General features: G+C 41.2%; 11 protein-coding genes across 14 annotated transcripts; 4 read left to right on the top strand and 7 right to left on the bottom strand.

The window, feature by feature from the left end:
- Positions 1 to 18824: 18824 nt before the first annotated feature.
- On the bottom strand, positions 18825 to 19716 carry LOC116179182 (chymotrypsin-2-like). Its single transcript, XM_031498897.1, has 3 exons — positions 19652 to 19716; positions 19443 to 19599; positions 18825 to 19394 (listed from the first exon to the last, which is right to left on the bottom strand). The coding sequence occupies exons 1-3, from the start codon at positions 19689 to 19691 to the stop codon at positions 18839 to 18841; spliced, it is 753 nt and encodes a 250-aa protein (XP_031354757.1). The 5' UTR covers positions 19692 to 19716; the 3' UTR covers positions 18825 to 18838.
- Positions 19717 to 33622: 13906 nt separating this feature from the next.
- LOC116179179 (chymotrypsin-2-like) lies at positions 33623 to 34626 on the top strand. The gene is made up of 3 exons (XM_031498896.1): positions 33623 to 33763; positions 33813 to 33981; positions 34035 to 34626. The coding sequence occupies exons 1-3, from the start codon at positions 33730 to 33732 to the stop codon at positions 34585 to 34587; spliced, it is 756 nt and encodes a 251-aa protein (XP_031354756.1). The 5' UTR covers positions 33623 to 33729; the 3' UTR covers positions 34588 to 34626.
- A 1686-nt stretch (positions 34627 to 36312) lies between these two features.
- Positions 36313 to 75144, bottom strand: LOC116177584 (facilitated trehalose transporter Tret1-like). 2 transcript variants are annotated; one of them, XM_031496597.1, is made up of 7 exons: positions 75129 to 75144; positions 45277 to 45446; positions 45089 to 45230; positions 44856 to 45041; positions 44709 to 44807; positions 38007 to 38380; positions 36313 to 37961 (listed from the first exon to the last, which is right to left on the bottom strand). In XM_031496597.1, exons 2-7 carry the CDS (start codon positions 45319 to 45321, stop codon positions 37422 to 37424), a joined length of 1386 nt encoding a protein of 461 aa, XP_031352457.1. In that variant the 5' UTR covers positions 45322 to 45446; positions 75129 to 75144; the 3' UTR covers positions 36313 to 37421. The 2 variants fall into 2 exon arrangements, with proteins under 2 accessions (XP_031352457.1, XP_031352456.1); XM_031496596.1 differs by lacking the exon at positions 75129 to 75144 and adding an exon at positions 51776 to 51905.
- On the top strand, positions 51993 to 65843 carry LOC116177582 (facilitated trehalose transporter Tret1-like). 3 transcript variants are annotated; one of them, XM_031496594.1, is made up of 8 exons: positions 51993 to 52199; positions 63233 to 63279; positions 63334 to 63460; positions 63549 to 63708; positions 63758 to 63943; positions 63991 to 64089; positions 64137 to 64339; positions 64882 to 65843. In XM_031496594.1, exons 1-8 carry the CDS (start codon positions 52194 to 52196, stop codon positions 65770 to 65772), a joined length of 1719 nt encoding a protein of 572 aa, XP_031352454.1. In that variant the 5' UTR covers positions 51993 to 52193; the 3' UTR covers positions 65773 to 65843. The 3 variants fall into 3 exon arrangements, with proteins under 3 accessions (XP_031352454.1, XP_031352453.1, XP_031352455.1); XM_031496593.1 differs by lacking the exon at positions 51993 to 52199 and adding an exon at positions 56354 to 56438; XM_031496595.1 differs by lacking the exon at positions 51993 to 52199 and adding an exon at positions 56821 to 56979.
- On the top strand, positions 68635 to 89651 carry LOC116178374 (cilia- and flagella-associated protein 74-like). The gene is made up of 11 exons (XM_031497856.1): positions 68635 to 69612; positions 69659 to 70033; positions 70079 to 70441; positions 80593 to 80840; positions 80892 to 81171; positions 81211 to 81369; positions 81415 to 82196; positions 82239 to 82390; positions 82436 to 82569; positions 83715 to 83867; positions 89243 to 89651. Exons 1-11 carry the CDS (start codon positions 68635 to 68637, stop codon positions 89648 to 89650), a joined length of 4032 nt encoding a protein of 1343 aa, XP_031353716.1. The 3' UTR covers position 89651.
- On the bottom strand, positions 75226 to 75999 carry LOC116177586 (CD59 glycoprotein). Its single transcript, XM_031496600.1, has 3 exons — positions 75665 to 75999; positions 75483 to 75614; positions 75226 to 75437 (listed from the first exon to the last, which is right to left on the bottom strand). The coding sequence occupies exons 1-3, from the start codon at positions 75702 to 75704 to the stop codon at positions 75232 to 75234; spliced, it is 378 nt and encodes a 125-aa protein (XP_031352460.1). The 5' UTR covers positions 75705 to 75999; the 3' UTR covers positions 75226 to 75231.
- On the bottom strand, positions 82557 to 83708 carry LOC116177585 (lymphocyte expansion molecule-like). Its single transcript, XM_031496598.1, has 2 exons — positions 82822 to 83708; positions 82557 to 82778 (listed from the first exon to the last, which is right to left on the bottom strand). The coding sequence occupies exons 1-2, from the start codon at positions 83670 to 83672 to the stop codon at positions 82574 to 82576; spliced, it is 1056 nt and encodes a 351-aa protein (XP_031352458.1). The 5' UTR covers positions 83673 to 83708; the 3' UTR covers positions 82557 to 82573.
- Positions 89638 to 92754, bottom strand: LOC116177581 (testis-expressed protein 10). The gene is made up of 7 exons (XM_031496592.1): positions 92418 to 92754; positions 92167 to 92373; positions 90976 to 91492; positions 90659 to 90759; positions 90355 to 90610; positions 89918 to 90304; positions 89638 to 89872 (listed from the first exon to the last, which is right to left on the bottom strand). The coding sequence occupies exons 1-7, from the start codon at positions 92613 to 92615 to the stop codon at positions 89667 to 89669; spliced, it is 1872 nt and encodes a 623-aa protein (XP_031352452.1). The 5' UTR covers positions 92616 to 92754; the 3' UTR covers positions 89638 to 89666.
- Positions 92755 to 95272: 2518 nt separating this feature from the next.
- Positions 95273 to 95857, bottom strand: LOC116178543 (signal peptidase complex subunit 1). The gene is made up of 3 exons (XM_031498063.1): positions 95699 to 95857; positions 95504 to 95650; positions 95273 to 95456 (listed from the first exon to the last, which is right to left on the bottom strand). Exons 1-3 carry the CDS (start codon positions 95729 to 95731, stop codon positions 95355 to 95357), a joined length of 282 nt encoding a protein of 93 aa, XP_031353923.1. The 5' UTR covers positions 95732 to 95857; the 3' UTR covers positions 95273 to 95354.
- A 3150-nt stretch (positions 95858 to 99007) lies between these two features.
- Positions 99008 to 104638, bottom strand: LOC116178054 (golgin subfamily A member 4-like). Its single transcript, XM_031497334.1, has 6 exons — positions 104358 to 104638; positions 104151 to 104299; positions 103900 to 104091; positions 101182 to 102747; positions 99304 to 101133; positions 99008 to 99249 (listed from the first exon to the last, which is right to left on the bottom strand). Exons 1-6 carry the CDS (start codon positions 104494 to 104496, stop codon positions 99226 to 99228), a joined length of 3900 nt encoding a protein of 1299 aa, XP_031353194.1. The 5' UTR covers positions 104497 to 104638; the 3' UTR covers positions 99008 to 99225.
- Positions 104639 to 109789: 5151 nt separating this feature from the next.
- On the top strand, positions 109790 to 110935 carry LOC116178665 (circadian clock-controlled protein-like). Its single transcript, XM_031498233.1, has 5 exons — positions 109790 to 109949; positions 110000 to 110092; positions 110142 to 110289; positions 110335 to 110474; positions 110525 to 110935. The coding sequence occupies exons 1-5, from the start codon at positions 109871 to 109873 to the stop codon at positions 110824 to 110826; spliced, it is 762 nt and encodes a 253-aa protein (XP_031354093.1). The 5' UTR covers positions 109790 to 109870; the 3' UTR covers positions 110827 to 110935.
- The last annotated feature ends 2423 nt before the right edge of the window (positions 110936 to 113358 follow it).

The following is a 113358-nucleotide window of genomic DNA, read 5'->3' as shown; positions in this document are numbered from 1 at the left end:
CAATTAGAACTCTACATTCACTGAAACGGTGACCGAATTTCTTATAAATTACTCTAAATTAGGGGCAATTAGTGCTCAATTTGTGTCGACTTTACTTGAAACGTTAAAACATAAACTGAAAATTAGAGCAAATTTGTCTTATAGTTTGCAGTTTCAAATGACATAAAGGTACGTAATTGATGTAATTACTTATTGGTTAACCGTTAATGCAAGTAAGAATCGCAAATTATTACCCGCTCTTAGATTAAGGTTCACAATTAGGTTCTAATTAGTATCCAGCGCGTTGTCGAAATCAGGAAAAGTGCACGATTTATTATTTTTAAACGTAACTCAGCTTCTATACGGTTCTTATTGTCAATGAAAGGGAAATTTTAAATAAATTCCAATTAATTAGGTGCCATTAGAGCGTAATTTGGTAAAAAGTTTTAATTAAAAGCTAATTTGCTACTCTCTGGCAGCTAATGGGAACAACAGTGGCTGATTTAGTTGGTAATGGGATTACTTCGGTGAATGAAGGTCATCTGCCAGCTAAGGGAGATTGTTTTCTATAGAAAATAATGCCTAATTGGTAATTAGGGTTTAATTAAGAATTATTTGATAAAAACCGTATTTTCCAATTTAAGTCAAGGTTCAAGGTTCGATCGAAACCACAACCAGAAGTAACTGAAAACGAATAATTAAAGAACACCTGCTGATTATCACACCTTTTCTACTCAAATTAAGATCCAATTAGGGTGTAAGTGCAGTTGCGACTATACTTCTGGTAATTCGCAATTTTTAACAAATTAGTGATTAAGCAAACAGCATGCAATTCCTGATTAACACCTAACTATACGACGAATAATAGGTCCGCGCACAAATGGCATGAAAATTAAATAATATAATTAACGGAATCTAAAAATTACTTAAGGGAACTGAAATTCTAAAATATAAATTTGCCCTCGCCTTCGAAATGACAAAAGCGTTCGGACACTACAAAGATAATAGAAATATCTTGACGGGAACGGTTGCAAACGGCTATGTTTAATCAGTGAATATATGTCATCATCGCCAATCCAAACAGGTTTGTTTAAATCGAGTTATCACACCACAATTGCTGTTTCCCTGTACAAGGAGGGTACAGAATGCAGTGGCCCCTTTCTGCTGCACTCCTGTTCACCTGGTGCACTTTTGCAATAGTGCGATTCAATTACTTTATCAGTCCTGTTTCAAATACGTTCCAGGAAAAGTCTAAAGTAATTCGTGAAACGAGTTTGTCTTCTACTATCCTAATACCTACTAAAAGTTTTTTTAAACTTCAGTAAAATGTTGAGGATATCAGGATATCACTTTATAAATGCAATTATTTCCTTGTTACACTTTGCACCAGGAGCATGCTCCACACGACACGGGGGAGCACGTAGTGCATTTGGCACTTTTGTTCCCAGGGCTCACTTTTGGTAGTGCGTCAACTAGACAAATTTTTTGACCTCTGACTTAATTAATTAGGGAAAAATTAAACAACATTTATACTTTCTTACCGTAAAAATACAGTCAATTGCTATTAATTTCCTGATAATTAATCTTTTTGAAAATATGATTGCTGAAGTATCATTAAATCCTAATTAGTGTGTTAGGATTATTTACCTAATTTCAATTAATGTCAATTAACGTTAATCTCCGCAATATTTTTTTTGCTTGGATAAGATGAGTGTTTTGAATTTAAAATAATGATTATTGTATACCTTAATTAATTAAACGTTTGCGAATTCAATTAATTTTCTCCAATTAATTGTGTGAGCTTAATAATTATTGGTCAGAGAATTATTTGTCCATTAATCTTTTTGAAAATACGATTGCTGAAATATCTTTAAATCCTAATTAGTGTATTCCGATTATTTACCTAATTACAATTAAAGTCAATTAATGTTAATCTCCGCAATATTTTTTTTTGCTTGGATAAGATGAGTGTTTTGAATTTAAAATAATGATTATTGTATATCTTAATTAATTAAGCGCTTGCTAATTCAAATAATTTTCTCTAATTAATTGGGTGAGCTGAATAATTATTGGTCAGAGAATTATTTGTCCAGTTAGGTCGACACTGATTCAACCCTATTGCTAGATGCTTTGCTAATTATTGCTAATTATGTTCCCGAAACAAGACGAAATTTGTCGTACGTTATTTGTTAAAAGATGAAATCCTCAGTCTATCGATTGCTCGGATCAAGTTCCATGCGAAAAGGTCAAATATAGATAACGTGCGTTAGAGCTTCCGTAATATATTGCCCAACTGTTTCCAGCGTGGATTTATCTCGAGCGATTTCCCTTAAACAGGTTCGCCACATTTCTCACCGACTTGTCACCGATATTTATTACGAATGCGGAAGAGAGTGTGCCTTTATTGCACTTCGCAAACTTTCCCGGGAGCTCCCTTAAAAGCGTAACTGTAATGTATCACCATAACGAAATAAGAGTAACGAGAAGTTTTTTAATCCCCTCGGGAAAAAACGTCCTGATGTAGGTTGACTTAATCTCGCTGAAAGCGGATCGATTCGCCTATTTTACCTGCTCTTATATTCATTATTTCGGAAGGCATATCTACGACGCACCGTTCCAAAGTTCCAAGATAAGGGCTACTAGATCAAAAGTTACAGCCCTTTGAATTTTTTGTCGAAATTGGTTTCGACAAAAATTCTGACAGCGCCAATCGATAGCGCTGGTCGAGACCTTTCCAACGAGGGGTTGGAAGGCATATCTACGACGCACCGTTCTCGAGATATTACGGTTTGTCAGAATTTTTGGTCGAAATTTTAAACCGTAATATCTCGAGAACGGTGCGTCGTAGGTATGCCTTCCGACCCCTCGTTGGAAAGGTCTTGACCGGCGCTATCGATTGGTGCTGTCAAAATTGCAGTCGATTTTTGGTAAAAAAAAGGAAGGTAGGTATAACACTGCCTTTTTTTTGGCCTGAAAAAAAGTTGTCTCAGATCGACCGGGAAATATTTTCTTATAGAATGTGGCCTGTAGAATCCATAATTTCAAACAGTTCCAAGATCGGGCTACTAGATCAAAAGTTACAGCCCTTTGAATTTTTTGTCGAAATTCTGTTCTTCTGTTTCGACAAAAATTCTGACAGCGCCAATCGATAGCGCTGGTCGAGACCTTTCCAACGAGGGGTCGGAAGGCACATCTACGACGCACCGTTCTCGAGATATTACGGTTTGAAATTTCGACCAAAAATTCTGACAAACCGTAATATCTCGAGAACGGTGCGTCGTAGATATGCCTTCCGACCCCTCGTTGGAAAGGTCTCGACCAGCGCTATCGATTGGCACCATGGCGGTAAAAGATAAGGGGAGACGACACCAGGCTTGTGACGTGCATTATGAACTAGGATCAGTAGGCGGAGCCTATGGTCATACCAATATGGACGACACGCCAATAACAATTTAACACTTGAAAATACTTAATCGTCAAGCACCAATTAACTAATAATAGCTGCCAGCTACTGACAATACCTAGATGACATTTGTGTCACACCAATATGGCTAATCTGCTGTCGCGCGGTAACTGTCGTGTCGTCTCCCTACTTATTGTACCTCCATGATTGGCGCTGTCAGAATTTCGACAAAAAATTCAAAGGGCTGTAACTGTAACTTTGTAACGGTTTGAAACCTCATTAAGCAACAACAGATTCTTACCTTACCTACCTTACCTTAGAGCGGTCAACATGAGCAAAACCGAGAAAATAGAGCAAATGTTTTGGAGTCTAGAGGGAGCGATAGGGCAAATAGGCAGTAAACTAGACGCGGTATTAGTTGAGTCGAAGCAAATGAAGGAGGAAAATGTTAAGCTGAGAGAAACTATAAAAACGCAGGATGTGAGAATAGAGCAGTTAGAGAGAGAAGTGAGAAAGAAAAGTGTAGTGATACGAGGAGGAGGAAAAGTCACGATTCTACTGCAAAAAATAGGGATAGATACCGGCAGTAGGGAGCAGATAGGGGAAGCAAAAGAAAAGGCCAATACTAGTAAAGTTGAATAAAGAGCGAGTTAGAACAAAGATCTTCCAGAGCACAAATAAATTAAAAGAAACGGATATCTGGATAAACGTGGATTATCTCAAGGATGTGCTGCTGGAAAGAAGGAGGTTAATATCGCAAACGAAGAAGGCAAGAGACAAAGGAGTGAGAGCGGAAATTAAATACAACAGGCTGATAATAAATAATGAAGTATGGTATTTAAGATTCGCTTGGAGAGCTAAGGATTTGCGACCATCAGCTCTACAAATATCTCAAAGAAAATAAGAACCGATAATTTGATAAAGATTGAATTATTATTTATCGTTTTATCCTATTCCTTAAGAGGTCAGAAGAAGATCACTGACTGACAGCTGAAATCTATAATTACATATTAAGAAACACCCTGGATTTAATTAAGATATACGAAGACTAACCAGAGGTAGGACAAAGAAGAAGTAATTGTATACATTTGATACATGGCGCACCCCCCACATATAGGGTTTTGGGATGCGTTCAAGAAGAAGATCCAAGGACATTTTGGCCAAATTCTTTTTATTTGAGGTTTTTGGTAGTATATATGTTATGTATCTCGAAAAGTAGCCTAAAATGCTTTGAAAGACATGTGGAAAGCGCATAAATAGATCCGGAAAAACCTAAGTTTTCAGTGAAATAGTCTTTTGTATCCTTCTGAACATCGCCTAGTTCTACAAAAGTATACCTACCTACTGTTCAGGACACGTGACAAGACTAAGGCACTAACAGTTTTTGTTTTATTTCTTAGATTATAGGCCCAAAACACGTGCTTGTTATAGTTGAGGGTAAATCCGCCACTGAAAAACGTGTAGTGTTTTCCAGAGGCTCGTACCCGTTACACCCAACTGTTACGGCATTGGGCTCAATGGTATTTCCAGTGTACCTACACCCTAAGCAATAACTGGTGGACTGACTGTCCAAGCGTGTAGTTTAAAGCAAAAAAATAATAAAGAAACTCACAAAAACCGCTCCTCACTTTTAAGTATCAGCACACCAACTATTACAATTAAAAAAAATTAAACCACGTAAGAAATTTTACTTTCGCTTTCACTGGGTCGCTTCGTACATATAAACTACTTACAGCAGCAACAAATAAACGAATGGGTTACCTAATGCACACCTGACCACTTGGGATGCAAAAAAACCTTAATTTCCTCTTTTTTGTGGTTGCAAATTTTACATTTAAATTCTGTCAATTCCGCTTATAGCGAGCTAATTAACACGCCTAGGCCGATAATTTACCAATGCGGAAGATTAAAAAAAATCGCCGAGGTTATTTTTTCTAGGCCTATCTCGGGCAATTACCATGTACCGGTTCGAGTTAAATCATGTAATTAACGCACATCCACACAAGGCGCACACATCACACAAAAAAAGGTCATACCTTCGAAACGAGTTGCGTCGGACTGAAAATCGGGGATTGATTAGTACCTTTTTTTTCTGATGCACTCTATCAGTCGGTTACGCAATTAGCGCGGTTTTTTCGTTGGGGAAAATTATATTTAATTGTATGTTTATGTAGATGGAGATATCGGTTACTGATTCGATGTGGAAATGTAGATCGTGGCCCGAAAAAAAAAATCTTGCAACTTCGTCGAAGATAGCAAGATATCTTATCGGGTTAGTGGCGTGTTAACTGTTTTGCAAATGAGTACCTGTTTAAAAATTACTGTCATTATCTTTAGCTGTTTACGACGTGATGGACTAATAATAGATCCTTGAAAATTGTTATTGTATACTGTGGAAGGGGACCTTTTTCGTGCCTGTTAATTAAAACCTTGAGACTGACAACAGAGGAAAAAAAACTAGTTTATAAATAAGCAGTTATTGCTATCAAGTAAGTACGTAGTTCGCGGAAATTCTATTTGCAACTTGTGAATAGAGATAGTCACCAAGTTAAAAAAGTAATTTTTTGATTCCGCTTGAGTGAAAGAGCGCAATATAAATTGTAGAAGCTGCAAAGAGGAGGAAAACAGATCAGAAAACAATATCCATTATCCATGGACCATCAACAAATAAACAACCTTGCTCTCAATTCCCTCCTTCCGGAAAAATCTATCGAGTTTGGGTCAAATTCTGCTTTTCTTTTACGTCACTGTGGCACAACTCTATATTAACAATAAAATGGTCACCCGGAATGGCTATTCCCTCCAAAAAGCAAACCCGATCCCGCTTAAATTTCAAATCGAAAAGTCGCACGTGACCAAACATCTAAGGCAGAGCCCCCTTACGTTAGTTGTTGTAATCAACGCTATGATCTGAAGTATCGTAAGGAAGGAACGCAAAATAAAACACTGTGATGGCGTAATAGTATAATTCGAATTTGCATTTTAATCAGTTATTTATCAATAGTCAATAATCTCGAACGATGAATTGATTGATAATAAAGCTTGATAAATATAAATCACATACACAAAACATGATAGCAAATACAAGTTTTAAGCAAGTTGCAAAGGAAAGAAAGAACAAGCAGGTAAAAAAAAAGTTAGCTGTACAATAGGTGACTCATATTTGGTTGCTAAAAGCTTGGAGGGCAAATTCAACGTTTAAAACTGTGGAAATTAATGAATCGCAACTCATTCGCACATAGATTCTAAACCGAAGAGTTTTTGTGTTAGCAGAATTTCACCCCTAGAATAGGTAACAATGGGACCTGGTTGCGGGAGTTTCCAGTCTATAGTTGAGAGTCGAGATCAGTCTCGGCATTAGCTGTCGTAATTAATGTGGTTAGAGTTGTTTACCACCCTCGTGACTGTCTAATTCAAATGTTAGTTGATAAACAACAAGTCGATATATACATCAAACTTCAAACAATTCGATAATTTCCACAAAAGGATGATCAAAAGTTATACATTTTGATCATCCTTTTGTGGAAATTATCGAATTGTTTGAACAAGAACCAAGACCATTGTAATCAAAATTGAGCAAACATTTACACCAAAAATGAACGCGATTTTAAACAATAACAGATAACAGCATTAAACACGTGATTCTACATTGAAGTCAAAGGAAGTCAATATAAAAAACAAAGATGGAAAGTTATAAAATATATAAACTTTTTCACACAAAACATAAATGCATTAAACAACACAAAAATAACAACAGAAGTAAACTAAACGAAGCTACAACCAAAATGTCAAAACGTAACCAGCGTTCGTGCTCTCCGAGACGGAGCAGTTGCTTCTAAGAAGTCGCGTGATTGCCAGCTCTCACAATGTGTGCATCATCGTAGGTTTTATATACAGGGCGGAACATCACAACAAGATACGGAGATTCGCATACAATTTTCAGCTCGCATTCGGAAACGCGACTTTTAATCCGGTTCATGAATAGCACTGACCCAGCTAAGAGACATACAGTTTTCCCTCAAGCCAAAACTGTCCAGTCGACGCCTTGAGGATTTCGTTTAAATGAAGGTGCGCCACACACGGACTGGGATTGCTATGCTTCAGTTCGTATATACATATAGTAAGGGCACGATGATGCTTTGGCGGTAATGGGTTGGCTTATGGTGAAAAAGCGCGCTAAATCTCGTGGAAAAAGGCGAAACGAATGTGTCCATGAATAAATTCTACACAGTCTCGCATTTGAGGTACCTTAGTAACGCATGTCCGCTCCTCCGTTTCAATTCTCCGAATTTGTCTTTTGTAAAACATAGGTAAATTTTCACATATACCGCTTCATAGTGAATATGAACAAAGGTATGTCTGGCGATAACAGCCGACAAGAACCGTATTGGGGAAAGTTTTCTAGTTCGCATCTCTTGTTTATACGAGGAGATAACATCTTTAAAGTAAGCATTTATGTCTGGGGCGTATAATGGGTACGGTAAATGGTGTTTGTGTTCTCGTATCTCTGCGATCCTGCAAATGTGTATAGAAACAATTTAACGCAATAGGAACGTGTCCTACTGCCCATGAATAAGTTCTGCACAGCTTTTCTTTTAAACGCGAAATTTGTATTAGAAGAACATGAACTCTGTAAAAGGTGTTCGCTTTGCTGTTTCACAAATTTGGCTTTGAAATTGTATTTGGTTGAGCGACCACGTACACATATAGGTGTGTGAAACAATTATTTCGCAGTGTGAATTTGCAATTGTTACCGGAAGTGAATATTATCCCCCTCAATACCTGTAAGTTATTTTACATTTTTTAAGTGTATAAAGCAGGAGTTAGTTTATTTTAGAAATTCGCATGATGAAGTAATTTAAATATTCCTAAAGGAATCAACCTATGCGAACCATTTACATGAATAGATTTTTATTATATTTATGAATAAGAATCAAATCCTAACAAAGGATTTGGGTTATTTAGTTTGATTAATTCGAAAATTACATTTAATTTCAGTGATACCATTCCTTTGGTTGCATTAAAATTTTGTTTAACATTAAAAGAGTAATTCAGTATGTGATAAAGATGAACCTTAGATAAGGATCAAACTTAGTATGGGCACGTGATAGGTATTGCATTTTTTGTATTTCTTTTCATAAGCCATATTGTTATTTTAAGTCCAATAACTTGGAAAGGAAATGAAAGTTGATCGCCTTTGTTTTAGTTAACACATTCAATCAATTAAAAAAATTTCAAAAATGTCTGACTAGGTCCAGCGGAGGTCGTCCGGAGATAAACGGTTGTTTTGCTTTCGGAACGGACGGTGCTGAACTCTGCTCGGGTGTCTGTTTCTATACGACGGAGTTTAGTAGTCGGTGGCTTGAAAATTAATGCCCACGGAAGCGGTGAAATCGACGGGACGAGGGGTAAAACGATACGGGCGTCACCAAGGGGTGCGATCTTGCCATTGGGCACGTATTCGGCTTGTTGCGGAATGGTTGCCTCAGGTAATACTCAACCAGAAAACGGAACTTCAGCAAATGGAGACGGTGACGCTCGAACACAATCTAAAAGTAAAAATAAGGCACACGAAAAAAACAACAAACCACAACTTAATTAGCGGTTGTTACGGAAGGTTAAATGCAGGGAAGCATCACAATTCTCCCCCCTTATAATTAACAAAGCAAGAAGCTAACGCTTAGTTTGAAAATTAAGCAGTACGGCCAAAAGAGAACTATGCGGCTAAAGAAACGCTGTAGAGTCGGTGGGATAAGCTCAACGTCAAAACAAAACAGTACTAATGAAATATAAATTGACGGCAAAAGCAAAAGATGAGGTACGATTGCGAAAATGAATTTGTGGATTAATAGATTAATGGAAAAGCAAAAAGATCCCTTTTGGTAGTGCGTTTTTTATTTATTTCACCGGTCATTTCGGATAGGAGCAACTGGAACTCGTACGCGTATTCCTTAGATAACTTTCGAAAATTAAAACCTTTTTTAAATTAATAACTCTTTCTGACGTCAGAAAAATATGGGATCGGTGTCAAAATTTAAGTTTTTTAAGAGCTCATCTAACGGATGTAATCCCGACTTAATCGGAGGCACTTATAACCCATTTAATTAGTGACGGTTAATCATACTTATCCAAATGGCCGGAATGCAATCCTCAAATTCGGTAGTCTAGTAATTAAACCCATTGTCAAGGAATTCGTAGGTCAAACGGCGGAATTATCCATATCACCTGGTATCTACGAAAGCTTCACGACCTTGCCGGTTTTAATCCTGTTTTTCGTATAACATTAGGAAACTGAAATTGATTTATTGGTAATTAACGCTCCTAAAACTTAACAAGGTTGATTGTCTTTCTTCTTCCCTGCCAAGAGAGCTTTCGGCGGCTGTACCAATAATTTAATTATTTCCATGGGAACGATTCCAAACGGCCTGATTAATTGTTGTCGCCGGATGCTCATCTACGGAGTGATCGCTAAAACTGGTAGAATTTCTCGGCAAAAATCGTTACAGAGTGTTTATTCGAGTTCAATCAAACCAAAGGAGATAAGAGGCCAAACTGCGACATATTTTTATTATACTGAGCTAGCCGTGGGTAAATTAAAAATTAATTGTCATATAACATTTTTGCCAGTGCTGCAGAGGTTCAATTTTATTTTATGCAAGTGAGGTCTTGTAACTAACCGTTTTTTAAAAAAAGTAATTTTTTGAATGTATATTTTGGTAAGCAGTTGTACTCAATTTTTGTTGAAGAAAATTGAAGCAAGTTGGAATTAAGTGTTACCGGTTATTTTGAGTGGAAAATTCCAACCAAGGACGTGGCCCTGCCACCTCTCAGCCTTTAAGGGCATTTATTAATATTTAAAAACCACTAGAAGTCTCAAAGAGTATTTTAGAGCCTTTAATCTGCGTCTTAGAGTCTTTGAAAACCAAATTTTGAAAGCCCCTTAAGAAGCTTATAAGGGTCCTTACGAATAGGGTTGAAGCCGTAGCCACAACCCCAACCATCATAGCCTTTTGTAAAACTTTTTTGAATTGTGAATTTATATTTTTTTTAAATCTATCAAAGCTACCTAGCTTTGCTTTGATGCCAAAACGACGAGTGTTTATTCGAAAAACCTTATCAGATAAAAATCCACTTATTGAAGTACTATTCCCAAGCAACAACGAAATGATTTAATTTGGCATTAGATTATCTGAGACTAATGACCGGTGATTAAGGTTAATAAATGATTAAAAATATTAGAATGGGAAACATATTCCCTTATAATCAAAGGTGGCTAGCATTCTAATTGCATCGTTTTGAAATTTCTCGTATCAGGAATTACAAAGATATAAATAACCTTGAAGAAACTGAAGCACTCAAGGTTTGGACAAATTCAAAAAACTCAATTTCAAAATATAATTGTTCAAATTTGATTTTCCTAATCAATAAAAAAATATTTAAAAACTAGCACAAAATTTTCCAAAAAAAGTCTCTACTCATTTGTTCGACATGTGGTCGGGCGAGAGAAGGCCACCCACATCGCTCACACGTGGGAAAATGTGCCATAGGCGAAGTGCGATCTCTAGTGTTTAACATGACAAGGAAAACGGTGTCGGTGACAATGAAAACGGTGATATGAAATGTAAAAATGTTGTCAGCGTTGGTATATGCTATTAAATGACGTCACGCATTATTATTCAGTACTTATCGTAATTTAATTTGAAAATTCAGTGGTTTTTCAATGGCACGTTATAATTTATTCCGTACTTCCTCAATTAAAATTTAGTTAGTGGTAGCATTCGCATTAAATGGAAATGGTCTGGGGTGTGAGGGGGCTTTTTTAAAAATTTTCCTTAATTCTTCAGATTTTTCAGCTCAAGTTCTTTTGATGTTATTTTAGGTTCCTTGGATTTTCTATATTCATCAGATCCATTGCTCAACTCTTCTAATTCTTCAAATTCTTCCTTTTCTGCGAATTTTTTTAACTTTTTATATACTTTTCGATTAATCTAACTCCCCAGACCCTTCCACTTCTGTCATCATCCACATTCTTCACTTATATCAAGTTCTTTACAATCTTCCCCGCTTCAGCTCAGTTCAGTACCAGTATTTCAGACTCTCTTTCTCTTTCTTTACGTCTTCTACTTCTATACATTCTTGAAATTCTCTTCGACTTTTCAAAATTCCTAAACACTTTCAAATTACGTTTCTTTTCTTCAAGTTTTTCCGTTTTTTGAGGTTTTGGAATCCTTCAAATTTTCCTACCAATTGTTTTTATACCTTTATACCTAGTTCACTCTGGTTTTTCTAATGTTTCAGAATCCTCCGGTTCTTCAATGTTCTCCAATTTTTCAATGTGAGCAGACTGGAGACTGTTTGCGACCCTTAAAGGCTTTTAAAGTGTGCTTTAAAGACCCTTGTGGATCCCTAAAGATCGTTAAGGGGTCAATACCAACCAATTAAATGCTCCGTTCATACATGCCATGAGGGTGCCATGGTAAAGGAATGAGAGCTATGAGAAAGAGTTATCCAGGCCTTCCCTGTTTTTAATATAATTTTCTTGCTGGAGGGTATTTTTTATCCCCGACGCCCTTCTTAGAGTAATAGGAATTGATAATTCTTTCTCCAAAAATCGTCATGCGATTCCTGAAATCTGAACGTTTTATGGAAAAAACTACCGGACTACTAAGGGCATGGAATACCCTCCAGTACATACAACAGTTTTATTGGCATTTCTAGAAAACTACCATGGCGCCATGGTAAAGAGATGAGGGTTATGGAGAAAGAGTTATCAAGAGAATTTAGAGAATAATCCTTTTTTTTGCTAGGGTGTATTTCTTTTCCCCAGACTCCCCTGTGATACGTTTCCTGCATTGAAGAAGAGGATCTGATGATTTTTTTGCAAAAATCATCATGCGATTCTCCTGAGGACCGAACGGTTTTGGGCGATAAATAAGTAGTACATGAAGAACATTTGATAAGGCTCTTAATAGACCTTTGAAGTATCTTTAAAGGCTTGGCTTTCACCAGAGGGAATGATCCCATAGACTGCGATAATGATCTTTAAGTTGTTTGGTATTTTAGATGTTCTTGCACTCTTGAAAAAGTTAAAGGACCCTTAAAAACCCATAAAAGAACCATTAAAAAATCTGAAATATTTAAAAAAAAAAAGCAGACTCTTAGGTACTGTTTGCGATCTTTAAAAGCTCTTAAAATATTTTAAGTGCCCTTAACATTTTTGAAGGCCGTTAAAAACCCATAAAGATCGTTAAAGGGTCAAAACAACTCTCTTAAATGCTCTTAAAGGACCTTTAAGAACTCTTAAAGCCGTCAAAGGCTTAAAGTATCTTAAGCACATTAAAAACTATCAAAGACATTCAAAAAAATTGAATGATCCTACAAACCAATCAAATACTCCCTTAAGGCTCTGCAATATCTTTTCTAAAGATACGCTAAGGATATTAAAAACCCGAGTTTCAAAGAAAGCAAAGAACTCCACGGTGTCTAAAGGATTTAAAAAACTCTTCTATGTTTTTGGGAATTGTTACACACTGTTGCGTTTCTTAACGGCTCCTAAAAGATTCCCGTAAACTGCTTTAAAGACCTTTGAGGATTCACTCTTAAAGCTTTTTAAGACTCTGAAGGAGTGAAGAAAACCTGAAAGGCTCTATAAACTAAGGTTTCAGCTTCAGACCCTATAGGACCTTTAAAGGTCCTCAGATCTTTACTTTAAAAAGTTGAGCCTTCAAAGTTTGCTTTGCAATGAGATTGCAAGAGCACCTTTAGGAGCTGACCTTTTAAGAAATTTTAAAGAGCCGTCAATAATCTTAAAGAGTCTCCAAGAGCCTTTATGAGTCTTTAAAAGCTGTACCTTTGAATATAATAAGAGGCTTCAGCATATTTTCTGTTCTTTAAAACTGTTAGGCCAACAAGTATCGGCATAAGCTAACAAGAGGCCAAATTCCCCGGTTTGATTTAGTTTCTTCAAATTCAGTAGATGCTTCAAATTCTTCAAGTCTTCAAATACTTCAAATTCTTACAGTTCTTCTGGATTGTCACCCCATAAAGATGCTGTAGATCTATAAGGATATTAAGGATTCTGTTGGTTCCTTACATTCTTCCGGTTCTTGGGATTTCTCTAGTTCGCGAGATCCATCATAGATTGCCATTCTTTTGCATTCTTTGAGATTCTTTGAATTCCTTCGTTATTTTCGAGTATTGGGTTTATCTAATTGTTCCAATTCTTTAATTACCTGCAATTTCCCAGATTCCTCGACTTAGGTTCTTCGGATGTTTGGGGTTCTTTGAACATTGGGTTCAGATTTGCCCGACTTTTTAGTCATTATTTGCAAATTGTTTCCTAAGAATTCAGGGGTTGAAAACCATTGTTCGTGTCAAAACGGACCTTATACTGCATTAGTAATAACGGAAAATCGGTTTCCTCTTTATACAACAATTGACAATTTATACTTTACATATTTCACTCAGTTAGAAGACCTTTGTTATTTAATATTGAACTGAAAAATGGAAAAATTAGACTAACTTCCCTTAACCGACTCCCTAGATTTTATTTACAACGGAAAAATTTTCTTCTTACTAACTTAACGTTCCTTTGACCAAAAAATACAAAGGACTAACTATTTCCTGTACTAAAAATTCAAAATGTTAACAAAAGTTTGAATCCATCTGAAGGATACAGTTCTGTTTTTTAAACCGGTTGAAATGAAATGAAGATTACTATTTAAGTGACAGGAATGCTGCAGACATGCGACGGATTACGTAATGTAGGTAGTTTTAATTTTTATCCTTTTTAGAATATTACGCTGATTGGTTTCCGCGCGTTTAAAAATTTACGTTATTATTAGCACTTATAGTAATAGCCACTAATTCATGCAAATTAAACTTTATTTAAAACCAGGCGGTTGTTATAATAATAATACCTATATTGCTCAACAGTTTACAAAAACAAATTACAGGACAATCATAAAAACACGTTATTTTTAATGAATGAAATTTTAATGAAGGTAATAATAATCTAACAATATAATATTACCCTCATGGGTGAAAACTTGCGCTATTGTTCGTATTTACGGTGATGGTTTCGGGAAAATATCACTTTCAAGTGAAGCTTAATTCGCGTTTGATTATGTGTAAGTGGGAGAGAAATACCAATAGAGAACAATCTAATAGCAGGTTACAAAGGGAAAAACTACGAGTAGAAGAAATGGGTCGTTTTATGTTCTCCTGATACCAAAATTGACGCGTCAGGAGAATGGGAACCGACAAATTATAATTTATTATACAATTTGTATTTCGTGTTTCCTTTAGGCATCATCTCGTGTTTTATGTTCTCTTGATACGAAAATTTATCTTAACAGTTGATGTATTGGGAGGATATCACCATCTCGAGTTCTCACTAACCAATATGTGTGTGTCTGTGACTGAATCAGATTCTTAAATAGTAGGTGATGATTTCCTAATACCCTCATACATGTTATCAAACTCTATTAGCAGTATAGGAAGTGGAAGGATATACGTCGCGCTGTAAACTATAAATCATGTTCTCCTAACACGTAAATTTCTGTCAGAACTTAATGTATCAGAATCATAGGGGTCGCTAAATAAAATATGATTTATCAAATTGATTCTGTATGTTCTTTGCGATAATCTTTGTTATTCATGCTTACGATAGTACGCATGATGATTTCCTGATACCAAAGAGTAACCATAATACTATGGGTACTCTTTGCTGATACCTTCATGTACAACAGTAACTCATAAGCATTATAGAGGGCGTCGTATTCGGTTGTACTGTGAGCTAGCACCCCCTTGCATTTTATAGTCTCCTAATACAACCACTTATCGAAGAAACAAATGTATTAGGAATCGATAAATGAAATAATTAACCCCTTAACACTACAGTGTATCAAGAGGATAGGAGCACTATTATTTCCTATGCTTTCTTAATCCACCTCATCCGTCAATGTATCAGATTTTTCAAAAGGAGATAAAAATGGGTCGCGCTTTTTATATTCTCCTGATACAAACATTTTTCTCAACAATTGATGTACCAGGGAGGATAAGAACAGGTAGATGAGGAAATTTATAACCAAATTGATTTTCTACATTTTCCTTGTGCCAATCGCCCGTGTCCGTGGGTGTGTCAGATTCTTAGGATAGTAGAATATGCTCTCCTGATACCTATAACTAACAACCAATCTGAATTCAAATATTGACAATGCAGATCTATATATTACAGTGTCCTATTTGTAAAATTTTTAAGATTGTGACGTCAATTATTGTTTATGTTCTATCACTACCAAGCATTTTATTCCTTTAGCTTTTCAAGACCAGAACAAGGATCTCTTAGTCTGCCTTGTTTCCCCCTTTTGGTAAGTATTTTGCCCTCTTTTTTGGAAGTTACTAAAGACCAAGTGACGCTTATCCGGTTTACTATTATTACATTTCCCTTTTACTTATTTTTGCTTGTGTATAAAAACCCCTATATTTACCCCGATCCACCTCTACTTTATCTGAGCTTACCGTGTGCTTATCTCAAGGTAATTGCCCAAAGTGAAGGTAACACTTGTTTTCTCCCCTATTTCCCTTCTTCTTTCTCTCTCCATTATTTCTCTATATCTGTCTCTCTCTCTCTCTCTTCTGTACACTCTCTGTCCCACGACCCCTTTGTTATTTTTCTCCCTTCCCCTTCAGTTATTTGTTCCGACGTTATTGCTTTTTTGATAATCTTCTTTATATTATTCAACTCCTTCTCTGTACCTATTTCTTCTTCTTGTTCCTCTAGTCTCACTCTTGAACTTCTTGTCCACAACTGTAACTCCCTTCGTCTTTGCGTCTTTTCATTTTTGATCTTCTTACTCCCCTTTTAGACTCAATCGGTTAGTGATCCTTCAATTTATCTTTTTTTTCCGTATTATAATTGTATTTTGTATTGTGTAATCAATTAACGAACGACCTCGCCTTCTCTCTCCCATGTATGCGAATTTTCCGTTCCTATCCCCCTCCATATTTCCGTTTGGAATTCTCCAACCTCTCTTTTCTGATAACTCTAGTAACACTTTACCTGTTGACTTTCTAGCTTGTGTCCCCATCTCTACACACCTTTCCTTTAATTCCTGTTCCGCCATTAAAATCACCTCCCAATGTTAGCCCACCTCCTCATCTACCATGCTCTTTATATTTTATTTGTTAAGTCCTTCGTTCCTTCTCTGTTGTATCACTGTCATTTTCTTCTCTCGTCCGCCCTCCTCTTTTGTTTCCTCCTCCATTCCCTTATCCCTCTGTTAATATACCTCCTTCTGTTCTTCCCTTTAAATTGTCCCTCTTCCCAAATTGATTCTTCGGTATATTTTCATTCGGAATATAATTTTCAAGTTATCCATATCCATTTTTATTTCGTTTTTCGCTCCCCCCCTCCTTCTATCTTTTCTTTTGCTGATAGTTTCTTCCTTCCCTCTCCCGTCTTTTTCTTGTCTGTTGTCATTAATCCTTTTTCTTTGGTACTCCGTCTGCATCATTTAGATGTTACCATTAGTTTCCCATCTCTCTTGCCCTTACTTCTTTTCCTTTCCGCAACCTCTCTAATTTCTCTTGTACCCTTCTTTCTTCATATCTCAAGACGTCATTTATGTATATCCCGCTCTTCTTTAACTGCCCCTTACCCCTCGTAACGGCCATCTTCTTTTCCCATTTAAGTTCAACAATTACTGCCTTATTTCCCCTTCCTTCAAAGGCTCTCGCCTCTTTTACATTCGCCCCGTTTTTTTAGCAATTCCATGAAGATCTTCAAGAATAACTTTCGGATTTTTGTTTGTTGTTTGGAGCCTTCAAAGAGCTTGGGGGTCCTTAAGATTCATGCAACATTTTAAAACTGGACTTAAAGTCTATGATTTTGTGAGTAAGGAGCCCATCTTTTGGTTAGGTTTTTTAGTCTTTGGGGATTTACATGTTATTTTATGGGTTTATAAAGATCTTCGTTTATTTAACTTTATTTATTAAGATAGTACTGGACACTAGATTAAAATTAATTATAAATTTGAATTATTTGGCTTAAATTTTTTATGGGGCACCTCAAAATCCAGTAATCCAGTAATCCTTTTGTTAACCATTTTTTTTCCCGTTATTAATGGGACACATGGGGTTTGAACACTATTGGCTATACACTGTGGTGACTTCTGGGACTAGAGCCTTTACACTTAGCTGTGAGGGCAGAGGCTCGGAAGGCTTCCGTACGGCTAAACGATTGGGGAGAGTTGAAGGGTCGAGACAGCGATGGGCACGGGCGGATCTGGGAGGAAACACTTACATCCAATCTCCTCCTCGCAAGAAGGTATTTGATCCGAGCTGCCTTACTAAGACCAAAGAGGTATAAAGTTACTCGCCTGTACAGAGAGCAGCGACTGAACTCAGATTGCCCGTTCCTCAAACCCGGGGGCTCGTGTGGTTAACGGACGGGCCCCTATAGCAAAAAGGAGAAAGGGGCTGAACAGTATGGTGACGCTGAGGGCTCTGTCAGTGCACAAGTTTAATAATAATAATAACCAGCAACTGGACTCACGCAGTTCAGGGCCTTCTTAACAGGCCCCCTTGGCAATTCTGAGTCTTCTAAGCTTCTAAAACTGAATAGAAACCAGATTAGGAAGATCAGGGGCACTGGATGGCCAACTGTCACCTGCATAACATTTAGTTTGTGGAGGAGCCCACGTGCAGGTCCTGTGGCGAGACAGATGAGACTATACCGATCATGTGGTCTGTCACTGTGACGCTTTGATCAGCTCCTTGGCGACAAGGTTCCAATTTCCAAGAGTCTTCCCGAAGTCCATAGAATTTTTTCCTTTCTTTAAAAGGTGTTTTTTAGAGACTTGAAGCTTTAAGAGCGCTCAAAAACATAAAAAAATCTTCAAGCTTTTAAACACTATTATTATTATCGTCCAACCTATCAAATAGATTTTTTGAATTCTCAGTTTTTGAATGTTCTCTCTGGTTCTTCAAGTTGTTCAGATTTTTCTGTTTCTTCCGCTTCTAAGAACCTTCCCGACTCTTTATATCCTTGAGATTCTCCAGATTCTTTTCGTGCCATTTCAGTTTTTAAGGGGAAGGGGAAGTTTGATTTAGAGTTCTTCATTAAAACCGCTTGACGTGATGTTAGTGGATTCTTGTTTTGTTAATTTGAAGAATATGAAGATCTTCAAGAATAACTTTCGGATTTTTGTTTGTTGTGTGGAGCGTTCAAAGGGCTTGGGAGTCCTTATGCAAAACTTGAAAAAAATACACTTTTGGACTTAAAGTCCACGATTTTGTGAGTAAGGAGCTCATCTTCTTTGGGGATGTACATGTTTTTTATGGGTTTATAAGAATGTTCGTTAATTTATTTTCATTTATTAAAATAGTAATGGACACTAGATTAAAATTAATTATAAATTTGAATTAATTGCCTTAAACTTTTTATCGGGCACCTCACAAGCCAGTATTTCGAAGAATCCATGGCCTTGCGTCAGTAATTGACGAGTAAACATCGGGTTGGCCACCGCGGGCGCACGACTGATCCAACGATAAGACACCGTAAAGTTTCCTAGACCCGAAACTTCCACCTCGGCTAACCAGTGGACTGCCGACGTCACCGACGCATGCACCTCTAAACGACTTGGCTAACGTGCACAGATAGGATTTGGTGAGTTTTTGACGGAGAATCGTGCCGCACTGGGCGATGTCAATTGACCTCGTTACAATCATAGTGAGATTGCTCGACGGGTTTTTGAACGGATACGATGTTGCGCCGTGACCAACCAGCACCAGGGTCTTTCCGGTGGAGATAATGTCCGACGCCAGAAGTATCGAGGAAACGTTCTGGTTGAAAACGATGTTTCTGGTTAGCCGGACCAGGGCCGTATCATTGGCCTTGGTTATGCGGTTAAAGTAGGGGTGGATGTCAATTCGGTCGACCGCGTAACTAGCGCCGATTCGGTTCAAGGAATCGGTTCCAACTGCCACAAAGAGACTCCTGCGGTCAAGGCTAAACCGACATTTATTAACCGTGGAGCTCCCAAAGATGAGCACTTACCCATAGACGCACTGAGCCGCCGTTATCACCCACTGTTTGCCAATGATCGACGCACCACAACTGTACTTGTTGGGGTACATGCGAATTGAAGCGTAAAAGGGAAAGTTGCTGATCTTGGTATTCGTCCCTCCTATGATCGACTCCACGTTCGCCAAACCTGCAAACCAAGAGAGCGGTCAAGTCTGTGAAAGCGAAATGGAAATTAATACTCAAAGCAAAAACGACGGCACCAAGCAAATAGGATCTCATTGTTTCTTCCGTATAGATTGGACTGACTATGGAGAGATCTCACGCCCCTTCCAATAAATACCATTTTTTGAGGTTAATCTAATCTTAGAACAAACTGGTGTTTTGCATTCTGTAATAATTTTAGGTTTTCATTTGATAAGGGATAAGGTATTATCAGTCATTGATATTTACAACATACGAGGATATTTTGAAACAAAAAGACAATAGTCTAGGAGACATAGAGTTTACGCAATTGAGGGATCAGTCACCGGTATAGGTACATCAGTTTTTTTCCCGTTATATTGTATATACTTGTTCTGCATTCCTTGTAAAGGATTTAACGGGTTTTGCTTCAGTACCACCTACCCCCTACCCCAAGAATATAAACATTCGAAAAATCGAAGCGATTAGAAAAGATCGCAAAGATCTTGGAAAATCGAAAGAACTCAAAGAAACACATACAAAAAATTCCAACTTAAGAATTCGAGAATCTAAGAGATTGGCAAGTTTGAAGAATTTTTGAAGAAATGTTGAAGAATTGGAAAAACATCAATGCTGTGAGCGATAAGTCCATTTTACAATAAATTGAAGAAACTAAGAAATTTCAAAAATGTGAAGCCCGGAAGGAGTGTGAAGGCTTCGCAGACCCAAAGAGAAACATTAAAAGAAGAAATAAAACAACTCAAGGATGGGGAAATTGGAAGAATTTGAGGTAACCTTAGAATCAGAAATGTCCGAAAGGTCTTGTGGAATCGGAGGGAATTTGCAGAAATCGAAGAATGGTAAGAATCTGAACCCCGCGCGGAGGAGGCAAACGTCGGGCGCGTCCCCCGGTGGCGGAAAGGGGGACACAGACACCTGAATGATCGTGCTTCGGTGTAGGTAATGATGGTTTTAAGTGACTCGTTGGGGTCAAGACTGAGGACCAACCTCCCAAGGCAAGTTGTTAGCGACCGTTCCGAGGACTGCGTGGAACTGGGGGTGCGATGTCGAGAATAGTGCCCGGGTGACCACCGAGCTGCCAGCCAAGCCGCATTTCCGCACTACTCGGGGGCATTGTATGGCCGACTATTCAAACAAACCCTTTTCGAGCTCCCCGTTACAAGGGACCAACCAGCCGGGCCCTCAAAAGGGGTCCTACAAAGAGGGGACGGCTCTACCGCAGGACCCTATTCAAGGTTCTGGCGGTGGGACAGCTACTATTCGCAATAACACTGGCGCACAGTAGGCCGTGACCAGGAAGCGCCAAAGTCAAAGCCCAAGGCTATGTCTGGGTCGACATCAGGGAACAAGCGTCTCCGATCGGAGGGAAGCACTCCAGGGTCTGGCTTAGAGGAGCCCGAGAAGAAGCCTAGAGGTTCTGAAGCACCCAAAGTTGCAGGCCCACCGCGAACCAATGGGCAAGTCGCTGGGGAGGGGCTGACACGTGGAGGTGGACATTACTGAGCCTCAGTCAAGGTGCATGATGGCTCCGCCGGAATCAGTAGGGAGCCATTGTGGCCGAATGCGCGAACCAGTGGACCTTGCACTAGTTGCAGAGGACAGTTCCTCTTATTAGGCTCTGGAATGGCGCATCGTCGTGTTCCCGGATGACACGGCCACCATCTTGAAGGGCCCCCAGAGTCAAAATCCTGTTTTCAGGACGAGTCTATAGAGGACGTTCTTCCGCAGGCAGTAGCGTGGTAGGGTCCTCCTCATTTAGTGTCGATTACGCATCCTATCGGGCACTCCACCGGCAGAATATTCAGGCACACGCGGGGGTCTCTCTTGTGACGGAAGCGAGTGCTCCGGCTGCGCCAGGTAAGGGAGAGATCTCCACCGGAGCAGGAGGACCCAGTGCCGTTGTGACAGAGAGGGTTCCGCCCCTCACTGTCAATCTCGAAGAGGCGTCGGGATTGTTACCGACACCCTCTGAGATCGAGAAAGATTGGCGAGTTCTTGACTCGTGTGGCGGTTCTTGGTTCCGACCAGCGGTCGGAATCGTCGGTATCGCTAGGGGAGGGGGGAACGTTGTACAATCAGTGATGGACAAGGTAACCTTCTTACAGAGCAATTCGCAGCACAGTAAGGGGGTGACCTGTTTATGTAAAGCAGACGTTTGCTTCAGTTTACAGGGGCCGGGTAAGAGGTCGAGTCTTATCCCCTATCTCCCGTACGATTCAGAAGAGACTCCACCAACCAAGGAGCTGGCCGAGTTGATAGAGAACTGTCGAAATAGTAGGCTCCCTTTTGTGGTTGGCTGTGATGCAAAAACACACCAGCGCGGATACGACCTGGGGGGGACGGGACACCTTCTGAAGTACTTGCAGACAACTGATTTGAATGTTTTAAATCAGTGAGCAGCTTCGACACAGCGCGGGGGCAGGCGGTTATTGATCTGACGTTGGGCTCCTTTTTAATAACTCACATGATCTCGAATTGGGGAGTGTCACTGACCGGGACTGCTAAATGGCGAAACTGTCAGAGCGGTTGGTTGTACCACCTTTCTGCGCTCAGAAAGCAGGGCAGGTGGAAGAGGCGGCCGCATTAGTAAGGGATGCGATAACAGCCTCGTGTGAGGACATATGTAAACTACGAACCCTTCGAGGAACGAAGAGAACACCAAGGACCATATTCACTGCGAGGATCATACAGGACCTTCTGAGGTAACATGAAGGGTCTTCTTGCAGTTCAAACACTTCGCAAGATCCTTTTGTAAAAGCCGGCGCAAACAGTGGGGGCACTGAAGCTTCCATGCGGCAGATAGACATCTATCGCGGGTGAGGTTTTCACATGAAATACGCTTTCTAGGCTCTGGGAACTACGTAACTTCGGACCCACCAAGAGCAGCTACCCGGGTCGGTGTAAGACCGATGGACTGGGAAGTCTCTGCCTAGGTGGTTACCGAGGGAATAGGCGGTCAACACGATCAGCCCATTTAAGATCGCAGAACCGAACGGGACATTTCCGGCTCTTCTGCAGAAGGGCCTGGAGCCGGTGCTCTTACGTTTGTTGCACCTCTTTAGAGCCTCTCTAGCTTTAGAGTACATCTCTAAAAACTGGGAAAAGGTAAGAGTTGTGTATCTACCTCAGGATTACAGGCCTATCAGCCTTACATCATTTCTTGAAGGCTTGAACTCTATTGGCTTTACACTGTCGTGATAAGGACTGCAATACTGTATGGCGTACAGGAAGGAGATAGAAAGTCTTCAGAGACTCGCCTGTCTGGGAGAAACTGGAGCCTTGAAAACCACGCCAACTTTGGCCATGGAGGAACTTCTGGAACTAGAGGTTTTACACTTAGCTGTGGAGGCAGAGGTTGGGAAGGCTTCCATAGGGCTGAAGGATTGGGACGAGTGGAAGGATCGAGGCAGCCTTGGGCACGTGCGAATCTCGGAGGAAACCCTCAGATCTGATCCTCTCCTCGCAAGAATGAACGTGATCTGGGCTGTCTTACTAAGACCAGTATTAAAGACTGGCCAGGCTCAGTGACAACAAGCAAGTGGACCAGGGCCTTTTTTAACAGAGACTCTGGGCAAATATGAGACTTTTAAGCTTCTAAAACTGAATAGAAATCAGATTAGGAAGATCACTGATGTCCTTACGGGGCACTGGATAGTCAACTATCACCTGCATAACATTGGGCTTGTGGAGGAGTCCACGTGCAGCTTCTGTGGCGAGGCAAAAGAAAGCTCCTTGGCGACAGCTATATCAAACCGGGGAGGGCAAAGCAACTTAGGTTCTTTATTGAGAGGTACGGGCTCTGAACCTAGCTAGGAAAGAAAGGGAATAGGCACAATGGGCCTTTGGTGTGCCTAAGCGCTGCCCGGTCGGCCCCCCTGTGAATAGATAGATAGATGGAGGGATCTGAACCATGTAAAAATCTAAAGAAGAGAGTTATTTCCAAGTCTTCCAGAAGTCCATAGATTTTTTCCTTTCTTTAACAGCTTTTAATGGTCTTAAATGGTTTTGAGAGACTTTAAGAGCTTCAAGAGCGCCCAAAAAACCTTTAAAAATTATTATTATTATTATCGTTTGAGTTATTAAAACTTTTCGAGTGTCCAAAAGACTTTTAGAACCTTTAAAGCAAGGACTTTTAGAACCGTTAAAGCATTTAGTGTTAAAGAAAGTCTTAGGAGTCGAACCTCTCGTTATTTGAAGAGTTTTCATAGGTGCCTAGTAATTGTTGTACGAGCCATTGAGCGTTTTTATACATCTATAACAAGCTCCGGGTTTTTATAAGTTGCGAAATTTAATACCCCTTAGGAATCCTTACAAAACTTTATAGAGCTTTAGTTAGAGCCCAAGGTTTTGATGCGAAAGTAAGCAACTGACGGGTTTTTTTAAAATTCTTTAAAACTTGCGAGGTTTTTAAATTTGAAAATCCTTCGCACCTTCTTCCCCGTTTCGTGTGCTCTAGAGCTCTTTGGACCGACCTAAAGTTCCGGAGCGAGATTTATAAAACCCCCCTAGTGCTGTACAACGGACTCTGAGAAAGGTCTAGAGGGTTTTAAAAGTATCGGACGAGAAGTACTTTTCAGTGCAACAAAAGGTTCTATAAACCCTTTTCGGATATCTCCGTGCCCTTCATAGGGTTTTTATGTGCCATTTTAGGGAGCTGTCGGCTCGTTTAACATTGGAAAAGATTGAAAACGAAACTGGGAAAGCTCTAGAAAGCTGCAGAAGACGATTCTGTATTACGATATTAGGGTGTACACTGTACAGGGTCCACGCGTACCTAGGTCTCAAATTCGGGCTCTTTGTACTACCTCCCGGACTAGAGTCGTCCGACCCCTCAATGTCACTCAAACCATTCCACACGTTGGGAGGGGAGGCAGCCGTGGGAGTTGTTCGCATCGCGTCCGTGCAAACAAGGCACGCAAATCTTTGCACATGGTTGTGGAGAGCCTGGTTCTAGGCCACCAGAGAATTGCTGCATAGCAGAGTATAGGTCTTATCACGGCAGTGCACGGCCACAAGACAGCCTTCGGAGATGGTCCACAACGTCTCCCAATTGCTCGGCGACTCTGCCAGAAAGCCCTATTGACTTTCTTCGGCTTTGAGCTGGACATGTTTGCTCCAATTCAGTTTTCTTGTCAGCTTATGGAGTCTCTTGAAAACTGATGGCAATACCTGAAAACGGTTCTTTGTGCTCAGAATTACGGCTCTAATAAAGACCTTAATGGTTTAATCTGCAAGGGTTCCAGGGTGTCCGAAGTTGTGAAAGTCCATTTGTAAAACCGCAAAAAGCAAGGTCGTATGTGAGTCTCGTGCAATCTAATCGCAAAACAAATTCATTTCGTTGTTTCGTGAGGACCGTACTTCCCCAAGGTTTTTTTTATTCGATAAGGTTTCGGGAACAAACACTCATCATTTGTTTATTTTGGCAATTGTACAAAGGTAGCTTCAAACAAATATATTGTGACATCCTGAGTTGGCGAATCAGGAGAATTTCTTTTGTGGTCAAGCGTCAACAAATTTGTGCCCTTTGAAGAGTCTGAAGAGACTGAAAAGTTAATATTCTTCAAAAACTTTCACTTCCTTAGAAATTTTGCGTTTTTAATTCTTCCTCCAAACTTTCCACTTTATCCAAATTCTCCCAATTAATTTCTCTGAATTTTCCCAATTCTTCCCTTTGTATTCCTTAATGCTCCAGAATCTTCCTCAGGTTTTTCCTACCACTTAGTTGTTTAGCCCGTTCAAGTATTTCGTTTGCTATCGGTTAGCAAAATTATTTGAATTTCTTTGGTCATTCTTTTCTGTTTCCTCGTCTCGCCCTTTCATACTGTCCGAAATTTTCAGCGTCAGATCCTGCACATTCTTCAGATATTTCCCAACTCTTCAGATCACGCAGGTTGCTTAGATTTGTCGCATGTGACGTTTCGGTGTCTTTCGGTGGTGAAGTATCTATGGGCGAACTCCATTTCGTCGGCCCTTATTTCTACTTCGTCTTCGCATATTCTGTCCTAATATTTTTCGGCCCTATCGACACTTCTATTTGACTCTGTTATTCCGTGATTGCTTTCGTTCTCCACCTGAAACAAAGACTGTTCGATCTGAATGATACGAACCTCCTGCTTTCTAATCCGCATCTCTGAACGATCCCCGTCACTTTTTAAAGCAATTTAATAGATGGCTCCATCTATTGTTGGAATTTAGCAATGCAATTTTATCACTTTCTTTTTTTCGTAAACCGTAGCCAATTACACGTCGCTGTAGCGTAAGTTAGAACGTATGGAATTTTAATTGCCATCATCTATATTTATTAATCTCTGGCGATTGGATTCATAATTTGGGGATTCCAGAGTACATCGTTTGGAAGGGATTTCGCCTATATAACTCCTATAGAGAGGATTCCAATTGCCTTCTTCCTTCTTATCGTATGTCCCGCCATTTGCATTTCGCGAAATTGAAGCGTACCTTTCTTTAGGTTCGGTCGAGTCTATAACTTTTGATTGAGAAGTCTGATCGAAAAAGTACGAATTGATTTGGATTCTACGCACCCAAATTAATAAGAAAAGGTATTTTCCCGAGAAATTTTGGTGTAGTCGATTTTTGGTAAAAAAAGTAAGGTTATACACTGCCTTTTTTTGAGCCCCGAAAAAAAAATTGTCTCAGATCGACCCGGAATAAAATTTTTCACTTAGAATGTGTCCTGTAGAATCCATAATTTCAAACAGTTCCAAGATTGGGCTACTAGTTCAAAAGTTACAGCCCTTTTGAAATTTTTTTTCGAAAATTGGTTTCTAGTCCTATAACTTTTTGATTGAGAGTCTAATCGAAGAAAGTACGAATTGTTTTGGATTCTAACGCTCTCAAATTAATAAAGAAAAAGTGTTTTCCGATCCGATCGGGACTTTTGCTTGGGTTTCACGCGCGAACGAACGTGTTTTGCACGAGCTCCAGCTGTTTATTGTGCTGGGCGGTGAAGTTTTCAATTTCAATATTGTGCGTGGTATCGCTTTATCGGGAAAAATTTGCCATTTTTTTTCGGTGTGGTCGTTATCTTTACCTAAATCGGCCCATTAGGGCAGGAGTTAGGGTGAAAACTGTGATTTTTGTTTTGTCTGCCTTTTTAATAATAACTGATAAGTTAACGTTTGGCGTGCGATAACTACTGAATAGGTGCGTAAAGTTGCGGGCGGGCGTCGTACGCGGTCCGGACCGACGGCGTTTAATAGGGGGTTGCTAAACGGTCAATCGACACCCCATCGAAGGGTGTAATCAACCCTAACCGCCCCCGAAAAGGGGGTGCACCCAAGCAACCCCAAATGGACAAACAAAACAATCTAGAGGGAGCGTCCCAGGACACCCCTCAAAATTTGCTGTTGCAGGTCACCGAGCAACAAACCAAATCTCGTAAGCGCATCTCCGGCGCTGAACAAAAGAGGAGGAAGAAGGCCAGGCTGGCTCAATTAGGTCAACCTGCGCCAACACCATCCTCAAAACCATCTACCTCCCGTGGCTCAACTCGGACCCAGAGGCAGGCTCCTAGAGCTAACTCCGGCCAGGCGGGCAAACGGGTAGGTGAGGAGAAAAAGAGGCAGAGGTCGGATGACTCGACACCAACCCAACCGCCGACAAAGAAGGGCAGATCACAGCCCCAATCAAAGGCTGAAGCACCCCGCATTTGTAGCTACAAGCAAGCTGCCGAGAGACAACTTAAAGTAGCAATTATTGATACCAATAACCACCTGGGTAGGCTAACGGCGGATATGGTCCAAAATCACCTGGCCAAGGCCCTTGACCAGCATTTGTTCACCCTAGAAGGCCCTACACTAGCACCCACGTTCAGGGGGTGGAGGTACTCGGGGGAAATTTTAAGAATTTCATGCGAGAACAACCATTCCCTGGAGTGGTTGAAGGAGGTGGTTGGCAACCTCCCACAATTGTGGGAGGCTGCACACCTAAAGGTAGTGCAGGAAGACTGCCTTCCTAGGCTCCGCAAGGCTGCCATCTGGGTACCAGGGGAACCTGACGACCTGGCGACGGTTAAGCGGCGCTTGGAAGTGCAGAATTCCTGGGCAAAGGTAGGCAGCTGGTGTCTCTTCCACACAGCCGTGAAAGATCAACCTCAAGGGAGGCTGGTAGTTTTCGGCATTGAGGAAGAGGACCAGACTAACCTAATCGCCAAGGGGGGGAAGACTCAGTTATGGGTTTTCCTCTCTGAAAGTGAGGGTTAGTAACCCTGCCGAACCAGTGGTGGGGAGTACGTTAGTACAACCACCAAAACATCACCAACAGGCGCCTCATGAGCAACTGCAAAAACCTACGGAAAAATCACCGCCCAGGCTGCCAAGGCAACCTGTGGTCGATGCGTGCTCCAGTGTCAGCAACTCGCCCGGGCCGATTTCGAACTGGGAGGAGTTCGCGAATATTGAGGCGCTGCTGGAGTCCGATTCCAGTAACGCCGGATAAGTAATAAACACATTGATTACATAGGTACATAAGTATGAAAGAGAATTTTATACAAATAAACCTGCAACACTGTAGAGCGGCCTAGGCAGACGCCTCACTGTAAAGCAGGACATTGCCCTCATTCAAGAACCCTGGGTTGTTAAATCAAGGGTTTCTGGCCTTGGGAGTACAAAAGGAACCGTTTTCTTTGACACACGGCAAGAAAAACCTAGAACATGTATTTATGTCCCTAGCCACTTTAAAGCTCTTCTGCTGCCACACCTGTGTGGACGTGATATCACGACCATACAGTTAAGCTGTGACATATGCAAGGAAAACCTCAAGTAGTAATAGCGTCAGTTTATCTCCCGGGAGATTCTGTCAACCTACCTCCCAGTAACGAGATGGTAGAACTGATAGAACACTGTGAGAAAAACACCTCATTATAGGGCGCGACTCAAACGCTCACCATACTATATGGGGGAGCGCTAACGTCAACCCTAGGGGTAAATCATTACTCGAATATTTGACAAGCACTAATCTAGAGATTCTCAATCAGGGCAGTGAACCTACGTTCCCGAAGCCAGACTGTAATCGATCTCAGTCTGGCATCATCGAGTATCTCGGATCATATAAAGAACTGGCAAGTCACTTCTGAAGCGACTATGTCAGATCACAGACTAATTTCATTTGAAATTGACTGTAAAGGAACCGTTCAAAAGGGCTATCGCAACCCCAAGGTAACGGATATTCCCCTTTACAAACATCTCCTTGGAGAAAAACTTAGAGAGCACCCCTTCGGGGGACGTCTCTCTGATCCTGCCGACATACAGGACGTAGTAGATCTCCTTACCAACTCTATTGTGGAGTCATTTGAACAGGCGTGTCCTCTGAGAACTGCCAAGACTCCCTATAACCATCCTTGGTGGTGCAGGGCGCTCGAAAAGCAGAAAACTCGATTGGGCAAACTGTTTAATAAGGCAAGGAAGAGCAAAGCTGCAGCCGACTGGAGAGCCTACAAGGCAAACCTAAGGCTATACAAGAAGGACATTAGAAGGCGTCAGAGAGGCATGGAGGGATTTCTGTAGCTCTATAGAATCCACCTCCTCGGTATCTCGCCTAAATAAAATCCTTACCAAAGATTCATACCACAACCCAGCTAGCCTCAGAAGAGAGGATGGTTCCTATACGGACAACCTCACAGAGACAGCTGAGGTACTAAGAGACGCTCACTTTCCTGGAGCCACCACCACGCCTTACCCCAACTGGCCTGAGACAATCCCTTTCACTTCCACGGAGAATGACTGGGCGGTTGCCTGTCAGGTGGTGGACGTGGCGAGGGTGACCTGGGCGGTGAAATCGTTCTCAGCATACAAGTCACCCGGTTTGGACGGCATAATAGCGGCTCTCCTGCAATGGGGACTGGATGTTATTGCTACCTACCTAGTGGGAATATATACAGGCTGTATCGCTTTCAGATACATACCTAAACAATGGAGGGAGATAAAAATTGTTTTTATCCCCAAACCTGGAAAAGGTGATTACTCCACACCTAAAGCATATCGTCCAATCAGCTTGATGTCTTTTCTTCTTAAGACACTTGAAAGACTGTGCGATAGATACATAAGGGATACGGCGCTAACACGGTTTCCGCTGCATCCTAACCAACACGCATACTGCCCAGGAAGATCTACGGAATCAGCCCTGCACTGCGTTGTAGGGCAGATTGAGAGATCGCTGCACTATAAAGAGTCCGCACTGGGAGTATTCATAGATATAGAAGGGGCTTTCGACAAAACAACCTTCGATTCAATAGAAATGGCTCTATGTCACCACGGCGTACCGAACGTCATACGAGGCTGGATTGCGCAGCTGCTGAATCTCAGAGCAGTGCACATCAGCGTTGGCGACGAAACACTAAGGTGCACAGTAGTGAGAGGATGCCCCCAAGGTGGGGTGTTATCACCACTTCTGTGGAACTTGACTGTAAACAGGCTCCTCTGTCGCCTTAATGACAGTGGGTACTATACGCTGGGGTATGCGGATGATATATCCATACTTATAACCGGCAAATTTGAGGCTACTTTATGCAGACTGATGCAATCAGCTCTTACAGTAACCGAAGAATGGTGTAGGGAACACTCCTTGTCCATCAACCCGACAAAAACGGAGCTAGTTCTCTTCACAAGAAAAAGAAAGGTAGAGGGTATTCGAGCTCCCCTGCTATTCCAAAAACACCTCCAATTTTCAGAGTCAGTGAAATATCTAGGAATCACACTCGACAAAAAACTGAATTGGAGCAAACATATCCAGCTTAAAGCCGAAAAAGCAAATAGGGCTTTCTGGCAAAGTCGCCGCGCTATTGGCAAACTTTGGGGACCATCCCCGAAGGCTGTCCTGTGGCTGTACACTGCCGTGATTAGACCTATGTTCTGTTATGGAGCAATTGTCTGGTGGCCTAGAACCAGACTCTCCACAACTGTAGCACTCCTTAATCATGTGCAAAGACTAGCGTGCCTTGCCTGCACAGGCGCGATGCGAACGACCCCCACAGCCGTCATGGAGGCCCTCTTGGATCTGCCTCCACTAGATCTCCACGTGAGAGAGCAGGCCATTCTGGCATTCCTGCGTCTGAAAAATAAGGGGTTGTTGAATAGCAGAGGCATTGAGGGGGGCCACTCCCGAATTCTGGGCGAGGCGATCAAGCGTCTGCCTATCCTAGAGGGGAGATCGGACTCACTCACTCCTCAATTCATATTAGGGAAAAACTATCACATCTTCTTTGATGAGAATATGGCATCCCAACCAGATATATTCATCTTCACGGATGGATCTAAGACAATGGAAGGTACAGGCACTGGTATTTACTCCAAAGAACTGAACTTCCATATCACCCAACCACTAGGTAAACTTCCTACTGTATTCCAGTCAGAGTTGGTAGGATTAACGCTTAGTGCAAGAACAGTTCTTATGCATAACATAAAGAACAAAACTATCAGAATCTCAAGTGACAGCAGGGCTGCCTTGCAGTCACTTGGTCACTGTAAAATTACCTCTAGGATGGTTTCCGAATGTCACCACGTACTAGAGCAAGTAGCAAGCAGCAACACCCTTGAGCTCGTATGGGTCAAAGGGCATGCTGGAACGGAAGGTAATGAGAAAGCCGATAAATTAGCCCGACTGGCCTCAAAACAGGCGTTTTATGGTCCAGAGCCGGCTCTTCCACTTACAGTTAAAACTGTAAACAACCTAATAACTCAAGACACCCAAACCCAGCACAGGGCTAGGTGGAACTTGATGTTAGATTGTCGCCATGCGAGAGAAGCCTTCAGAGGACCATCTCGTAGCTTGGCGCGTTTTTGTACAGGGCTATCAAGGAAGAACCTGAGGTTACTCGTGGGCATACTTTCTGGGCACTGTAAACTAAACAAGCACATGCACTGCATGGGTTTGGTGGAATCACCATCTTGTAGAGGATGTTACACAGACGACGAGACGGCATACCACATACTCTGTGAATGTCCCGCTCTAGTCCAACTGAGACGATCCATGTTGGGGGAATCCTGGCCGGACATGGCTACGATTAGAGCCGCCTCCCCTTCCAGCGTCCTAAGGTTCATCTCACGTGTGGGATGGCTTGAGTGATGCTGAGGGGTCGGGCGACCCTAGTCAGGGAGGTAGTACAAAGGGCCCGAATTTGAGGCCTAAGTACGCGTGGACACTGTTCACCCTCCTATCGTAATCCAGAATCCAGAATCCAGATCCGGAAAAAATTTTTCTTATGGAATGTGGCTTGTAGAATCCATAATTTCAAACAGTTCCAAGATTGGGCTACTAGTTCAAAAGTTACAGCCCTTTGAATTTTTTTTCGAAATTGGTTTCAAGTCTATAACTTTTGATTGAGAAGTCTGATCGAAAAAGTACGAATTGATTTGGATTGTACGCACCCAAATTAATAAGAAAAGGTGTCTTCCCGAGAAATTTTGGTGTAGTCAATTTTTGGTAAAAAAGGAAGGTTATACACTGCCTTTTTTTGAGCCCCGAAGAAAAAATTGTCTCAGATCGATCCGGAAAAAAATTTTTCTTATGGAATGTGGCTTGTAGAATCCATAATTTCAAACAGTTCCAAGATTGGGCTACTAGTTCAAAAGTTACAGCCCTTTGAATTTTTTTTCGAAATTGGTTTCTAGTCTATAATTTTTGATTGAGAAGTCTGATTGAAAAAGTACGAATTGTTTTGGATTCTACGCACCCAAATTAATAAGAACAAGTGTTTTCCCGAAAAATTCAGGTGTAGTCGATTTTTGGTAAAAAAGGAAGATTAATACACTGCCTTTTTTTGAGCCCCGAAGAAAAAATTGTCTCAGATCAATCCGGAAAAAAAATTTTCTTATAGAATGTGGCCTGTAAAATCCATAATTTCAAACAGTTCCAAGATTGGGCTACTAGTTCAAAAGTTACAGCCCTTTGAATTTTCTTTCGAAATTGGTTTCTAGTCCCATAACTTTTGATTGAGAAGTCCGATCGAAAAAGTACGAATTGTTTTAGATTCTACGCACCAAAATTAATAAGAAAAAGTGTTTTCCCGAGAAATTTTGGTGCAGTCAATTTTTGGTAAAAAAGGAAGGTTATACACTGCCTTTTTTTGAACCCCGAAATAAAAATTGTCTCAGATCGACCCGGAAAACAAATTTTCTTATAGAATGTGGCCTGTAGAATCCATAATTTCAAACAGTTCCAAGATTGGGCTACTAGTTCAAAAGTTACAGCCTTTTGAATTTTTTTCGAAATTGGTTTCTAGTCTATAACTTTTGATTGAGAAGTCTGATCGAAAAAGTACGAATTGTTTTGGATTCTACGCACCAAAATTAATAAGAAAAAAGTGTTTTCCCGAGAAATTTTGGTGCAGTCGATTTTTGGTAAAAAAGGAAGGTAAATAACTGCCTTTTTTTGAACCCCCCAAAAAAAATTGTCTCAGATCGATCCGGAAAAAAATTTTCTTATAGAATGTGGCCTGTAGAATCCATAATTTCAAACAGTTCCAAGATTGGGCTACTAGTTTAAAAGTTACAGCCCTTTGAATTTTTGTTCGAAATTGGTTTCTAGTCTATAACCTCGGGTTCGGTTGTAATTTGTGTACTACAATTTTCCATCGACAATTGCTACTGCATCTACAGTTAAGGAAAGGAGTTACCTTTGATTTCTTTTGGGGCTCGAGCTTTTGGTTCCGGTCTAATTCTATTTTGAAGTACCAGTGTAAATTCCGGATACGTTCCATTACATCCGAAACGTTGAAATCGCATGTTGTCCTTTTATTGCGGCTGACCAATTAAGTATCGTACCTGGTATAGAAGCAGATTACGAGTTGAGCGAGGCCCCTCGGGCATTAATCAATTAATTATATATACCGATCATTCTTGATTAAAGGTTGAAGTAACGCAACCTTCAGAGGTTAAAAATAAGAGTACTGCTGACGTAATTCAGTTACAGCCACGATTATTAATTTTTTAGAGATTATTGTTCACCTGTAATTTATGTATTTACAAAGTCGGTGAATCACAATTACTCATCATATCCAACTGAATAATACCAGCTCTTTTTACAACGTTTACCTTTACAAATTTGCTTTGCGATTAGATTAACGTCATGGTCCTTTTGTAGTTCAACCCGACCATTAGTGAAAATGAACGCGTTTGGTGCTGTCGTGATCGCCTTGGGTATTAATTTCCATCTGGCTCTTCACCACATTCACTGATCTCTTTGCAGCTTGGATCAGCGTGGAATCGTTCGAGCAGAGGCTCATAGGTGGGCAAAAGGCGAAGATTAGCGATTTTCCGTTTTACGCCTCGATTCGGATCTACCCCAACAGGTACGCGTGCGGGGCTGCGATCATCGATCGATTTTGGGTTATGACAGCAGCTCAGTGTGTCTACAGGTAAGTGTGAGGGTTTGACTCGTGCGGGTAATGCTGGGCGTTTTCCCCCTTAGCGTTCACCCCAGCAGTCTGGTGGTGGTGGCCGGTACGTCCTCCTTAAACGAAACGGGTGACCGCTACGGCGTCCATAGCGTTCACGTTCACCCCCTCTTCAATGCCGCCATGAAGACTAACGATACAGCGCTGCTGAGGCTTACCAGGAGCGTGGTTTACAGTAAGAACGTCTCGTCGATCGCGCTGGCAACCGACAGCCTACCTGGTGGTAAGACACTGGAGCTCTGCGGTCACGGTGCCACCCAGTATCCCTTCACAAACATGTCCGTTCCTCTCATGTCGGTCGAGCTCAAGTCCATAACCAACGCGCAGTGCAGCGCCGCTCTTAATCGGCCGATCACCAAGTACAACCTATGCACGAAGGGCAAAACCACTAAGGGCGCATGCGTCGGAGACGTCGGCGGTCCCTTGACGAAGCGAGGCGGTGTCTTTGGGACTACGAAACTCTACGGAACGGTCTCGTGGGGTTATCCGTGCAGTCAGGGCATGCCCGATGTGTATTCGTCCGTTTTGGCTGCAAGACCGTGGATCCGCACCATTAGTGGCCTTTAAACATGAATTTATTTATCATTAAAATGTAACTGCATTGTATTTAATTATTTTTCGTCAGTAAAAAACTGCCCCCTTAGACAGGCACCTTGACCCTCGTTCGAGGATCTCTTGACCACGCGAACCATTTACTGTTTAGCGACAAAAAATGACGTCTGGTTCAATCGACACTAGAATACGAATCCTATAAATTCAGTACTGGTATACATGTTCCAATGCGCTGATGCCAAGTGGGAAGAAGTGGCAAAGAGAGAAGAAGGTCTTGAGTTGTTGTATACTACTTCGGTATTTATCTTAACCTAATTCGGAGTAGCCGGCAGAATGCTCGAAACTAATCTTAGGAAATTCCCATCTTTGCCACAGATTAAAAATTCTTACCTCAGCCCAGTTCGAACACCCGACCTTCCCGCTATGTAGCCCAACGCTCTACCACTGAGACACATAGTCGGCAATTATAGACCTCGACATTTTTTCAGGCTTTTGCAGACCTTCAATTCAACGAAGAACCTCAAAACCCAAATTCCAATAACTGAATCACCTTTCAAACCTGGCTGTATCAGGCTCACAGAAGCGCATTCTTATCTCCTTAGGTTCATTGAAATGCAAAATTCATTTTTGAAAAATTGTTGTCTCAGATCGACCGGAAAAAAATATTTTCTTATAGAATGTGCCCTGTAGAATCCATAATTTCAAACAGTTCCAAGATCGGGCTACTAGATCAAAAGTTACAGCCCTTTGAATTTTTGGCGAAATTCTGACCGCGCCAACCGATAGCGCTGGTCGAGACCTTTCCAACGAGGGGTCGGAAGGCACATCTACGACGCACCGTTCTCGAGATATTACGGTTTGAAATTTCGACCAAAAATTCTGACAAACCGTAATATCTCGAGAACGGTGCGTCGTAGATATGCCTTCCGACCCCTCGTTGGAAATCTCAATCTCAATCTCAATCTTTATTTGTCCGTATACCAAAATAGGTTTTGACACGTCAGAAAATATGGTAAATATTAAATTAGTACAATGCATATATATATATAAAAGGAATAATAAAAACAGTTTAAAATTTCAAATAAATAAAAGCTAGACAGACCATGTGGCTAAAACAGAATATAGATTATAAACAATTTAAAATTTTAGTTAAAAAGAGACAAAACAGAGATAAAATATAAACAAGTAAAGGTAAAAATGACTAAAGAGAATACTACTACACAGGTACAAAAAATTCAAGTAAACAAACAATGAAATAAATAAATATCATTAAAATTATTGAATAGATCTCCAAGGCGTATGTAAATATTCACTAAAAAGAATGACTTAATAAGTGCGCCTTAACGACTCTTTTAAATTTATAAAAATTGTAAGGTTTGATACAATCAGGAACGATATTGTATAAGTCGACCCTAAGACTGTTATTTTTAGACCTACTTAGTTTATAATAGGGCGTTTTTATTTTTTTTGCTCCTCGTGTAGAATAGTTGTGAGAGAAGTCATTGGTTTCAAATTTATTTTTGTTTTTATGAATTTCCAATATGGTGTGATATATGAAAATAGATGGAAGAGGCATAATATTTAATTTTTTAAAAATAGGTCGGCAGTGAGCACGATAGTCAGCATTTACGATTATACGGATTATTTTTTTTTGCAATAAAAACGCCTTGCTCGCTTTGGAAGAGTTACCCCACAAAATTACACCATATTGTAAATGTGAATGAACTAAAGAAAATAGCACGATCTTAGGGTGGCTATACAAAGTGATCGTTTTAAATTCCTTAAAATAAATAATGATTTGGATAACTTAGATAAAACTAAATCAATGTGATTGCTCCAAGTGAGTTTTTCATCAATATATATGCCTAAAACTTTAACACACCTGCCGGTTGCAACCTTATTGTTTGTGGAGAGGGTAATTATGTGAGTTTTATCTTCATTTAATTTTAAGTTGTTCTTATTAAACCAGGTTATTCCTAATTGTATTAAATTATGACTTTTAAGGGCTAGAGTTTCGATATTTTGGTCCGAAATCAGTAATGAAGTATCGTCAGCATATGCAACAGCGTGATTAGGATGTATATATTCGAAAAAGTCATTAATGTATGAAAAAGGCAAAATTCATTCTCCGAGCATCGAGAGCTTTTGTGTTTTTCAGTATTTAACATGTATACTCTTGAATCTTTGTTTTTAAGGCTCCGAGTTTCTAAAACCTTGATCCGTTTAGTTTTTGAGTCTTTGATCTTTTTGATTTTTGAGTTCTCTAGACTCCTTGTGTTACGGCTCTCCGAGTCTGAGTTGTTTAATGTCTTTGAGATTCTGAGCCTATGTCAAGTGTTTAGTTTTTGGACATTTGTCTCTTCGAGTAAGCTTTTAAAGTTTTGGCCCCAGAGGAGAGAGATCCTCAAAACTCGTAAAGAACTCTAATGGCTCTTTGCGGGGGGGGGGGGGGCTGTTAATGGCTCTTGAAATGGAAACATTTGCAGACTGAAAGGGAAGATGCAGGAAACTTGACAAAAAACAAGAAAGAGTTGAGAGCACAAAAAAAATGGTAGGTAGAATAAAGATAGAAAATTGGACGAAGCAGAAGGCAGAAGGAAAAAAGAAAAAGTGAGAGAAGAAAAAAAGGAGGAAGGAAATATTGCGCCAGTTTCAGGCGCTGAATAGAAGGAAGACGATATTTAAGCAACATTTTTTGGTAGAATCTACTTTAATTTTCTTTCACAGAACTACTAACGGTTTTCAGTTTGAGAAAGGCCAAACTTTCGCGACCCTCCTCCTCTTCAGCTGCTAGAGTTTCTCCATAGAGCTCATCACGAGCTTATCAGAACCAAATAATTTATCCATTACTAAATATATAATACTTTATGAAGGAAATGTTCCTCAATCTCGCCTAAAGTCTTCCGGAACGTTTCCGGCAAGAAAACATACACAAAGAGTATGGTAACGAGACACAGGGAAGCGAAAAAGTACTGCAATCCCGATGGACCGCCGCACGCTTCCTTGAGCCAGTTGTACGAGTGCAACGACGCAAACATAAGCAAGTAGCAAATTGCGAACGTTAAACCCTGCATTACTCCGCGCACCGACTGAGGAAAAACCTCCGACGCAATCGCAAATGGTAAAATTTGCAGACCAATCGCCGCAAACACGAAGTAAAGGAGAGCCACGAAGAATGGCACCCAAGTTTGGGTAGCTGTCCCTTCTTCAATCCATTGGGTGAAGAGCGCCGAAAGGACCATGCAGCAGGCCATGCCTCCGGCACTTGTCATTAGAAGAATTCGTCTTCCGACCTTATTGGTGATCCAAGCACCAACCAGGCACACCACCAACCGCAGAACACCCATATAGACCGAGGCCTGGTAGGGATCCATAGCCACCCCTACATCCTGGAACACAGGGAGTAAATACGCTTAGTTCCATCACAAGCTTACCTTAAAGAAGATGACGCTGTTAAGCGTGATCACGTAGAGACCGCTGAACTGCTGCAGGGCGAACAACATGGAAACAATCGCGAAGGGCTTGTAGCATGTCGGTTGCAGAAAAACCTTGAAATCCACCTTTTTGGAACCTCGTTCCATTTGTGCACTTTGATCGACCAACTCGACCAGCTCGTCTTTCTTCAGGTCTCTTCCGAACCACCGCAACGACTTCCTCGCCTCCGACTGGCGACCCTTCGACACCAGCCACGAGGGCGTCTCCGGCAGGAGCATCGTCATCGCCACGGACACCACCGCGTAGAGCAGGTAGATCCACGATACCCAGCGCCAGTTGATCAACCATCCCTTGAAGTACGTCAGCAGTATACCTGTAAGCAGATTGCTATTTAGGAACGGCCGCGAACCTTTGATCCCACTTAAAGTTATCGCGGGATGACCCTCTTCCTTAAATTAATCTGGTTGTGAAAGACGATAATGAGGTCGAATGCTATCGTAAAAATTGTTTACTTTCCATTCTAGAAAAACGTTGCAACTCGTTTTGATAACACTTTTTTATCAGGTAGGTAACCTAATTAGACAACCACCAGGTGCACTAATTTAAAGTGCACTTTATCTTTTTCATAACGAGGTAATGGGCGACGCCACAAAGATAATCTTCAAACATAAGGGCCTTGGTAGAGCTTAGAAACTTTCTCAGGGGACCAAATTTTGGTAATACCCTTACAGCAAGGATCCATAAGTGCATGCCAACGATGTCTTTAGGCGCAAATTGAGCCCCGTTGTATCAAGTGGTCGCATGAGCAAGTGAAGAAGCAATAGTGGAAGCAAACGAAGGCAGAAACAGCAAACCAGGAAAAATGCAGCAAGTAACCAAGCATGATCGTGGTGCTTATCAAATGAGGCCAAGGGTTAAGAGACAATAGCAGATGGCGGCTGACGGTGGAAGAAGAAATCCAAGAGGAAGAAGAGCTAGTCAAAGTTCCTGGGGAGAAAATTGAAGACATTCAGGAAGCATTGTAATTAGCAGCCTGGAAGTTAGTAGCCAGTTTCAAGAAATCTTTATCAAAGGCGAAGAAGAAGAAAATGAAGAACAAGAAAATTAGAATCACACAAAAAGTGAACGATTACAGTATAAAAATAGTTTACCAAGATGGGGTTAACAATGGGAGAAGAGCAGTCGAGAAGAGAGTAAAATACTTGAAGTGGTTGGAAATAGAAGAAAAAATTGAGTAGGAGAACTACAAGAAAATTTAGCCAAAGCTCAAAAGATAAATGTAAAATTTCGAAGCTGCGTTAGAGAGGTAGCGTTGACCATAGGAAGAAGTGCAGACGATTATGAAGATAAGGAATTGAAGAATTGGAAAAGTTTTAAGAAGAAAAAAATAAAAAAATGTTTTTGTTTTTCAACGCTCATCAAGTTTGCATCGTTTAAAAAACAGAAGGGGGTACTGTAACAGGTGGTCGCTGGTAGGCTTTAAAGCTATTTTTGTTAAATTTACAAAATTGCAGATATAGGAAATTTTTATACGTGTACCGCTTCATAATGAAAGAGAACGGAACTAATATGCCAGAAAATGAAGCGCGTCAAGATAAGAACGAGTGTTCACGCGGGTAAAAGTCGAACCCTTACAGTGTTACCGGTTCTAAAAACCATCGCCACAGAACATGAGGGACGCACCCTCTGCCCTACCTTGTTAAAAAGCAGAGTTGTGCGCTCGTTGGGTTTGTTTCGGCTTTTTATTTATTTATTTATTTATTTATGTATTTATTTATGTATTTATTTATTTATTTATTTATTTATTTATTTATTTATTTATGTATTTATTTATGTATTTATTTATTTATTTATTTATTTATTTATTTATTTATTTATTTATTTATTTATTTATTTATTTATTTATTATGCCTCTCTTGTTCTGGGTCCTCAACAGGCTTGCGCCCAATTACAGAGTGACCCGCATAATGCTATTTAGAGGTGCCTCTGCAGAAGGTCTTAAGTTGGTCTATACTACTCCGGTATTTACCTTACGAATTAGGCAAACTGCAGGAAAACGGGTCCGTTAACTTGGCCCCCCCCACTGAGAGGTTTGATAGTCGTATTATTTTGAAATGAATGCGCTCGTTATGCGCTCATATGCGCCACCGATAATAACTCTTGCGCCATTATCGTTTTTTAGAAATCCGAAAAAACATTTGGGGGGGCCAAGTGAACGTAGCCCCCCCCCCAGTACGTATTTTGTCTCTTGTAACTAGGTCACCTGATACATTTGGTTATGCGCTCAATTGCGCCACTTGAATTAAAGCTAGCGCCATTACGGTTAAGCCGTGACAAATTTTCAAAAAGTGGGGGGGGGGCCAACTTAACGTTTTTAAAAGTTACTTTTTTTTAACATCTTTTCATACGAAATTGTACTCTCAGGTATGCGCTGAAATGCGCCGTAAAAAGATATCTTTGCGCCATTATTGTTTTTTGGATATCCTTAAATATATTTGGGGGGGGGCCAAGTGAACGGAATCCCCCATAACGCATTTTGCTACCGGTATTTGTGCCACTTGATACATCTGGTTATGAGCTCAATTGCGCCACTTGAATTAAAGCTAGCGCCATTACGGTTAAGCCATAAAAAATTTTTAAAAAGTGGGGGGGGGGGCTAACTTAACGTTTTCAAAAGTTACGTTTTTTAACATGTTTTTTCTACTACATCGTACCTTTCATCATGCGCTAAAATGCGCCGTAAACAAAAATCTTGGCGCCATTATAGTGTTTCAGAAACACTATACAGGGTGTTTTTTTGGGAGCATTAGTTAAACGATTCTGGGAAAGTAAAATAGGTAGGTTTTTAAAAATTTGCATTTAGGAGTTACTCCGAAGGCCGAATCGATGTAAAATATTTTCAAAATGGACGCACTTCCGGAAATAACTTTTGAAAACGCTAAGTTAGACCCTCCACTTGCAAAATGCGTTACGGGGGATTCCGTTCACTTGCCCCCCCCCCCCCCAAATATATTTAAGGATATCCAAAAAACAATAATGGCGCAAAGATATTTTTTTACGGCGCATTTCAGCGCATACCTGAGAGTACAAAATCGTATGAAAAGATGTTAAAAAAAAGTAACTTTTACAAACGTTAAGTTGGCCCCCCCCCCCTTTTTGAAAATTTCTCACGGCTTAACCGTAATGGCGCTAGCTTTAATTCAAGTGGCGCAATTGAGCGCATAACCAAATGTATCAGGTGACCTAGTTACAAGGGACAAAATACGTACTGGGGGGGGGGGCTACGTTCACTTGGCCCCCCCCCCCAAATGTTTTTTCGGATTTCTAAAAAACGATAATGGCGCAAGAGTTATTATCGGTGGCGCATATGAGCGCATAACGAGCGCATTCATTTCAAAATAATACGACTATGAAAATCTCTCAGTGGGGGGGGGGGCAAGTTAACGGACCTCAGGAAAACCTAATTCGGAGTAGCCGGTAGAATGTTCGGAACTGGTGTAAGGTAATTTTCATCTCCGCCACAGATGAAAAATTCACCTCACCCCAGGTTCGAACACCCGACCTCCGGATTTATGGCCCAACGCTCTACCACTGAGCCATGTAGCCGGTTCGGCGAGTATATTAGAGAAAATTGGGTGGGGAACTCTACAAGCCGAGCGCCACATTTTTAGAGCGCGTAATATTTATTTTTAATTGAAAGTCAAGGCGAGTTCGTAGAATCGAAGAATACGAAAGAACTATTAGCTGCTGCGGTATCGTCGAGAAAACAGTGCTGCCATTTCGACGAAATTATTGTCGAGGGTGCTTTTTAAATTTGCGACAAATTGGCGTTACAAGTAAGTTAATAATAAGTGACTAGTATTATCAAACAAACAAGCTGCCATTTAAGTAAATTGTTAGCACGAAAGCGTTAAGGTTCAAGGTGCAAAACGTTCATTACAGATATATTTGGAGCGGTTAGCGATTAAAAAACAAGTTTGTCAATCGAAACTGTGCACTTCTCGTGTGCATACGGTGTGTTATTAGATCTACATTCAAAGGCAATCGGTAAAAAGGTTAAAGACAATTAATTCGTGCTTTTGCTGGCTGTTAAAACTCGAAGATAAGGATAATTGACCCAAATTCGTCAACCATCCCCCGAAATTCATTTTAAACGAGTAACCAAATTTTCCCGGCGATACAAAAGGTCGGATTGTATTGTACAGGACGTTCCACCATCCAATTTTCAAAATTGCTGTGAGGTTTCCAGAGGAGAAGATCAACTGCCAATTGGAGAAAATTTTGACTCATCGATAATAAAATCAGTAAGACCGCGGTCACAAACCAAAAAAGATCGCGTAAGTAATGGACTCCGTATAAACGCATTCCGCGGTACAAATTCAAACAGCTCGATTCGGACAAGGACAAATTAATTAAACGTGCCGGTGTATTCCTCGTCCCAAACGTCCAGTGCCAAGATTTTTCGCCACTACGGGACCGACTGTTGCCGTTAGAACTCGTGACAACATAAATTTTTAAACATTAGTTGCTCGTTTCAAAAATAAATAAATAAAAGGAGCTTGTTCGATTTTGCATACAATTAATAAGAACGCCGTCGAAATTACGTCCAGAAAGCATTTATTCCCAAAGATGCCATAAAAGTGAAGGTAGCCGTCTCTGCATCTGTGTTAGTAATTCTTAAGGGAGATTTTGATTCCTTTTGTTTAAAGATACCAACCTCTGAAACAGTTTGTATTAGATAGATTTTGTCATTTATGTCTCATGGAAACTGGATTTGCCAAAACATTGGTTAAATTTCCAAAGAGAAAGTATCCATGTAAATGGATTCGATTTGATTAGCCTTAAAGTATATTTTGTATAAACACTTGCCGTATACTGTTACTGCCTATGATATTGATTAAGATATACAGGGTGTTGCTTTTAAAAAGTAATGTTCTAAAGTCAAACTTTTCGTTTTCACCCTGTTTCACAGAAACAAACGTAGATAAATTGATTCTGTTTGTGGTATTAAACGTTTCACAAAAAAGTGGCGCAGGATCGCGAAAAGCGCACGTCTCTATCTTTAAAAATAGCTGAGATACACGGCAGTCTCAACCAAAATAGGACACACGGTACAACGGAAAAAGAAATATTTGCACGAATTTGGAATTTAGCTCTTTTTAAAGATAAGGAAATTTCGTTAATATGGCATTCATGCAAAAAAGCTTTTTGGCAATACGTTTGTGGCAAGGATTAAAGATGGCACCATTGCAAAGAATGCTTGCAAGCACAAAAAATTGCCTCCCTTGCGTACAGCGGAAAAAATGACATTTGCAGGAATTTATCTCAATTTAAGAAAAAGCGAGATCGGTACAAATGGCATTATTATTATTAAACTTCCACGCAAAAGTAATGTTTTTAAGACTAGTGCCGAGCGAATTGAAGGCAAGTACGGCACAACCCTAGGCAAAGTAAGGTCCTGATAGAGTAAGTCCCTACTCTGACTAGGTTTGTTTAATTAAAATAGGCGTGCTATTAAAATTTACGGCATCCCCGTACAGCATGGGTATTGTCATTCTAAATTTTTTTTATAATTATACTGATCATACTTTGAATTAAATTTTTGTTTTTCAATTTACACTATCCCTTTGTTCCTAGTGCTGGTTTTACCTGCCAACCCGCAATATGAATTTCTGACTGATTTACGTATTTTTATTTATATTTAGATACAGTAGGTTCTCTTAGGGATGATATTCAATGCGAGTATGCAGGATTAAACGATCTAATAAATATTATAGCGATTCGTGGATGGGGTTGTATTTGGAAACATCGACACTACATTGTTAATCTATAATGAAATTTATTGCAGCATATTTTCTCTTTTGGAGGAATATGTTAGTTTATTTACAGGGTGCTTCATCTGGCTTCTTGGCATTGAGAATTAATTACTTTATACTAATATTTTACCATTACATGTTCCTTTGTTTTGTTGGAATGTGATACTTAACGTTATGCTCCTTCTATGTATTTTTTGATAATTTGACATTTACGGCATTCACACAAGAAGGAATTTGGGCAATACATTTGCAGCAACAATTAAAGGTGGTCCCATTCCAAATAATTCCTTCGGGCACAAAAAATTGTCCCCTTTGCGTTAATGTACAGCGCGGAAAAGGGATCTTTGTACCAATTTGAAACGTATATCTTCTTGAGCAGCAGAAAATTTCGTTAGTTTGACAAATTTGCCACTCATACCAAACATAATTTTGGCAATACCTCTGCAGCAAGGTTTAGGTATGACCACGTTGCAAGTAATGCTTTCAGGCACAGAAAATTGACGCAAGTAATAGGTAGTCTCTAATTAGTTTCCATAAAGTAGGAAAAACAAGGAAAGGTTTTCAATATAATCTGCTCTTCCACCTAACCCTTGAACTGCAAAACAAAGTTATTTCGTGATAATGAGTAGTATTTAACGGAAACTAAGATGTGTGAATAACAACGCATTATATGGAAATTATTAGTCATATTTATACATAATTGAATTTTAAATGTCTACGCAGAATAGGCATACTAATGGCGTCAGACACAGGCTCCTTGCCTCAACGTACAAGGGAAAAAGGAGCAACATCATACACGCAAAATTGGGTCCCCTGCGTCAAAGTACAACATAAAAAAGAGGAATTTAATTTGGAAATTCTGCCATTGGTATACGAGTAACTTACCAACACTAAAAAAAATCCCTGGAAAGCAAAGAAGGGCGCCTCTAAAGTTTGGGTCGCTCACCTCCGAGATGTAGACAAAGGAAGGTCCGGACGCCAATGCTGCAAGTAGAGGTTTGGCTTATTCAGTCCCGCTAATCTCGTGATTACCGAAGGAAATTCCGGTAAAGATCCTACCAAGTACTATCATGAGCCCATTTTGGGCCGTGGCTATCAGAGCCCAACCGATCACGTTGGGAATGATCGACAATTTTAACGTAACTAACCTGCCCCACACGTCCATCGTAAGTCCGGAAAGCGCGACGCCGATCGGTATCGCCAGCGAGGTCGAGCTACCTGCAATTTGCCGATCAGTATCGCAGGCCTTCGGCGTTAACACTCACTGATCCAAAGGATCTCACTGGAGCTGACGTTGAAGCTGGTGCCGTTCTCCCTGTCCAAAATTTGAGGCACCACGATCCCGGAGTAGGCCAACGAGCTTCCGCACACTATGGAGAAGGAACCGGCGATCAGTGAGGCTGCGATCTGCAAATGACAGTTGCAAAATTTGCCAAGCCGCTTGGTCACTCGCCTGTCTGATGGAGCTGGAAGTGGGACGACGCGCATCGCTCTCCATATCTAAAGACAATTAGGTCGACAACTCAATTAACGTTTTGTGATAACCCAACTCATCAACGGCGCGCATCCGTCGCGTGGGAAATTTTGAGTGAAACTACCAAAGCTCCAAAACGACTTGTAAGCCTATGTAACATAAATGCGTTTATCACCACAAAAGTATGTAATTAAACAGATTAGATTTATGCTATTTAGATAAGTTTTCAAGAGCATTGTGCGATTTCCACAACAGATCGTTAATTTTTCTCCAAGGTCTCGTAGACGAAACCTGATCTGCACCGGAATTTTATCTAATTCACTCACGTTTCACTACCAACTTCGAACTTACGACTAAGTGTAAAAGCAAGTTATCAGTTTTAGACGTGTCATTTAGGAAACTGCGCATTATCGACTTATAGAGCGTTAAAATCAATCGATTCAAGGTTCTTCCACATCCTTCAGGATCCTGAGACTTTTTGGACACATACAATAATTCAGATTTTCCCGATTGTTTAAATTCTTCTTCGCGAGATTGGTCACAAAAGTCCGAGATCATTTGGCATTTCCTCTGATTCCCCCTTTCACAGGTTTGGATTCATTAATTTCTTTCAAATCCTCAGAATCCGAAAGCTGGTCTTCTTCGCGATTCTTCGTGCCTGTACTATTCTTTAGATTTTTCAAATTCCTTATATGTTTATGATTCTCGGAATTCTTCTAATACCTCCGATTCTTCAAATTCTCACCAGGTCCCTAGGATTATTCAGATTTTGAGACTCTTCCGACTTTTCCCTTTTTGTCTTCGGACCCTTCTAATAATGTGATTTTTTATCCTTTCATCATATCGGCTTCAAATCTCTTACATTTTCAATTTATTTTTATTTCAATTCTTCCTCCCTTCGTCCAACATGTGCTCCTGATACCCTATAGTGTGGTCATTGCCTACTAACTATACTAGGGATTCGCGCGGCGACTGACCTGTTCACCAAAACCATCATCCAACGACCGAGCCTCTTCGGATCAACCCGAGGAGTAGACAGATAGAGGCCTAGGGGAACTCACTACCTACTTTCCGTACCTCTAGTCCTTAGTAGTTTGATACGCACCATCTGTCCTGTGTATATTTTATTCTGTCTATATGTTGTTTTTTACTGACTGTATACAGTGTATATATTATGTTTTTTTAAACCGCCACGTTATTCTACCTGGTAACAATGAGAAAAGGACCTCTTTGTCCATCATATTCTCCTGATAGGCAGAGAAATTTTTTAAAACTAACTGATAATCTGTGTATTAAAGGCAGAAACACCTCCTCGCACATTATATTCTCCAAGATAAAATATGGTAAACATTTTGACCAAAATAACAATGAGACAAAAAGACCTGCTCGTCCATCATATTCTCGTGATAACCAAAGAAATTTTTTAAAACTAACGATATTCTGTGTATTAGGGGTGGAAACACCTCCTCGCACATTATATTCTTCAAGATAAAATTTGGTAAACATTTTGACCAAAATAACAATGAGAGAAAAAGACCGCCTCGTCCATCATATTCTCCTGATAGCCAGAGAAATTTTTTAAAACTAACTCACATTCTGTATATTAGGGGTAGAAACACCTCTTCGCACATTACATTCTCCAAGATAAAATGTGTTAAAGATTTTGAGCAAAATAACAATGAGAAAAAGACCTCTCCTCGTCCATTATATTCTCCTGATAGCCAAAGAAATTTTTTGAAAACTATATGATATTCTGTGTATTAGGGGCAGAAACACCTCCTCGCACATTATATTCTCCAAGATAAAATTTGGTAAACATTTTGACGAAAACAACAATGAGAAAAAGAGCCCCTCGACCATTATATTTTCCTGATAGCCAAAGAAGTTTTTTAAAACTAACTGATTTCTGTGTATTAGGGGTAGAAACACCTCTTCGCACATTATATTCTCCAAGATAACATGTGTTAAAGTTTTGTGCAAAATAACAATGAGAAAAAGACCTCGTCCATTATATTCTCCTGATAGCCAAAGAAATTTTTTGAAAACTATATGATATTCTGTGTATTAGGGGCAGAAACACCTCCTCGCACATTATATTCTCCAAGATAAAATTTGGTAAACATTTTGACGAAAACAACAATCAGAAAAAGACCCCCTCGACCATCATATTTTCCTGATAGCCAAAGAAGTTTTTTAAAACTAACTGATTTCTGTGTATTAGGGGTAGAAACACCTCTTCGCACATTATATTCTCCAAGATAAAATGTGTTAAAGTTTTGAGCAAAATAACAATGAGAAAAAGACCTCCTCGTTCATCACATTCTCCTGATAACCAAAGAAATTTTTTTAAACTAACTGATATTCTGTGTATTAGGGGCAGAAACACTTCTCGCGGTTTATATTCTCCAAGATAAAATTTGGTAAATATTTTGACCTAAATAACAATGAGAAAAAGACCTCCTCGTCCATCATATTCTTGTGATAACCAAAGAAATTTGTTAAAACTAACGATATTCTGTGTATTAGGGGTAGAAACACCTCCTCGCACATTATATTCTTCAAGATAAAATTTGGTAAACATTTTGACCAAAATAAAAATGAGAAAAAGACCTCCTCGTCCATCATATTCTCCTGATAGCCAGAGAAATTTTTTAAAACGAACTCACATTCTGTGTATTAGGGGTAGAAACACCTCTTCCCACATTATATTCTCCAAGATAAAATGTGTTAAAGATTTTGAGCAAAATAACAATGAGAAAAAGACCTCCTCGTCCATTATATTCTCCTGATAGCTAAAGAAGTTTTTTAAAACTAACTGATTTCTGTGTATTAGGGGTAGAAACACCTCTTCGCACATTATATTCTCCAAGATAAAATGTGTTAAAGTTTTGAGCAAAATAACAATGAGAAAAAGGCCTCCTCGTTCATTATATTCTCCTGATAGCCAAAGAAATTTTTTGAAAACTATATGATATTCTGTGTATTCGGGACAGAAACACCTCCTCGCACATTATATTCTCCAAGATAACATTTGGTAAACATTTTGACCAAAATAACAAATGAGAAAAAGACCTCCTCGTCCATCATATTCTCCTGATAACCAAAGAAATTTTTTTAAACTAACTGATTTCTGTGTATTAGGGGTAGAAACACCCCTTCGCACATTATATTCTCCAAGATAAAATATGGTAAACATTTTGACCAAAATAAGAATGAGAAAAAGACCTCCTCGTCCATCATATTCTCCTGATAACCAAAGACATTTTTTTAAACTAACTGATATTCTGTGTATTAGGGGCAGAAACACCTTCTCGCGGATTATATTCTCCAAGATAAAATTTGGTAAATATTTTGACCAAAATAACAATGAGAAAAAGACCTCCTTGTCCATCATATTCTCCTGATAGCCAGAGAAATTTTTTAAAACTAACTCACATTCTGTGTATTAGGGGTAGAAACACCTCTTCGCACATTATATTCTCCAAGATAAAATGTGTTAAAGATTTTGAGCAAAATAACAATGAGAAAAAGACCTCCTCGTCCATTATATTCTCCTGATAGCAAAAGAAATTTTTTGAAAACTGTAAGATATTCTGTGTATTAGGGGCAGAAACACCTCCTCGCACATTATATTCTCCAAGATAAAATTTGGTAAACATTTTGACGAAAACAACAATGAGAAAAAGACCCCCTCGACCATCATATTTTCCTGATAGTTAAAGAAGTTTTTTAAAACTAACTGATTTCTGTGTATTAGGGGTAGAAACACCTCTTCGCACATTATATTCTCCAAGATAAAATGTGTTAAAGTTTTGAGCAAAATAACAATAAGAAAAAGGCCTCCTCGTCCATTATATTCTCCTGATACAAGATTAGAATTGAAATATTCCCCTTCATAGAAAAAAAAACCTCTTTGCTTCTAATTTTCTCCTGGTAGACAGAGAAATGTTACTAGAGTTAGATAACTGATACTACGGGTATTAAGAGCAAGAACGCATAGTATATACGCCTGATACAAGATTGAAATGATTTTCCTTAGTGATAGAAAAGAGCTCCTCGTCCATAATGTTCTCCTGGTACCTGGTAGCCTGACAAACTCAATCGCTTTCGAACTAAATTAGGAGCAGGAACATCTCCTCGCGGACCCTATTCTCCTGGTACAAGATAGGGAAAGTTATTTCTCTTGGTAATGGAAATCCAAATCAACCTCATCGTCCGTAATGTTCCCCTAATAGCCTGACGAAATTCAGTAGTTTTGATACTTAGAAGGAGGCACATCTGCTCGTGCATTACTCTTGACACAAAACTTTAAACCAAATAAGGCGTTGAAATATTTCTCATCGTTCATAATATTCTCCAAGAGTTTTTCTAACTAATTTTCAGTGTATTAAGAGCACAAACATCTCCTCGCATATTATATTCTCTTGATACAATATGGGTAAATTTTCAACCAAAATAAAGCGTTCAAATATTTCCCTTGACAATGGACAAAATTCTCATCGACCATAAGGAGCAGGAACACCTCTTCGCTTGCCATATTATCCTAATACAACGTACAAAAATTTTTCCTAGTCATGGAAAAAGATCACCTGGTCCATCATGTTCTCAATGTAACCTGACAAACTAGTGCTCGGAACGTTAGCTTAAAACATTATATTCTCCTGATTCAAAATTGTTTGAAGCCAAAATAAGGCGTTGAAATATTTCTCTTGGTGATGGAAAAAGACCTACTTGCTCATTTTCTCCTGGTAGAGAGAGAAATTTTAAAAAGTTTGCTAACTGGCTCTTCTTGTATTAGCCTCAGAAACACCTCTTTGACATTATATTTTCCAGATACAAAAGGTCTCCTTGTTTATAAAGTTCTCCTGGTAGACAGAGAAATTTTGCCAACTGATACTCCGTGTATCTACCTGATACAAGACTTGTAAAGCTTTAAGCCAGAATGAAGCGCAAAAAAATGGTTTTAGTGATACCATCATGGTCTCCTGGTAGTATAACAAATTCAGTAGCCTGCTAACTGATACTATATATAAGGTTCGAGATAAAGGCACCGTGCATATAGTTAATTACAATCAAAAAAACATCTCCTCGCGGTTTCTATTCTCCTGATACGAGATTGTTGAGGGTTCAAGCCAAAATAACGTGTCGAAATATTTCTCTTGGTGATGGAAAATCGTCCATCATGTTCTCCTAGCAACTGGAGAAATTTTGATAGAGTTTAGCTTTACTTAGGAACACCTACTCGCACATTCTATTCTCCTAATAGAAGATTCGTAAAAGATTAAGCCATAATAAGGCGTTGAAATATTTCTAATACCGATGGAAAAAACCTCCTCGTCCAGTCTCCAGCTCTCGCACAAACTGTACTTAGAATCACAGAAGCAGCAGGACGCGCACAATTGATCAACCGGCTCCTTATAAATGGTTCAATCATCAACACTTTGGTTTCTTTTTCAAGCCTGCATGAGGACAATATAATGTGCCAGGGGACATTTCCCATCTTAGTCAGGAAAATGTTGTAAGCTTCCTCTGGTTACTAGGAAGATATAATAAATTAGGAGGTATCTTTCTGACATCAGGAGAAATATGACATTTTCTTCTTGAGCGAAGAAGTATTTCTGCTCCTAATACTTCGAGGAGTTGAAAACCTTCTCTACCCACTAGGACGGCATATAAGCTCTGGTTTTCTCAACACATCAAGTGAGATGCTTCAATACACTGTATCAGGAGAATATAACGTGCGAGAAGGTATTCTCTCGAATTTTTACTCGGGAAACATGATCGTTGAAGAGGTATGCTCTATGATAAAAAAAACTTTTGGCTTACGTGGGTCACGTTTGTATCAGGAGAACATAATATGCAAGAGTGTGTTTTTTCAGGCTACCAGTACCACATTATCGACGAGGAGATTTTTTCCTATGCTTAAGAAAAGGCTTTATTTTCTAATTTACAACTTTTGTATCGGGAGAGTATAATTTACAAATTTATGGCACAAATTGTGATCATAAACACGCAATGAAGTGTACAATTAGTCGAATAATCTGTTCTCCTGATACGCAATTCAACAAAAACGCGAGAAAATTTCCACGTATGATGCTTTGTGTTTACCGGGTGGTCAATTTACTGGTAACCCTCCTCTCTTATGTTATGATTTCCTGATTTATGTTAAAAATCATTTCAGGATCACAGAAACCAAAGAAGGTGTAAATTAGAATTACAGAAACGGAAGAAGGTGGGAAAGCTATTGGCATACACCTTCTCACTTGTCAGGTGCCCCGTTTAAAACAAATTCTCTAAAACTTGTATCAGGACTGTAGGAACAAGAGGAGATATAAAATGATAACTGATAACTGTTGGAGAATCATAAAGACAGTGAGGTATCAATCTTATCGAATATGTTCTCCTGATACAAATTTGTCTCTTGAGAATTTTTGAATCCGGGTAACACAAGAACCTGAAAATTGGCTGTCAGACTCACTCTGCATTGTCATGTTCTCTTGATTTCCCTTTAAAGTGTTTTATGAGGATCACAGAAAACCAAAATTGTATAAGATATACGCACAATTTGTTGTGTGATGTGTTGCCTACCACTCGCATTCGCAATGAATTCACCAATTTATCTAAATAAAGCTTTTTATGACAAAGGAAATTGCATTCCAACACACGCGCTAATGGAACTTCATTTCCATAACTGAAAACGCGCGAGTAACGTCTTGGCGCTGAGAACTTCACAATATTTTGATGCCCCGCGCGAAGGTCGTCCAAAAATATCACTCCTTTTTCGTTTTGGACACCTTTGGAAAGAAAACGTCAGTGTTTTTTATCTGCCAAGTGAGAGTGGTATAAGTTTCCTTGTTTTTGGGCTTTGAAAACGTCGGAAGTTCTATTTGAGGAATATGGCGGTGAGTAGTACGCAATTAGTGACTGGTGCATCTTCTAATTTAACTAATCAACATTAGCTAAATTGATCCGTGCGGTTTAATTAATTGGCTTTAATGTAGCGCCTTAATTCAAAGCTGGCGGAAGAAAACAGCGCATTTGGCACAATTATTGCATGCGTCGACCTTTGGTTGTTACGCTATTTTGACCAAACTGCCAGTTTCGACAGTGTTTTTTGACCATTTGGCATGGTTTGGAGACTGTTCTTCCACGGTTTCGTTGTGGCGTTTTTCTTCTTTGTAGTCTTACAACCAAACAGAAATACGTAAAAATTCTCCAATGGAGCCCTTTGACGTTCGTGAGATATTCCTCGTCTGTTTTGTTCTTCCAATCCAAGACTGCTCTCTTAAAAGTCTTGGTATTTGTCGAGGAAACTACAAAGCCGCAATGTCTTTATCACGCTTTTACGTATTTACGGGAACAGAAATTCATACGCGAACAAATCGTCCTAAAATGAAAAAAATCGAATACTAATTTTTGTATTAGGAGAGCATAAAAACGAGAAACGTCCAAATGCCATCCTTTAAAACATAATGGATCATACTGGGAGTGCATCAGTGCACGTAAGGTCAATATTCGTATCAGTACATCAGCGTAGGGATAGCTTATTTATCGAAACAGGAGTGCATAAACGAGAGGAGGTGTACAGTGTGCATTAGAATCAAACTCAACAATCGAGAATTAGGAGAGCATATAAACGGGAGAGAACTACGGACATGACATGATGTTTGTATAAGGAGTACAACATGAAACAATTTTACTTTCTGGGAACAGGAGTGCATAAACGAAAGGAGGTGTATATGGATACATCGAACTCAAAAATAACAATAGTGAATTAGTTTTCTTGCATTGGAAGTATTTAAAAGCGACAAGGCTACAGACATGACTCGTTCAGGCATTGATGTTTGTATCAGGAGTACATTCGTGAACTAAAAGTCAGAATATAGATTATTACCTTCAAAACAGGGGTGTATACACGATCGAAAATGCACATCAGCGGTCAGTGTAATAGGAGTGCACAATCAAGAGGTCATAGTAAGCTTAAAGTTAAACAAACAGTTACAAGTTCGCATACACGAAAGGGTAAGGAATGCATCAACGTGAGGAGGTGTGTATGGATATATTAGACTCAAAGTCAACAATGCGGTATCAATTTTCTTATAAAACGACACGAATTACACACATGATTCATTCAGAAATTGATTGATATTTGTATCAGGAGCGCATAAAAGTCTCTAGAAAGTTGGAATAAAATTAGGTATATTAGATGCTTAAAGCTGCATAAGATTGTTACTTATCGGAACAGAAGTACATAATCTAGAGGAGGTATATACGGACATGTTACCCTTACATTTTACAGGGAGGGGATGCAAAATCTATTTACTGCACAATTATTGCGCATTATGTTTCCTAATTTTTTGTGATGCTGACACGTTCGGTTTATACAAAATTCTCTTTTAAAAATCAATCAAGGTTACAGAAACACGACAAGGAGCAGAACCTATTTACCTACATTTTCTTCATAGAAGATCATCTAACCTTTCCCATTACTCCTACAACCATCCCAGGACCCCGTGCACTGGGGGGTATTCCTCCCAGCCCCCCCCGGTTCTCCTCAGAACGTTCATCCCTAAGGACTTGTGATAGTTTTTCATAGAAGGTCATCTAAAAAAGGAAGAAAAATTCAATGTTTCTTCTTCTATAACTATCCCATGACTTTGTAGGGTGGAGGGAGGGGGATTTCATACCCCCCAGACCCCCCAGTGATACGTTCTTCAATATATCGTTTATCCATAAGAACTCTCGTGATAGTTTTCATAGGAGATCGTCGAATCTTCCTTCCCTCATAAAACACTTCCTAGGAAGAAACATTCAATGTTTCTTCTTCTACAACTATCCCATGACTTCGTTGGCTGGGGGGGAGGGGGTATTCCATACCCTCCAGACCCCCCGGTGATACGTTCTCCAACATATCGTTCATCCATAAGGACTCTCGTGATAGTTTTCATACGAGATCGTCGAATCTTCCTTTCCTCATAAAGTACTTCCTAGGAAACCCTCTTCTACAACTATCCCAGGAGTTTGTACACTGGGAGGTATTCCATACGTTCTCCTACATAAAGAACATCCCTAAGGACTCTCGTGATAGTTTTTCATAGAAGATCATCAGCGAATCCTCCTTTGCTTATAAACTACTTCCTAGGGAGGAACAATTCAGTGTTCGTTCTCATACTACTGGCCTAGGAACGGTTTTGAAACCAGAAACCCGAAGATAGACGGACACATTCCTACGTAAGGTGTGACATGTTACTAACTTACATACATCTAAAAAAACGTATCAGAGAAGTAGAGTCGCCAGGAGACGGACGTCTGTGCGCCTGTTAACAATGCTAAATTTCTTTCTTAAACGACGTATAAGAATCACAGAATAACGAGGAGGTACTTGCTGATTGATATGTGATCTCTGCTGTCAAAATTTCTCTTTGAAGCGCACTTCGTATGCTGCAACATTTTTAAACATTATGTTCCCCTAATAGAAATCGCACATTTTCTACCCTCCTCGCACTTCTGAAATCCTCATACGTTTGGTTGTAATAAATAAATTTTACACCTCCTCAGCTTTCTGGAACCTCGTACAAAGTTCTTTTTTTAAAACGTATCAGTATCACAGAAACGCTAGAGTGGCGACTTACCTCTTTCGGTTTTACGATCTCCTGACACAAATTTTTTTTTCAAGGAATGCATAGAAGCGCGAACACGTACAAACTATACAAAACTGGTATACTCTTACGTATAATGTGTTCCTGTTACAAATAGAGCTTATTAGAATAATGGAAATGAGAAGAGTGCAAAAAGATGTGGACTGAACAAGAGTACATAGTTGAGAAGAGGTGTGCTTGGGCAACGTAAGCTGAAAGTTTACAATCGGAGATTAATTGAGCAAGAAAACTACAGTGCTGGCTTTAAAAGTTAATACTGTTTGGTGTCAGGGGCACATCAGACCTCTCAGATAGTAGCTTATTATTTATGGGAAGGTGTCTATGAGCAACCGAGTATTATTTTTTTATATTAGGAGCACATCAAAGTGGGAACAGTGCAGAGGATTGTACCGGAAGCGTATAAACAAGAGCATGTTTCGATCAGGAGCACATCAGTCGAATAACAGTGACACAGTAGATAATAAAGAGGAGGCGTCTATGGTCAAAGTCAAAGTATTTATAGGAACGGGAGTGATTAAGCGAGTGGAGGTCCAATTAAAATGCCCAGTCGGACAGTAATTTTTGTATTAGGAGCGCAGAAACCTGCAAAAAGTGAACGCCGTTTGTATCAGGATTAAGTTCCCAAAATACTTTAATGTTTATCGGAACAGGAGTAAATTCGTAAGCAGAATCTGTATCTGTAAATTTGAAAAATATTAGGAGCGTATGAAAGTAAAAAACTGCAAATGCAGCGAAAAGTCAGAGCTTATCGAAACAGAAGCGCATAAGCAAGAGAACGTAAAGTTGACCATAAAATTCTAATGTTAAGAGTGCCTTCAAGAAAACGTAAATAGGAATAGCTTCAAATATACAATCGAGTATTAGTTTTAATTAGGAGCATATAACAGTAAGAATACAGAACTTTCTCGTGATAATGTGTTGTATCAGGAGCACACCAGTGCAGATGGAATAACTTTGAACTTTGGACGTTTGGAACAGAAGTGCACTATCGAGAGGGTTTGTCAATGGGAAAAGTCGCCTAAAAGGAACAATCGAATGCTATTTTTTTCATTAGGAGCGCATAAAGTACAGTACGAGATGAATTTGTTTTTTATTGGATCGTAGTCGGCTTCAAATTAAATGATAAGCGTCATTTGTTATATTAGGAGCGCATTAAAATTACTAATGTTTTTTCGTATATAAAAGTGCAACTGCATCCTATGCTCTTTAATCTTCCACTTCTGTTCTTCTGCTACAATTGATTTTTTTGTCTCTGAGAGCTATACTAATCACCTACCCTTTGCTATCATTGGCTTTGTTACTTTCTAAGATCCGAATAATAATTTTAGTTCGGTATCAGGCCAGCATGAAAACGGCAGGTGACCCGTTACGATTTCTTGCTGTTACAGTATTTCTGTGAAAGCCGTCCACCTATGGAGCTATTACCCGCATATGATACAGTTGATAAATACATTTCTGTATCAGGTCAACATAAAATGGAAGGTAAGTTCATTTGGGTTCTGTCCTAATACAATGCCCTTCTGAAATTGTTTGTACCAGAAAAGACCATATTGCTACCAGCCCAAAATGTTGGTTGGTAATGTGCATGTAACGTCATGGTATTAATTACGATATTTTCACCTTTATCTTCATAAAAAGGGCCGAATTCGGTGTCTCCCGGTAACAAGTCGGCAACTTACGAGTAGTAGGTACGAGAAAGTTGCCTTTTTTTGCAAAATTCATTTAAAGGTGAAACCGCGTCCATATTAAAATCGCCCATGAACAGTAGAGATTAGTATGCATTGGTGATATTCCATTGCGATTGTTCCTCTGCTAGTCGGAGAATTTTGCGTGACTAAATCGACAATTCGAGACCTCCCACTTTGATAAGGTGTATCGTAAACAGAGAGACAATTATCGATAGTGTCACATAACGTTACCGCACTCCATTTGTAGGCCACTCGTCCGTCTGACCGGTCTCGTTACATAAGTGCACCTGTTGCAAGCGAGTGCTGTTTAAAGTGCAACGATATCAATATAATTGGTGAGTGATGCGGAAATTGTTTTTAAGCTTTCCTTTTTTTTAGTAACAGTAGAATTCCTGCGATTATCTCCGTGACACCTGAGCGCTTATCGCAATTTTCCGGCATGTGATCACTCTTCATAATTTACGTCTACTCTTAATATCATCAATCATCCCGCAGGATTGTGGCCTATTTCAAGCTAGGGAAAAATTGGTGCCTCCATAGGCAACCACTTAGGTGTTCTCCACGGTCTCAGAGTGGGCACTGAACCGTCCTTTCGATAGATGATGAATACGTTCTAAGGGTAGAATCATTGTTCACCATGGGCCAAAAATAAAAAAGATGACTTTTTTATGTTTTCCAATACGAAACCTTAGACCAAAATTACTGCCTACCCTAACTGTGGGGATACACGCGATTTGCACACAAAAAAGAGCCCCCCTCCTCCGTCTTCCTATTTATCTGTCATAAAAATCAGTGTCAATGGAATTCCGTATTTTATTGCCATGTTTTCGCAGTGCAATAAAATTTATTAAACAAGTCGTATGATTTCCTGGAGGCAATTTTTGACGTAATTAGGCAAACTTTAGATTATTCAATGCGGATGGAGAGTCTCCGATAGGTATCGGTCCTTTTCGAAAGGCAATCTGCACCTATGTACTTCTCGTCGCTAGGCAAACTCAGATCGACCCGACAGATTTCCCGAGAAATTTTGGTGTAGTCGATTTTTGGTAAAAAAGGAAGGTTATACACTGCCTTTTTTTGAGCCCCGAAAAAAAATTGTCTCAGATCGACCCGGAAACAAAATTTTCTTATAGAATGTGGCCTGTAGAATCCATAATTTCAAACAGTTCCAAGATTGGGCTACTAGTTCAAAAGTTACAGCCCTTTGATTTTTTTTTCGAAATTGGTTTCTAGTCTATAACTTTTGATTGAGAAGTCTGATCGAAAAAGTACGAATTGATTTGGATTCTACGCACCAAAATTAAAAAGAAAAAGTGTTTTCCCGAGAAATTTTGGTGTAGTCGATTTTTGGTAAAAAAGGAAGGTTATACACTGCCTTTTTTTGAGCCCCGAAAAAAAATTGTCTCAGATCGACCCGCAAAAAAAATTTTCTTATAGAATGTGGCCTGTAGAATCCATAATTTCAAACAGTTCCAAGATTGGGCTACTAGTTCAAAAGGTACAGCCCTTTGAATTTTTTTTCGAAATTGGTTTCTAGTCTATAACTTTTGATTGAGAAGTCTGATCGAAAAAGTACGAATTGTTTTGGATTCTACGCATCAAAATTAATAAGAAAAAGTGTTTTCCCGAGAAATTTGGGTGTAGTCGATTTTTGGTAAAAAAGGAAGGTGCCTTTTTTTGAGCCCCGAAAAAAAAAAACTCTGATCGACCCGGAAAAAAATTTTCTTATAGAATGTGGCAAAACAATTTAAAGGTTCCTTTAGAATGTAGATATATAGACCCTTACGTTTCCATGCTCTTCAACTTTGATCTTCCGGTCAAAAATGACGAGATTGGATGCTGGATTCAGTGGACCCCCTTTTTTAGGATTTTTCCTGAAAATTCTTTTTAGACATTTTCGACCATTTATTTTAATATCCGCTCTAGGATTCTAAGACTTTTCCAGTTACATTGGTTTGTTCTTTCTCGTGGATTTCTTGGGATCATTCCATCCCTGGCCCTTTTCGACCATTTCAACTTCTTTCAAATCTTCAGATGTACAAAAATGTAACTAACTCCGTACAGAAATTGTACTATTAGACTAGGTACTTCAATTCCAATGCTTGCACAAAAAGGAACTTGAAAGTACCTGCCCTCTGATTTTTTTCAAAATGGTTGACCTATTTATACATCTACTGTGCTCCCATAATACAACTATTTCTACTATAATCTTTTACGAATCTTCTATTAGGAGAATAGAAGGTGTTCCTAAGTAAAGCTAAACTCTACCAAAGTTTGTCCAGTTGCTAGGAGAACATGATGGACGAGAAGGACGTTTTCCATCACCACGAGAAATATTTCGGCACGTTATGTTGGCTTGAACCTTCAACAATCTCGTATCAGGAGAATAGAAACCGCGAGGAGATGTTCTTTTGATTGTAATTGACTATATGCACGGTGCCTTTATCTCGAACCTTATATATAATATGAGTTAGCAGGCTACTGAACTTCTTATACTACCAGGAGACCATGATGAAATCACTAAGAACATATTTTCGAGCTTCAATCTGGCTTAAACCTTTACAAGTCTTGTATCAGGCGGATATAGTGTGCTCTTAATACACGGAGTTGGCAGTTGGCAAAATTTCTCAGTCTACCAGGAGAACATTATAAGAGACCTTGTGTATCTGGAAAGTATAATGTCAAAGAGGTGTTTCTGAAGCTAATACAAGAAGAGCCAGTTAGCAAACTTTTATCAATTTTTTCTCTCTGCCAGGAGAAAATGAGCAAGTAGGTCTTTTTCCAACTTCCATCACCAAGAGAAATATTTCAACGCCTTTTTTTGCTTCAAACAATTTTCAATCAGGAGAATATAATGTTTTAAGCTAACTTTCCGAGTACTAGTGGCCAATGCAGTGAATTTGTCAGGTTACATTGAGAACACGATGGACAAGGTGGTCTTTTTCTATGACTAGGAAAAATTGTTGTGGATAATATGGCATGCGAAGAGGTGTTTCTGATACTTATGGTCGATGAGAATTTTTTCCATTGTCAAGCGAAATATTTGAACGCTTTATTTTGAAACTTTTACCCATATTATATCAAGAGAATATAATGTGTGAGTAGGTGTGTGTGCTCCTAATACACTGAAAATCGGTTAGAACAATTTCTTTGACTACCAGGAGAACATTATGAACGATGAGAAATATTTCAACGGTTTATTTGGTTAAAAGTTTTTACCGATCTTGTTTCAGGAGAAGGTAATGCGCGAGCAGATGTGCCTCCTTCTAATGTAGGAAGTATCAAAACTACTGAATTTTGTCAGGCTATTAGGGGAACATGATGGACGATGAGGTTGATTTGGATTTCCATTATAAACTTTCCCTATCTTGTATCAGGGGAATAGGATCCGCGAGGAGATGTTCCTGCTCCTAATATAGTTCAAAAGCTATTGAATTTGTCTGGCTATCAGGAGAACATTATTGACGAGGACTATCACTAAAGAAAATCATTTCACTCTTGTGTGAGGCGTATATAGTATGCGTTCCTGCTCTTAATGAACGTAGTAACAGTTATCTAACTCTGGTAACATTTCTCTGTCTACCAGGAGAAAATTAGAAGAAAAGAGGTTTATTTTATTTTATTTCATGAAAATATTGTTAGGTTTATAAGAACTTATAAGCAACAGGAGGGAGGCGGTGGTTTATTGCTAGACACTTTACCAGGTATTATGCTCTCATGATACTTTCGTTTTGAAATTGTTTAACAAATCACAGAATCGCGTAAGGGTTACGCTTTTAGGCATTAAGTAACCATTAGTTTCTATTTTTTGCGCAAAAATCTGCCATCCAAATTCGAATAAAGTTTCAAAACTAGAAGTGCATAATATACTGGAGTATCAGGAGCACTTACAAAAGTGTATGCGCGAGAGGAGGTGACAATCGTATATCACCTCAGAGAGTAGTTGCGTATATAGCGAGAAAATGATCACTTATTTAAAGGTTTATAATATAATATAATAGTTGCGTCAGGAATACATCCGTGCAAAGAAGGTCGCAGGATGGCTTATTATTGGGAGAGCAAGTCGACTTAAGATGCGCAGGTTATAATTGCGAGAAAACTAAAGAGAATATTAATTTTTGTATCAGGAGCACAGAAAAATGAGATGATAACGTTTTCGTCAAGCGTCTTGCGCTTCTGTGCTCCTAATGCAAATGATTTTATTTTCGTATCGGAGAGGTACACTGATTCATCACAGAAATACGCGAATATTTTGTAAACGTATTTGTACCAATGAAATATCCTAGCCGTATGCTTACGTATAGAAAACTTTTGCTATCGGGAGCACATGCCAGCGAAATGTATAAACTTCGTAATGTTTTATTCACAAGAGAATAATAATTTATTATTTAGGAACGTAATCTATAAGTGTGCCACGTTCAAAAGTTGACGGTTGTATCAGGAGTACATAGGTGCACGATGGATCAAAGAAGGGCTTGCTACTTCTCGGAACCGTAGTGCACAAGGGAGGAGGTGCTATGGGATAAGCCGACTTAAAGTTCAGAAAACTAAAAATGTTGGTTCCAGGAGCACATCAGAACTTGCATTTTATAGGCAATGTGGAAGTAGAGTTTACTAACGAATATTGTTTTTATTATGAATGGAACGGTAGTCGGCGTAAACGCATTTTTGTATCAGGTGAACATAAAGACGGCAATTGATCAGTGTCGATCATTGTCAAGGAAATATAAATTCTGCTGTCGCTTCTATGGCGCTAATGCAACATCTTTTCCCAGTCAATTTCAAATACAGGTTTTGGTACTTCTGTGATCCTCATTAAACAATTTTTCAACACTCGCCATGCATGAGAAATCATATGTCATTACATATGATACCAATTTTTGGTACGACAATCGTATCAGGGTCTCATAATACGTATTTCTTTTTGTATATCATGTGCGCAAGTGGTTAGGATGCCGATAATTGTATCAGGAGTATGTGATTAGGAGCGTTTAAAGACCAGAAAATTGCAGAGGTGTAGGTCGTTTAAAAATCGATATTGTTTGTATCAATTTTTTGTATTGGTGAAACTAAAGTATACTGGAAAGTATTAGAAGTACACTGCGTATAGAAACCGCGTGACAATCTTCTTCCAACTCTTAAGATTTGTACCGTTTTCGATACGCAGTGTCACAGCGGTAGGGGTATTCTACTACCCGACTCCACACGGAGGATTTAGATGCAATACCAAAAACCTTCCTTCTGAGATCTCAGAATTTGATTTACTTTTGCACTCCTGATAGAAAAATTCGTCCAAAGTCAACCTTCTTGTATTCCTCCAAAGAGGGGTTTCGTTAAAAATAGTCTTTTTGAGTATATGTTCTCCTGATACAAAGGTAGAGCCGATTCTGCCAGAAACCTTCTCACCAAAATGCATTCCGACTAGAAATGGAAAAACTTTCCAAGGAATTGTAACTCCAAGTTTGTCATATATTTAAGAGTCGAAAGTAACCATCTTCATTTCATTGCTGAACCCCTAATAGTTAATATTTCTCATAAAGCTCATACTATTGTAATTCGTTTGTGCCTGTGTGCTCTTGATGTAAAGCTATAAGCAGGAGAACATAATGGGTGAGGAGGTCTTTTCCCATTACCCACAAATATATTTCAAAGCCAATTTTCGTTTGAAATCTTTACACGTTTTGTATCAGGACAATATAATGTGCGAGGCGGTGTTTCTGTTCCTAATTCATGAACTATCGGTTAGAAAATTCTTGTAAAATTTTTCTGCCTACCCGGAGAACATGATGGCTGAGGAGGTCTTTTCCCATTACCCACAAATATATTTTAAAGCCAAATTTCGGTTTAAATCTATACAAGTATTGTATCAGGAGGATATAATGTGCGATGAGGAGTTTCTGTTCCTAATACATGAACAATTAGTTAGAAAATTCTTTATAAAATTTGTCTGGCTACCAGAAGATCATGGTGTTTGAGGAGATCCTTTCACATTACCCACAAATATATTTCAAAGCCAAATTTTGTTTTAAATCTTTAGAAGTTTTGTATCAGGAGGATACAATGTGCGAGGAGGTGTTTTTGTTCCTAATGTCTCCCCACCCTCCCCGCCGCGTTCGTGCTACAGATTATAACCCTTCTCAAGAAATTGAGCATTGGCCTCTACCTATAACTCCAAGGCTGCTATGTCTAGGAATTGAATATGTGTTCCTGATACAAAGCATAATCGATTTCCATAGAAAACCTCATTTACCTCCTTGTGGTTATGCCGTCCTAATACGGAGATTAATATTGTAATTGTGCCGATGCTCTCGTCCTCGAAGTGTTCGAAAAATTTTATAATCTTAAGGTTAATTGGATACATCCAGGGCCAGACTGGACCTACCAAACGGCCCGGGCGATTTTGTTAAACCGGCCCACTACCTTACCAGACCTTTTCGGCCGGCTTGCTGAGGCTAAAAACAACGACCCCGGGCCTCGAACTAGCACCGGCCCTGGATACAGCTCGCTAATTAATAGTTTAGTATTCGTCGGCGTGGGATTGCCTTTGTTTCAAACATTAAACGCTAATTAAGTTTTATTTTTTTACAGAAGTTCGACCCGATGGATGTGTTAAGCGCCAGTTGTCACACCCTAAAGTAAGTATTGTCGGGGGAAAGACCGAGGCACCATAAGACTTTTGTCAATTGTAGCATTTTGGAGAACGAGAAGGCGATCATCGAGCAAAAGAGGCAGGAGGATAGGTTCAAGGAGATCATTCAGAGTTGCCAGTCGCTGAGCCATTACGAGGGGAAAAAATTTAAAACTCTTCTTCCGCAGGTAAATGGCACAATTCTTCCACTATTGCTAATTAGTCATTAATTTGCTAATTGCTAATTAATTCCAAAAATTGCGCGTGTCATTTCAGATATTGGCAGCAATATTGTCGGCTACTTTTAACATCGTATATGGAGTATCGCTAGCCTACTCAGCGATACTCATCCCTCAGCTGAACGAGACGCAATACTCGTCAAATGCGACCGATGACAGTATTCTACGGGTCACCGAAAGTGACTTCTCGTGGATTGGTGAGTGTGACACTTCGTCTGTAACTGTCTCACGATGGTCCTCTTTCAGCGAGCGTTCTCGTCGTGATCGCGCCGTTCGGTTCGATCGCCGGCGGTTTCATGATGGACGCGATCGGAAGACTACGCCTCATATTTCTGGCGGCGATCCCGAGCGTACTCGGCTGGCTGCTGATCGCGACAGCTACGAATGTGCCGATGATGATCGTGGGTCGGCTCCTTACGGGGATCGCTTCGAGTAAGCCTCGGCTTCTCGTAACTTAAACGCTGACGTCTTGGTTTTAGCTTGGGGGGCCAGTCCAGCCATGGTCTACATTACGGAGATTGCAAGGGCGGACATGCGCGGATCTCTAATTTCAGTGGCGCCCGCCTTTTGCTCGCTAGGTTTGTATAATATAATAATAATAATCACGACCGCGGTTTGCTTTCAGGCATGGTACTCGCGTACCTGAAGGGCTGGTTCATCGACTGGCGGACGATCGCCTGGATTTGCGTCGGTTACTCGATCATCCCGGCAGTGGCCGTCCTGTTCATTCCGGAAAGCCCCCCTTGGTTGGTTAGCAAGGGCAAGCTGAAGAAGGCGAAGCGCGGTCTCGACTGGATCAATCGATTCCAACCTCAACCTTTAGAGAAGGTACTTTCTTCATTTCTTTCCTTATCCACTTCATCCATTTTTCTCCTCTTTCCCCTCGTCCCATATTTCTCTCCTGCTTTCTGTAGTCCTATCTACTTCTTTGCACTCCCATAGCAGATGATCAAAGATCTTCCTCTCTCAACATAGTTTCCATTTCCTTTCTTTTTCCTCTTTCGGCTTCTCTCCTCATTTCCGTATCTGAACTTCGCGATCAAGTTAATGTTTCCTTCCCTCCCTTAGCTATTTCGACACTCTAATCCTTTCGACTCGCTCGGAACTGCTTTTTGACCCATCCCCTTTTATGCCTTTGGTTCGCTCGGCACAAACCTGGGCAGAGTAACATCTTCCTTTGTACTTTGTGTTCCTTCAACTTCTGTTCCTCTACCTCCCCCTTTCTTTCTTGCTTCATCGTTGTTCTGAATTTGTTTGTCTTTTATCTCTCTTTAATGCCATCCTTCATCGTTTTCCACTCATGTGTTTTTCTCCTATTTCTTCTTCCTGTTGCTCTAGTCTCCAACCATTTCTAACTGACGTAATTTTAGGTCGAGACCTTCTCCGACATGCAGCTGGCGTCACTGCAAAAGGAGCACTTATTAAAAATGCAAGAGCGCGCACAAATAACCAAGAGATCCCTGAGGGATAAGGCGAGGATGTTCTGCGAACCAACCGCTTACAAACCTCTCCTAATTCTGACGGGACTATTCGTCTTCCAACAGTTCTCAGGGACCTACATCACTTTATTCTACGCAGTATCCTTCTTCGAAGAGGTCGGTACTGAGATCAACCCATTTTTAGCATCGATCTACCTGGGAATGGTCCGATTTGGTATGTCAATGGTAAACACGTGGCTAATGAAGCGTTTTCCCCGAAGAACCCTCCTGACGGTCAGCGCGTTGGGGATGGCGGCGTGTATGGGTGTCTCCGGGTTGTTCACCAGGTGGATCCACGACGGCACGACAACCCACACCTGGGTACCGGTGTTAATGCTGGTGATCTACGTCATAACCTCAATGATCGGCTTGCTCTCGATACCATGGACGATAATCGCCGAACTCTTCCCGCTCGCCATTAGAGGGATCGCGCACAGTATCGTCTACAGCTTAGCGAATCTCATCATGTTCGCGGCGATTCAGTGCTACTTCGATCTCGAGAAGCTGCTCGGAGGATCGTCGGGCGTCCAGTTTTTCTTCGGGATCGTCTCGTTGGGCGGCCTCGTCTACAGTTACGTCTTCCTGCCCGAAACGCACCGGATGAAGTTGAGCGATATCGAGAAGTACTTCCTAAAACACACCACGTACCTCTCGCTCAGCTCCGAGAAGAAGAAGAGGATGCAGCAGGTGCAGCGGAGGCCCATCGTAAGAAACAAGTCGAAGGGAGAACTTAAGACCATACACGAGCAGAGTGAGAAGATGATCGTCAGAGAGGATGTTTGAGGGAGTTTTACTTAGCTAATTTTTATATGGAATTGTATTTTAAACGTATTAATTAAAGCGTCTCTTCTGTATTTTTCTTCTTCATCGTTTGGTTTAATGGGATTCCATATGACTCACGCCGAAAGGAGGGGCGAGAAACTTTTAACTTCACCTTGATCTCACAGCTGAAGGTCATCATCACTTTAATAAGCAACGTTTGAACGCTGAGGAATGAACTTGAACAGTGAGCAACCTTTGGACTTTGAACGGCGACCGACCTTTGAGCTTTGAACGGTGAGGAATGGACTTTGAACGGTAATTGTAGTTTTTGTATTGTTATTGGTATAATTTAAGTTGTAAGTGTGCGCTATTTTACCGCGCAACCCGATTGTAAACCAGTCAGTCTCGTCGCAGTCATGGTGAATGTACAACAAAAACGGGGAATGGTATGCAGAACGTGCATACGTGAGCATACACGCTAGGCGAGGAAAAATGGAGGCCCTATAAAAAGGTGAAGGTGCAGAAGAAACTGTCGCATGCGGCAGCCCAAGAAGAAGAATTAATTCACGCAGCCGGTTGAGCCGCCTCTAAATTTTCTTATCCCTTCATGCGCCTGATACACTGAGGAGGATTAGCGTTATTTCGAAAAGTAGTTAATGAGAGAGAGGAGAGACAAAAGACATAGAGGAGTGAGAGAGAAAGAGTTCTTAATAACCGTTTTCTAGCCTCCTGATAGATTGATTTTTAAAAGAAGTGTGCCCCAGGAGCAGATAAAATGGCGCAATCTATTTCTTCCTAAATACTAGTACACGACGGTATCAGAAAATCGGAATCATCGAAATTTCATTTACCGATTCTTATCCTCCTGATACACCAATTTTTGGAAAAAAACTGTTTGTATTAGGATACTATAAAGCGTACAACCTGTTCTACCGAGTGCTACGCCTTCTAAACTGTCCATAGGGAATTATTATTGCACACGAAGATGATCAGGAATGAAGGTAATATTAAAGAAATGTTTGTTTGTATGAGGAGAACATAAAAAGCGTGTTATCTTTTATCACTAATTATTCCTACCTCCTCTTGTGCGCTCTTTATACTTCTAATAGTTATTGTCGGGCATGGTGGTATCAGGAAACCATACGCTACTATTCTAAAAACCTAAAAACAGTCACGGATTAGGGAAGCATAGGAACTAACAGGCGCGTGCTCGGCGTAAGCGCCTCCGTCTGCCTTAATTAACAAAGTATTTTTTCAATAGTGTCTAAACGAGTTCCTGCGATGATCGTCTGTACAACTCACGTGAGAGAACAAGTTTCTTCTAAGATTCTGATACAATCACGAATGAAGATTGGGGAAACAGAACATGAATATGTATGACAATCCATTTTTCATTTATCGACTCCTATGCTCCTATCCTATTAATTGTGGATGTACATTTTTTTTATCAAAAGAACACAAAACGTAAGTGTGTTAGGTTGAGTCGCTACTATCGCGCATGAGGGTATCAGGAAACCATTGGCTATTTGATACAATCACGGATGAGGGAGATTACACCAGGAAAATAAATTTGGTAATAAATTTTTCTTTTACTGATTTCTATCCTGATACATTCATTGTATCAGGTTAACATAAAACGTAAGTTAGTGTTACCCTCTAACGCAAAACATTGCTGTCTAGGGTTTCACAGTTTCAGGAGAATATAAAAACGAGATGTATAAGCGCGGCCCATTTCTCCTTTTTTGGTTTCTAAACTGTTAATAAAGATTTTATCGAGTACGATGTATCAGGAAATCATAATCTACTATTCTAAGAATCTGATACAACTGTTTTCGTATCAAAGGAACATAAAACGCGAGAACACGAAATACAAATTTTATAATAAATAATCATTTGTCGGCTCCTATTCTCCTGACACATCAATTTTGGTATCAGGAAAACATAAAACAACCCATTTCTTCTAGTTTTTTCCTTTGTACACTGCTAATAGATTGACTGTTGTGCAAGACCGTAATAGGAAATCATAATTTATGATTATAAGAACTTAACAAATTCAGTGATGGGGAATATTACTATCAGGAAAACATATAACGTCAATTTCGTAATATTTTTTCCCATTTATTGGTCCTTACCATTCTGATACATAAATTTTTGTAAGACTCTCCGTGCAAGATTGTATCGGACATTTTTTCTACCTCTTGCGCTTTTGTCGACTCTCCTGATCCATTGATAGGATAGAATTTTTGTATTAGGAGAGCATTTTTCCCTATATCACTAATGCTGTACGTGAGAATATCAGGAGATCATAATGCGATACTGCATTGTACTTTTTTCGTGAGAACGCGATATTCGGATAGGTACTTCTGCACCCCTGACAAAGTTTTATATTGTACAGTTCTGGTAGGAGGTGGTTAAAAGTTCGTGTCGATTGAAGGAATAGGTTTGGGCTGGTCGAATCCTCAAATAAGCTTTGATATACTTCTCATTCTTATATTCTCCTGATAAACTTTCTAAAAAAGCTCTGTATACAAGGAGCACAGAAATGCAGGACCTAGGAATAAATTGAACTCAGAAGCGCGTAACGCGTTGGCATCGCAAGTACAGTGCTCTTAAGTTTTTATTTTAGTGCATTTACTGAGATCAGGGTAGCATAAAATATACTCGAATAACTTTTAGCTCTCTTATTACCCTTGTTTGGGCGTTATACGATCACAGATAAGGGAGGTTGGGCGAAGTTGTTAATGTTTTTCTTTCTTTACCTCCTGCCACATTTTTGGGAGGTATTTGTGTATTAGGAGAACATAAAACACTCGTATTTGGTTTCGATATCTTCTTTTTAATCATAGGTGGCTACTAGCAATTTACATAACGTCAGGGCAAAGTATGGCTGCAAACAATTTAAGTGAAGAAGTTCGCCGCGAGGAAGACTTGCTTAACTTCGTCAGAGATTTCCTCAATTCCGAAGAGTTCACGCGTTTGGTACGAACTGAGGTCAAGGCGCCGGCCGAATACGTACGCAAAAGGTTCTATTGCAGATGCACAGAGTGCTGGATAAAACCCGAGAAGCCGCCGCCGACTCCCGCAGAACTGGTGAAAAAGGCGCGCGAGCTGAGTGTGCTGCAGAAGAAATGGGCGAGACTGCAACGTGAGCGGCTCCAAGAGGAGACGCGTGGGAGGCTTGACCGTGATGTCGATGTGATTAGATCGAAAATTGCCGAAGCACGGCGAGTCTTCTTGTGCCACAAGAAAGAACGTGAGCTACGTGAGAGGGAGCTACGCGAAGAAGTGCTCGATGATCTTCGACGTACCTTACAAGTCGACATAAGCCGTCTCAGAGCCGACTGCAAGCCCGTCCAGAAAGTTTTGGCGTACAGAAAAATTCGCCACACCCAGAGGAAGAGCAAGGGTCAGCGAATTTTACACATTATCAGGAAGTTGCTGACCGAGCTGAAGCCTCCTCGCAAATGGCAACCGAAACGGCTTAAGAAGAGGAAGCGCATCCATTCTGTGTTGCCCTCAGCAGTTCCCCCACGTGACTCAGTCGTCCTGAGGCAAAGTGAGGAAGTCCAGGTGTACGTCGAACCACCAGAACGGCCCCCATCTCCATGCCACTTGTCTGAACAAGCGCCCCCCAGGCGCGTGGAAGTGCGTGGTCTGCTCCTCCCGCTCATACCAAACACGAACGAGCGGCCAAAAGTGAAAGCCGGCCACAAACAAAGCATGGGCGATATCCTGGACCAAATCGACGAGTTCGAGCGAAAGGAATTGGAGCTGCTCCTCTTCGAGGCAAAGAAGCAGAGTGACAAGGTCTACCCGGCGGATCGGGGTTTCTTCACTAAACCCAAGAGGCTTGTCTACCAGGTCTTCTTCACCATCTGTCGTGTTCCCACTCATCTGTTTCTTGCAGAGCTTCCAAAATGGACACGACTACCCTAGGAAGATTCGGGTTTACAACGGGGGATGCGTGACGAAGAAGTGCTCGTTCCGCTTCATCAAAATGGAGCCGACGAATTTGATCGAGGTTGAGGCCGTGGGCGTGCAAAGGTTGCTGCCTGGCATGTTCGTCGACTTGATCTTTACCTTCCATCCGGAGGAGGTCGCGACGGTTCTGCGAGCCGAGGCAATATTCCTCACGCATCACGCCCAAGGCGTGGCGCAGTTCTCCCTCCCGATCATCTGCGTTCCGGCGTACGTCTTGGTCGGAATCGAACCGGCCGTACTTCGCTTTCCCAGCCGGCCAATTTGGGAGGCGAAAAGTGCGCCGGCGAGTAGGCGGCTAAAGGTAGGCGAAAACGGTGGGAAGTTGTGCCTCACTGGGTAATCGCAGATTGTGAACTACGGGAGTAAGGATTGTAAGGTGCTGATTCGTCACTCCCCTGTCGTTGAGGAAAGCGTGTGCGAGCTTGAAGAATGTCAAGAGGTTCCCGGTAACGGAGAGGGAGAGTCGGAGGAGTTAGACGAGGGGGAGTTCATTGTCGTGGACGACGTCCAGCGCTTGGTCGAGCGATGCCTGAGCAACGTTTTTGCGCCGTTTGTATTTGAGGCTTATTGCCTGAATTTGCCACGTCGGAGTAACGTGAAGGTCACGGTGCGTTTTCAAAATATTGACTACGTAGGATTTTACCACGAGCGCTACCTCATCGAGGTCTTCGAGCACGAGGAGGAGACGCTTAAACACGTCGGGAGTCAGGTAGTATTTCTCTTCCATTTAGTGTGTACTTTTGTTCCATACTGCCCATGCTTCACAGTAGGTTCCCAGTTTCCAAAAAAGTAAAAGTTTTGGTACGGGGTCGATTCAGTAATACCAACCCAATTTCGACTGCAGGGGCCATTATCTCAGATTAAACTGCAGTTGGTTGTGTGGAACTTAAAGAATCTAAACAAGTATAAATTGTGCGCAACTCTTGTGCAGATAAAGCGCATTTTTTTACCGAAATAGCTTTTGTTTTGACATCGACCAATGAATATATTTCTTGCAGACGTCTCAATCGCCCTTTGTGAGTACCCTATTCCGACAATCCGTTCTTGAGGTATAAGGGAATATACCCGATCACGATAAGAGGTCGAGGAGGAGGGCTATGGTTGGTAGAAATTAATTCCTTTCGTTGAGACCTTTCATTAGAGTACCATGAAGGATAAAACTCGTTCCACTCTTCTTCCCCTCCACCCCGTACTATGATAAGAGGACAGAAAGAAGGGCAGTAGTTGGTAGAAAACGGTTCCTTTCGTTGAGACCTTTAATTAGAATACAATGAGAGATAAAATTAATTCTTAACTCCCCCCCCCCCCCCCTTCCTTCTTAGTAGCAATATAGGGCCGATGCTAACTCAAAAAGTCACTAGAAAATCACTAGATTAGGAAAAGTCACCAGAAAAGTAACTAGGGGTTTGAAACTCGGCGGGCTGGTTTCTTAATGAAAAAGTCGCTAGATTTTTCACTATAAAAGTGTTTGAAACTCTACTGTGTGGGTTCGGTTCAAAGTTAAAAGTGGTTCTGTGTCTAGATAATGTAGGTCCGATTCTAAATCACACTAGGCTAAAATCCTTACTAAAGTTACTAAGTAATATAGGGGATTTTCGAACCTAGTTACTTTGCTAGTAGACAAATCTAGTGAATTTTTGATTTAGAAGCCCGCCGGTCGAGTTTGAAACCCCTAATTACTTTTCTAGTGACTTTTTCCAATCTAGTGACTTTTTGAATTAGCACCGGGCGTCGGCCCTATATATTTATCTATTTATTTATTTATACTTTAATTGGTTAGTTGCGTTAAAAAAACAATTTTATTAAACAAATTTGCTCCTATCTTGTACACGGGGCGATAATAAAATTTGAATTAAACGGCAACCGGTAAAACGTTTCAAGGCGATTAATTAGCGCATCTGCTGCCTTTTAAAACCCAAATTGATATTTCCATACTGCGGAACATTGGTAAAAATGGAAAAAAATTCGGAAACTTGAAGCCAAGTTACTAAACCTTTTCATGGTCTATTAAAATCGTTTTAAAACCAAAAGCTTTTAGAAAATTGTTCCTATACCCATAAAGGCAACTTCGAGATCAGTGGGAGTGGCGGGGGAGGTTAGAAATTATCTTTCATAGTATTCTAATTAAAAGTATCAACGCAAGCACCTGTTTCCTATCAACTATCTCCCTACTCCGTTACTCCTTATCAGAATGGAGGGTGGGGAAGAACTGGTTTATCTCAAGGAAAAGAATTCATTTCTTCCAACCATAGTCATTCTCCTTGACCCCTTATCGTGGTTAATTGTAATTCTTCATATTTTAAGAGCGGAGTGTCGGAGGAAAGTACTCGTAGGAAGCGATTGGAAGAAATATACTGTTGGGAGGAGGGAGGGGTCGTATGCCGAAGATGGGAGCGAGCCACCCTGTAGTTGAAAATTTACGTGTTGTTAACGTAATTCCGGTGCGCGCATTGGAAATAACAGCAAAGCTCTCCTGTATGTAAAATGTTTCCATTTATTCGATGAGAGGAAATTTATTTTAAATAGACAGAATCGGAAAATTTGTTAAATTGTCATTTTAATGTAAGTTTTTTTAATTGTAAATTTAGTAATTTAATTGAAATTTTTATACTTAGTGAGTATCATACATTTTAAAACGCATAAATAAGGGGCCATTTAATCGTAATTTCGACGTAAGGTAAACGTTTTCTCTGGTCAGTTCTTTTGTAAAAAGGCGTCTTTGGACAAAAAAATTAACCTTGTTTACTAACAACGCCACGTGCAAGATAACGAATGCAGGTGTTTGAAGTTCGGGCGATCGCTGTGGGAATAACGACATGGACCTTACGAATGGGGGAGGTTTCACCTTTAAATACAAAAATGAAGAAATAAACGGGGCGTTTTTGGGCGGATTGTAAACGCTTGAAATTGTTACTTAGCGAATATCATAAATTTTAAAACGCATAAATAAGGGACCATTTAATCGTAATTTCGACCTAACATTAAAGTTTTCTCTGGTCAGTTCTTTTGTAAAAATGCGTTTTTGGACAAATTAATTGACCTTGTTTACTAACAACGCCACGTGCAAGATAACGAATGCAGGTGTTTGAAGTTCAGGCGATGGCTGTGGGAATAACGACATGGACCTTACGAATGGGGGAGGTTTCACCTTTAAATACAAAAATGAAGAAATAAACGGGGCGTTTTTGGGCGGATTGTAAACGCTTGAAATTGTTACTTAGCGAATATCATAAATTTTAAAACGCATAAATAAGGGACCATTTAATCGTAATTTCGACCTAAGATTAAAGTTTTTTCTGGTCAGTTCCCTTGTAAAAATGCGTTTTTGGACAAATTAATTGGCCTTGTTTACTAACAACGCCACGTGCAAGATAACGAAGGCAGGTGTTTGAAGTTCGGGCGATGGCTGTGGGAATAACGACATGGACCTTACGAATGGGGGAGGTTTCACCTTTAAATACAAAAATGCAGAAATAAACGGGGCTGTTTTGGGCGGATTGTAAACGCTTGAAATTGTTACTTAGCGAATATCATAAATTTTAAAACGCATAAATAAGGGACCATTTAATCGTAATTTCGACCTAAGATTAAAGTTTTTTCTGGTCAGTTCTTTGTAAAAATGCGTTTTTGGACAAATTAATTGGCCTTGTTACTAACAACGCCACGTGCAAGATAACGAAGGCAGGTGTTTGAAGTTCGGGCGATGGCTGTGGGAATAACGACATGGACCTTACGAATGGGGGAGGTTTCACCTTTAAATACAAAAATGCAGAAATAAACGGGGCTGTTTTGGGCGGATTGTAAACGCTTGAAATTGTTACTTAGCGAATATCATAAATTTTAAAACGCATAAATAAGGGACCATTTAATCGTAATTTCGACCTAAGATTAAAGTTTTTCTGGTCAGTTCCCTTGTAAAAATGCGTTTTTGGACACAATTAATTGGCCTTGTTTACTAACAACGCCACGTGCAAGATAACGAAGGCAGGTGTTTGAAGTTCGGGCGATGGCTGTGGGAATAACGACATGGACCTTACGAATGGGGAAGGTTTCACCTTTAAATCCAAAATGAAGAAATAAACGTGGCGGTTTTGGGCGGATTGTAAACGCTTGAAATTGTTATACTTAGCGAATATCATAAATTTTAAAACGCATAAATAAGGGGCCATTTAATCGTAATTTCGACCTAAGGTATAAGTTTTTTCTGGTCAGTTCTTTTGTAAAAATGCGTTTTTGGACAAATTAATTGGCCTTGTTCACTAACAACGCCACGTGCAAGATAACGAATGCAGGTGTTTGAAGTTCAGGCGATGGCTGTGGGAATAACGATATGGACCTTATGAATGGGGGAGGTTTCACCTTTAAATCCAAAATGAAGAAATAAACGGGGCGGTTTTGGGCGGATTGTAAACGCTTGAAATTGTTATACTTAGCGAATATCATAAATTTTAAAACGCATAAATAAGGGACCATTTAATCGTAATTTCGCCCTAAGATTAAAGTTTTTTCTGGTCAGTTCCTTTGTAAAAATGCGTTTTTGGACAAATTAATTGGCCTTGTTTACTAACAACGCCACGTGCAAGATAACGAATGCAGGTGTTTGAAGTTCGGGCGATGGCTGTGGGAATAACGACATGGACCTTACGAATGGGGAGGTTTCACCTTTAAATACAAAAATGAAGAAATAACATGTGTATTTTTCAATTCTACCTGTCGTATGTGACTATTATGAAGTGGACCTGAGAATATGGATGAGTAAAAACTGTCAGTTTGCGTAACTGAAGAAGGGTAAGCCAAATGCAGGTGGAGGGGAAAAGGTGGCGAGGAAAACCAAGGAGAATGTGACTTAGAAGGCGGGACAAAAAAGGGGTTGGATGACGAGAATGTGTGGGACCGGATTGAGTGAAAAAGGAGACTTGGGAACAACAACCCCTCGTAGAAGAGGCGAATTTGAGCGAATGCGACACAAAGCCGAGGTTTTCAAAATGTGACGTGCTATGTCGCCGAAGTCTAGGGCTGACCCGAATGCTCACATAAAAATAGAGCCTAAAGGGTGGAAGCAGTAACCTCACACATACGACGACGTCTGTTAACGTTAACAGGTTGGTTCTCGGAGTCGAATTAAAACTATCTCGCATAGCAGTAAGGCAGTAAAGCGTTGAAAATACCCAAATGCGAAAAAGAGACACCCCCAAGCACTAACTCAGCACTAATTTCAGTCCACTGCATTCGTGGTTACTACCAAGAAACCTTTGTCGCTACAGCTCAATGCAAAAAGCCAATGCGTAAGATCACTTGTGCCGATAATGACCAAAAGCGAACTACCAGTCACTCGCACATAAAAATTACTGTGCCAAGGTGCGGCACTAAACAGAATCTTTGAAAAGTAGTTTTACCTTTTCTGTAGATCGTACCACTTCCGTAACGCACCACTAGCACCCGACTGAGCTATTTGTGTTGCGTAACGGAAGTTCTGCCAAAAAATTCTGCAAAAATACTTCAGACTATAATAAATAAAAAGGCAGAAATACAAATTGGCACTAATGCAGTCGGCGTCGGACTCGAAGCCGCGAAATTGCAAAGGTCAGTGGTACACGTAGTGCATCGCGCGCTGAACTCCCTCACGTACTGGCAGTAGTCCTTAAACTTGCACCCTCGTATCACCTTCATCGTCATGTTAGCCCCGTATTCCTCCACGTTAAGTACTAAAAGTCGACGTGTAGATTATTCGACAAGCCCGTGTAGCTTACCGGCGGGCGGCGTCCTGTGCACGACGCACACGTCGGAGGGTTGCCTGCACATGACACTTTGCACGTTCGCGATCCGATGTCGACAGTCCGGGTTGGTGGCCTCGGTGCACTCGTAGCATAACAACGCTTGACCTGAAACGAGGAGGGCGTCGGTTACGAGGGCGCGCACCTGGGGCACTCACCTCCGCGCACCAGCAAGACCAGCAGCAGAAGATTCGCCATTTTGGTGACCTGGTGTTCAGGTAGAAGTAAATTGTTGCACTGGTTTAGTAGGTCGGCGGACTGGACACTACGCCAACGGTCGAGATCGCGGAGCGCGCGACGTTAAAGAGGCCAAGGTGACGCCGCTCCGACGACGAGGTTTACAATTTTTGTAAGAAATCTTAAGTGGGCTGTGACATATGTTTACGAATGCGTGTGTGTGTGTGTCGATTTGGTTTGGCCAAAGGCCAACATATTTTTCTTTCTTTTAACTATTTATAGATGCGTTACGCGCGCGGTGCGACACGTTTCCGCGATCAACGAGTAAATACTATTCTTATCAATCCTCGTCGATAATGAACTTCATATTTCGACCTAACTGAAAGCTTCAAATAAGCGAGCAGGCTCAATTTTAGCTAGACGAAGGTGAGTTCGACATAAGTCCTACACAATCTGATCCACATTTCCAAGTGGAATGACACCCAGGTGGTCAATTAGGCGGCGGATCAGCGCAAAATGCACAACTCTCATTAGGAAAGTACCATGGGGTCGATAAGTGGGGGGCAAGGCATTGATTGAATCGGAAGAAGAGGCTAAATAAGAGCGAATACCTACGCTATAATTAAGGGGACATCCTGAATCTGTACGAAATCCACATCTTCATGGTCCAACAGGAGTCGACGCGACGCCTAGGTATTGAGTTAGAGAGTGAATTGGTGAGAAGAAGCGTGGAAAACACAATGGAAGCACATTCATTATCATTGGGTGGACGTCAATGCGCCTAGGCGTTCAGTTAAGGGATAAAAGAGAAAAGAGCGGGCACATACGCCATCATTAGGGGAACATAATGAGCCGAGACAGCCACTAGGGGCAGAAAATGCTCAAGTAAGCACAATTAGGGCATCCTGAATTGATATGGAACCTTGACGTTCAATTGATGAGTGAAGTGGACCATCTAACCTAAAGAGTTGAGACAATGCCTAGGCGTTTAGTTAGAATGAATTGTCAGAGAAACAGTTGCCTATGCGTTGGGTTAGGAAGTGCACGGCCCCTTTCCTTCGCAAACAGGTTCAGATCCCGATCTTCTTAATAAAAGATAGAACCATGTTTAGCCTAGGTTGCTTCGGCCTCCTCGGTTCCAGATAACTGTAGCCAAAGAGCTGATGACTTGTCTCTTGTCAAGGCATCACATTGGCAGACCATATGCTCGGTAGTTTCATCTACCTCGCCACAGAACCTGCACTCCACAAGCCCTTATGCAGGTGATAGAAGTTTAGAAAACCCAGATTTGGCATAGGGTCCTGTTAGAAAGGGCCCGGACCATTCCTTGTTGCTACTGAACCTTGAATGAACTGGTCACTAAATCTTAAATCCTGACTCTGAAAACCTAGGGACCAATTCCTAAAGTAAGCTCAACGAAGACCCCACCACTGCCTACGCGAGCCAGCACGTCTTCCCTTCGTTGTCCCCTATTTCGCTGTGCGCTGGCACCCGGATCAAGCGAATAGAGAATATGATGTGCGAGGAGGTATTAGAAGCGTAGATTAAGCCTTAGAAAGGTTAGGTTTGAGTTTTAGTTATGATACGTCGTTTAACCACATCCCCGCACATTATACACTTCTGATACAAGATTTCTCACCTAACCTAACTAGCGCTCTAACCTAACCTCACTAATACTTTATGGTAACCTTCAATCTCCTCGCACATTATATTCCCCTGATACAAGCTTTCTCACCTAACCTAACTAGCATTCTAACCTAACCTCACTCATACCATAAAATAACCTTCAATCACCTCCTCGCACATTATATTCTGATACAGGATTTCTCACTTGACCTATCACTCTAACCTAACCTCACTCATACTTTAACATAATCTTCGATCACCTCCTCGCAAAATTAGGTTAGCTGAGAAATTTTGTATCAGGAGAATATAATGGGCGAGCAGGTGGTTAAAGATTTGATTAAAGTAATAATGTAGTTAGATTAGAGTGTTAGTTAGGTTAGGTGAGAAATCTTGTATCAGGAGAATGTAATGTGGAAGGAGATTGAAGGTTAGCATAAAGTATTAGTGAGGTTAGGTTCGACTGCTAGTTAGGTTAGGTGAGAAATCTTGTATCAAAAGAACATAATGTGCGAGGAGGTGATTGAGAGTTATTTTAAGATATGAGTGAGGTTAGGTTAGATTGCTAGTTAGGTTAGGTCCTTCAACCACCTCCTCGCACATTATATTCTCCTGATACAGTATTTCTCACCTAACCTAACAAGCACTCTGACTTAATCTCACGAATGCTTTATCCTAACCTTCAACCTCCTCGCACATTATATTCTCCTGATACAAGATTTCTCACCTAACCTAACTAACACTCTAACTTAACCTCACTAATACTTTATCCTAACCTTAACCTCCTCGCACATCATATTCTCCTGATACATGATTTTTGACCTAACCTAACTAGCACTATAACCTAACCTCACTATGACTGTATCCCAACCTTAACCTCCTCGCACATCATATTCTCCTGATACATGATTTCTGATCTAACCTAACTAGCACTCTAACCTAACCTCACTATAACTTTATCATAACCTTAACCTCCTTGCACATCGTATTCTCCTGATACATGATTTCTGACCTAACTTAAGTAGCATTCTAACCTAACCTCACTCATACTTCATCAGTGACAAATTCTAATGTGACGCGTGTAGGTGTCAATGAATTGTTTGTGTAGGATTGTTTTATTTTAATTTAAGTTTTTTTTGCTATACTCTGATATCTATTTTTTTTTCTATTATGTCTACTTCTCTAACTGAGGTTCAGTGGAAGAACAAACATTTTTTGAACTGCGCCTCAAGATTGTCTTTTCCTTTTTTTGTTTGTTATATCTATTCTGTGTATCTTTTATATCTTGCATGGCAGGAAACGACAATAAAGACCTTTATTATTATTATTACTTTAAAATAACCTTCAACCACCTCCTCGCACATTATATTCTCCTGATACAAGATTTCTCACCAAACCTAACTAGCATTCAAACCTAACCTCAATCATACCTTAAAATAACCTTCAATCACCTCGCACATTATATTCTCCTGATACAGGATTTCTCACTTGACCTAAACTAACCCTCTAACCTAACCTCACTCCTACTTTAAAATAACCTTCAATCACCTCCTCGCACATTATATTCTCCTGATACAGGATTTCTCACCTGACCTAACTATCACACTAACCTAACCTCACTCATACTTTAACATAATCTTCGATCACCTCCTCGCAAAATTAGGTTGGCTGAGAAATTTTGTATCAGGAGAATATAATGTGCGAGGAGGTGGTTAAAGATTAGATTAAAGTATTACTGTAGTTAGATTAGTGTTAGGTTAGGTGAGAAATCTTGTATCAGGAGAATATAATGTGGAAGGAGATTGAAGGTTAGTATAAATTATTAGTAAGGTTAGGTTCGAGTGCTAGTTAGGTTAGGTGAAAAACCTAGTATCAGGAGAACATAATGTGCGAGGAGATGATTGAGAGTTATTTTAAGGTATGAGTGAGGTTAGGTTAGAATGCTAGTTAGGTTAGGTCCTTCAACCACCTCCTCGCACATTATATTCTCCTGATACAAGATTTCTCAAGTAACCTAACTAGCACTATAACCTAACCTCACTAATACTTTATCCTAACCTTAACCTCCTCGCACATCATATTCTCCTGATACATGATTTCTGACATAACCTAACTAGCACTCTAACCTCACTATAACTTTATACTAACCTTAACCTCCTGGCACATCATATTCTCCTGATACATGATTTCTGACCTAACCTAACTAGCACTCTACCCTAACCTCACTATAACTTTATACTAACCTTAACCTCCTTACACATCATATTCTCCTGATACAATATTTCTCACCTAACCTAACTAGCACTCTAACTTATAACCTCACTAGTATTTTATCCTAAGCTTCAATCTCCTCGCACATTATATTCTCGTTTTGCAAAAGTAATGGCGTCTACTCTATTTTGTCATTATAATAATACGTTTTACCCCCAATACTTAGTGTCTGCTCGTCCTCTGCCATCTTTCAACTGGAGTCTTAGAGCGACGAGATCCCTTAAACACGATATCAACCATTAGATAAGGGTCGATTCGTCTATCGACATAAATTCAAGCCCTCCGGTTCAGTTGGCTCGCCCTCTTATAATAAAAGAGCATTTAGAATATGTCATTTTTTTAGAGACTCCTCAACCCGGCACTGCAATTTTTAGTTACCCTATACGTAAAGTAGGCTAAGATAGGGAAAAAAGAATATAAGCAGAGCCATCTTTTATTTCGAAGTAACGGACGTATCGCACTACTGTTGAATTTCGGTAGTAGTCGGCTAGGACTGGGTGGTACAATTATAACTTCTATCTACGTTGTGTTATCCAAACCTGACAATACAAAGCATATCAAATACATCTACGATTCAATTTAGGTCAAATAAAACAACCCCTAAAATGATAAATTGCATGTACATAAAAAACATCAAAATGGCATCGGCTCCTATTGATTTAACAAGAAAAAACGCAAGTAGTATTAATGTCAATGTCAATTATAACAAACAGAACCACATTCTAAACAGAAGGAAAGTTAATTAGTGGACCCCCCTTCTCGTATTGCTTATGCACCGCCGAGCAACGGGCACGAGAGAGAGGGAGGAAGCCACATGATACAGCGAGGAATCGGAATTGTACGAGGTCGAGAACATAAACGGTTAGTCGACACATACAGGGCAATACCACACTGATCATCTAGTTCGACGTCAACACAAATAAAAACTTCTTTTCTAATTCTTAAAATTAGATTTTTTGGGAATCCTAAAGGGACCTTTACAATTATATCTCGAATTTTGCTTTGTCTTCTACAGGAACTGGAGCTCTCAGCAGAGATCAGTGGGCCGTTTATTGAAGTTGCACCGCTCACGCTCGATTTCGGCACTTGCGTGTTCAACTCCGTCTACCAGCTCAACTTCAACATCCGCAATACTGCTCATCTGCCCCATGGACTCGAGGTCAAATTCCCTTCGAGCTTGGCCAAGCATCTCCTCACCAACGCTAACAACATAATCATCCAGGCGGAGAGTGTCAACACTTACTACGTGAAGTTAATTCCGAGGTAAACTCCCCCCTTCTGTACAGCTAGGATATTCTTTCCACACACCATCAGGTCGGAAATGATGGAAACCAAATTTTACACGCCCGAAACGCGGATATTGGAATTTCCGGTCTACGTGTGCCTGTCGTCGAAGGTGCCACCTTGCAAGATGGTGGTCACCTCAATACTGACCGAGGCGAACGGGCTGACGATCTCGTGCGACGACATGCGCTTCGGCAGTTCGGTGATCGACATGGGCGTCTGCACCACGGCCGAAACTGTCTACACCACGCTCAATCTCACGAACAACTCCCACGTCTTCCAAGTCTACGGATTCGTCGATTTACCCGAGGTAACCTCCGGAGTGCGCAATCGCCTAACGTTTCCTTAGACCATTCAGGTGTCGCCCGACTGCGGGTTTGGAGAGCTCCGGCCGTTCGAGACCAAAACGCTCACGATGGCTTTCAGTCCTGAACCGGGCGACTCCTTTGGCTACGGTTTGACAGTGGAGACGCTCAAAGGTCTGGGCGCGATCGGCGAGTTAAAGTCGGTGAGTTCGCGCACTCGGAGCTCCGTCGGAGGTGGTCGTACTCAGAGGTTTTCCTACAGACGCATCAAGAGGGCGGTGCAAGCGGTGCGTAGTGAGTTGGAGCGAGAGTCCGTCGAGCCCTTGGTGGAGATGATGATCGAGTTTCTCGTGTTAGCGGGACGGGTTGAGAATTTTGTTGCGGATGCGCCATTGGTGTTCGACGCCTCCTTGGAGGATCTCCACTATCCGTCGGTGGAATCGGAAGTGAATCTTCGGGGAAATGCGATATCGGTGCGAGCGCAAGTGGTTGCGCCGTTGTGCGACTTGTCGCACCAGTGGGTCACCTTTCCAGATACCCCTTGCGGGTCGTACTCACTCATGGGCATCGAATTGCGCGCGCAGTCTGGCATTGAGGGCGCCAGCTGCGTGTGCGGTTATGAGAGGAAGCGCTCCGCCTGCAAGAGTCACATGGAGTTCGAGGCGCGTTTTAAAATTGTCGGTGATACGTCTGGGATTAGCGTTGAACCTAGTTGCGGCCTCCTCAAAGCAGGCGAAAGGCTCAAGCTGACACTGGTAGCGCGACCTGAGCTCCCCAAGGAGTTGGTGACGGAGACAGCCACCGAGTTAAAAGCACGCCAGCTGCTTCAGAAGAAATTGGACGAGTGGTACTTGCAGCAGAAGAAAAAAGCACCGACGGTGGAGCCGCCCGAATTTGAAATTGATCGTAGTGCTATTGTCATTGAAACTTCCGATCTATACCCCGCTGAAGTTGAGGCTTCAAAACTCGTAGACCCCTTCCGTATCACCGCGAAGTTTTGCTGCACAATCTCCTACTCCAGCTCCCAATTGTAAGCCTTGCAGTTTTACACTAAATCAATTTACTTTCTCAGTGTAAGAAGCCCCGAAAAGCTCTACTTCGTGGCGGATTGCCAGGCAACCAGGCCCAGCTTCGTTCACAACCTCAGCAGTCAACAAATCGACTTCGGGACTGTCCTGATCGGCACCTCCTCCAGAAAGATCATCTCGCTACACAACATATCAGGTAGATCACAAACCTGGACTTCTAAAGCATCAAATTTTATTTTAGACCAATGGATTAGACCAACCGCCACCCATGTCTCGCCCACCGGCTGCTTTAGTCTGCCGAACTTGGACGTCAGCCTACCACCGGAGCGTATCCTAAAACTGCCCCTAACCTTCAGGCCGGATCGAACAAAAAAGGTACTTAGAAGGAATTATATTCGACCGCCTTGTACTCGGTGCGGCCGGTTTTCGACTTGAAAACCCACGACTGCCTCTTGGATTTGGGGCACGTCCCGTGCTTGGGGTTGTATCGGCCAACGCCCGGAAAAATCCTCCAGGGAATCGGAGGGCGGGCATACGTCACCGATTGATTGAACGGGTGAAGACTCTTCCGCCACACTCTCGGTCTGTAAAATAAAGTGAGATAGTAGACGTGTGCGGGTGGGGTACCTCGAGATGTCGTAGGTGCACGGGCTCGGGTCGTCCGGATCACGTCTCACTTGGGTGGGATCGTCGATCATGTGCCTCATTGTCGCAATTCCGAACCTCTTCTCGTTCAAAAATCGACCGCGCGTTTGGTTTCGGGGGTGGTTGAGGAAGACGTCCAGCTCAGCGGGGTAGACGTTGAAGAAGTTGATCGGTCCCTTAAACGTGGGAGGGGCGAAGTGGTTTTTTATGGTGGAGTCGTCCCTCGGCCCCGTGAAAAGATCGTAGGGGCCCCTTTTGGAGACGACCTTATCCATCAGAGCGCGAAGGGAACCTCTATCCACCGGAGTGTACAGGTTAGGCGGTTTGGTCCACGGCTTATCCGCACTCTTGAAACGGTTCACGAAGCCGTCGCGCTCGAACGAGGGACGCGCGCTGAACTGCCGACGCTCCGGCGGCGTCGAGACGTTGTACGTACCCGGAGGCGGAATAATCGCCCTCGATTCCCTCGGAAACCTCGCGCGGACGCCGAAGCTTACGTTCTTCTTGCACGACGCGGACTGCCTCGCGAACACGCTGTCTGGGATGTCGTAGCAACCGGGACCTCCACAGGTGCGACGAAACCTCCTTTCTTCGAGCACCTCTGCGTTTCTAAAACCTAAATTCTTGGAGAACTCCTCCGTTTCGACCTTGCACTTCCAACCCGAACCGGTTTGCTTCGGCGGCCGCTCAAGATCGTAATCGCCGGGACCGACATTGGACCGATTCTTGCTCATCGTACCCAGGGGATCCAAACCGGGGTGGAACCCGATCGACTCGAACCTTTTGGAAGCGACCCCGAAGGGGGCGCGCGTTAGAAATGATTTACGACGCATTTGCGTGACTGATGTCAAAGTGACACATAAACTTGGCCGTAGATGATCGAGTATTTCGAAATACGCGCCGGCGACACAGTCTGGCCATTGGTCGTCGGCGGGGAAGGCGCGAACGCTAGCTTCACCATCGCGCCCGAGTTCCGCGTGTGTCGACTGGAAGCGGCGCATGGGGGATTCTCCGACTGCTCGATCGAGGTAAGTGAAGGAGTGCTTCGGCCAAAACAGAGATAAGTAGTTGTGGGGGTTCTTAACCAATCAAATTATAGTCTTTGGAGTCACTCTGTCCGGCATTATATTGCTTTATTTAGGTCTACGTGACCAACACTACTGATTTTGAGTTATGGCCCTAGCTCTCTTGTAATTTTGGGGCGGTAATCAATTAAAAAAGATAGGTAGGGATTAATCCGGAGGAGATTTTTGAAAGCATTCGATTTTGAGCCAGCGTGACACTCAGAGCGAACAATCATCGGGTTTTGGCCGTAGTAGAACTCAAATCTAAATCTTACCCCTAGAACGTCAAGTATTGGGTAAAAGATGTGGAGTTTTTCGGGCATTCGTTTTGCATCGTATTACTGCTCCAGTGGAAATCTGGGTTTCTGGGAATGGCCAATCGGAATTACTACATTATCCGGTCATATACTCAAAATACAGGAAAACCGCCAATCACAAAAACAATAAACGGTTACTTTTCAACGTCCATCAAACCATAAAAATCTCCGATTAACGTCCGTCTCTTCTATTTAAAACAAACTCGCTTTCCGAACCATCTGTGTTTACGTCGGCGAAAAAAACCTCTGCTTATCTGCACTATAATTAGCTTACACAGCGATAACGAGACTTCTTATCGCAACGGCCGTATTTACAAGGGATAACTTAACAAACCATTCACCAAATTAATTTCACATGTTCCTTAATTTACTAACTGAACAATAAAATAGACAGATCAAAAGGCAATTATTTAAACAAAATTTAAACATCCAATAGGTAATTCTAATACAACCAACACTTTACGTTACAAAGAAATGAAATTCACATACACGTTGACCCATCATTATTATAGGTTCTGGTGTCAAAGACGTAGTTCACACAACACATGCGCGGTCGAGGACAAATCAATTAAACGAGGCAGTGTAGTATTTTACGCTGCCAAGATTATTACTAACTTCCGGTGTTAAGTTACTTATTCGCAAAAACAACAAAAATAAGCGATTGACCTGTACGGCACACAAAAAACCATAAGGATTGTACACCCCCGCAACAGAACTTTAATTCGAGAAAAAAAAGCACGTTAAGATGAGAAACTAGTGCTCAAGTAGATAAAAGTGAAAACGTCACAGTGTTGCCACGATCTCACAGACATCAAAAGTTGCGTTCCGTTTTTCAACAAGTCGCGCACGTGATGAAAATGCGGGATTTGTATTGGGGGCATGCTTTGCACAAAAGGTCGTTTTCGTATTTGGGATTCGGCGAAGTACATAAGTGAAAATCTGGTGGGAGAGCGGCATCTTCGAAGAGAATCTTGGGTTCGCAACCGTAGAACGTACCACGATCTTGACGACATAGGTGCCCTTTCAATTTGTTGCGAGTTACCATTATAAGTAAATTAATAACACGTGGTTCGTTTGTGCAAAAAAAAGGAGAACCTCATTGCGTGGTGAAAGCGATAAGCGAATTTATTTGTAACCGTAAATATTGTGCGAATTGGTTTTGGCGTAAAATTCGTTGTATTATCGGAGCCTTTTTTTCGTATAAAGCAAATGACTAACAAGAAGGCGTACTTAGAGTAACAAGTTACGATAACAAAGCTAATTTATTAAACAAATTCGTGCATCTAAGTTAATTGTATGAAATATGAACAAAATTATGAACCAAACGGCTACCAGTAAAAAAGTTAAAGGCAATTAATTCTAGCTTTGATTTGCTAACCATAAATTGCACTGCGAATAAATCAAATTCAACTAATTAAATCAAAGGAAGCCTGGTACGGTTTGTTCCTGCGTCAACCATTTTTCGAAATTAATTTTCAACGAGAAATCCCATTTAACTGGTGGGTAATGCAAGAGGTCGATCTTATTGGTCAAGCGTTTCACTATCCGAGTTTCTTGTTGCGGTGACCCTTTACAAGGAGAATCCAACTGGCAATTGGAGAAAATCCAACCCCGTACCTTTGTTGTTCCTGCCTTATATAAACAACATTAGCTACCAAGCAAATGTAATAATTACAATTCGATTGTATCGAAAACCCATATGTAATCAAACGTTGAATCAAGCAATCGACCAAAATTTCAAAATTTACCTTTTGAACTACGGGTCGCAAAGGGCTTGTTGAGCCCAAAAAGGGCGGGTTCTGCAAATCGGTAACAGACAACAACACAAACAAGAAATAAAACGCTGCACAAAACGTGTTGCGAAATAGCAATGCTAACGTTTGACACTAAGTAGGTAAATCGGATATAATTACTGTAATTAATACTAAAAAAAAATCAATACTTCGAATGACTTTGCATTAGCAAAAGCAAAATTTTGATCGACTACGACTATAGTCCGGGTATAACAGCATAAAAGTGATTAAGTAATAACTAAGTAGCAAAACAATATAATTATAATTCAAGATGCAAACGAGCTAATACGAGCAAATTCTGTTGTTTGGTAGAATTAAAGTGGAATTTTCCCAGCCGGTAATGTAGAAACCTCCATGCGCGAAAATGGCGCGTCCAAATAAAAATGCCAAATCATCCACGTACTGCGTCGGTAATGCGTAAACACACAAGTAGGTCAAACGTAAAGGTAATCCAAAAGAAATAACGACAAGAAGGAGAGGAGAGAAAGGTAAGGAAAACAAAGCCGTAAAAAACACACGTAGGTAATGGGAAAAGAATGCTGCGTAATAATGTAACAATATTGGTAAAATGCAAAATACTAATCGGTAAAAACGTTTCGATGGAGTCACTAAGACATGAAAGAGAAAGAAAGAACCGCTCCAAAGATAATTATGGTAAAGTCAAAACACTAATGCCTGTTATCAGGTGTGACACGAAGCCAGTAAGAGTAATGACGTACCAAGAGACATTTACTTCTAATCAACTCGACGGCAGAAACTTCACTGAAAAGAAAGAGAACTTAAACTACGCAGGCAAGGGGATAGCATTAGAAATACCATGGTAGATACTGCGCGACCTCGGTCGGCGACACTAATAACTATAGCAAGTAGAAGGAAAACAAAGAGCCAAGGTAAAAGAACTCCTCTACGAAAATAAGTACCTTATACTAGTGACTAAAGAAGATATCTAGATGGCGTAACGATTTTGAATATACATTAGCGCAAGAATACTAAATAAAGATCACAAATCGAAACGTTAAATAAATTAAGAGCAGGCAAAAAAAATGTTACAAAATTAACCATTCCCCGTCATTTCTATATGTTGATGTTCCCGGTACTTTCTTGACAGATTTGGAACTGCACGAAAAATAACAAGCCAATAACCAAGTAGGTATGCGGTAGGAACGCAGTTATGTTTTAGTGGCGGCCATTCTTAGACCATATAGTACATGGACTGCTAATTGTAACTAAAATATGGTCAAGGACATCACCTGGGTATGTGCGTTTCAGGGTAAACGAGTCTGTCCGAAATTGTCCGTTGAGACACGATTTGACGCTGTCAACCTATAAATTAACAAACGTCAATTAATTAAATGCCTAATGGCAGAAAAAGCAAACCTATTCTTATTTGCGGACGTATAGAAGATAATCAAGAGTATTTAAAGCTTCCCGTAATACGCGGTTACTATAAAAGCTACTCTTTACGCGCTCCGAGTGGTGTTTACACGACTTTAGTTTACCCTGAGATTCACATACCCACGACTACAGTGCCCTCTATCCGTGACCACCCATTTTGTATTGAAAGCATAGGGCTAATAGCAGTCCATGTACTATATGGTCTAAGCGGCCATTATCCAAGCACGTGACCGAAGCGTGGCTACCACCACAAGGGTGTTCTCCATTTTGGTAACCACCGCGTGGCGGCAGTAATTTTGGCAATGAATAAAGAATACCAGGAAGGAGCATTAATCAAGTTGTATACGAGAGAAAGTGCGACGGAAGTCGGCCATTTGCAAAAGCCACTTATGAGTCATTTTTGTTGTAGTTGTTGCAGTGACATAAAAATAATGGTTAGTTGTTGTGCTTGTGGTTGCTCCAAAACCGAAAAAAATAAAAGTTTGGGAATTACATTTCATGTGTAAGTATTGATACCAATATTATTTTTACATAGTACATGTAAATTTACAAATTTTTTATCGGAATGTAGTTTGAGGTTAGTTAAACAAAAGTCATAGGCGGAGTAGACACATGGGGGTTTATATTGTTTTCGTGTAAAATTCTTTATAATTGTATCCTTTTACAACTGTAAGGTAGGTACGCCACTGGAACAGGAAACTATTATCCGCCATTTGCAATAGCCATCGCGGTCGCACGTATATTGTTGATATTCTCCTTCCTGGTATTCTTTATTCATTGAATTTTGGTAATAGCTTTTAATATTGTTAATTGAATTGGTGGCCGCCACGTGATCCTCTCTAAAATGCTCCTTGGGACCAAGGTTAATAGAGAAAGTAGGTTGCCTCGTAACTTTCAGCCAATAAACGTTCAGTATTAAAATACGCGAATGACGTCACCCAGAATCCCATTTTGTCCACATCATAAAAATTAATTATTAACACAACAACAGAGCAAATTCAAAAAATGCAAAATGGTATCTACTTTACATGGATGTGCTGAAAAGTTCCTGCATTGCATAGAAAAAAACATGCTAGCGAAGTATTAAACACACTTTATTCAAAATAGCTTACATTTCATCTTCATAGTCTTCGGCCGGGAAATGCAGACTGCACAGTCTATTGCATACGGGGTTCAGGTTCCCCTTTCCATTGCTCTTTAAAACCCATTCTTTTTGTAATACACGAATATGCTTTTGGAAAAGCAAAAAACTGAATCTGCTAATCCATTTGCTTTCGATTTGTTGGAGCTGCTATTGCATATAACAACGTCACAAAGATTTCCATCCGGCATCTAATACCCTATTATTGATACCTACTTAAGTAACAGTAAGTATTCAATCGAATTATAATAAGTATTCGTTATAGAGTCTTCAGCACTGTCTGACAATTAAGTACTTACACAGTTCAAATATAACTGTCAAACTCAACGAAAATTTTAACACCAATCAAATGGGACTTCCAGATTCTCGATGACGCGTCTCTCTAAAGTTACGAGGCAACATACTCTCTCTACTAACCTTGGCTTGGGACAGAATTTTCCGGTTGTGCGGATAACGATTCGTTTATATAAAGCGGTTATACGGCTTTGGGTTGGAACTTTCAAAGGTGACCACCACTCACATATTTCGCCTTGGTAAGAATTTCGCGTTACGGGCTTACGTTACGTAGGGTTGCCTCGAACGCCTTTCTCCCACCCAATTTTTACTTATGCACTCGTCGAACTCGAATGATGTCACCAAAACGATAGAGGAAGTAGAAAACTTGAATCAACATTGGCAATTTGTTACGTCTAGGTTAACAACACATCGCCGGCTCCCCTGGCGCTTACAATCGTCCAACTCTGCGAGTTAGAGGGAGCGATCACATCAGGTGTAGCATCTCCGAAGAAGAAAGAGGTCACCAAAAAGTTTTCGCAAGACCTTACCGAAGGCGAGGAGAGCTCCATCCAAGAATTCTTCAAACTTGCGCAAGGCGAATCACGCTTTCGACTGATGGGCACGGACGATCAAGTACTGTCCATCCAACCGCTAGAAAAGAAAGTGATGAAAATTCGGTTCGAGACACCTCGCTCTGCTCAGGGCCCGAAAGTAGGAAAAGGGGCACCGCGGCCGCCTCCGCTGTCTTACGTTGCTAAATATAATATTCTGTTAGGCACTTCGACCTTTGTACAAGATGTAATAATAATTGCAAAGTTTAAATAAATTTATTGCAGATAACTCATAAATGTGCAGATAGCCCGTCCCGTTCACGGAACACGTCCCTAATATGCCTAGACAGTTTGCCGTCTTCCAGGCTCGTTGCCACATGTTCAACGAGCGCCAGGTCAGCTTGTGAAATGTGAGGCACTAGTGCGAACATGTTCACAATCTGAAAACGAGGCGGATACAGCCCCGCCCCTTTAATCTCAATTTTGGGCAAATTTTCTAAAACTAAACATTAGAAGGATGTGCACGCCAGGACATACCCACCGAAGATTTGTGGCAGCAAAGCTGCGAGTGCGTCCCCGAACTCCTCGCTCGCCATACGCGACAACAGAGAGAGACAGTCGACCACTTCCAATGAAATGGTGGACTCGCACAGCAGTTTAGGCAAATCGCGCAGCCACGCCCTGTACGCCACCAACCCGTTCAGAGTAGACAAGTGAACAACGTTCGCGAGCAACTTGATTATCTCAACGTTGACCTCGACGCTCAGCTGATTGTGCGCGTAAAAGTGAACGACGCCACCTAGCAGAAGATCGAGATTAATCTTGCGCTTAGCCCAACTGCTCGAATTCTCGAAGAAAATCACGCGGAGCGTTTTGAGCAGAACGTCCACGTTTCCACCGCGCACGTAATTCCGGTTCATCAGGCACACTGCAAAATACACATTTAAGCACTGGGACCGGAAACGGGCGGGGGCGCACCGTTCAGATACGAGACAACCTGCGCGGCCCTCTCCGCCAAATTCTTGTTCGTCAGGTTTTTGTAGAGCGCCGAAAACATGTAGCATATTACCAGATTCTCCCCGATGCATTTCGGATCGTTATTCGCATCGACCACCACCTGCGGCCTCTTTCTTCCCTTAATCTTACCGGTCTGCGCGTCTTTCTGCGCGTAGGGGAAGAACGAGAAGACGTGGCTGAAATACTTCTGATTGTCATTGGTCAGCAGTTTCTGGCCCTAAAACGGGAGTTTAAAGGCGGTGGTTGTCGACAAGGCGAAGGATACCAATTGCTTATCCGATTCGTGCAACAATTCCCAGAATAGATGAAAAATGCCCAGGGTGCAACGCAGAATGGACGCAGTGTCGTTGTTGATAATTGTATTTTCTGAAATGAAGAAATTGCGGTGAGGTTTTCGATTCAAAAGTGTAGTTGGTACTGGGCAAGCGTGACCTAGGTGCGCAGTCATCAATGTTTCAGCTCTGCGCATGCGCGACCTGGAATTGAATATTCGCATGCGCACATTGTCCACTCCCCACCTGAACCCACCACCCATCGCACGACAACAGAGTCTACTGAAACAAAACAAATCAAATTACCTACCCTCCTCTTCCTGTTTATCCGGTTTCGGCAGCGCCTCGACCCAGGCTTCGTTCAGCAACGGTATCAGCACGTCCAAATGCTCCGAAACGCTACCCTCGCTCCTTTGCGCGCCCCCTCCGAACTTCCAATAACCGAACGCGACCCTTTCCACGTTCGGTCCGCCACCACCGCCGACCGTCTCCTCCTTCCCTCTCGCTCTTCCGTCAACGATCGCCTTCAGAATACCCTCCAGCCTACTCAGCACGTTAATGCGCCATCGAATGCTCGTCGACGAGCCCTGCAGGTTGAGCGTGAGCGTGCGCGACGGGTTCGATTCGCTGCGCAGTTTCGAGATAAGCCTAAGAAAATTGGGGAACAGTCGCAGATAGTGCTTGGCGATTAGCGACGGGATGTTCTTCAGGAACGCGTCGATTATCAGTAGGGAATCCTCTTGCACGCCGACGTCGAGATGTGTCATCGCGCAGACGGTGTACATTATCAGTATCTCGAAGAACGGCTCGAGTTTAATCAAGGACACCTGCGAGGATTGCATTAGTAAACACGCGATCTCGGTGTGTAGGCGCACATGTGTGCTTTTGTGGGATGTGTCATGGAAGCAAGCGATCTTGTTCCGAAACGACTAATGTGGGAAGTGCAGTATCTGTATATCTGCATGTAGAAAGAAATTTACAAAGCTAGTTTTAAGGCTCTTCACAACCTTAATAGACTCAAAAAAGCCTTTACAAGCTCATAGAAGACCTTAAAGGTTCTTCAAGACAACTCTAATTCTATTAAAGGCTCTCTAAGTCTCTAGACCTTGGAGCACTGACAATCTTTGAAGGCTCATAGAGACGCTTATACCATTACAGGTTCTTAAAAAATTTAACAGGCCTTTAAAAAGCCTTTGCAAACTCATATAAGGTCTTAAAAAGCCCATCAAGAAAAGTTTAAACACTCTAAAAGGTTTTTAAAGGCTTTTTTAATTACAAAGAACCTAAAAATCTATCTCAAAGCCCCTAGGGCGTAGAAGACGTTTGGAATGTCTCAGAGAAAAACCTTTGGTGACCATAGAGACTGTTAAAAAGCCTTTAGAAGACTTTTATAGATTCTTGGAAGCTTTTAGAAGCTGTTTGGAACTCTTACATGCTCTTACCCAGGTGTGGGTAAAGGGTACATAAGGTGGTTTGCTTCCACTACCCGAAACCCGCTCACCTTCGCGAGAATATCGCCGATGAGCTGCACGGCCAAACGACGAACTTTCGCCTCTCTGTCCAACAGCAGTTTCGACACCCCCTGCAGTAAAACGTGTAACTGCACTTCGACAAGCTGGGGGTCGGTCGACTTGATCAGCTCGGAGAGATCGTCACATCCCGACGATTTAACGTTGACGTTGTGGTGGTTGAGACGTGTCAGCAGCTCCTACGAGTCGGATGTTAGTGAGGGGGAGTCGGTGGGGCTGTTACCTTAAACGTTAAGTTTCGCTTGGAAAGCGGTTGTTCCGTACTCTTCTCCTTGAGCTGTGTCTGTATGACGATCGGTTTGATTTTGAAGTCAGTCTTCGTGACATTTCCGCCTTTGGGGAGAAATTTCGTTTTATGCTTTAGGGCGGTTTTTAATTTCACTTTGGTTTTCTCTGCTTTTTTGGCTTTGGATTTGACCATGTTTGATTAAAGTGAGGTTATAAATTCAATTTTTCAAATCGCACCATGATGAATTGTATACAAGGTGTTGACATATATAAGGTGCGTCAATACTACTCTCATTAGTTTTGGTTAAATATAAGGGATTTGTAAAACGTTATTTATAAACTACGTTGACGTTGCGTCGATTTCTTTATATTTAACCACGAACTGCTGCAGCAACAGAACGTTAACGTCAAATTTCTAACTTTGTTGGTCCCTTCTCACGAAGAGCCCAGAAAAAGAGGGTTTGCTGGAATTATTGTTCATAGAATTCCCACGAGTATAGCGGTCTGATCTGTGGGCATAGCCGCTTGTCCAAGCCTTGGCGGTCAGCCCCTTCTCGAATGAAAGAGACCTTTGTCGGGTTTCAGCTCCGACGAGCCACTTATAATCTTCACCACCCCACCGAAGCACGCGATCAGTCAGGTGCATGTATGAAGGTCCCCCTATCCGCCACCCGGAGACGCGTCCGTTGAGTGCCTCCACCACGAGGGGTGAGTAATATCTTGGCGCTGCACGGGTATAAAATAGACGCCATTTGGAATTATATGCGGCTATGCTGCGCTGCTACTTTTTTCAAAACAGCGCCTGCCTTTCTCATAGATCCATTTGGTGAGTGTAGAAACATTTTAAAAACATTGAACATGAAGAAAGGTTTGAAAACGGGTGTAGAACCCCTTGGAAAGACCAAGTGACCTCTTTTAGATGGCTTGAAAACCTTCCTAGGGCCAAAAGAGCGCAAAAAGTAGAACGATAAGCTCTTAAGGTAAAGATCTAGTAGCGACACAGCGCCGTAGGGACGGACAGACGACCGGACAGTGGTCACAATAGCGCATTTTTTATTTTTGTGACTATGCGCTAAAAAAGAGTTATAAATCTACGGTAAAAGAATGCCTTGAAAACTAGAATGTTGTGAAAGCCTTAGACGTCTCAATCAAAAGTTATGGACAAAAAAAATTCCTGTTTTTAAAATTCTTATTTTCGTTATTTCGTGAAAGGCAGGACGCAGGTACCTCACCTCAGTACCTGATACCTATTTGTTATTTTGGGCATCAATGTAGCGAATTGCCGATCGATGCCGAATAGTCAAATCGTTGACTGCCAACACTGATCACTCACTGAATAGTGAATACTGAATACTACAGAATATTTAGATTTTAGTGACTTTAGACTTTAACCAAAACCAAAATTGCTCTCTATATATACCTATATATTATTGCCTTTATTTTAAAGTGGGCGGAGCGGATAGTATTACCTAAATACCTAATAGCATTGAATAAAAAACACTATAAGAAGCCTAACCCCGTGGAAATAAAGCGCGACAGAGTTTGAACTGAGAATATAATGGGAACACTGTCAATAGAGTCGATTCTTGAACTGAGAAGAATGAGAATTTGCTTTCCTCCTATTTACCGCAAAGAGAGTTCGGTGGTCACAACCAATGCGGGTGCAAGGGGATTTGTGAGATTTGTCGCGCTTTCTTCCATAAGCGTTAGGCTTCTTATAGTGTTTTTATTCAATGCTAATAGGTATGATGATAACTCAATGGGGGGGGGGGGGGGGGGGGGGATATCCCCTTCATCCCCCCCCCCGTAAATACGCCACTGGGTAGGTATTCCAAAAACCCTCAAAAAATTGTCGATTCGGTTGATCAAGTACATTTCATACGTTGAAATTTTTTGCAAAGGACCTGCACATTATTTTTAAATCTTTTTTAAACAAAAATTGCCGTTAAACCACAGGAGGGAGTGCAGGCATCGATTTTAAGTCCGTAAAAGTGGCCTATTCGGGATTTCCGGTCGTTTAAATTCCGATGCGCAGTTAAGAAACGACCCTTGAGAAACACCATGGGATTTACTAATTACGTGAAAAAGGGCCACAGAAATTTGACTAGAGTAATGACATTAAGATTCATTCTAATTGTAAATGAGATCACAAAATCTCCAGATGCTTTTCTTATTGCGCAATTACAACATCTGCGTAATTACATAACTATACCTGATGAATGGAGGACAAAAACCAAGACTGATATGGTGACATAATATTCCATTCAGTTCTCAATAAAATGGTTTTGAAATACGTCGTATTCCTTTTCCTCTACACCCAACTTTCCCATGGGAAGCGAACCTATGGCTACTACCACCAGCACCAACGCACCCACCCCCAGCAGCTCCACTACATCGGCAAAGTCACCCACTACTACAGCGTTCACCATTACTTCATGCATCCGGAGGATGTGAGCAAAACCTTCGATCTACCCGGCGAAACCACGACCGACTGCGAGGCCAGCATCGACGAAATCCTCTGCATACCCAACTCCTACCTGATCTGTTTATCCAACGGTACCCTACTTTGCGTGAGCGACATACAGAACGTAGTCTCGTGCGGCTTCGAGGTGCCCCCGGGCATTGCCTTCAAAGAGGAGTGCGCGGAGAAATGCGATCCCACGGTCAGCAACACGGACATCTGTATGCCGTGCATCGCGAATATCACGTTGGTCATCAAGAAATTTGTGGGAAGCCACGTGATCGAGATGAGAAACGGGCTGTGCCTCACCGTACTCGCAGAACCACACAGGCTATCGTCAACTGTACACGCCACCCTCTCCTACATTTACAGCCGAATAAAACATTACATGGATAAGGTGGGAGAAATGCTCCCCAATTATTAGATTAACGTATGTAACAAGCATCTTACAAAGTAAAGTTTCGTACAAAACTACTTCTTCTTTTTTTTGGACGGCTCGCCGGAGTCACCCGAACGTACCTTCTGCCATTGCAGGGGCCTACGGCGGTAAATGGGCCACGGCGGAATGGTAAGCTGGAATTGTAACTGAAGCGTGTGCGTCGCGCGACTGGTCAACTTACAATTGCCGCCAGCAGGAATCCGGCCGCTAGAATGTAGACTGTTTGGGAGAACTGCTGGATGATGTAGCCCCAGATGACGCCGACGGCACCGAAGAGCGTTATGATCACCCTGGAGTACTTCTCGGCCCTCGACTGGCCCTCAAAGTCCTAAGCAAGTGTGTTCAATGGGTGAATTGTGGCCCGAATTGCCCTTACCATGTGCGTGGGAATGGAGTTGATAAAATCCATGGTCTTTGTACAGCTTTGGGAGTGTTGTAGAATAATTTTAACCAATAAATTTACACGTCAGTATTTTCAAGCTAATCAGTAAGCTACCCAATAGCCACTAATGACTAATGGCGGGGCGGTGTCTCCGGTACATGCTTAGACCATATAGTACATGGACTGCTATTAGTCCTCGGTCACTGGCGGTCACGGATAAAGGGCACTGTAGTCGTGGGTATGTGAATCTCAGGGTAAACTAAGGTAGTATGAACACCACTTGGATCGCGTAAAGAGTAGCTTTTATGGTAACCGAGTAGTAAGGTAAGCTTTAAATACTTACTCTTGATTATCTTCTATACGTCCACAAATAAGAATAGGTTTGCTTTTTTTGGCATATCTAGGCATTTAATTAATTGACGTTTGTTACTTTATAGGTTGACAGCGCCAAATCGTGTCTCATCGGACAATTTCGGACAGACTCGATCCACCCTGAAACGCACATACCCAGGCGATGTCCTTGACCATATTTTAGTTACAATTAGCAGTCCATGTACTATATGATCTAAGGGTACATGGTATCTGGGTATCTCGTTTTTGTTTGGTCGTTGATTCCAGTCCGGTCGTCATTTTAGATTTGTAATGCCCCTAAACCCCTTTGAACTCTAAACAGGTTAAGAAAAACACTAGAAGATTGTCTGAAGCCTTTCGGAGCTCTTTAGCTGCTTCCCAGAGCAATCTACATAACATTTCATCGATCGGCCAAAGCTTTTATGCCGTTTTAGAGCTGTTCAGGCCGATGTCGGAACATGTGATCATTTTCTAGACCCTGTTGATTTTTCTAGGTGCCTTCCAGAACTCCATGTCGCATAATGTTTTGATTACATGGATCAGTGCTTGATTGAAAGTTCAAATTATATAGATTTGGCCATTCGTTTAAATTTGTGAAGATTATCGAATTGTTTGACGTTTGTATGGACTTTGTAAGATACAGGTAACAAGATGGGAAATGCTGTAACAAAACGAGTTACGACAACTAAGGCTGTGATTGTTCTTGAATCTCAACTGTAGGCTTGAATATCCCGCACTAGGGACAAGTTACAAGTCCCAGGGGCGAGAATCTGCTAAGAATTAAAAACCTTTTGATTTCGAATCTGTAATGTACAGTACACAGGGTGATTCCGGAAGAAATGGAAATAGCTCACAACATGTCTAGGAAGCAAAAATAAACCCTATTTTCACTTATTTCAGAGATATTTTGACCAGTACCTAGTAATTTATAAAATAAAAGAAAAGTGTGAGATGCCCCAACCTTAGCAACGTTCGGTGAATATGATTGTCGATACGAAGCACCCTATACATCATGTTAGTTGCACAAGCTGCCAACCGAAATCTGGTGGGATTACAGGAAAGGGAAAGAGAGCGAAGATGAAACGGATGGAATTTCTTGTAAGACACATGTGTTTACAATTTCAAACACCTGCAGCACAGCTTACTGATAGTAAGTAAGTAAGCTGTGCCTGCAGTCCACTTTTTTCTTAGAAATGCAGGGAATGGGCGATTTTCGGGTGGTTTTTAGGGGTATTAGCAGATCAAATTACCGCGTGGCTTGGGTTGGTCAAATAAATAGGATTTAACATGTGTGTTTATGGTCTTTGTCTTGTAACCGGCTGAAGTGTAAAGTACGGCTTGTCTTGAAATATTTTGTTATACCTTAATCATTAGCTGTGTGCTTTTGCTTTTTTATATCAGGTGAGGTATTTGCTTTATTCAATTAATCTATAAATGTGTGTAACTTGAATGCAGATTGTAACACTTTACTTCTGTACTTACTTACTGAATTTAATCACTTGTACCTTTAATGTGTAACCTTTGTTGGTATTGGCAATCATGTTTCATTGTGCTGTACATACTTGCATGTGTACATATTTAATTTGTGTATTGTGCTTTTTAGTCACTCTCGATTATTTCATTGCATTTCATTATATTTGCTTATGTGGGGCTGTGAGTAATCAAGAGGAAAGTGTGCTTGTTTAGAGGGGATCGAGCTATTCAAGTTTATACGGCCTTGGTGAACCTAACACTAACATTTTCACTCGTTCCGAACCCAACAACTTTAGCCCACGTCTACAGGCACTCCACTGGGCCTGGGTACTCCTCCCGCCCGGCGAGGTATATTTGACATCTCTTAGTTTTGTCCGATGTATGTGTTGTAATACCTGGGGAATGGCTCGATCCCATTTTGGTTACTCATAGCGTGTTTGTAGTAGTTACCCCGGTTTCGAGAGGGCTCAAAAGTGCTGTACATTGGATGTTGTTCATTATAGGACTACTCCGAATTAGGTTTTCCTAATTCGTAAGGTAAATGCCGGAGTAGTATAGAACCACTTAAGACCCTCTGCAGGGGCACCGTTTTGGTATTAGCTGCAATATAAACTTAATCAACTATTGCTTTTGGTGTTCCTTACCCATAAAACGCCCTCAATGCCTGCTGAGAACCCAGTTATTACACAACGTAGGTGTCCTACATGACGATCACGATCTTAGTGCACTCGGAGTGGCCCCAGAGTGACAGATTCTCGCGGGAAATGTAAGCGAGAATATTCAAATAGGCAGCCATGTTAGTTTGGCATTACCGCTACTACCGAATGTGGTCCAATATTCCAGTGTGACTTGAAGTTGGCGTTAGGCACCAAGATAGTAGGAGGCTAAGATCATCACATGTGCAATCTTTGTTCATGTTTCAGTGTCGGTAGGGCTGTATCTGTTCTGTACATATTTGTGTATTGTGCTTTTTAGTCACTCTCGATTATTTCATTATATTTGCTTATTTGGGATTGTGAGTAATCAAGAGGGAAATGTGCTTGTTTAGAGGGGATCGAGCTATTCAAGTTTATACGGGCCTTGGTGAACCTAACACTAATATTTTCACTCGTTCCGAACCCAACAACTTTAGCCCACGTCTACAGACACCCCACTGGGCCTGGGTATTCCTCCCGCCCGGCGAGGTATATTTAACAACCCTTAGTTTTGTCTGATGTATGTGTTGTAATACCTGGGGAATGGCTCGATTCCATTTTGGTTACTCATAGCGTGTTTGTAGGTCAGATCTTAATAACAGGAACTCGTCAGTTTTGAATCTAAGTGCGATGTGACTAGCGATTCGAGGATTTCCAAATATATCTTTGCTATCCAGTTCTCAACAATTCACATTGACTTTGGTTTTGACTACCAAAGATGAGTATCCATTGCCCTTTATCTCCAACTATTACGATGTACACCATTTCGTTAAGCAGACAAAAAGACTATTAAAGTAACATCTTTATTAACAATATAATACATATTTAGAAAAGCATGTAATAATTGCACCGTTTTAATTACTAATTACGTAATAAAATATATTAAAAACAATTATATACAACCGAGTGATTCGCTTATAAAACAATTTGTTAAACTACTTACCTGCATCAAATAAACTAATTAAGAAGCGGGATTTATTTATTCGTATAAAAATTCTACTACTATCGAAATCCTAATTGTCCCAGCTAAAACGGAAAGGGATAAGCGCGTTGGGGAGTACGAGAGAAATTTACGCTTACCAACGTTTGCTTTTGTTGTTCCCTCTGTAAGATGGCCTCGGTTTGGTGATCGTCAAATTTGCAGACGGCGGCGATGACGCGCGCGAGAACCAGCGCCTCCTTTCCGAGCATGTAATTGTACAGCACGTTGCGGAGGTACTCAGTTTCGGTGGAGTTGCTCAGGTCGGCGCAGTGGTTTAGTGTGACGAGCGTCTCGTCCAGCTTCCGGTTGAGCTTTTCGTTCTTGTTCTTCAACTTCTGCAGCTCGTTCTCGTAGAACTGTATCGACGTCCGGTTGGTCAGGTCCAGTGACTTGTACTGAATGAGCTTGTCGTTGAGATGGTTGATTTCCTGCTCGTGGAGTTTGCCGACGTCGTCCGAGTTTATCGGCGCTATCTTCAGCTCTTGGATTTCGTCGCGGAGCAGCTGACGTTCGTGCGCGATCTCCGTGAATTGGTTCTCCAAGTCTCTGAGTTGCACTTGAAGCTCCTTTTCGATCGCGTCTCTAGTTTCGGACTGCTGGCGCAGTTCGCCGTGGAGCTTCTCGTTCTCGGCCCTGATCGTCTCCAGCTCTTGCCTGTCGAAGTCGGATTTCTCCCACGTTGTCTTTTCAAGCGCGATGGTTTCGTATTTGAGCTTCATCTCGGCTAAGTCATGGATTAGGCTGTCGTTCTCTTCCACTGTTTGCTTGAAATCGTGCGCGAGCTCTGTGTTTTTACTCCTGAGCTCGGCGATCTCTTCGAGTGACCTGGTGTAGTTTGCGGAGGTCTCCGCGTGAGTCAGCAGTTTCTCGTTCAGAGCCACCTCCTCCTGTCTTAGCCTCATCACCTCGTCTTGTAGCTGCTGATTCCCATCGCGCAAACCCTCCTGTTTCTCCTGCACCGTGCGCAACTCCAGTTGGCACGACTGGAGCTGCCCGTTCACCTCGTCGTTGGTTTTACGCAAATGCGCCGCGTCTTCGTCCGATTTCTTCAGCTTACCCTCGAGCTCGACATTAACCCTCACAAGTTCGGAGTTCGCGCTCGCGAGAGAGTCACAGTTACTCTCGCTAACCTTTAGCTTCGCAATCTCCTGCTGCAGAGCGATCATGTGATCGTCCTGCAGTTTGGAGACTTGCGTTTCGTGCTCCTCGCGAAGCGTCGCCAGTCCGCGTGTCAGCTTCTCGTTCTGGTCCGACGCGAGCTTCCGCACTTCCTCGGCCAGATTCGCATTCTCGTCGACTTTCAATCTTAGCGCGTGCGACAGACCGTCTTTCTCCTGCGACAAAACCGCGACGCGCTCGTCGGACTTCAGCAGGCGATCGCGAAGATCGCCGTTTTCATTCGTCAAATCCCGCAGCTGCGCGCTCTTCTGCGACGACGCGACCTCGTACTCGTTCAACTTCTGCTTGTACTCGTCGATGTGCGACTGAATTTCCTCGTTCTTCTCTCGAAACTCGGACACTTCCCCTTTGAGACTCTGAATGTCTGCGTGAAACTTCGCCTTCTGTTCCTTAAGTTTCTTCCGAAGCGCCTGCGTCGTCTTACTCGCCTCTTCGTCTCGGTTGCATTGCTTCAGCTCCAGCGCGGCGTTCTGTTCCGTCAGATGGCGCACTTGGTCCTGAAAGTCGGCGACGCTCAAGATCGTCTTGGCAACCTCGCTTAGGACCGAATCGTTGAAGGTCACCTCAGGTGGATTTGTGGGCGAGGCCATCAAAGCGTTCAGTTGCTCGATTTCCTTCCGTAGAGGATGGTTTTCTAATTCTAATTCTAGCCGTAACCTTACCTGCTGTAACTTTTCCAATTCACTTTGGCAGCTGGAATTTGTAGCCTCCAGTTGGGAGATTTTGGAGTCATATTTTGAAAGTCGCTCCTGTAGGATTAAAAGGGCGGTTGAAGAAAACAACAGTGCTAGACTTACCTGCAAGTCGCTCGCCTCCGACGACAGTTTCAAATTTTCGCTTTGCAAATTTGCCACGTCAGCTTGCAATCGAGAGACCTCTCCGGTCAAATTTGGCACGTCGACCTCCAAGTCGTCCACTCGCTTTCTGGCAGTTTTCAACTCGCTCAGCGCGCCTGAATTTTCCTCAATTAATTCCAGATGATTCCTCTCTAACTCATTGTACCTCTCTTGAAGCGCTTGAAGTTTCCCTTCCAGCTCCCCCACTGAGCACGCCAAAGTTTTCACCTCACCCTCCGTCTCCAGCAGTTTCAGCTGGGTTTCTTGCGCCGTCTCGGTACCGGCAACCACCTGTCGCAGCTTCTCCTCAAAATCGCTTTGCAAGCTTCGCTCGCGTTCGCCCCTTTCAATCTCAAACTTCTCCCTAATTTTCGACTCGAGATCGAGTAGACTCCTCTTCGTGTCCTCTCGGACGGTCGCAAGCTCCTCGTCGAATTTGACCTGGCGTCGTCCCACCTCTTCCCCCAGCCTTAAAGCTTCTTCCCTCATCTTCGCCTCGCTGACCCTTAACGCATCATTTTCGATTTTGAGCCGTTCCAATTGAAGCATTCCGCTTTCGTAGTCCTGAGCCCTTTTCGCCTCATTCTCATTCATTTGCTCGCCTAATGCAGCCTGACTCGCTTTTAACCCATCATTCTCAATTTTCATCTGCTCCAACTCACTCTCGTAGTTCTGACATTTCACTTGCTCCTCGGTCCTCAATGAGTTCAGCTGCTCAAGCTGGAGCAAGTCGCCTTCGTACCCCTGACATTTCCGCGTCAACGAGTCGACTGTTTCGTTTAACTCCGCCCGTTGCCGTTCCGCCTCGTCGCGCTGCTGCTTCAGCTTCGCGTCGCTCTCCTTCAAGGCCTCGTTTTCGATTTTGAGCTGCTCCAATTTGAGCGACTCGCTCTCGTAGCTTTTGCATTTTTGAGTCAGCGCGTCGATCTTCTCGATTAGCTTCGCGTTTTGACTGTGCAAATTCTCCAACTTTGTACTTTTGCTCTTATTTTCGTAACTGTCTAAATCTACTTTGAGAACCTCGAGGTCGTGCTTCAAATTCTGTATTTCAAGGTCGCGATTTTGTATCTCGGTGTGTAGCTCCATCTTCGTCTGGGCGATGATCAGATTGTTCTCCCTCTCTCGCTCCTTAACTTCGTCCATTTCCACCGCCTTTCTCTTGGCCGTCTCCTCGAGCTCGGCGATTCTCTTCTTTAGGTCGCTTTCTTTGCTGTTAAACACGATCGTGTTCGCCTTCATCTCCTGCAAACGTGCGTTTAGCGTCTCGATCTCGTTCTGCGCCGTTTTCAGATCGTTCGCGAGCCCATCGTCGAGATTCACTAACGTCTCCGATTTCTCGCAGTTGGAGTTTTTGTCCTGTAAAAGGTTCACTTTTGTCTTCAATGTGTCTATAACGTATTGTTTTTCATCTAGTTCGAGTCTTAAGGCATTTTCTAAGTGCGCTTTGGCTTTTTGTTCCAACGAACATTGTTCCCTTAGTTCGGCAACTCGTCGTAAGGCCTTGTCCTGAGTTTCCACCAACACTTGCTGTAAAATGTAGTTTGCATAAGTTACTGTACCCTTTTTTGTTACACTTTTTGAACGTTTTTCGAAGCTTTTGGATTTTTTTCTAGTGAACTTAAAGGGGCGGGAGGGAGATTTTCAATTTTTAAATCGCTCCACAAATAAGGAAGTTATATATTGCGCATGCGCAGTAGAATTTTTTGCGCAGTTGTTCCAAAAACGTCAGAATTTTGTACTTTCTGTTATAAAGAATGGCAAATCAATCAAACAAATAGAGACTGTCTCTTTTAACATATTTGACATTGGTGAACAGAAGAGGACAGTAACTGATAATTAAGTGCAAAGGCATTTAAAAAACCAAAAATTAGTACTGTAGAAATGTATATCTTTAAATTTGTTACCACTTATATACTTACCTATAATTAAAAAATGTAAAAATCGTATTTGGCCATCATTTTTATGCAACCGAATCAAAATCTTGTCTATTCCTACTACAAAACTATTTTCAAAAATTCAAAAAATTGCACGATTACTGATTTCCAATTTTTGGCGTTCATTTTGTTAGTGATAAGGAGGTACTGTATTGCGCATGCGCAGTACAATTTTTGAGGTTCATTTTGCTTGCTTTACGGATCCCAATATTTGGGGATCCAGTGAAGCTGACTTCTCCAGTAGGCCTTGCAAACATGAAGAGTTGTGATAAAATTGTCTTTTTTAAGATTTCTAGGAATTTCCCTAAAATGGTCCCCGAGTTTGATAAACGATTTCCAAAGCTTTTTTGAGCTTCAGACACCCATCAGAAGTCCAACCTGGAAAGTGCATCCCGGAGTTTCCTCAAGTTCCAGAGCTGTGCTCTTCCTGGAAAGGACATTGACAGCTTTGAAAATGGTCTTGGGCGCTCCAAAAGGACCCTACACGATTTTAGAAAGCACCAAAACGGTTTTAGAAAGTTGTGGAAATGACAAGTGCAAGTGAAGACACCATATTGATGTGCCCCAAGGTACCATGTTGGGGCCATTACTATTCATAGGACTATACTTGCACTTCTAGTGGGTGATTAAAATGCCAGAACTTATGGTCTTAAATATACAAGGCGTGTTTCTGTGATCATACACCCTTCATAGTGAACAGGATTAAGCGGTAGAGTAAATCTATACCAGTTTTGTTTATCTTTACCTTAATTTTCCCATTTTCCTTCTCCAACTCTTTATAGTAATTCTTAATGTCCGCATAGCGACCCCTATACTTATGGTATCTCAACTGCGCCTTCTGAAACGCGGCGTGTATCTGCTCTTTGCTAAGGTGACCGAGTTGCGACGACGTCGAGACATTGTCCTCGATTTCGCTGGCCGAAACGTCCAAGTCCGACTGCAAACAAACGGAGGAGGGGGGAAATTGTCACGCAAACGCACCGACTACCGAATTACCTGCAGGTGATACAAGTTGGACGCGGACTCGTACCGTGGCAGGAACGAGATGTCGCTCGCTATCGACGAGCTCGAGTTCCTCCGGACCGGCGCGCCCTGCGGAGTCGAAAGCGAGACGCTCGTGAAGCCGGGCTCGGGCGTCGACGAGTCTAAAATACGGTCCCGGTTAGTTGACAGTGTTCCGCGGGTTTGTCGCGTTTTAGGTACCGTCTTCTCCGATTGAAAAGAAGCTTTCGTCGCTCGTTGCATTCTGTATTCGTTCGGTTACTGTCTGCGTTAGCTGTTGGATTTTGTGGGGCGAACTTTTAACCTCTTCGGCGATTTTATCCTTCAACTTCTTAAACATTTTCTTTTACAATTGTTTAAATAATTTATAAATAAATAAATAAATACTACATTTTAACCTTTCCTTGACGTGTCAATTTGGCATACTGGAATACCACTACATTCTTATTTCTATCGATTTTTATTATTAGCTTTAGCACTAAATAGACGTATGTCGGTGATCAACTCGTTTGTTAACGTTACGAGTTGGCTGCGTTCCATGATCAGGGAGGATGAAGGTTGGACGCATTCAGTAAAATATGTTTTCATGCAATCATCTAGATATCTCCCTGCTGTTTAACAATTTTTACGCCTCATTCGAGATTTCTTCACGCTTGCTTCGTTTTCGTCACGCTTCGTTGACATTTCTCTACGCTTTCGTCTACCTTTCTTCACACTTCCTTCGAGCTTTCTTCACGCCTCCTCTAAGCTTGCTGCTACTTTCCCATCGAGTCTTTTTCTTCGTGTCATTTTTATATCTGCTTTCTTTGATTTTTCCTTCAAACCTTGCTTACGCCTCTTTCTAGTTTTCTCGATCTCTTCTTCTTGCCTTTTTAACTTACCCATGCTATTTTCGAGATTCCATCACATCTCTCAGAGTTTCCCCACGCCTCCTTCTACTCTTCTTCAGGCCGCCCTCGACACTTAATTATTCACGCCTACTTTGGATCTTCTACGTGCCTCATTTCAGCTTTCTGCACGTCTCCTTCGAGACTTCTACACGCCTTTTTTTGAGATTTTTGCACACCTCCTTCGAGACCTCCTCCTCTCCTTTTATATTTCTTCACGCCTCTTTCAAGATTCTTGATTTGAACACCTACTTCGACACCTACTTCACGCCTATTTTTAAATTTCTCCTTCGAGCTGCCATCAAGCCTCCGTTAAGATTTCTTCACACCGCCTTGTAGATTTCTTTCCTGTTAAGATTTCCACACGTTTGCTTCACGCCCAATTTAAGCTTTCTTAGAGTCTCCTTAATGCCTCTTTTAAATCTTCACGATTCGTTCATAATTACTTCACGCCTCTTTCAGCTTTCTTCAGACCTCCGAGCATTTTTCATCTCTCCTTCGAAATTTTTGCACGCTTCCTTTAAAGTTTCCGCACACTACCGCCCCCTTCAATATTTCTTTACTCCTCCTTTGAGATCTTTTGCGCCTCTTTATAGAGATTTCTCCGCATTTCCTTGAGGCTTCTTCACAGTTCCTCCGCCAAGTCTAATTCGCGCGTCTTCCGAGATTTCTTCAGCCTTTTTCACGTCTTCTTTTTTTCACGCTTCTTTTGACTCTTTGTGTCTCCTTCGAGAGTTCTGCACGTCTCCTTTGATGCTTTTTGCCATTTCTGTCTGCTTGATCACCTTTTTCAAGCCTTCCTCACGCTTCTTTAGAACTTGATTTGGTGCCGGCGCATTCGTCAGACCAAATGGCATTTCACACAAACCAATCTCGCGGGGTTCCCCGTGAATATGAGCAACTTTGTGTTGCATCTGTTTTACATCACTCAGATATAAAGAACAATCGTCAACTACGTGAAAATTTACTAAAAATATTAAATGCATTGGAGTCCGGCAGTGAGGTTCGATGTTGTTCTATTTTGAAATTCCCAAATAAACGGTTTCCTCAATCGCAGAAATCGGATTGTCTAGTTTTGGCTGAGTCCGTAAAAAAGTAATATAGGCCAAACTTACAATTAATGGTAGCCGCCATTTTACCCTACACCTAAGTGTCGAAAATAGGACACCCTGTATATGTCCATCAACCGCACGTCTGCATTGAGTCTTTCATGTCTGCGTTTTCTTAAATCTTCATTTCTACCACAAACCTTTTTCACGCCTCTTTCGAGTCCTGATCACACCCGTTTCGATTAATCCAATTTTTCGTCGCGCTTTCTTCAACCCTTCTTTACGATTTCTTCGCGTCTCTTTTGAGTTTTATAAGCTCTTCGAGATTTATTCGCGCCGTCTAGATTTTTCCTTTTTCACGCCTACCTCGATATTTCCTTGTGCCTCCTCATTCTAACTTTTTGTTCACTTTCTTTGGCGTTCTTTTCGTATCCGTTGAGTCTTTTTCACGCACCCTTGATTATTGCTTCACGGCTTCTTTTAGATTTTTCCATGCTTCATTTAACAATCTTTAATTCGAGATTTCTTCATGTTTCCTTCGAGATTCCTTCACGCTTGCTTCAAGCTTTCTTCAAGTTCCCTTCGATATTCCCCGTTTTTCAATACTAGTTCGAAGCTTCATGCCACTTCTTAAGAGCCTTCTTTAAGTCTTCCTCGCCCTTCTTCCGTACCTTCTTTGCGTCCAATTCCTTCTGCACTTCTTTATGCTTCCTCTGCTTCCTTCGTGCCATCTTCACACCTTATTCGAAACCTCTCACGCTTTATACGAGTCTTTTTTTATCTCTCCTCCAAGCTTTGTACACATCTATTACCCAATCTTCTATATTTCATAGACACCAATGATGCTCCCCACGCATGTTTCAAGTTTTCGGCTTTTTCGCGTCTTCGTTTCTTCACGCTTCTCTTGTATCTTTGTGTCACCTTCGAGATCTTCACGTCTTCTTCGAAACTGTTTGCGGTCTTCTTTCTTCAAACCTTGATTACTCCCCTTTCGAGTTTTCTTGGTATCTCTTTCGACTCTTCTTCACGCCTTTCGACCTTTACTCACGTCCGCGTTGAGCCTTTTTCACGTCTCTTTCGAGTCTTCTCCACGGCTCCTGCTTTGGAGTCTTTCAAGATTTTTCACGTCTTTTTCTAGTTTGCGACTCTTTTTCAAGCATCCTTCCAGTTATGGTCGGGCCTTCTTAGAGATTTCTTTACTCCTCCTTTGAGATTATTTTACGCCTACTTTGACACGCTGTCCTCCAGCGCCCTCTTTAGGTTTGCTAGCCTTTTTTACGTCTTCGATAGAGTATTTTTCTTCGACATTTCTTCATGCCTCCTTCAATATTCAAGGTTTTTCTTCTGAGCCTTCTTCACATCTCTAGTGAGGCTTCGCACTTCGCCTACTTCGAGATCTCCCCACGCTGCTTTCAAGGCTGCTTCGACCCTTCTTTATATCTTCATGTTTTCTTCAAAGTTCTTCACTTTATGTCTGTTTCACGCCTTCGAGTCATTTCCACGCGACCCTCCAGGTGTAGAGATTTTTTACTCCTCCTTAGAGGAGTCTTCTTCACACTTCGAAGTTCTTTACGCCTCCTTCGACACTTCAGGTCTCCTTAGAGCCTTATTCACGCATCCTTAGGGTCTTGTATGTATACCTCCTTTTAGCCTTCTGCACCTCTTATGTCACAAATAAGCTCCTACATTGTGTAATCGGTTCTTTTATGTGTTGGGACGTGAGCCATAATCGGGAAGGGAATTAAATAAGTCACAATTGTTGTGCGTCCGAAGGGAATAAGAGAAATGAAATTTATTACGCACGGGGCTTGGTTCCGCGGAGCAAATTTAAACCGAAAAACCAGGGAAAAAAGAACCCGCAAGCAAAAAAAAACCTGGCATAACACACACAAATAAAACATCTCATTAATTAACACTCAGCCCACTATAAAATAAAGGCAATAAAAAAAATAATTAAAAAAAATCTCAAGGTGTACGATAAAAATGAGGTAGGTAATAGAATTATTAAATGCAGTTAAACACATTCATAAAAACAAAACACACGAGATTTCGTAAATGCAAGTGGAAAACATGATAAATCAATTTAGTACAGCAACACATTAAAACACAACTCCTAAAATGACAAATTGCATGTACATAAGAAAACATCGAAATGGTGGAGTTTTACTCCAGCCTCAGTTATCATAAATTAATTTAACACGCAAAGTACATGTGAGAATGCCAATAGCAAGTATTCCTGTTAAAGTCCATTATCAACATACCTATTTTAAATAGAAGAAATGTTAGTTATAGCATCCCTTAATTCTCGTATTGCTAATTTTTCCGTCCGGACAAGGCTTAATAACATCGCCCTATTTTGCTCCTGTTGGAGCTTCGGGCACAGCATTGACGTTCACTACGGCAGTCGGAAGAGTTATGGCCGAATTGTCGGCAGTTAAAGTACAACACATGATCCGGATAACATGGTCTTGTATACGGCAGGTATTCCACCCGACGGCTAGCCAAGATATGCTTGCACCGTATACAGAAGGTGGAGAAGTCGAGGAAGCAGGTGTTCAAGGAAGTTGATGGAAACTCCAAGACAGTCCGGAAGGTCGGAGAAAATTTCGAAGTAGATTAAAGTCCAAGAACAAAAAGCGACGAGTTTTTAATCATCATTTGGTCACACTTTTTAGCGCATTTTTTAATAATTAAAAAAGCTATTGTTTGCGTTTCGTCCGTCCGTCTGTCCGTTCGGATCCACTTCTGCCGTTTTGAACTACTTCTAGGGGAATGGTCCTAGAGTCCTGGAATTTTTTGCAGTAGGTAGCCTATACCTCGAAGGTGTGCCAGACGGCCATCAAATTTCGCTGCCTAAAAGGGGGGCCCCCCATGAATTATTTCCTGAGATGCTGTTTTTGAAAGTAAAACGTGCATAACTTTTGCATACGACAACCAATTGGTCTCAGATTTTGCATACGCATGCCTTTAGTGGTGACAAGTTAAACTTTAGAAAATGGGGGGGGGGGGGTTAAACACATGTCCTACCCTTCATGGTATTCTAATGAAAGGTCTCATCGAAATAAATTGATTTGTACAAACTATAACTTTCCCGTGCGACTCTTTTTCGAGATCAGTGAACGACGGGGCCTGGGGGGGGGGATTAATTTTCTCTCTCATTGTATTCTAAACGAAAGGAACCGTTTTCTACCAACTACTGCCCTTCTTTCCGTCCTCTTGTCAAAGTACGGGGAGGAGGAGGGGGGGAGTGGAACTAGTTTTATCCTTCATGGTACTCTAATGAAAGGTCTCAACGAAAGGAATTACTTTCTACCAACCATAGCCCTCCTCCTCGACCTCTTATCGTGATCGGGTATATTCCCTCATACCTCAAGAACGGATTGTCGGAAGAGAGTACTCACAAAGAGCGATTGAGAATATTATATCCATTGGTGATGTCAAAACAAAAGCTATTTCTGTTTAAAAAAATGCACTTTATCTGCACAAGAGTTGTGCACAATTTATACTTGTTTTAACTGGAAACAAGGTAGACAAGTACAATTTAGAAGCATTTGCATTCCACATAAAAACATGGAAAGTGAATGAGGCAGTTAGTGGGCTAATCTGGCCAAGGTTGCTAACGTTACCTATGAACCTTCAACACACATAAAACAAGTTCTCGCGCTAATACAAGTCGCTGTTTTATATGTGCATATTAACCTTGTGTAGCAGAAAAATTTACATCAGAAGTATAAAGGTCTATCCTTTAGTCGACTATATAATGTAATCTTTAAGAAAGATGTTAATTCGAATGTCGTTACCTATGGTGCTGCACAGATTTCATCTTCTGTTCGGATTTGCCGCTGCACTTAGCTTGCGTAAGTTTAACTTATGTGGCATTCTTCGGGAAAAACGCTTAATGTTTCAGCCAGCGAATTTAAGCGGTGCAGCCTATCGGATCCCAAGAGAGAAGAATGTTTGCGAGACGCCATTCAGCACGCCTTCCCACTGCTGAAGAATGGTAAGTACTGACCTAACGCGGTTTTACAAAATCATGACCTCATCTGCAGGTTTACCGGAATTTAATTTTCCTCCACTGGAACCGACCAGAATAGAAAGTATGACCATCGGGGAAGGTCATGGGAGCGTGGACATTCGGCAGACGTACAAAAACGTGGAGCTTCACGGAATGTCCGAGGTCAAAGTGAACAGCATTTCGTAAGTGCCACGATTCACGAAACCCTCTGAGTGTGTTTGCTTTAGACTAGAAGAAGCGGGTGACGTGGCAACGTTGTCACTTACTGGAATTTACGATAAGCTACGCATGGAGGCCGATTACGAAATCGATGGGAGAGTTTTACTATTGTCCGTTCACGGAAAGGGGCGATGCGTCATAAACCTTTGTACGTCACCGAAACGGCAAAGAGCAACTAAACGGTTATGTTATTCCCAGATAATGTCACCGCGAATCCGACAATAATAAGTAAACAGTACGAGAAGAACGGAACGACCTATTCCAGAATTGAGACGTTCAACGCTAGCACAAACCCGAAAAAGGTGGACTTCCATTTCGAAAACCTATTCGACGGAAATGAGATCTTGGGAAGGGAAGTCAACAACTTGATCAACGCCGAATGGGAGGTGGTCTTCGGCGATGTAAAACCGGCCCTAGACATCGCGCTTGGGGCCATTTTTAAGAGAATAGCAAATATTATTTACACCAAAGTGCCATTTTACGAACTATTTCCAAAGTGATCTTATCAACGTTCTTTGAGTGGAATCGGTTTCTTCAAACTGGAGTAATAAGGGTAGACAATCCATTAGATCTAAGTAAGACAAATAAAAATTGATGTTGTTTCCCTCCCATAAGTGTTTCGGTTACTACTCCCTGATTAGTTCCCACTTCCTTTTTCATCCTTCATCCTAACGATTTCCTCCTTTCGATCTCAGCTCGCCCGTATCCATTTCTCCTCTCTGTTCTTCTCAAATTCCTTTTGCGTTTATTTTCGTTGTCAAGCAATCTTTTACCAATCCACTTTCACTATCTCTCCGCCCTGCGCATCCTCCATCATTTTCCATACTGTTTCCCTTTCTACTCTGTTTTTTTGCATTTCCATCGATCGTTCCTCTCCATTTTCTGAATACCATTTATTTCCTCTCACATCCTCTTCTCTTCTATTTCTCTTTCTTTACTTTCATTCAATACAGTCGCATACCTATACAGTGCATTACTTTTATAGCTTAGTGCGTTGAAGCCAACAAAAGCACGAATTAATTGTTTTTAAACATTTTACAGGTTGCCGTTTTATTTATAATGATAATCAGTCCAATTCTGTAACTAACAAGTTTGCAATATTGCTAACTATAGCAAGATTGCTCACACAAAATTCTAGCAATATTATGAGCAATGATAACAAATTTGTCATTCTTTAACTACCAACTTGAGCAATATGGCTAATATTCCTACACTTCGTCAAATTGCTACGAACTAGTCAGAACTTAGTAACAGAGTGTTGTCACTGGGCGTAAAATTAAACGCATTACTGAACCTACTGAACTCTTACCACCTAATTTCACAACTGTTTAAACTTTTTAATTGTAAGGTTAGTTGTATTTTTGATTTAAGTTTAACCGATAGACGCGTTGGTGACTTTAAAAGTGATGTGCGACTTGTAATTTGTATTTGCTCGCCATGGAAAATACAGATACCAAACAGCGTGGTACTAGAACAACATGGAAGCAACATTCCCTAATTGTGGGCAATTTAGAAAACAAGTAAAAAAGTTTTCGCCCTAAGACGATTAACTTTAGCGCACCATGCATTGATCACATGATACTACAACTTTGTAGTATCATGCATTGATCAGTAGTTCCGAAAAGGTCACTGAACGGACATAATGCGGATGCGCAGTGTAATTGTTACTATTTTTCTTGGTTCAGGTGCCCAATACGATTATCTTTCCTGGAAGCATCTGTTGTTAAAATTTCTCTATAAATAAGAAATTTGGCAGTTGCGCAGTTTGCCCATGCCCACATCTGATGTTTACAATATGCGATATGCTTATCTTTACTAGAGACATCTATGTTTAAAATTTCAAAAAAATATCTCTATAAATAGGAAAGTTGACATTGCGCCGTTTAATCGTCAAGATTTTGTAGTTATACGCTACCGAATGCAAAAAGAATGAATTAAATATCTTGAACTGTAGGAGTAGTTAAGGCCTCGGACAGACGGACAGAGAAAGTGGCTTCAGTAGCGCACCCAACTTCTTTGGAAAATGCCCTAAAAATGCCATGTTAGTTCATGAAAGAACTGCTCCAAACGATATTAAAAACTAGATGAATTATGATAAGAATCGAATCTTCAACAGCGTTTAAAAATTCGTATTTAAACCAACCACCTGCCATATTGGAGCGGGTGAAATACACTTGCTAAGACTTAACAACAGCACTTTACCTATTGCTAGGGTCAAGCAATTGAATTGTTAAAATTTTAGGCAACATTGCTAAGTTTGTCAGTATAGAATACCACTTTTAACAAATATTGCTCATCTAGCAATTACCTTCACTATTAGCAAGTTGCTAAGATTATTTTAAGTTACAGAATTGGACTGAATGTCATAATAATCATAACAACACCTCGTATAAACCAATTAGGTGCACAGCTTTGATTAATAAATTTTGTTTTTAAACGTAACCAGCCACTCCAAATATAGCGAAACGAAACGTTTTACACCTTGGACCTCAACGCTTTCGTGGTAATAATTTACTTAAATGCCTGAAAGCTTTCAAGAGCCTCTAAGTATCTTCAAAAACCTTTCTAGAGCCATTTAATGTGATGATGAATGTGCGACAAGACTTAAGGCTTTTCAAGAGTCACCACCAGAGGTTTTCTGGAGACTTCTTAAAACATTACAAGGTTTTAAAGGCACTTTAAGAACCTTCATTAGTATTTACGGTTATTTAAGTATCTTAAGAATATTTAAGAGCCTTCATGGGTTACCCCACGGTTTCTCTAAGGACCGCTTTTTAGTGGCCTTTAAGAGTCCTTAAAATATCTTAAAGTTAAGGACCTTTTAATGTTCCATAAGTCTTTAAACGTTTGCAAAGACCTTTTAAAGCCTTTTGGAGGCTTTAAGAATTTTTTTCAATAGTCTTCAAGAGACCAGGAGGAATTTCCTAGGGTTTTTATTTTTAATTCACTTTTTTAAAAAGCCTTGATGATTCGTGAAGAGTCTCCAATCGTTGTAAAAAGCCTTCCAGAAGTTCTTTGAGTCCTTTGAATGC

The sequence above is a fragment of the Photinus pyralis genome, unplaced genomic scaffold (assembly GCF_008802855.1).
Source record: "Photinus pyralis isolate 1611_PpyrPB1 unplaced genomic scaffold, Ppyr1.3 Ppyr1.4_LG8, whole genome shotgun sequence".
NCBI lineage: Eukaryota > Metazoa > Arthropoda > Insecta > Coleoptera > Lampyridae > Photinus > Photinus pyralis.
Note: the sequence above shows the minus strand (reverse complement) of the source record. Positions and strands in the feature narration are given on the sequence as shown.

What these genes read in the sequence shown, in the direction of transcription:
- LOC116178665 (XM_031498233.1), top strand. Translation starts at nt 109,871, where the DNA reads ATGTTAATTCGAATGTCGTTACCTATGGTGCTGCACAGATTTCATCTT. An exon ending in CTTCCCACTGCTGAAGAATG is followed by an intron (nt 110,093 to 110,141) that starts GTAAGTACTGAC and finishes CCTCATCTGCAG; the next exon opens with GTTTACCGGAATTTAATTTT. An exon ending in GTCAAAGTGAACAGCATTTC is followed by an intron (nt 110,290 to 110,334) that starts GTAAGTGCCACG and finishes TGTTTGCTTTAG; the next exon opens with ACTAGAAGAAGCGGGTGACG.
- LOC116177584 (XM_031496597.1), bottom strand. Translation starts at nt 45,321, where the DNA reads ATGGAGAGCGATGCGCGTCGTCCCACTTCCAGCTCCATCAGACAG. An exon ending in CTTCCAGCTCCATCAGACAG is followed by an intron (nt 45,231 to 45,276) that starts GCGAGTGACCAA and finishes TGTCATTTGCAG; the next exon opens with ATCGCAGCCTCACTGATCGC. An exon ending in ACAGCGTCATCTTCTTTAAG is followed by an intron (nt 37,962 to 38,006) that starts GTAAGCTTGTGA and finishes CCTGTGTTCCAG; the next exon opens with GATGTAGGGGTGGCTATGGA.
- LOC116177582 (XM_031496593.1), top strand. Translation starts at nt 56,388, where the DNA reads ATGATACAGTTGATAAATACATTTCTGTATCAGGTCAACATAAAATGG. An exon ending in GCCAGTTGTCACACCCTAAA is followed by an intron (nt 63,280 to 63,333) that starts GTAAGTATTGTC and finishes TGTCAATTGTAG; the next exon opens with CATTTTGGAGAACGAGAAGG. An exon ending in CCTTACGGGGATCGCTTCGA is followed by an intron (nt 63,944 to 63,990) that starts GTAAGCCTCGGC and finishes TCTTGGTTTTAG; the next exon opens with CTTGGGGGGCCAGTCCAGCC.
- LOC116177581 (XM_031496592.1), bottom strand. Translation starts at nt 92,615, where the DNA reads ATGGTCAAATCCAAAGCCAAAAAAGCAGAGAAAACCAAAGTGAAATTA. An exon ending in GGATAAACAGGAAGAGGAGG is followed by an intron (nt 90,760 to 90,975) that starts GTAGGTAATTTG and finishes TCTTCATTTCAG; the next exon opens with AAAATACAATTATCAACAAC. An exon ending in TTTGCTGCCACAAATCTTCG is followed by an intron (nt 89,873 to 89,917) that starts GTGGGTATGTCC and finishes GTTTAGTTTTAG; the next exon opens with AAAATTTGCCCAAAATTGAG.
- LOC116177586 (XM_031496600.1), bottom strand. Translation starts at nt 75,704, where the DNA reads ATGGCGAATCTTCTGCTGCTGGTCTTGCTGGTGCGCGGAG. An exon ending in GGTCTTGCTGGTGCGCGGAG is followed by an intron (nt 75,615 to 75,664) that starts GTGAGTGCCCCA and finishes TCCTCGTTTCAG; the next exon opens with GTCAAGCGTTGTTATGCTAC. An exon ending in GCACAGGACGCCGCCCGCCG is followed by an intron (nt 75,438 to 75,482) that starts GTAAGCTACACG and finishes GTCGACTTTTAG; the next exon opens with TACTTAACGTGGAGGAATAC.
- LOC116179179 (XM_031498896.1), top strand. Translation starts at nt 33,730, where the DNA reads ATGAACGCGTTTGGTGCTGTCGTGATCGCCTTGG. An exon ending in TGCTGTCGTGATCGCCTTGG is followed by an intron (nt 33,764 to 33,812) that starts GTATTAATTTCC and finishes ATCTCTTTGCAG; the next exon opens with CTTGGATCAGCGTGGAATCG. An exon ending in GCAGCTCAGTGTGTCTACAG is followed by an intron (nt 33,982 to 34,034) that starts GTAAGTGTGAGG and finishes TTTCCCCCTTAG; the next exon opens with CGTTCACCCCAGCAGTCTGG.
- LOC116179182 (XM_031498897.1), bottom strand. Translation starts at nt 19,691, where the DNA reads ATGAGATCCTATTTGCTTGGTGCCGTCGTTTTTGCTTTGA. An exon ending in TGCCGTCGTTTTTGCTTTGA is followed by an intron (nt 19,600 to 19,651) that starts GTATTAATTTCC and finishes CTTGGTTTGCAG; the next exon opens with GTTTGGCGAACGTGGAGTCG. An exon ending in GCGGCTCAGTGCGTCTATGG is followed by an intron (nt 19,395 to 19,442) that starts GTAAGTGCTCAT and finishes ATGTCGGTTTAG; the next exon opens with CCTTGACCGCAGGAGTCTCT.
- LOC116177585 (XM_031496598.1), bottom strand. Translation starts at nt 83,672, where the DNA reads ATGCGTCGTAAATCATTTCTAACGCGCGCCCCCTTCGGGGTCGCTTCC. An exon ending in TGCACCTACGACATCTCGAG is followed by an intron (nt 82,779 to 82,821) that starts GTACCCCACCCG and finishes TTTATTTTACAG; the next exon opens with ACCGAGAGTGTGGCGGAAGA.
- LOC116178374 (XM_031497856.1), top strand. Translation starts at nt 68,635, where the DNA reads ATGGCTGCAAACAATTTAAGTGAAGAAGTTCGCCGCGAGGAAGACTTG. An exon ending in TACGTGAAGTTAATTCCGAG is followed by an intron (nt 80,841 to 80,891) that starts GTAAACTCCCCC and finishes ACACACCATCAG; the next exon opens with GTCGGAAATGATGGAAACCA. An exon ending in CTCGCTACACAACATATCAG is followed by an intron (nt 82,391 to 82,435) that starts GTAGATCACAAA and finishes ATTTTATTTTAG; the next exon opens with ACCAATGGATTAGACCAACC.
- LOC116178054 (XM_031497334.1), bottom strand. Translation starts at nt 104,496, where the DNA reads ATGTTTAAGAAGTTGAAGGATAAAATCGCCGAAGAGGTTAAAAGTTCG. An exon ending in AGGAAAATGGGAAAATTAAG is followed by an intron (nt 102,748 to 103,899) that starts GTAAAGATAAAC and finishes TACATTTTACAG; the next exon opens with CAAGTGTTGGTGGAAACTCA. An exon ending in AACAACAAAAGCAAACGTTG is followed by an intron (nt 99,250 to 99,303) that starts GTAAGCGTAAAT and finishes TTTCCGTTTTAG; the next exon opens with CTGGGACAATTAGGATTTCG.
- LOC116178543 (XM_031498063.1), bottom strand. Translation starts at nt 95,731, where the DNA reads ATGGATTTTATCAACTCCATTCCCACGCACATG. An exon ending in ACTCCATTCCCACGCACATG is followed by an intron (nt 95,651 to 95,698) that starts GTAAGGGCAATT and finishes ACACTTGCTTAG; the next exon opens with GACTTTGAGGGCCAGTCGAG. An exon ending in GATTCCTGCTGGCGGCAATT is followed by an intron (nt 95,457 to 95,503) that starts GTAAGTTGACCA and finishes TTACAATTCCAG; the next exon opens with CTTACCATTCCGCCGTGGCC.